We start from the raw sequence: 144,179 nt of genomic DNA, 5'->3' as shown, positions 1-144,179 counted from the left end.
CCGGCCTGCTGGTTCAGGGCGGCGCGCCTGTCTTTGTAGGTTTGCAGTTCAATGCCCGGTCTCAGAAGATGGATTGAGCAAAGCACTTTGAGATGTTCAAAGTTTCGGATGTTGATTTATAAACTAACGATGCTTTTGACTTCGCCACAACTTTATCCCTGACCTGTCAGCTGATTCCTTTGGTCTTCGTGATGCTGTTGTTCCCTAAAGCTCTCTAGCAAACCCCTGAGGCCTTCACAGCATGGCTGCATTCATACCGAGATAAAATCACACACAGGTGGAGTCTATTTACTGGTGGAGCCTCATTTGCACTGCATTTTTTTCCATTATTTGAAAAAAAAAAACATAAAAGCTGTCAGTGTTTTTGCTTCCTCTTCACAATTAGGCTTCACTTTGTGTTGGTTTATCAAAGGAAATCCATAAAATAAATGGCAGATTGTAATGTGGCAAAACGTGGAACATATTAAGGGTTCTGAATAGTTTTGAAGGACTCCGTAGTTCATTCAGCGTTACTTAGCAGCATTGTGGATGAATAGCTATAGTGGCTCTATGATTCAGGTGTTCCCAGCACTAACGAATGGCAGCGAGTGACTAACAGAGCGTGAATGATCTCACATTGGTCCCTGAGAGAGTCCTCCTCGTCGCCATCACTCCGCTGCCCGCGCGTCACCTGGAGGCAGAGACACAGCAGACTTTAGCTTCTGGTGGAAACTGTTGGAATTGTGTGATTAGCAACCGTGACGTCAAAACTTAAAATCGTCTCCCTTTTGTTTCCCTCTCTTTTAAACACGACTCCATTCGCATTGTGTGTCGGCGCAGCTGTGACTCACCTGCGCCCTGGCCTTGGGCTTTGTTTTCGGCGTCTGCGCGGCAGCAGTCGCCGCTGGAAGACAGAGCGATGACGGAGGGTGAGACAGGCGCCTGGAGTAAAAACATGCTCTGCTATCGGAGGAGTGAACCTGCCTTTGTCTCTTGCGTGCTGCTTGTCCTCCCCTCTTACGTCGACCGCACAGGGGCATTGATCGCCGCCGTCCTCGCGTTCACCCTCATCTTGACAGTCTCGAGCCCTGAAACCACCCAGGTTATTCACTGACTACATGTCAGGGGGATATGGGGTAAGACGACTGCCAATATAAACCTATGCGTAAGTCTCTGAATCTGTAAATGTAAGCCAAAAAACGTGAATACGTCTAAGATTGCCAACTCTTACATACACGTGTGACATCAGATGTTTCATCTATGGGAATACAAGTTACAAAGTCACAGTTTGGCAAAAATAGTAGTACAAAAATCACAAATCTACGAGTACGAATCTACAACCCGTGATGAAGCTATTTCACACCCAACCAGTTGGTGGCAGTAATGACAGTTGACACCATGTTTCATCTGTGGGAATCCGAGTGCTGTCTTCTTTTGCCGTTTATCTTATAAATTCACAAGAACGCAAGTACGGACTCGAGTTCTCGTCAAGTCCGTTGTTGGCAAGAACACAGGAAGTACGGACTTGGAGAGAACGGGAGCATGGAGAACGTATCTCTGTGTGTTGGAACCACTGAGCTATATAATACACTGGAGTGCTGATTTTGCCGAAAAACTGAAGTCACTGGCCGCCATCTTGCTACTCCCTACTCTCACAGAATCCCATAGGATTTGGTTGCAATAACAAGCAGTTTTCTGGCTGAGTGAAAACGTTTCACAGGTAATTTTACAGTCAGTGGATGTACTAACACTATCAAGTACTAGGAAATTAGGTGCTGAAATATTTTACATGTTATTCATATTAAATATATATATATATGTATATATAAGTATGTGTATATGTATATATGTATATATATGTATACACATATGTCAATATATGTTTTTGTATATTGTTATTTATATATTTATAAATGTTAAACATATATTTAAATGAATAAAATGCAAAATATTTCAGCACATGACTTTCTCAGTACTTGATATTTTTAGAACATAACATAAAAGTATATGACATTTGATATTTTAAAAGTCTTAAGCCCCCCCTGAACATGAGAAAATCCTTGTTATTCGATGCTGTAGCGCACATATTCCCTAGTTACTGGGGGGAAATAGGGAGTACCAATATGGCGGCTGGTGGCTTCAAAGCGACTCGTTCAAACAGACGGTGATTAGCACTACAGTGTATTATATAGCTCAGTGGTTGGAACAGAAGCGTGACATCACCACACACACAGCTTATCTGCTGCATTTCACCTCTTGTTAAAATTAGTATTTAGATGATAATAAATTATTACTTATATTGATCATCCATCCATATTGATCATATATTGAAATAATTGTATGACTAATGTATTCATTGTTGAACGTGAGAGGTAATATTTTGTGTTAAATAAATTATAATTAGGTCATTAGCCTTTTTTAACATACAAAACTATTTATACACTGCACCATATTTCATTGAAAACATTACTAAAACAATAATATTTTTAATATCTAAAAAAAGGCCAAAAAATATAAAGAAAATTATGCCGCGGTGCATTCTGGGAAAGCGGACAGTCTGAAGAACGCACAAGTCTGCTCTGATGCAGGCTCGATAAAGAGGGCGGGGCGAGAACAACCTCGGCGGATTTGGTCCGTTCTGGTCTGGTGTTGTTGGCATTTGGAACAGTGCTGGGGCTGATGAGCCACACGAGACCGCTCAAGTACGCATATTGAGAAACGGCCTATGTCTTCTTTCTCTTCTTCTCGTTTAATGGTGGCTGGTTAAAAAAACATTCAAGGGCAGTGCTGCCACCCACTGGTGAGGAGTGTGAAACAGCTTCTTAAGGGGTTGTAGTAGGGCTGGATGATAATTCAATAACAATATATATCAATAAAATAGACGTATATTGATGATAGAAAATAGGGGTCAATAAAAAGTTCAGTAGAATAAAAGTTTTCCTTCCCTAAGCATTCTAGCCTGTCATGTAGGTTAATAATATATCCTCCCGACCAATCACAAACCCAGTCCCAGGAATGCCCCCACATTTCTCCTGACTAAGCTCCGCCCCCTTCAAAGGGTTCAGAGAGCACGTGTTCTTTTTGCTTTTTTAAAAAAAAAACTTGCAGTTGTGGTAAAAAGTTGGTTGAATAAAGGGTTGAGTTTGTGTGTTCTGCATATAAAAACAGATCACTAAGCAACAGCATAAAATGGCCAGGGCTGCACATGTTTTGAATCTTTGATAATTATCTACATTGATCAATATGATTTCTATTTTATCGATATGCTTTTTTTTCTATATCGTCCAGCCCTGGGTTGTAGATTTGCACTTGTAAATTTGGGATTCGTACTCGTAAATTGGAACTGTTGCAAAGTTGTAACTCTGTAACTTGTATTCGTAACTTCTACACAGATGAAACATTTAATATCACATGTCATGAGTTGACAACCAGGAACAAATACAAATCTTAAAAGTATTCACGTTTATTCACTTATATTTATAAATTCAGATACCTACGCTTACGTTTATATTGACGGTTATCTTACACCATAGGGGGAACTTTCGGAGCGTACGCCACTTACATGCAGAGTCCACAGTCCTTGCACGCGTAGGAAGAAAGCTGCAGGAACACTTCAGGCCCGGACGCTGCCGGCTCAATCTTATTGTTCCTGGACTCCACGAGTCTCACCTCCACATTTCTCCTGACCTGAGGAGATCCGATCATGACATCACCGGAGCAGACACTTGATTTCTAAAGCGTGCACACTCCAGTTAAAACGCCAGGGGTTTGTGAATTATAAGATTAAGTCATGATTGCTTACTGTATTTCAGAACTAAATGTGACATGATACAAGATAAAAACTAGCAAATCTGTTTTGGGGAAAAAGTTAAAGAAAACAAAATAGTAAAAACCTCATCCCAGAAGTTTACACACCCTCAGCCATATGTTCAGTTTTTCTGCACCTTTTGATCCAATTTCAAGAAGTGTTCTTGGAGACACATCCAACATCTATTAATTTTGAATAAAGCTCAGTTTTTTACATCTTAAAAATTTGCATAAAATGACAGAGAACCCGATACACGGATGGATGGATAGGATTTGGAATAAATCCTGGGAAATAAACACGTTTCCCATCATCTGTTATCTTATTTCCATTCACACAGTACTGAACAACACTAGAAGTGAAATTATGTTTTCAGGTTCTGACAGTGAGCAGCGCTGTTGATTCACTGACATGGAGCTGATTAGCCAAATTTGGTTTTGTCTCCAACTTTATCATCTAATGTGTAAATAGTTGCACATTATTTTGTTGTGCAAGGAAGGCAAAGAAGGACCTATAAAAAAATGAAGGGGCTTCTCAAGCTAAAAATGTATTCACTTTTTAGAGTTTTTTCTTATTATTGTTGCATGCTGAAATGTTCAAAATAAACAAACAAATATCACCACAAAAACTAAAGGAGTAGAAAAAAAAATATTTTACCAAAACCATTCCATGCATTTGCATTATATATATATATATATATATATATATATATATATATATATATATATATATATATATATATATATATATATATATACAGTATATTATATATATATATATATATATATATATATATATATATATATATATATATATATATATATATATATATATACAGTATATAATTCATTTACAGTATTTCACGAACTGCTCACCTTTGCAGAAGGCGCTGGGCACTGAGAACAGTGTGTTTGTGAGATTCCTTCAAGCTCCATGCTTTTCCTAAACAGACAGAAGCACTCAGTCATTAACATGCCAAAAACACATAGCCTTATAATCACATTATAATCCAAATGTATGCATTATAGGGGGGTTTCTATCCCAGTATTTACCTTTGAAATTACTTGCAGACTTTAAAGATCAACAATAAAGTACATTTTTACTCGTTTGATTCCCCCCAAACCTAAAAAAAAGCATTAATTGTGTTGAAAACTTGAACATATTTACCTTGCACGTTTAAGCTTGTCTGTGGCTTTTGAAAAGGCTGATAATGACAAACAGGGAGCAAGCCAGCAGGACGATGGCAGCTGGCAGCCAAACGTTTGGTTTGTTTACGTTGAAAATACTAAAAAACTTAAAACAAAACAAAAAAGCATCCTAGAAACGTCGAATCCTACGTCATGTGCGTCATTACGCATCACGGCGCCGAATGTACTCACCACTAGAGGGCGCTCCATGGCTAAAACAGAAGCTGCAGGCTGGTCATAGCCCAACCATCCTGAAGGATATCTATCTATCTATCTATCTATCTATCTATCTATCTATCTATCTATCTATCTATCTATCTATCTATCTATCTATCTATCTATCTATCTATCCTATTCATATCAGTTTAATATTATCACATTTTATGATGTCACAACCACATAATTACAAAACTATAACATGCTACAGAAATTCAACCTGTTTTTAGAATAAATAAACAAATTATGTGAATCATGTGTGGCTTGTGTTCATATTCAGTCCTGAATAAATGTATTTTGCTGCCTGCAAAAGGTTTTCTTCCAGGATCTCTCCATGTTAAGCTTCACTCCATGTTAAGCTTCACTGCTAAAGAAAAACTTCCCCACAGCAGCGTTCTGCCACCACCGTGCCTCATGGTGTGTTCAGGGTGAAAGCCACTGTTGTTGTTTTTTCTTCTTTTTCCACATAATGTTTTGGATGTAGGCCACAATAGTTAATTTTGGTCTTTGCTGGGCAAAGCATCTCCTTTCAAACTTATGTAATTTGTGGCAAACGACTTTTTTATGGCTAAATGTGAGATTGCATTGTTTTATAACCACCATATTTATACTGAGGTCAAATTACACACATGTGGACTACATTTACCAATCAGGTGGCTCCTTGAAGCAGCCTGGATTTTATCTAAGGTTCTCAAAGGAGCACGCCACATTTATTAGATTGTTATTTGTCCAAAAATGTTGAAATCCAAGTTTAATTTCATTTTGACTTCACAATTGTACTCTATTTTGAACTTGGTCTGTGATGCAAAATATATAAAAATGTGTGGCTGTAACGTCACAAAATGAGGAAGTGCTCGAGAGGAAAGCATATTTATTATTGCAAAACTCTATGCAAATATATTTATTGCATAGAAATATGGCATGAAATTTCTTGGAGCTTGCAAAAAAGGTCATCTGATTCACACAAGTATAGTAGAAAAGCTACATTTGAAACTAGACATTTACATGCAGCGAACAAAAATACATTTTTTTATCACCTTCTGACATGAAATCAGGTTTTTAAAAAAATGCTGTTTCAGATCAGGTAGCATCACTAAAATAATGTAATAACTTAATGAGACCAATAATCTTCTAGAGATTTATTACTATTATTATTATTATTATTATTGCTTTAAGATTTCCAGAAGTCCAAAAAATGGATATTAGAGGTTTAAATTACCAAAAAAAACCTACATAACAGTGAAGAAGAGGCAGCCTGACAGGAAGAAGTCAGGGATTTCTCAGACTAGTGGCTTCCTCTCCTCACGCAGAGCCAAAGGCGTCCACTAATTGGGAGAGAAGCGTCATCGGGCCGCAGCCAGACAAGACTCAGCTTTTCATCAAACAAGTTGCACCCAAATAATTCACAACTTCTTGTCGAAGGCAGCCATTTTGCATTGGGCGAGGAAGATGATTGCTGTGGTTCTGTTCTGTTATTTTTTTTTGTGCTTCCTGCATCTCTGGTGCTGCTGTGATCAAACGTGGAGGGGCGCTACGAACCCAGTCCTGCTGATAAACATCCAACAAACCCACAGCAGCTCAGCGACTGACGTGTTGGGTTCCACCGACAGTAGCGTCAGCAATTGATGGCCAACATTTGTGAAGTTCATCTCCAGAAATATCACATCTCATTTTGGGCCAAATCTATTATGTTCGTCAGTCGACATTAGAGAAGAGCCAGAAATGGCCCCCGTCCTGTCAGCCACTGAGATAAATTGCCTATTAGCCCTTTGGGTTTATGATAATTTAGCGCAATCAATCACTGAGCATGAATAGATGCCAACCGGGGGCTCGTCTCATTTGGAATAATAAAAGCCTCTGAAAATGTGTCGAGAGATGTGTTTAAAGCTTGTCCTGCGGTGTTTGTCATGAATATGTAAAGGTTTTTTTTTTAAAAGAATGGCATCCAGCAACAGATATCCAGAAAAAAAAGAGAAGAAAACGTCTTTTCTTACCGTCTTTTCATACAACAGCACAATCTCAAACATTAAGCATTTTACATCATAGCAATTTATCCCAAACATTTGCAATAACAAATAAAAAAAATAATCCAACATTAAGAAATAACTGGAAGCCACGGCTGGCCCGGGGTCGGATGAAAATCATCAACACTATGGTTTTATTTACACATTTTCTGCCGAGTTTCATTTGCTACGCTTGAAATCGATCACATATAATTGTTTTTTTTATTGGAGGAGATGTATTTGAGAGCAACCAGAGCTCAAACACCCGCAGAAGTATGCCGGAGTCCCGCTTGTAGACTATTTTGTTATTTATTTATTTTCACAACAAAACATAAAAACAGAATCATGTTTCATTTAAAAAGAAGAAAATGTGATGGACAACTGCTAAAAAACCCTCAAGGGGCTTAATGAGTGGCAGTCTCCATAATAACAAATATGTTTCAAAAACAACATTTCAATATATAAAACAGTTAAAAATATAATTTAGACCACAAATCCATATGGAAAGTTCAGACAACTAAGTAGCAGCAATTTTACTCTCCGTTTAAATTGTTCTTTAGAAAGATCTGTCAATGATGTGGGAAGACTGTTCCATATCTTTGATCCTCTGTATAATACACTAAACTGTGTTTGAGTTGCTACAGCTCGGCCTTCTGCACCATCAGCCTCCAGAATCTCACAGCATCTAAAGAGAGATGTTTGAACAAAGAGGTTTATGTACCAAATAAAAAAGGCTATCTCCTCCAGATGGTCCGTGACATTAACGTTGTTCTTTCAGAAGTAGGACTGGACTGGTTTAAAAGTCCTGAACGTATTAATGTAAGCACGCTGGAGTGAATATTTTTGGAAATCAGGCCTATTTGGCTGCTTTCTCGCCTGCAGAGTCATTGCCTCCGTTAAAGCTGTACAGTAGACCTCCTGCTGGGCCGCCTAGAAACAGCCTTTCAGTTTTCACGTCTGCGGTGTTGATTTTAATCCTCGCTGTGTTTTATGTATGTTTAGCTCGCCGGGCGCCTACTTGTTGCCTTTCACGACTGCTGCTTGAATAAAAAAAAACGGCTTTTTCTCCCCCCCCCCCCCCCCCCCCCCCCCCCCCTTCCTGTCACCACGCTTTCTCTCGGTAAAGGATTGTTGCACAAAGTGTTCAGCCCACAGTCTGTCACATCCCTCCTCCTCGCTGGCGCTCGTGTTTTTGCTTTGCCTTCCTGCCTGGTACAGATAGCAGACAGATTAGGAGGAAACATCAGGGAACGCTTTACACCTGAGTGGCTTCGTCTTTAAACCACCTGCTCCTCTTCTTCTTATCAGATGCGTCACATAAAAGCCACTACTGTTGTTTTCTTGACTCTGTTAAGAAATAGGTATGGAGATTTTGGCTTTCCACTCATGTTTCTGCAACCTCTCGCTTTTTCTCGGCCCAACTTCTCATTTATCCACAGTTCTAAAATACACAGGGACTCAATTGTGGGTTGTTGTTTTTTTTTTGTTTTGCACTTTTAAACCAAACTAAAAGACTTTTGAGATGGTGACGTCTGCAAAGAAGAGCCAAAAAAACAAAAAAAACATTTCAAGGAGAAAGCGGTGACTGGAGAAATAATGTGCCATTTAGGAGGTTTTCTCCATTTAGCTTATTCTGCGTGTATTTGGTTTATATGTACAGTTCAAACACTCTCTGGCCACTTTATTAGGCTGACGTTGCTGTAACCAGGGTGGACCCCGCCCTTTGCTGTTGCTCGGTTTGACCTTTCAACAAGGCGTCACTACCATGCAGCTTTTTTTTTTTATTAATATATCAAACAAATAGTGTACAAAGACTCGTTGAGGTACAAACATTACAACATGGGTAGAGAAAAATTGACAAACAATGGGGCTAAAAAATAAGAACAGATACATAAACAATAAGGCCAATGAATGATTATAGAGCAAGATTTAAAACAAAAGAAAAGTAGAAATACTAGCGGTTACTTTTTTGGCAGAAACAGATTTCAAATGTTTCAATGAGGTGTAATGCAGTTTAAATTGGTTAAGAAAAAAATTCAAAACCAGGAGTAGAACCTCTCCACTTACAGCAATGTGTATGATATTTGACAAGCAGGAATACAATATTAACCATATCTGATATTTTACTATAAAGGTCATCAACATAATACAGTATGTGGGTGATGGTTATTTCTGGGATGTCCTCAAATTTAAGGGACAACCAATTTTTAATGTCTCTCCATAGTTTAGAACAAAAAGGACAGGGAAAAAAAGAGATGATTACGGGATTCATCCGGAGATTCACAGAAGGCACAGCGTGTTAAGTCAAATTTAAATCTTTTGTGCAAAAATTCTGCCACTGGGTAAATATTATGAGAGATTTTAAAGTGAGTCTCTTTAACCTTTGGTGAAACCGGCCATTTAACATACTTAGAGAACGCCTTCTCAAATATAGGCAAATTTGTTGTTTTCAAAAAACTATTACAGTAATCATTAAATAATTTGGATTTGAAGGCAGTCACAAGCATCGCATTATTAATTTTTTTTATCAGTCACACAATATTCTCCAGTTTTCAATTTGGGTAAAGATGGAGTAACATTTGAATATCTTAAGGTGTTTACCATGCGCCTAAATGCGCTGAGTTGCTGCCGTTCGATTGGCTGAACAGGCGTGCATAATAAACTGGCTGGTTGGTGTGTTATGGAAAATGAACAGATGTTTCAAAGATTCATCCCTCCATCCATTGCGTGGGAACCTGCACCCATCGCTGGTGCCGGTGTAGGTACCAGATTGACTCGGGTCCTGCGTCTTCTGATGACGTCACTATACATGGTTGGTTTAACGTTTGCTCAATTGCGCAAAATTTTGTAATTGGTCTGGACAACTTACTAAAGTAATAAAAGCGGGGTGTAGGTTTTATTCGAGAGCGGGATTGCGGTTTGTAAACGGACAATTTACGAAGAAAATCTCCATGGTCCCCGCGCCTCCTGATGACGTCACCTTATGGCAACGCCACTCAAACAAACTACATAGAGCCCGCGGTCTGCATTTGTAACGAATCAATTTTATTAAGTTAATTTAGCGGTTTCTTTTTTCTCAAAAGCTTGAACAAATATTCAAGCCATTTTACAAAAAAATAAAAATAAAAAATCAACAAATATTTGACAATTGGCTCAATGTTTGGAAGAATATTGTTAACAGAAATGGAAGGGCTAGCCAGACTAATTTATCCAACATATATCTTAAATGTACCAAAAACCACAATAAAAAATAATCAAATTCATCACAATTTTATCTGGAATAATAAAAAAAACATGTGATCAGAAAGAACAACATCAGTACAAAAAGGAGGAATGAACGTTATTGATTTTAAAGTGATGAATGCCGTGATAAAATTAAATTTGGCTGCTGACTTTTATTAAAAAGTTTATGGTTTAGTTTCCCTTCACAACTTAAAAAAAAATTGGAGGAATTAAATTTCTCTAAGGTTGTAACTTTGATCCTGCAAAATTACTGATTAAATTGTCAGGCTACCACACAAGTATTCCAAAATGATGTTAAAAGTTTTCATGCCTCGACTAATTTACAGGAAAATAACATTAAATTAGCAAAATAAAATTGATTTGTAACAAATGGAGACCGCGGGCATAATGTAGTTTGTTTGAGTTGAGTTGCCATATATAGACGTCATCGGGTAGCACCCAAGCCAATCGGCAGCCCGAGACGATCTGGTACCTACACCGGTGCACACCATGAATAGGTCCAAACAAAAACCCCAACAAAAAAACACAAGGAAAGATCAGCGTTCCACCTGATACACATCTAAAATGAACGCTGCCTTCAAGACAGTTGATTCAATGTAAATGTCAAATACATTATTTAAAACTATGCAGGCCTAATCGCTGTTTAAACCGTTTAAAACATTGGAAATATCAATGTTTTTAAATATACAAACCAACATGTAAAGCTGCGATTTATCTACAAAACATAAAACGCATCTGACCGTCAGACTGCTTTTGTTTTCCCTGACGTAATCAGTAGCCAACGTCACGCGTCAGCATTGAGTAAACCTGCTGAAAAACAAGGAGGCAGTCTGATAAAGAGGTTCAAGGTTGCATGAGAGGTGTTGTCGGTTTCTGAGCTCAGCAAAAGTCAAATCAAGACTTTTTCCATGCTTTAAATCCATAAATTACCTTTTTTTTCAATAGCGGACCCACGAGGTCGTGGTTGAATGAATTGGATGTGTGCCTGACTCCGTAGTAGAATCGCTGAGTTAATCATTGCCTTCCAGCCTTCCTACCTCTGCATGTGGAGGCGGCGGCGGCGGACAACAGGGGAGATCTGTGAGTCACGGTTGCTCCCACCACCACGGGGGTCCCACAGGACGACAGGGAGCACTGTGCGAAAAGAAACTCTCTGGTTGCTTTCCTTCATCACCAAGACAGAGATTGGTGATTTTATCAAGGTCAGCATTTATTTTCCTCTCATGAAAAGGAGAACAGCAGTGTGACAAAGGTCTGGTCTGTCTGATCTCACCTCCTCCATTCTTGCTCTAATGAGACACAACCAAACCAGTCCCTCATACACCGGCGCTGTCGTTGGCGAAACAGGTTCTCGCTTCCCTCTAGCGACTGCTGGAAAGTTCCCAGCAAGAGAATACCATCAACAGCATACATGATCCACTCTGCAGCTGCAACTGAGAAGTAAAGACCATTTTTCCTTCAACAGGGGGAACTCACTGTCTTCTGCATTTATCCACAATTGACATAAAAAAGTTACTTTAAAGCAATTAAATTAAGGTTAGTTTAAAAGCATGGAAACATGTGGGTGTGAAATGTAAAAATTGACAAACTGGTGAATTAACCAGGAATAAATACAGCGTTTGTAAATTAGGCTAATAATAGTGATTAATCTCATTAAGGAGCAACAAAATTGATCCTTCTTGCCTACATTGAGAGAGTGTGAAGAAGTTAAGGGTTATGAATACTTTTGCAAAGCACGACTTACACAACACAAAGGATGGCATCATGTTTATTTACCAAGTTGGCTGCTACAAGGTTCGTCATCGGTTAAAAAAATAAAGTGCATTTTGAGAATCAAAAAGCAACCCTAACTCACTTGATTGTTTTTATTCCTTCTTATCTAAATTGGTTTCGAGAGTTTCCTTTTTTCACCTCAGGAATATCGCCAAAATTAGAAACATTCTGTCCAGGGTTGATGCTGAAAAACTAGTCCATACATTTGGACATGAGCCACTCTAACTATAAGCTTTGTCAAAAAGGAAAGTTTTAAGCCTAGTCTTAAAAGTAGACGGGGTCTCTGCCTCACGGACCAAAACTGGGAGTTGGTTCCACAGGAGAGGAGCCTGATAGCTAAAGGATCTGCCTCCCATTCTACTTTTAGAGACTCTAGGAACCACCAGCAGACCTGCGGTCTGAGAGCGAAGTGCTCTGTTAGGAACATACGGGGTAATCAGAGCTCTGATATATGATGGAGCTTGATTATTAAGGCTTTATACGTTAGAAGGAGAATTTTAAATTCTATTCTTGATTTAACAGGAAGCCAATGAAGGGAAGCTAAAATTGGAGAAATATGATCCCTCTTGTTGATTTTCATCAGAACTCTTGCTGCAGCATTTTGGATCAGCTGAAGACTTTGAACTGCATTTTGTGGACTTCCTGATTGTAAAGAATTACAATAGTCCAGCCTTGAAGTAACAAATGCATGGACCAGTTTGATGAGAATTATATTTGATGGAATAATATTTTTGCACTTAAAATAGGAACAGCTCATCTCCATCATCTTATTCCAAGACCAGTATATCTAATTATCTCATTTTAGGGGTAAAAAGTCTCATTTCATTGGCAGATAACCTTATTTTCCTGCTCAAATTGAGGAGAAATACACTAATTTCAAAAAAATCTTACTTTCTTTTAGTTCCCTGTTTCCTGATTCTTGAAACAGATAAGTTGATTTTCCAGTTAAATAGCATGGGATAAATGCCCCATCAGAGGTGAAAAAAGTTGTGAAATTCTTTATCATGGTCTTATATTTGATAGTAACAACCAGGCATTTTAACAGACAACTGTACCTGTAAATGTGCATAGCCACGCTAACTGAAAGGTACCAATACTTCACCGTTTTAAAGTTTAGGTGATGGTCAGGAGCAGTGCATCTCAGCTCTTGTGGTCATATTGTGCTGGTTGCATGTTCCTGTCCCCCCATCGTGGTTCGCCCCACATATCCGGCCCCCTCTGTGTGAGTCACGGATCCACACCGCTGAACACGAGATGTCCTCACAATCTTCCCCCTCTCCTCCCACCTCCCTCCCTCCCTCCCCCGGCCTTCCATGCATCTGAGAGACGGATGAGTCAGTGGCGGAGCACGCCGGCTTGGACCAAGCAATCAGCTTCCTCTCATCTCCCGTCCCTCGTTTCCAGCCGCTGTCCATCACTGCCCACGTTACCGCGGCTCAAAAGGCTGTGATTCACGCACCAATCACTGTCTGGGCTTTTAAAAATAAGTCCTGCCATGCTGGACCCTCCCGCTGTTCTGCAAAGTCAACAGAGAGGCAACACAGCAGTGTCCAACTGCGACTCTCACACACACAACAGGAGAGCGAGAGAGCTCAGTTTGCTGCATGGCTTTGTGTCTTTTGCAGCCGGAGATCTGCGCTGCTTTAGTATCGACGTTAAAAATGGCAGATGTCACTTCTCTAGAAACCCTTCGTTTTTTTTTTAAGCACTGTTTCCCCCACATATTTTCTTCTGGTTTCGCTTTTTTGTCAAACAGCAACAGTGGTGTCAAAAGTACACACATTTGTTACTTAAGTAGAAGTATAGATACTGCAGTTTAAAAACACTCACGAGATGTGGTAAAAGTTGAAGTATCAACTTGACCTCTTTACTCAAGTAAAAGTGAAAAAGTATATGCTCCAAAAACTACTTAAAGTATAAAAGTATAAAGTAACCTTTAAAAAAAATGCCACTATATGAATTGAAAGCTTAATTTAAACACTGATTAGTTCTACATGTGGCCCAAGACAAAACATCATCATTAACCCATTAGTCAAAGACAAAGTCACTAAAGGAGCATGTTCTCTCTCAAACTTTATTGGAATTCAATTCCAAACAGAGGTAGTATTCAAGCCTGCAGAACTGCCAGAACATAAATGTGAGAGTTCCATTAAATACCTAAGGTAAAATATACCCTTTGGTGCAAAAACATTCTATGTAGTTTGTAGAGTGTGCACTGCAAAAACGGAACTAAAAATAAGTAAAATGTTCTTAAAATTAGTGTATTTATCCTTGATTTGAGCAGGTAAATAAGATGATCTGCCAATGGAATAAGATTTTTGCACTTAAAACAGGAACAATTCATCTCCATCGCCTCTTTTCAAGTGCAGGATGTCTAATTATCTTATTTTAGGGGTCGAAATACTCATTCCATTGGCAAATAATCTTATTTACCTGCTCAAATCAAGGACAAATACACTAACTTTAAGAACATTTTACTTATTTTTAGTTCCGTTTTTGCAGTGTGTGTGTGTGTGTGTGAGAGAGAGAGAGAGAGAGAGAGAGAGAGAGAGAGAGAGAGAGAGAGAGAGAGAGAGAGAGAGAAAGAGAATAGCTATAGAATAGCTAACCAATGAGTGTTTGCGTTATATGACTCATTCCTTACTTAAAAATGTAAGGAATAGAAAGTACAGATACTTGTGTGAAAATGTAATGAGTAGAAGTAAGAAGTAGGAAGAAAAATAAGTAATGGAGTAAAGTATAGATACCTAAAAAGTGTACTTAAGTACAGTAACAAAGTATTTGTACTTCGTTACTTGACACCTCTGAACAGCAATGTTTCATATCAGCAAATTAACTTGACTCTAAGATAACTTGAGTAGATTAGATTAGATTGAACTTTATTGTCATTACACAGGTACAGGTACAAGGCAATGCAAGAGCAGCAAGTGCAGGATAAACAATGATTTCATAAGTACAGGACATGGATATGTACTGAATAAATATAGAGATGGATACTATTATAAACAGAATTTTACTGATAGATTTGTCCTATGAGTATAATAACTAGATAACTAGTATTGTGAACTAAATTTGCAGCTGGATGTGTACCGAATATAATATACAGGTGGATAGTACTATAAATAGAGTTTTTACAGATATGTACAATAGCGTAATTTACAGATGATTGTTATTATATAGTTTACATGTACTATTAATCAGTGTTGTAGTACTCGAGTCCGAGACTCGAACTCGAGTCCGAGTCATTAGCTAAATTTAGAGACTCGTGACTTGACTTGGACTTGAGCACTGATGACTCGAACTTGGACTCGGACTCCTACATTCAGATCATTCTGACTCGAAGATTGAGAAAAAGACTCGACTTTTTTTATATCATTAGGCTATAATTTTAATGTCATTAGAATATTCTTTGGTGTATGATTTTAATATCTAAATGTCGTACCGCGCACGTGACGTCACCATCTCATGAGCAACGCCCCTTGCCGCTAAGGAAGGGCAAACAGTGTGAGAGCGCACGTAGCAACCAGCCATTACACATGCAACAGATACAAGGATATGACCGACTTTTCCGCTGTTAAACTTTCACAAGAGGATGTCCAGGCGCCCATTTTACTGGTAGAACTGTGGAACAACATACCAACGTTCAGCTCAAACGATGGCTTGAGTGTCGAGGGCTCGGGAAGACTGGGAAACGGGCCGAGTTGATAGAAAGGTAAGTCGTTGTTTTTCTCCTGCTCGGTGTTAATGGCGTCAGCGGGCGTTTTTTTTTTTCTGTTTGTAGTCACCGTCCAGGAATCGGTATAAATTTTCCAGCCCGCCGAACAATTTAGTCCGGCCCGGTGGCCAAATGCATTATCATTATCCAACGGCTGTATCTCCTCGCTACATCGAGCGATATGCATCAGATTTGTTGTGAGTCATGGGGGAACGCTGCCGAACGCGTTTGTGGGAATCGCCCGGTGGACGGGCGAGCAAAATGCGTGACAGCATCTGCGGTGGCGGGCGGCCGGCGGTGCGCGAACCCCGCCCGCCGGCCGGCACCGCGGCGGTGGCAAATAGGCCGGAGTGCGCTTGGCTGCGAGGGCCGATCGACGCCGCTTGCGGCTTTAACATCCTTCATATGCGACCTATCAGCGTACCTCGAGTCGCTGTTGCGCGTTCCATAACAACAATGTTTAAAAACCATGGTTAGGAGACGTCTTAGACTTGGAAAAAGCGGTAGTTTTACCGAGTAAAACCAAGGGTAACTACAGCGAAAGAGTTATTAGTGCAATGGAATGTTACTGCTTCATGTCATTCATCACACGTCAATAGTGACTCGACTCGGACTTGACTCGGATGAGTAGTGGACTCGACTCGGACTCGACTCGGATTTTTTTTTTAATGACTTGGACTTGACTCGGACTTGAACACTGGTGACTCGAACCTGGACTCGGACTCGAGGCATAGTGACTTGACTACAACACTGCTATTAATATATGTACAGATGGCTATTACTATAGGCAGAATTGTGAGCATGATATACAGGTGGCTGTTACTATAAAATGAATAAATAAAGTTTGGACAGAAGCTGTTTAAATTAAAGTGCAGCGGAAAGTAATTACATATTACAGTTACAGTACGGTAAACAATTGGTACTGTGAATAAACAGTCAGCAGTGCAAATCGTCTGAGTAAACGCAAAAAAATGAAGTTTTTAAATTAGGATTTTATTCACTACGGGGAAAAAACTTGTCCGAAACAACCTCAGCTAATGTGGAAAAAGCAACATCCCCTGAATCCTAGAAGGGGTTTTGTCTCCTTTGGCAGCAACAACTCCTAGCAGCCATCTTTAATAACCAGCAATGAGTCTTTTTTCTATGTTCTGAAAGGAAATTCTCCACAGTAACACGCAGTGGCAATAAAGAATCTTGAATCTTTAATTCCCTGTGGAGGAAAAAATGGGCAAGCGAGTAGGGGGATTTAAAAAAATGTGCATGTGTATTTGTGGATAGAAAACAGCAGACTATATGTTATAGATGATTAAAAACTGTGGGGAAAACAGCTGGGATGTAAATGCTTACCAGGTCTGTTGGGAGCCCAGGACAGCGCAGCCTTCCAGAAGAGCTGCTTCATCGCAGCCACAGAATCAGTTCAGTTCATTTATAAAATCATCTCTAGGCACTTTACAAAGTCAGTTCTAACTAATTGCTGTTACCTTGCAGCAAAGAAAGTCCAGGATTTGAACCAAGGCCTGGTTTTTTTTTTTTTTTTTTTTTTTGCATGGGTTATGCATGTTCTCCCTGCGTATGCATTGGTTCTCTCTGGGTACTCCAGCTTCCTCACGCAGTCCAAAAAAAAGGGCTTTTTTTAATTAATTTATTTAAGTAACTCAATTCACTTGGATCTGCTCTGTCGGGGCTTTACTGGCTCGTTGCTGCAGCCGCTGGGGGCTTCTGCACTGTGGCTGCTGGGGGGTTTCCTTGGGTTCTCCTCTAGGATGGGGATGCAGCTATCCCTGTGTTGGTCCTCCTTGGGCTCCCACGCTCTGGGGGCCCTTTCGGATGTCTGGGGCTCTGGTCTCACAACGTCTGCCTCGGCACCTGAGGGACAGGTCTTTGGCTCCTCACAACCACTATTGAGCATTTGTTCTTACATTTACAAACGCACTCTCACAAACACCCACAGGTGCTTGGGTCCAGGCGCTTACAGATTCACTTGTATACAGGTAAACCCTACAGTCAGGTTTGGCTGCCACTAAATACATACTGCGTATTTTCAGTGATGATATCAAAAGCGTTGGTTGTTTGTACCTGTGGTACTTCTGTTTGTTCTGTAGTTCTATCTCTCTCTCTCTCTGGAGGTGTAGAAGCTGACTCCAACGATGTTATCTTGTGTGCCGTTTTTCCCTCTACATTTTTCACCTTCCTCCCTTCCTTTTTTTACTTGTACCTTAGAATTGATCCCAAAATACTGTCCAATAAAGTTTTTTTTTTTTTTTTTTTCATAACAAAGTATCAAGCAAAGCACTATAGTGAAAGTTTCAATCTGGCAAACGATTCTCATTACGTGCATAGTAATGTACCAATAATACTACTGTTGAATGTGACTGTAGTTTTACTCTTTGAATCAAATGTTTGCACTTTTTAGTGATATTGTATTTTATTGTGATGCACTTGCACATAATGTGTTTAGGTTTTTTAATCAAATCAAATCAAGGAAATATTTACTAATTTCAAGAAAGTTTTAGCTACTTTTAGTTCCCTTTTTGCACTGTACACTGCAAAAAAAAGAGCTAAAATTAGAAAATATCTCTTGAAATTAGAGTATTTTTCTTTGATTTGAGCAGGTAAATAAGATTATTTGCCAATGGAATAAGATTTTTGCACTTAAAATAGGAACAATTCATCTCCATCTGCTTATTTCAAGTGCAGTATGCCTAATTATCTTATTTTAGGGGTAACAATACTCATTCCATTGGCAAATAATCTTATTTACCTGCTCAAATCCAGGAGAAATACATTCATTTCAAGAAAATTTTACCTATTTTTAGTTCTCTTTTTGCAGTGTATATAACTGAAAGACAACAAAAGCCTTTTTGAGGGTTTATTTATGAACAAGAAACTTGGCTAGTTTTAATTTAACTTGAAGTTCGGCCAACTAATGGCAGGTTTGTGTTAAGGCAAAAGTAAAAACTTCAGATTAGCAAAAAAATTAGGTTGAATTTTGATCTAAAACCAAAAGGTAGACGACCCAATTTCACAGATTTAGACATCAGATGCACCAAACTGCTGCCTCACACTTGTATTTAATCAGAAAGGCTCTGAAGTGCCCCATTAACTGCGATCAATGCTAACCTGTTTGCTTCACACATTACCGCTTCGGCATAATTATTCTGCTGCATCTCTGCCCATATTTGGTGATGTAAAACTGTTAATAATCATCCTTTTTTTTTTAAATACAATGAATAAAAATAATGGAGATGAATTGCATTAACAGAGCAGCTACAGATTCTTCGAAAAACAACAGAGCACACGCTGTCACGCTTTAATTTTTGTATAAATGTTTATTGCAGAGGAGGTATCTTTTATGTACATGCTAACACAATATAACACAATATAAATCTACCAAATATTCCCATATATTGATGCTATAAGCTTGTCATAGAGCAATAGTCATAACAAGCACAAAATACAGTGGGTTAGGGACAGTGTCACTCACTATACAACTTGTAACAGTCCATAAAATATAACCATTTTTTATTTATTTTTTTTTGTTCTATCAAGGGCAGTGAAACATCAGTCCTACTAAGTTCTTGAATTCATGCAGAAGCCACAAGAGCAAGAGTTACGACGTTACAGCATTGAATAGTAGTAGTAGTAGTAGAATTGCTAGTAGGTGTGTTTGCCGTATAGCGTGACGCTGTCCGGTCACAAGAAAAAGAAGTGCAGTTTAAATGAAAGCGGCTAGCCAAAACAGAAACACACCGTGGTCAACGAGCAGTGGACAGAAAAAACTACAAGACACGGCATCGTCTTCGTCTGGATGGCACAAGTACGTACGTACGCACGATGGTTCGGGTTCAAACTTGCACCGCTTCATTGACGATGACGATAAAATACAGCGATCAATCCCAGAGAAACTGACAGATAACAGACACCGGTTATGTTTCACAGAGTTTAACACGCACACGTTAATGGACTGAAATAGGGAAAATAAAAAAAGAATCATACAGCAAGCTGATAATCAGAAATGATTCAAGCTGGGTTCACTGTGATGCAAGAAAGTGATAATTAGGATATTGCACTCATAGTATTTTCCCCTCATTTCTGAATTTGTAACAAGATTAAAATCGATGTAAAAGCAAAAAAAAAAATATCTGGGGTCTGTTTATTTTAAAAATTGACACTAATATATTGCTTTATTTGCTTTTCATTTGACACAACTTATGGTCGGTAAAATCTTCCAAAATAGTTACTTTTAAAAAAAGCCACATTAGCCCATGTGCAACAAGTCTTCGAACAGAACAATAAATGGGAGCAGGTTATTCATCACCCATGACAGTGAATCCAACACGAGTCTGAAAGCTCAGAATTACTATTTGTTATAGAACCCAGCCGATCATAAAAGGTAAAATATATGAAAGGCAAGTTTAGCCATTTAACCTGGGAAATTTGGTAAATGAAAATGTCAAGAAGCCCAGAAGGAATGGTCTGATTTATATGTGATTTTTTTTTTTTTTATGGGCGTGAGTCACAGATGGGTGGGTAAATTATTTGAACTGCATGGACCCAATGTGTCTGGAGCCAGCATCAGAGGGACGAACGTTGGAAAATTATAAATAGTATTAGATGCCCGAGCAATTAGCAACTTATCAGAAGAGTAGAAGTTTTGTCATAAGTTTCCCCTCTCTGAACTGTCTCTCAACACTGCAAAAACGGAACTAAAAATAAGTGAAATTTTCTTAAAATTTCTGTATTTGTCCTTGATTTGAGCAGGTAAATAAGATGATCTGCCAATGGAATAAGATATTTTACTTAAAACAGGAACAATTCATCTCCATCATCTTATTTCAAGTGCAGGATGTCAAATTATCTTATTTTAGGGGTCAAAATATTCATTCCATTGGCAGATGATCTTATTTAACTGCTCAAATCTAGGACAAAAACACAAATTTTTAAGAACGTTTTACTTATTTTTATATCTGTTTTTGCAGTGAACCCAGCCAGCCATGACCTGGCAACATGTGAGCTCTCATAAACGAACCACCATCACAGAACCACAGGAGCAGTGGAGAGGAAATGTTCTATCAATATAGAAAGCTATGGATAAAACATTCATGACAACTGAAGAAACTACCCTTGGCTGAAGTCTTGGCCCACCTCAGCGGGACCCATCGAATATGTGCGAGGATGCAATAATGCACCACAGCTATGTTCTTGTGGGTTTTGCTTTAAACAGTTAAACAGCCTTGCATCCACTCTCCATAATCTCTTCATCATCCAGCCAACCTTTATGCCACCTTCTGTTGGTGGCAGGTAGGCTCTGCCATCTTGTTTCTTCAAGAAATCTAACAGAGATGGCCAGAAGAAGCCCGAGTCGTAGCTTTTGTTGTTTGCGGGGTTACATTGGCGCAGGAGTTAGTGAGTTTGTCCTGCAATTGCGGGTTATTGGTACGATCCCCTGCTTGGACCGTCTCAGTCGAATTACCTGCTGGAGATGGTAAGAGAGCCTGCTGGCACTGATCTATAGCAGCCTCACCTCTGTCAGTCTACATCTGTGGCTACTGACATAGCTCACCACCGTCAGGGTGTGAATGTATGTGAATGCCAAAGCAATGCAAAACCCAATGATATATGTGCCTACTGGACTCTTCATAATGTTGCGCAACATCCCTCTCTGAGACTGAGTGACCACAACAGAGAAGGTTGCACGGGATTGGTGTTGTAAGCAACAGGTATGGCCTGAAGATGACTCCTATCGTGCTCAGCAATTATTCTCTGTTGTGCAATTTTTGGTGGCATTAACGGGAAAAGATCCATTCTGCCAACGTTGTTGACACAGATGTTTCCTGGGTAATATGGGGAAGGAGACTGTGTGGTTTGAGAGACAGCCCTTTCAGATGAGACCTTGGCATAGTCTTTAAACAACTCCAGTCCGCACACTAAATGACCTTCCATGGACTTAATGCTCCATTTTGAAGTTCTCTTTTAGCCAGCGTAGGGTCCCATCAGAGGCTCCCTGCAGTCACTGTAATATTGTTATATAACTTTTTAACACAAGTGATTTGTTTGCTTAAAGGATAATACACCCCCAAAATCAACTTTTTTTTTTATTTTATTTTTTTACTAATAAACTTTTAACAGTGACTTCTACATATCCTGGTCATTATTTTTGACAAATTACTGCATATTTGTTGAAATCCTGCTTTTGTGTCTAAAACATCAGTGTGGCGCCTTCCTAAGGTTCATCGAGTGTCTTGCACTGAATTTAGAATCAGTATTGCTATTGGTTAAAAAGTTTTTGTGATGTCACCAGGAGAGACTTTTTGCCGCAGTGGGGTATAGAAGCAGCTCCGTCTTGTGCCTCTGCAGCGAGTTGGAGTTTAAATAGTAAGTTTTAGGGTCCTATTGATTTTCAGGTTAGCGATTTATTAGCTTAGCATTTAGTTAGCTTTCACTAGTAGCCCAGACCATGCGCAGCCCTGACCCTCCTGCCCATTTTCCATGCACGAGACTGGGCGGAGAAAGGCCCTTGTATGGGGGAGGGTTACACTTTAATGTTTTTTCTGTGAATATCTTTGTTGCCTACATTTTTGTTGTTTAAAAATGATGCTGCCATTGAGAATCGTGTATGATAAAATAACCAGCTCACATTTTTTGTTCATCACTTGTACAAACCTTACAATGTTTTGAAGGAATTTTAAAGCAGTTTTGCTAGTTACAGTCAGTGACAATATTGAACAATCATCACAATAATGTACTCTAAATGCTACACTAATACATTGGTCCACATGAATGCAAACACTCAGTAGTTATCAAACTACTATTTTAGATATAACTTGGAATTATCTTCTCTACGTAGGCAATACTTTCCACACAAAGAAACCTGGTAAATCTTTCATGATAAAAGTTTTCTGATGTGTTTGCACTTCCTGTCTGCAGGCAAACTGCAATCTTAGTAAGAAGGAAAAAAAAAAACCCTCATCAAAGTGGAGATTTTTCAAAACTCTGCACCAGACCAGTAAACAGGGACTCTTAGAAGTGGTGATGTAGTGGCATACATAGTGTGTGCCCACCATTGGTAACTGGACCTAAAACCTGAACAGTGTTTCCTAGTCTGTCTCAATTTCTTTCTACTATTTTGAGTAAACTTCAGGTGTTGTGTCGAAGAAAATAATGTCTGACACCAAAAGGCAAACAGCATCAGACAAAAAACACGCGCTACAACTGTTGCCCCCTAGTGGTGACGGCCAGAAGAAGTGCCTAGCATTTTCAGGGCCTGCGTTCAGTAACGTTTTATTTACGCCGTATTTGTACTTAACTCCATGTAAAATGTTGCTGCGCCTAAAAAAGTACCAGAGGAGTGTTAATAAACAGAGTTTATAACCCTTTGTATACATATCTTCATAAGACTGTAGGAATCAATCCAAGGATAATCTCAAAAAGTTATGATCACAACTTTTAAAGAGACATGACTGCTAGCTTATACAAACTGTTTTGGGTTTTGTCAGAAATGTCTAGCCCCATTTTTACAAATAATAACAAAATAGCTTGGTCCTCTTTGGGTTGAACTTAAATCTTGTTTTTTTTTCTAAGTTTAACAATGAACACTAAATATAAAGAAAGTGGGCATGCAGGGATGTGGTCAGATATTGTGACTTTTTTTGTCAAACAATCTAATCCTGATATTTGATTATCTAACTAAATTTGAAATGCCAATAAAACCCAAGCTGCAATGCACTCAATATATCTTAGTTTTTTGTAGATAGAACCGTTTAACTGAATGTTCTATTCATTTTTATTTATTATATTCATAGAGGCAGTGATTGTGGAAAAACAAAGGGCAAGACCTGGAGTTATGTTGATTTTCAGATTACTGCTTCACAACTGTACAGTGAATTCATGAAATTTATTCACAAACACACATTAGGTGCGAAAACCTCAAAACAAACAAACAAAAAAACAAAAATCCGTGCTGGTTTCATAAATCAAGCTGGAGCAAATTAACCAATTCATACTCCCATTTCATACTCAAGCATAGTCATTTCATCCCCAAAATACTTATTTGTTGTACCCGTAAACAAGCCCACGTACCTAACCAGTCCATTGTTGGTTAAGCATTTGGATGAGTTATAAAGATAGTTATAAATATGCCCCAATGTCAAGTATAATTCATTAGACTGCATCCACAAACACACACTGGGTGCAACACAAAGAACCATGCTAGATTTCCAGACAAAACCTAACTTCCATTTTGATCCTGAAAACAAATCTTTCTTACCAGTGTACCAATGGATAGCATCTTAAATGACATTTTATGGAGGTATTTTGGTGACATATGGACAGGGTAATCATGAAAATGTTAACTATAATTAATTTTACTGTATATCATCTTCTGATGATTGTATAAAACACCCAATTTCTATTGGTTGTTTTGGCCCATGTTAACTCATTAGATTTTAGAGCCTGTGGACTCTGGGTAAGCCAGAATATCTCTTACCAACCTACTGATGATATACCTCAACTAGAAAAGAAGTAAGATTAAATAAAACTACTTCAAATTATCAATTGTCAATGTGAGTAGAAAATGTCCCAACATCAGCCACGAACTGACAACGATCAATGTGACATCCTGCTGCCGATGGCTCCTACTTCCATTTTGTGCCCGTGAAAAAAATACATTTTGTTTTCATGTCCTTTACCCTTTGTGTATCAGTTTATTTCTCATTGCAGTTCAGAAATTATGAAGATAGAAGATCCTAAAAATGTTCAGCTGTAGTTTTTTTGGATTGTATATCGTTATTGGAAAACCTTTTGGTTCTGATTAGAGATGCACCGATCCGATACCTGATATCGGCTCTGATATTAAGTAATTAGCTGGATCAAATATTGGATCAATGATGCCGATCCAGCATTTCTTTTTTTCATCAATATCATACACAGCAATACAATTGCAGCGATCTAGTCACTTCAATTCTATGTTTGCTACGCCGGTAACGTCATCAAGCAGAGCACGAACAGCAGCTAGCGATGAGCAAACACAGAGCAACATGGAGCAAGCACCGGACCGAGCCGAGTCTGCTATTTGGAAACATTTCAAACTTGATACGCCAACAAGTCAGACTGCAACATGCAGCATCCACAACGTGAACATTTCCAGGGGTGGTGATAAGGTTGGTAAATTAAACACCACAAACATGGCAAAGTATACGGCCGATTCACTCAACAGTAGTATCGGCCGATTTGCTCAGCCTAGCTATAGGTATTGAATTGGAAAAAACTGTCTCAATGCATTTATAATTCTGGTTTGGGGCAGCTGACTCTAAATGTGATTGCTAGCAAAAGCACACATCGACTTTTCAATATGGACTGCACAGCATATCATCACTGGAATATCAGTGTTAGCATTATCACAAGGACTGTCTCCATTGGGGCATGTGATGTCTGTATTTGAGTCTTATTGCAATAGCTAAAGGAGCTAACATTTTCTTAATGAAGACTGAGCAAAATATAGCAAATTACAACCGATTGTGGGTGGTCAACGTATGAAATGTCGAGCCTGGCCAGCCAGACTCAATTTCGCTTTCACTTTGCTATGCAGCAAACTGAGTCTGGAACTGCCCCCATAGAGCCCTCCTTCCTGATACCGACCAATCGGTGGGCTTTATATGTGTTAGTGACGTGCAGAGCCCGACAATTAGAGGTGGGCGATACCGGGAATTTTTAATCGATCCGATACCAAGTAAATACAAGGGGCAGTATCGCCGATATCGATCCGATACCGATACTTTTAACATTTGATTTTTATTTTATTACTACAATTAAATAATAATAATAATGTTATGTTCAGTGTTTTTTTCCTAATCCACCTCATATCTTTCAATCCTCATGTAATTTTGTCTGTATTGTGTGCACCTGCTTGTTGCTTTAATCCTATAATTTTCCCCGTTGTAGGATAAATAAAGGATTAGCTAATGTTATCTTATCTTAAATAACACTTTTTAATAGGATATATGTACTGGGTTCTTTCAAGGTCTTAATTACATTTTCTGTGTGGGCTCCAGTAACATATGATAGATAATATCTACTTTGAAAATTAACATGAACTGCTGCTCTGATCTACCTGGATGTCCTCCGGAGGACTGAAGCGCCTCAGTCAGTGACGTCAGTCTGTGGGTCTGGGCAATCAGATAAGTTTCCTCTGTCGCTTTCACTGTTTCCTCTGTTTGTTGTGTTTCCACTAAATTTAACCAGCTTTTTACTAAACATATTTCTCTCTTCAAGTTTTTGCGCTCTGGCGGTCTCTCTCTCTCCGTGTCTGAACAGGAGCAGCGCGCCGCGCGCGGCGGTTGTTTGTGTATGTTGAGTTGAGAGAGCACAGTGGGCGGGACAGGCTGAGCCTGCGTGCTGATTGGCTGGCGCCGCTGAGCCATGTACGAGAGGGGAGGGGGAGCAGCAGCTAGCAGAGTGCCGGTGTTGGCACAGAAGGGGAGACTGGTCTGGTGAATCTGCTGCAGTCAGCGCGCGCGGGAGAGAATAAAAAGGATCGATCCTGTTAAAAGAATATTGTTCAATATCCATACCCGCGTTGGTATCGATAGTATCGATCCTAGGATCGATACGCCCACCTCTACCGACAATCCCTCAGCCAAAACAAACAAGATGGCCGCCGCTACGGAGCGTTCTTTTGCTAGTGCGCTTTAAAAAGAATTAAAACAGAAGATATTCACCGTAGTCTCCACTCGACCGTGGCTCGCCATGCTGAATTACATTGTGAAATGTTGACAGCGGAAGTGTGATTGTGCCTCTTTTACGTCACGTCCGCAGTTTCTCTGATTGGTTTATTTTGTGCCTGTTAACTCCGCCCCAGAAAAAGCCCTCTATGTGAGCAGTTCCTGACTAACTTCAGCCGTATCGAAGAGAGACAAAAGTTAGTCTGGCTGGCTAGGGTATGAAATTATGTTGTTGGTACAGTCCTTAGTAGACGGCCCCAAAAATTAACAACAAACCAACAAAAGCTGAAAATTCAGGACATGGCAAAGAGGTGAAATGACACGCAACGACTCGTGCAAATTAAATCCCTTTGTATTGTTTCCTTTCCTTCTGGTAACATGCACGAACATCCATTTAGACACATTCAGGCAAATCCTGCTCTTTTCAGCCATTTTTAGCTATTAAATGAAAATAAATAATTATGGTGGAGGAGGGGGGGTCTAGCTAAAACATCGGAACTGGTCAGTTGACAAACAAGTAAACAAGTCCACCTACCCGACGCCTGGGTCTTCATGCTTTTAATATAGATCACCATCACAAAATCCAGACAAAGAAGCCACTTTTTTTCCCCTTCAGACTGATACAAGACAATGCTAATAGTTAGGCACGTATAGTACATCTCTACAGACTTGGAAGCATTTTAATCTGTAGAGAACTACAATTAAATCGATCTAAAAATATATATATATGCTTTATATGTGATTGCCTGTGATATAATATGCAATGCGTTGGAAATCAAGAGAAGAAAATGTACATGAAAGACAATCTGTCCTTAGTTCTGAATTTATGATGTTTGCTAAAGTGCTATAGCCTGATTTTCCTTCGGTTTTAGTCATATCGATCAAATCAATAAATGCAGGTTGCAGACCAACATCACTCTTAGCAATGGTTGCCTTATTCTTTGGCTTTGACTTTTCCTGATTCATACTTTAACCCAAATCTCATCCAGGTGACAACAAGGAGAAATTATTGCGTATGAACCGATACAAAATATTCGCTATTGGTCATCACATCCAAGTCAAACAACATAAGAAACAGCAAACGAAAAATAAGGACCAGAAAGATGGCAAAAGCTGATGTCCGACATTGCTCATAAAGTGAAACAGTTGCATAATTGGTCTACAATTTATCTCCAGGAATTTCCCTGTAGTAATCTGGAATGCTCTTCTTGACTTTGTTTTGTCGTTTTGTACATATTCCAAATATGTAAAACTGGAACAAAACCTCAGAAAGGAAGGCAACTTGTGGATTAACTTTGCTTCCAAGTTACCGTACAAATAGTAAAAGGTAATATATAACTCTTTGTAATTGAAAAAAGAAAAATTATACATCGATAACTATAATTTCAGTGGTCCATTTAGATTCAGTGTCATGCCGTCTTGCTTTCGTCAAAGTCCCAAGGGCAAACGTCTGCCGTTTTAGCAGAACTTGCAGCCGCGCCTTTTGAATTTGGACTGCTCTGCTTTTCTACAGGAGCACTTTTGTCAGTGCTTGTCTTACTTGACATGAGCTCAAAATCCCATGGACAAACTTCAGCCTGCTTTTGTTTGGCTGCTCCAACATTCGCACTTTTCCTTTTTTCTACCTGCAGCACTTCCTGTGGACTCTCTACATCCCACGGGCAGACCTCAGATAATTTCTGTTGGCTTAAACGTTTATCTGAAGATTTATTCATGTCCTGACCCTTTGTTAAACTTTTTTCATCCTCAGCATCTTTTGATTTTTCTTTCTCAGCTGTCCTGGTGAATGGGGTACCTTTCTTTATTGAGGGGGACTCTTTAGCGTTGGGTGGCTGGGCTGGACTAGGTGTCCTGTCAGTATTTGGAGAAATGGCAGTACTGTCATAGTCCCAGGGACAGATTTCAGCTTTTGTTGTTGGTAGGTGCAGAGATGCTACACCTTTGGATGTGTCTGAAATGGGGGTTCTCCCTCGACCATCCACGGGGGATGAGAGCTTTTTCTGCTTTATTGTATCTGGAGACTTGGCTAACTCTGTCGGCTTTTGCTGCTCTTCAAAGTCCCATGGACAAATGTCTGGCCGCTTTGTTTTGGAGCTTTCTGCGGCAGAATGAGGCCTGCCTGACCTTGACTGACTAGATACTGGTTGCCTCGACCCTTCTGAGAGGCTGGCTTGTTTCTCACCTCCGTCTTCCCATGGACATACCTCAGCTCGCACAGCGGTTGTCTTATGACTCTCCTTTGAGTGCCTGCCACTTGATGGAGACTGATCAGAAACCTTCTGCTTGTGAGATTTGCTTCCTTTGGTGCTGCCTCCATGAATGGTTGTGGTCTCCTTCGGTGCAATTGAGACGTGCTTCTGGATCTTGTTCTCAGACGGAGTTGGCAGATCTTCCAGCTCCCAGGGACACACTTCTGAGACATCATAAAGGTCTTTTCCCCTGACTGGATCAGAGCAGACTGTAGGCTGGCTGCTGGTCACCGGTTGCTTCATGATCCTACCTTTGGCTGTGCTTGGTTTATACTCAGTCGACTGACCAATAATTGATTTTGGCTGACAGTCGTTCTCTGTCTCTGCATTCGCCTTTGTGTCTTTGCTCTTTGGCTGAGTCTTTTTATTGCTGTCCTCAGAACTCTGAGTCTTTCCAGTCAAGCCCAAGGTTTTCTCTTTGGCACTGGCGATGACACTCAGAGACTTCTGTAGCATGGATGCTCTGGGATGAATTGGTTTCTTGTCGGCAGTAAGATTATGGGCACTAGCTGACTTGCAGACTAACGGAACAGACTCTGTAGATTCACTGGGGGCACTCATATTCTCACTGGACGTCTTCTTGACCAGTTTTTTGCCCATGAGTGTATCCAGCAGTGACCCTTCGGTTGTGGCCATCTCCGTCTGTTCTTTCTCAGCTCTGCTGGCATCATCATTCTGGTCACGGACATGGTCGTAACTGCTGTGGGACTTCTTTAGAGAGAAGACCTTGTGCTTTAATGTCTCTTCCTTGGCTGGTTTCACCTGATGACTTGGTTCCAAGGGGTTCTTTTTCAGCATGCAGATGCTGTTCCGATTGCTCCCATGATCTCCCACCTCCTTCTCTTCCCGGCTGCACTGCCGATGCACGGATTCGGGAATCTCAGTGATGCGCCTCATTAGTGAGCGCCCCAGACCTTTCTTTGAGCTTCGCTTCTTCTGCAGATGAGGGTTATTCGCAAGCATCTTTTTTCTTTTGTAAATCTCCAGCTGGGAGTATAATTTCTTCAGCTCCTCCTAGAAGTGAAAAAAAAAACACAAATACAAAGTGATGAAGCTTCATTGAGCTGCAGCTAAAGAATATTTAAATGTAGGTACGAGTCACATTCTAGAGTAAAACACACAATCTACTCCACTTAGAACATGCAGTAAAACTTGATGACAGATGACTACAGAAATCTTCTAAATGACGCACTACTCAAAAATCACATGCGAGCTGAAAGAAAAGCAAAGACAGGACTGTTATGGACATCATCAAATAAGAAAACAGCGTGTTTTAGTGTTAGGTCTGAAACAGCCTCTAGCCTCGGGTCCTTGATTGGTTCCATCTGTATCTTCATCCGAGACAACAAATGCTTCCAAGCAACCTGGATGTGATCATAACACCACTTCCTCAAGAAAATACTCTAAGTGCACCCAAATCTTTTGGAAGAGAGACTTCTTCAGCTCTAACAGACAAACAGATATCTCTGCTCACGTTAGTACGTTTTTCCCAAAGGCTGTCGCAAGATCTTACGCCACAGCCATTAATAGAACTGAGATGGCCCATTTCTTCTGGTGTCTGCAATAAAAAACTGCCATGGCTCAGTAATTGTAGAGGACTTAAACGCATCGCCAGGTTTTGCAAATATCAAGAAAGGCAAATGAAAAAACCGATTACCCGAATGTCCTCGGGATCCAGACTGTGCTCGCTCCACGCTGAAGTGATGCTGCTGTTGAGGTACGACCCGGAGCGACCCATGTCCAGCTCATCCTCGTAGGCCTCAGAGGCTATATCATCTCTCATTTGGGTTCCAGCAAACAAGAACTGGTGGAAAATGATGAAACTCGTTAGAAAAATCATAAATCTTTAACATTTCAAGTCCTGTCTCAAACCATCACACAGTCAAAGTGGTGTATGTGTACCACTAATGCCTGTTGGTGCATATTCAGCACATACCAATGGTCATATATGGAGTCCATCGCAGCCATAATGGTTGCTGGAGTAATAACCATCTATGCGTAATCTAGCTTTGCAGATACCCACATTTTGTATATTTATTGTGTGTGCTTTGTTCAAATGAACAATAGGTGCTTAATGCAAGACCTGTTTGAGAACAAAAGCAAATTTTCTTTCATGATTTTCAAACAAAAGCACAGGCAGCCAGGGGTTAATTTTGTTTTGGCAGGTATTTTACTACCCTTAGTAAATAACGTCCTTGTTGCCAATATGTATTGATGAAATTTTGCCCTACTGTGCTGTCTGATCCTTTTTTTTATTCTATTTATCTGATCATCTTTAAAAGAAGACTTCTCTCTTCAGGGATGTCATAAGAATGCATTTTCACATACAACCTTAATAACAGCTGTGATGAGATTTAATGTTTCACATGAACATGTACAGTACTGTAAAAATGTGATGAGTTACTCCTTATTTTTTAATTATGTTCTATCCACAGAGCCAGGACTTTTTAATCTTTAAATATTGGTCTTCATTAATAGTATTCCAGGATTTTTGATGTCTCTCAAAGTTTTGGATAATTTCCGTTGTGTGTTCAGAGATTTTTTATTTATTAGTTTCTCTGCTAGATGAAGCCACTAAAAGAAATGCTGCCATTAACCTTTTTACTTTTCATTAAAGGATCAATAAGTAAGAAATTTACTGTAAAATTAATCAAAATCATTCTTATTTCTCACCTGAGATGGAAGTATCATTCCCTATAAACAATCGGTCCTCTCCATCAACAATGTCTTTGTCAAGTTTTTCTCCTTTCAAACCTAGAGTTACGGTTTGGAAATACTTCTATGAAGCGTGTAGCCCGTGTTTACTTCCTGGTTCCTGAGCCAATCATATGAGAGTTCACAGGGTTCCCATAACAGAGTGCAGCATTTGGTATTTTATTTTGGCAAGAGCAGCAGCCTGCTAACATGGAAGCCAGTAAGAGAAGCTAACCAGAACTAGAACAGAATACAACATCATATACTTGTGTTAATAAAAATTCAGTAGGGTTTGTATGGGGTAAGATAACTGTTAATAAAAACACATGTGCAGGTGTCTGAATTTGTAAATCTAAGCCAATAAAAGTGAATAAATGTAAGATTTGTTCCTTTTTCGTCTCATACATGTGACATCAGATGTTTAATCAGATGTTTCATCTGTGAGAATGCAAGTTTAGAATTTATGAATACAAGTTACAACTTTGCAACTCTACATACAAGTACAAATCACAAATTTACGAGTACGAATCCCTAAAGAAGCTGTTACACATGTTCTAGTTGGTGGCAGTAATGCACTTGAAAGTTGTTCGCCAACCACCATTAAACGAGATGAAAAAGACAAAGAAAACAGAACTTATATGCTTACAGATGAAACCGCCTGGTAAGGAGTATAACATTTTCATCAGGGGTTGGTAGTTGCAAAGTTGTAACTTTGTAACTCTAATCTTGTCTCATCACACCTGTGAGAATACATCTGATCTCACATGTCAACAAGGAACAAATACAAATCTTAAATGTATTCATGTTTATTGACTTACATTTACAAATTCAGCCACCTACGCATACATATATATTGACAGTTATCTTACCCCATAGATTTCACAGCAGCAACAGACCATTGAGGTAACAGTAAGCTGTTGTGTATGCAATGTTCCGATTTGAACCACTAGGTGTCATTATTACTTATTCCTCCTGTAACATAGAAAGTATTCCTGGATCAGTGCTTCCATGCTCCTTTTTGTGTCATTTGCACTGGATTTTCAAACCCCCAGTCGGTTGTGGCAGATGGACGTTCACACTTTGTTTGGTCCTGCTTGAGGTTTCTTCCTGAAAAAGGGTACATTACTTTTCTGCTGCCAGTGCTTACCTGCCTGTGCACCTTACGGCACCTTACACCTATCCACTAAACACTATTCCTCAAACAATGGAAACACAGAACCAGTCCACCACCACCCGTCAACCCCTGGGGATTCACCTCGTCTCCTTTAACATCAACGATTATCCACCTGGTATCATTACTCTTACATTGATGCTGAGGCAGATGGCAGATTGTTTCTACTCACAGCGTGGTAAAAACAGGCCTACCTTACATTGCTCTTGTTTTCAGCGATCTTTTACTGCTCAGAGTTTTCTGCGCTCACCTCCTGCCGGACTTTCCTCATCTCAGCATTATTCTCTTTTCTATCACCCTTACATTAACACGTACCCCTGCTCCTCAGAAGACCTTTTACCTGCATATCATCAATAAATCTTTCAAACCACTGCTTCCCTAATTGTTGCCAGGACAATTTTTTTTTTCTTACTCAAACATGACAGCTCTACTCAGTCTGAGCTTGAGATATTTTGTGAAACATCTGAATGCATGCCACGTTTTTGTAAAATGGTCTTCACATTCACGCACTACTTTGTGTTATATAAAAACCCTAATAAAACTGTTGTTCAAGGTATTGCAGACGATGCTTAAAAACACTGTTATGCCCACCTTCGGAACGAGCAGCAGGCCCAAAGTGACGGTCACGGTCAGGTGGGTGTGGGTGAAGAACAGCAGCAGCGTCCAGTCTGGGTGGAGTTCATGAGCGAGCGTGAACCTGTGAAGTAAACGTACACATGAGAAGACAAACGTTGCAAGAAACTTAGTCTAGGACTCTCCATGCACCTTGCTGTGTCTGCTCTAAACCTCTTAAAAGAGAGACCACCAGGAGAGAGTAGACAGCCTACATGTCAGTCCCACTGTTTCATGTATCGTTCCACTCGGGTGATCGCTTTGGCAGCTGGGACAGAATATTTTCCTCCAATCTTTCACAAGGCTTTGCGGAAAAGAAAAGAGAAGCGACCTTAATCTGATCACGTGATTTTGGTCTATTTTTACATCAGACAGCAATAGTCGGCTGTGGCGCAGCAGTCGGCAGGAAACGAGATAATTGGAGGTTGAAACAACAGCGGCGTGAGGCGTAACTCCGGCCCTTTTATTTCGAGCGAACTATCGGGATTTGAGCCCAGTGTGTGCTGATGATTTGGAGGCATGTCCTCTCTGAAGCTAATTCGAGCAGCGGAGAGCCACAGAGCAATCAAATGTCATATAGCAGTCCCATTAAAGACGGCAAATGGGTAATTAATGCACAGTTACTGCGGTAATAGCTCAAAGGCATGAATGGAGGCAAAGGTTCAGCGTGCGAAATGGCCCGAAAGCTTTGAAGTCTCTCCTCCTTCATGTTTGGTTATGAGTTTTTGTGCAGATGAGGATTTAATAGTCTTGGCGTGTTGTCCTGATTCTCCATCACTCACCCAAAGGAGTTAAAGTCATTTCATTCCCACTCATTTTCTTTCTTCCCCCCCTAAACCTGAGTGAGGCCCCCGATGAATAACGCAGACCCACACAGAAGCCTAAGCTTTAACTGGCCGCCGTGGGATCGAGCAGCCGCTCGGTGAGACGAACACGAGCGGATGCATCAGAGTGGGCTGCGGCCCCAGATGGCCGCCATTCACAATGCGTTCGTCTCACCAGAAAACGGTCTAGTTCATTACGGGTGTCGTCTGGACGCTTCCCGCAAAGAGCCGCCTCGAAACAAGAAAGCACTCGCCGAATACACGGAACACAAAATTCACAACCTCGTCAAAACCATGAAGCAGAGCGACAGATTCCAGAGCAGCGAGTGTTCATACAGAGATAAAATATGGCTGCCAAACGTTTCACCTTTAACGCCGTCGCAGGAAATAAATCACGGTGGCGCTCTTCATTAGTAAGTAATGTGATGGGGCTGATCTCTCAGTTAGGGGCTAAGAATAGCGGCGGTGATGTCAGCCCGTGGAAAGCATCTCTGTGTCAGGACTTGACAGGCATAGTGGAGGAACTTCGCGAGGAAAGGATGAGGCGTCGCCGTTGTTTAATATAATAAACGCCTTGCAAATTATGCTTTATGATTTTAATGTGAACAACCAACCCAACGTGGCCCATAGCTGCGACGCGTAAGGAAAGTCAGCCATGGCTTTCAGATTCGTTCCAGATTCGTGGACACCCGATCCAAACCTCGGGTGTCCACGGGACAGCCACTCATTGTGGACTCTACAATAAGAGCCTTGGTGGAAGAGTAGAAAGAAGAAAGCCATTGCTGACATTTGCAGTCTGCAGAAAGGCGTGTGGTGGACTGGTCAGATGAGACTAAAACTGAACTCTACAGGCTATGTGCTAAACACCGCGATCCGAGGAGAAACAATGTTATCAATATTTACACCACTTCCTCCTTTAAACTTCCGTGATTTACAAAATAGTAAACGTACTCTATATAAATCAAATTAAACTTTCCTGATTTAAGTTGGAATTGCCAGAAGTATTTATATTAGATAAACATTAACTATTTACTCTCTTAGGGTCTTTAAAATGCAATTAAATAATTGGTTCAAACATGTTGCGCATCCTTTGACAATCCAGTCACAATAATTAACATTGATTTTGTCCCGTTCCTTGCTTAAACAAACCTTTCCAGCCCTGTCAGCCATTTTTTCTATGGTACTGAGATCCAAACTGCTGACTTTGTTGCTCATGAGCCACTTTGTAAATAATTTAGCACCAGAATTAAACTCATAGCTCATTGTCCCCAGGATGCAAACATTAGTCGGTCTTTTCATGCAGCTGGAGGGATGGCTTCATCCACACTGAGTGGCATTTCAGGCCCTGTCAGTTCACAGGTTCCCTCTGCATAATGATCCTCTCTTCCTATCTTTACACAGCATCTTCATAAGGGCCTTTCCTTTTGTCCTGAGGTGGATTCTCACATTTCATACAGAAACGCGTTCGTCTCTGGGACGCAGAACCTATCATGCTAACATAAACTTGCTAAAAACAGATGAACACGGTACATCCAAATTATACCTAGAGACGAACCACAGTCCTCTTCCTGATATCTTGGCCGACTTTTAGTTTTTCCATGAGGACACAGAGAGGAGCAGTGTTTTAGAGGTGTTGCCTTATAATACACCCACAGGTGCCTCTATTTAATTGGAATGTTGTTAATTTAGTAACTAATTAGTCATATCCTTATACAGCCATCGCTAATCATCTCGGGCTTTCAGAATTGTTTAGCAGCAAATTAATAAGAGTGGAAAAACCGCTGGAGAAATTCATAAAATACATAAATAAGTGATGTAAAGCATAAAAGGTTTATGATATAATCTTAGGGATCGTTCCTCCCAATTTAAGTGTCTTTAATTACAGAGTAGGCAACCGTCTAGTTTCAGCTCCGTATGTGCGTGAACCGAGGGAGCCAGAAGACTGGATTACCTGATGACGTGGAAAACAGCTGACAGCACAAGCTCGTTGTGAAGAGCGATGGCCATGTATCGAGGCTCGTGGAAAGCCGACGGCACGGTCCTCACGGCGTAACAAAGGTACACGCCCCACAGCAGGAAGAGGAATTCAGCTGTAAAAAGCAAAGCAAGGAAGAAAAATGGTGGTAAGCGCCGTCATCATGCTGACATCATGCTAACTCATCACACACGTATATTGTCTCCCTTTTTCATGTAAAGCATACCTAAAGACCGTTTATCTGTCTCTGTCCAGGAGAAATACTTGATTTAAACAGTGCTACCATTAACTTGGTGTACTCCTTCATTTTCTTATAGAAAGTACTGAAAGCCCAACATGCATGTCTCCATCTGTGTCTCTTTACTGGAGGAAATCACTGATGGAGATTTTGCATCCATAACTATGTCCTATTTATTTATTTTATTTTCTGCTGAAAGTACTTCTCGCTTTTAGGTTTAGCTATTTTTTTTAACCACAAGATAACCATTGATGGAGCAGTTGTCGCCATGAACTCTGTGCATAGTTTTTCCAGAGAAACTATCTCTGAACAACTGCTTCTATGTACCTATGAAGTTATGCACGTCTCTTTCCCTGGATGGAGCTGTAGATGGACCTATATCAACTGTATAAACAGAAACACGGATGTGTATACACACACACTAATATACATACACATATACACACACACACACATATACATATACATATATATATATATATATAAAGCTACAACAACCGGAAACCTTCCCAATTCAAATCACTTCCTCCACATAAGGATAACACACAGGGAAAAAAAAACCTGTGCTCAAACTTTTTTGCTGCAGCTGTGGTTGTATTCTCACGACGACGGATGGATCTCCAGAGTACCTCGGCTGCTGCTCGGTTGAAATGTTTCTAAGATACCGAAGCGCCACTGTGGTAAACAACCTGGTGTGACGTGAACTGTGGAGCTGAACCACCTGGGTGGCAAAGCATCAGCAACAGCCAGCTTGGTTTAGTCCTTTCTGTAGGAAGTGGGTAATTCAGTGGTTAGATGTGGTTAAACCATTAAATTAGCTTCCATTCAAGGGTTGTTTTTAAATTGGTTTATATATATATATATATATATATATTAGGGCTGGGCAAGTTAACGCGTTAATTTCGCGTTAACTCATTAGACTATTAACGGCGATATTTTCTTTAACGCGCATTAACGCATGTTGCTCACATGCTTCTATTTTGTGAAGGTCTGTTGCTGCGGTGTAGGGGTTTGAATCAGAACAGTAGGTGGCGATAATGCGCCAATAACCTCGCTGTCAGCCCAGCCTCAGATTCAAAGAGGAAGAAAGGTGCTGGCCGGAAAAAAACACAGCTGACATGCGGAAGGCGGTGTTTCCCGCAGGTACCGCGAGCGAGCTTAGGCGAGGCGAGGCGGTGAGTTGGCGGCCGGAACAAGTTTTGTGCGGAGCGGAGCGGGGGGGTCTGCATCGACGCCGTCGGTGAAGTCGCTTCTCGTTTCAAAGTATCCATGTATTTTTGCCTGTTTCCCCCTGCCATTCACTATATGCACGCGAGAAGCCAACAACAAAAAAACGCGTGTCAACGTCAAATAAACGCAGATATAGAGTTAGGAAGCATTTCAGTTTAAAGTTCTTCCAGCATCGAATATGACAGAAACAAGTTAGTTGTAACCACTGCCAAGTTAAACTTTGGTATTGAACATAAAATGGTTATGCTGCTCCCTGCTGTTACCTCAGAAATTGCCTGTTTTTGGTAGATTTTTTCCCCATAAAGAGAATTCCCTGTCAGTGGCAATAAGCTTTAATTTATTATTATTGCTATTTTTTGTTTTACATGTTTAAGTTGAGCTTTACACTAAATATGTGTTACTGATAAGTGCTACAAATGTTACAACACTTTTGTTCATATGGCAGCAGAACATTAAAATAAAAGTGCTCTTTACACTACTTTTGAATTCATTCTTGGAGTTTGTAAATACAATGCGATTAATCGCGATTAATCGCGATTAATCAGTGCGATTAATCGCGATTAAATATTTTAATCGTTGCCCAGCCCTAATATATATATATATATATATATATATATATATATATATATATATATATATATATATATATATATATATATATATATATATATATATATATATACACACATTGATATTTTATAATATATATATATCTAAATGATTATACATATTAATAAGGGCCAACTTTCCACTAAAACATACACAATGCCTCATTTAGATGTGAGCAAACTGCATCACTGGACCCTGAAAAGAACATCCAGTTTCTTGCTTGATTTATTTATTTATTTATATAATCTCATCACTGTCGTTCATCGAGTGTAAAGGTGGCGTAAGAGAGAGGCAGCACTGTTACAATACATTAAAGAACAAATTCTGATTGTAATGTTTTACATCTAATTTCATCTATTGAATGCTGCTTAACTAAGGCTATAACCAGATAAGCTATTTTCTTAAAATTATATTTTTCAATTCATTTTTGATGTGAACAGAGTCAGCAGGCATCACATGTTTGGACTCAGGTGGGTTTATTTTTAAAAGTCATTTTTTAAATCAGCGAATTGGTACATGTCTTTATCTATGGCTGGACTCTATGCAGATGTATGCAATTATTTCAAATACCATTCATATGGCTGGAATGAGACCGAGTTCATTTGAAGAGAAGTGAAAATGTAGATTATGTTTTATATCTCTTTTTTTATGTGTATCTGTATTTAAAAGCAAACTGAGAATTAATAAAGACTGTGGAGTGGTTCGGTTTCTTGGTGGTATCCATTTCGCTGAGCATGTCTGAGTTATTCATAATGCCAAAACACTAAAGTATAACTGCTTCTGATTGGTCAGCAATATTCTGTGTATTTAATATTTGCGGTGGGAAAAAAAATAGCTGTGCTGAAAATGCAGTTTTACACTATGTCCGTAGGCCTGAGGCTCAATTTGCTGTAGGCTGCCCTAAACTTATAGTATTGTTTTTAGAGCAAAGCAGAGAATTAAACACTGCAGCAGAATTAGAGCTCTGACTGCGAGCCAAAGCAGGTGTATTTCCTCAAAATCTGAAAGATTTATTGCTTCCCAGCGTGTCTGAATTTCGACCGGCGCTCAGGCAGAGACGGAGCTGACTTGCATTTCCTATTTTTACCGCCTAATGAACAGAATGAGACTGCATGCTAGGCATACAGTAGCACAGCGTGGGGCCTCTGCTTGTCGCCCATCTGTTTATTAGGAGCTACTTTTCTCTCTCATAAAGACTTGGCTAGCAGGCATGAAGCAGACAGGAGGCAACAGAGGAGCGCACTTGATTTCTCAGCTGACTTCCTCTGCTCTCCTCCCCTCAATCAGAGCAGCGGAAAATAAGTTGCATCAGCGTGGAGCAAGAAAACATCGTTCTCTCCTGAACACATTGTATTTACTACAATTATTACTACTACTACTACTACTACTATTACTACTACTACTATTATTAGTATCATCATCATTATTATCATCATCATTATCATCATCATCATCATCATCACATGTATTACTATTATTATTATTATTATTATTATTATTATTATTATTATTATTATTGTTACTACTACTACTACTACTACTACTACTACTATCATCATCATCATAACATTTATTACTATTATTATTATTATTATTATTATTATTATTATTGTTACTACTACTACTACTACTACTACTACTACTACTACTATCATCATCATCATAACATTTATTACTATTATTATTATTATTATTACTATTATTAGTATTACCATTACTATTATCATTATTATGACTATTATTATTATTATTATTATTATTATTATTATTATTATTATTGTTATTATTATTATTATTGTGACTATTATTATTATTATTATTATTATTATTATTATTACTATTATTATTATTATTATTATTATTATTATTATTATTAGTAGTAGTAGTAGTAGTAGTAGTAGTAGTAGTAGTAGTAGTAGTAGTAGTAGCAGTAGCAGTAGTAGTATTACTCTTATTAGTATTATTACTATTATTATTATTAGTATTAGTAGTAGTAGTAGTAGTAGTAGTAGTATGACTATTATTATTATTATTATTATTATTATTATTATTATTATTATTATTATTGGGCATCTTTATATAAAATTCACTAATCGGGGACACAAAAAGAACACACAATGTGCATTTGTACTTTTTTTTTACATTTTTGCTTTTTGTCACACTTACATTTTTTGGATTATAAATAATAATTTTATCAAACAAAGACATTCTGAACAGAGATCAATCGATGCACTTTTTTTTAAGGCTGATGCTGATTATTTTGACATCTGGCTAACCGATACCCGATAGGTGCTGTCGATTTTTTAGGGTCAGTTTTTCTTTTTCTTCCTCCACATACAAGATAAAAAATAACGCAATAATAACAAATGTTACACAAGTCTCAAAACCTGTGATTAAACCAGCTCATATTAACAATCAGCTCCAGACTGCAGTCAGACCCCCACCCAGTCTGGGTAATTTTTTGGACACCTGAGTACAATCTCACTATCCAAGGCCATGAGCAGTTACTGCCGAATTTTTAGAATCTCTTCAATAGAGCCTGTCTGGCGAGATGAATTAGGCTAACCCCGAGACTCCACATCCTCCGCGACCGCTCCGTTCTGTTCACGTCCGACTAACGGAGAAACTACGTTGTTGTTTTAATTAACGAGAACAGTTCCTGATTCTACATGACTTCTCTGAATGTCACCGTCAGCGGACCCGCTCTCTATCGCTCACCGTTAAAATTTGGAAAAAGTTAAATTTTCTGCCCCATTCCGGATGCAAACCACTCTTTTTTTTCACCAAATAAAGAAGCTGATTAGTCATTTCAACATTTAATTTGAAATGTGGTAATCCACCCCAAATAGATTTGCATTCTGCTTGTAATGACGATGATCTGGAATGCTCTCCTCGGGCTCCAAGAAACTTTGGGGCGGACATAAATGGAGTAACCGCAGATAGTAGAAGCGGTCTGGAACGGAGCGGAGACGTACAGGAGCTGAGGATGTGGAGTTATGGGTAAAAGATCTAAAAAAGCAATACATCATGCCTCGAGCTAAAGAATTTGCAGAAAAGATTAGTCATCATTAGATGCCTATCGGCCTGGAAAGGCTGACAAAGTCATTTTCTAAGGGTTTGGGGCTCATTATGAACAACAGTGACAGCAATTAAATACAAATGGAGAAAACATCAAACAGTCAAGAGACGTATCAGAGTTCAAAATTTAGCAATTAGACAAAGGCTGGGCCAAAAATAAATGATGGGGAAGTTCATAAAGTCAAAGGCTACATTCACACAGCAAGTGTTGATGCTCATTTACAATTTTTTGCTAAAACCAGATTTTTATTTATTTTATTGTGCGTGGTTGTTCATACTGCTAGTTAAATGTGACTGCTATCAGACTTCTGTCCGAACGGCTCAAGACCCGCAAAGCAACTCACCTTACGCAGATGTCAGAAAAAAGACATAACACAGCAGCGCCATGTTTGAGGAAGTAGTGACAAGTGTAATTGTTACTCGAAATGTTCAATAAAGCTTTGTTATATTTCTTGCATGTATAAATCAAGCGGAGAACTATGGCGAATGCGGTAAGGGTCCGCTTGTGAAAGGAAAATCTGTTGGGTTCTTTTCGGCATTAAAACACACACACACACGAAAAAAATATTTAGGAAGCAGTTGGTTTTTTTAACATTAGGCTAAGTTGGCTAGGGCAGCTTTTTTTCCACTAAATAAAAATCATCATCTGAAAACTGCTTTCAGTGTTTACTCAGGTTATCTTTGAAATTAAAATTTGCTTGATGAAACATTTAAGTGTCAAAACAAGATCAGAATAAATCTGTAATCGGGCCATAACCCTGTAAATATCGCCATTACTCATCAATGTGCCAAAAAAATCTGACCGCCGAATGCAGTCGGGTAAACTTTTTTCCATTCTTAGTGCCACATATCACTCAGATGCCTCATGTTTCCTCTCAGTAGTTGGCACACACACCCAAACCGACCCCATCACGAACCCCGCCGAGGCGCAGGGCGCTCTCCAGGCTTACCGACGGCCATCATGTAGTCCCAGCGATCCAGGAGGCACATGCCAAACTGACTCCCGTCGGGCGTGTAGCCCACGTCGATGAGCGCCAACTTCCTGTCTGGGTTCTGACAGACGGCAGATGTCCACGCGACCAGGAACCAGCAGACGATGAGCAGGATGATGGCCAGCAGGCGCAGCACTCGCCAGCTGGTCATATAGGGGATCCTCTGGGCGGTGCGGGACAGGAAAACCTTCAGCACCCTGCGGAGGAACAGGCTCCATGCGTCAGGCCAATATGTCCATTTTACTGTGTTTCATCTAGCACTTCGTGAAAAGTTTACAGGATTTTTTTGTTGTTCTTTCTTCTGGCCTGACTTGATTCATTATTTCTAGCCGCCTGTACTGATTTGTAAGAAGGCAAGGCAAATTTATTTATATAGCACAACTCAGTACAAAGACAACGCAAAGTGCTTTACATGGTTAAAATATAGCAAAATAAAAGCAAGTAGGAATAGAATGTAGAAACAAAGAAGAACATTAAAAGCAGTAGTACAGTTTAACTTGAACAGTCAAAGGCAATTTTAAACAAATGTGTTTTTAATCTTGATTTATAAGAACTCAGGCTTTCAGCACTTTTACAGTTTTCTGGAAGTTTGTTCCAGATAAGTGGAGCATAGGAACTAAATGCTGCTTCTCCGTGTTTAGTTCTGGTTCTAGATATGCAGAGTAGGCTGGAGCCAGAAGACCTTAGTGGTCTGGAGGGTTGATACACTGATAACAAGTCTGTGATGTATTTAGGTGCTAAGCCATTTAGGGATTTATAGACTAACAGAAGTATTTTAAAATAATAATTAAAAAAAAGCTGTAATACTTCACAATTTTGTACATAACTGCTTCCACAGCACAAAGGGAGCTAAAAGTGAATAGTTATTTTCTTGAAATGTAGTTGCCCTTTATTTGAGCAGGTAAATAAGATTATCTGCAAATGGAATAAGATTTTTGCACTTAAAATAGGAAAAAGTACTCTATAGCATCTTATTTCAAGTGCAGTATATCTAATTATCTTGTTTTAGCGGTAAAAGCACTCGTTCCTTTGACAGATGATCTTATTTAACTGCTCAAATCGAGAACAAATGCATTCATTTCAAGAAAATGTTACTTACTTTAAGTTCTCTTTTTAGCAGTGCCCAGAAGCAAAATTTACCCAATAGCTCGTTGGTTTTCTGCAAATAAAAAAGGGTATCTAGGTACAAACAAATGATTGTGTAAGCGACATTAAAACCCATGGCCAACCTGCTATTCTTAGGCTCTGCCCTTCAAAGCAACACTGATGTAATTTCCACAGCACTCGACCACTAATGAGCCCCCCATCAAAAATTGATCTGCGCAGTACGTTAATGTCCACTTATAAGGCATCGCTTACCCTCGTCCTCTTAATCTCCATCTCCACTTTTGACAGATTCATATGTCAAAGACAGAAAGGGCCCACACACCTGTCCGATTTCAGGTTCCCCCCCCTTTAAATACGGGCAATCGCTGTTGGATAACGCCGCTTGTTGCCAACAGTCGTTTCTCTTCTTCTGCCTTTCGCACATTTGTCTCTAAGCCCTCCGTGGTATAGGGAGGTTAACCGGGGCCAGAGCATCCCGGGTTTTCTTAAGTATTTTAACTTGGCAGGGACTGCACCGTGATGAAGTGGCACAACCTCTCGACTCTTGCTTTTAGCAGAATTTAAAACGTAAGGGTCTACTTAATTCAGTGGTGTCCAAACTTTTCGCCTATTGGGCCAAATTTGTTAAAACGAAGGCACCCGAGGGCCAAAAAAATGATTTAATTGAATAAATAACCTAACCAAAAACACTTTTCTCTGCCCAACAAAGTATGATCATTTTAAGAAAAGATATTAAATATATTTAGCCTATTTTATAAATGAATTCCACTCAGATTTTGATGCTTCAAAGTCTGCATTTGAGTAAAAGTCGCCTTATTTACGATGAAATTAAAGCAAACGTAAAAAGTGTGCTTAATAAAAGACAAATGTTTTGTGTTGAACATGCAATTCAGCATTCAAATGTAAGATTTTCACTTGTCTATAATAAATTTACCCTAATTAAAATGAAACAGTTTCCATCTGCAAAATGCCACCAGCGCTGATCGGCCAAATCTCTCTTGAAATGTAGTTGGAGGGCCACACAAAATCAGCACAGGGGCTACAAATGGCCCCCGGGCCACACTTTGGGCACCCCTGACTTAATTGCTCTGGAGAATGCTAATGCGGTCCTGAAGGTTGATTCCAGGAAGTGAATAATGGAGCATACCTGTACAGCTTAAGAGTGAGCGTCCCGTAGACGGTGGCGAAGCCCAGCAGTCGAACCCAACGCAGCAGGATGCAGCGGAAAACGCTCGGGTGGAAGTAGAGAATCCCGACCTTAGAGGAGACAAGAAACAGACAAAAAGACAGATATCAGCCACGCTGTTTGGATATTAAGTTCACTTACGGGACGCTGCGATTTTATTTGAATGTTTGTTCAAGCTGTTCCAATGCATTATCATTGCAGTTCATTTCTACGCTTCTCTGACTACCAACGCTAACCGTTTTAGGGCTGTACAATGAAACCCTGTTGGGTCAACATGCAGGGAGGGCAGATGCTGCAGCTTTGTTGTTTTCTCTGTTCTAATGACTAACACAGCACTGGCCATGATTATTGATACCCTTACTATTAATACGCTTTACAGCCCCCACTAGATGCCACTGGGACAGCACTTTGTGTTCTCCTATAATATTTCACAGGGTCGGAGCCTCTTTGCAGGATCAGCCGTAAATCACAGGTATTCAAACTTGTACTGCCCAGTTGAAAACACTCACAAGCTACAAGAATGGGAATTATTTTAAAAGTGAAATCACCAAAGTAATTTTATTGTGATCCTTTTTTGATTTTGCTTTCAACTGGGGTGCAAACAAATAATCGACTTATGATTAAATGCCGATTAAGAGGGCCACACGAGTAAACTCATTGCAAAATTAAATAGTACTAATAAAAGTGGACTTGTTGTTGATTTTTATATTAAATGAATTTCACTTTTACACAATATATTATGAATAACATCAGCTTTTTTAAGAAAAGTATGTGCATATATTATTATTATTATTATTATTATTATTACAATATTATTACTATATATTATTGCAATTTCAACAATACTTTTACTCAGTTAAACATTTACTTGTGTATTATGCATAAGAACTGATCACAGCGATTGTACAATGTTGAAAAACAAGTGCAACATTCATTCACATTTTTTGGAACTTAAAAACACTGTCCTACATGACAAAATACATCAGATAAAAATTAAGAAATGATTTAGAATCAATTTTCCACATCTGAAGCTCAGTGCTACCATCTGCTGATTAAAACACAGTGCCCCTCGTGGACAATATAGGAACAAAAAGAGGGGGGAAAAAATTAAATGCATTTAGCCACCGGGTCGGACTAAATTGTTTGGCGGGCCAGAACCGGCCCGTGGGCCCTATGTTTGACACCCTTGGCTTAGACCTTCTTTCAATGAGGTAGTATGGCCTCCATCCACCAGAGGGCGCTGTTGTCATTCTAAACTGGAGCAACACCGAGTAGTAAGAGGAAAAAGTAACGGTGGACACAACAGGACGCGGTCCAAACAGAGTCTGGGGCTTGATTACTTTTACACTGCTTAATGAGGATTCAAAATGCTTTTCATGTGGTTCTGTTTTTCAATCTAAAAATTCAACAAGCTCCTTAAGTTGTCAGCTAAACAGCTCCCATTCAGCCGGGCTGCCTGGCGGAGCAGCGTCAGCTTCTCAACCAAAACTCGTTGATGTGCTCGGAGGGCAAGGACGCGATGACAGAAAAGTGGTGGGCTTTCCGCAAAAAAATGTTAACATGATAGAAAAAGACATGAAGTCAATTGCACTGTTGATGGTAAAGGCTTTCGTGGGGATTTTAGTCTCTTCAACTTGTTTCTATTTAGTAACCTAACTCTGTTTTGTTATATTTAATAAATATGTCCAACAGTGGCGTCTCTGGCATGATAAATTAAGTGGGGCACAAAAACCTCAACGCCTATTAGCAGCAACTATTCTTTGTGATCCACACATACAGCCTGACCTAGACCAATTAAACAGATATAATAGCATACTATAAAATCCATTTTATACGAGCTAAGTTTTCTGGCAGATTTACACAAATTTTTAGAACAGAATTTTGTTGATAAGGGAATCTGTCTTTCTGTCTGTTTTTTTTTCTTTTTTTTACACTATTGCTCTATAAAGAACGATCATGTCCCACTGATTATTGCAAACATAGAGGTCCACAGCGACATCTGGTGGGGCCTGACCCTGCTGGCCCTAAATACAGAGACGCCACAGATGTTCAAGTTTAATAATGTGTGAGAGAACCACAGTTTTAGTTTATTCAGTTAGTATTTAATACAGCTGGCAAAATAAACTGGTAAAGTATAATAAAATGTTTGTCTTTTAAAATTCAGCATTTTGTAAAAAAAAAATAATAATAATTGCCCTTCATGTCTTGATACAAAAGGAAACTAGGGTTTTTAAGAAAATGTCTTCCTATCAACCAAATTTAGATTAATTTAATAATCCATAACTTGCTTCCCAACTCTCAACAATAAACCGCAAATGCAATGTTTTAATATAGACGAACACAGTAGTCTAATTTCTTTGGGATAGGCATCTGTGAATCAGCGTAGACAGACAACATATAGAGTCTCCTACGTTTAGCTTATTTTGTTTTCTCTGCTCAGCAGCAACAACACAACATGGGTCAATCATCCCTGCAAAGCACCTGCTGGCCAACAATAAGTTTCCTATTGAGTCGCTCAACTTGTGGTCCTACATACTATGAAATAAAAATAAAAGCAAAGGAACTTTTTCTAATGTAAAACCATTGTCAGTGAAAATGGCCAGGTTTGAATCCCTCATGAATTTTTGCCAGCGGCTGCACAAAATCATTCAGATGATCACAACTGGCCATGGGTCTCTCACCCGATGACCGCTGGAGATCGCCACCAACTAAAAAAATGCATTTTGATTATAAATCATAATTTTTTCCCCCATTTCTTTAACGTGGAGCTTTCATGAAATACACATTTATTTTGAAGCTTTTTACACATTTAATCAGGGTACCAATAAGTTTACTGTAGATGTCGCCTTTTAAAACCATAAGCATGCAATAAAAAGATAAAAACATGCAGAGTTTTTATTTACTCCTTGTGTTCATTTAAAAATAGCCCTGTTAACAATACTGCAAACCAGAACGGCTGTGGTTACAGGTTTTACTAGCATCTAGTGCTAGAAGTCGTTTTACAGAAATCTCCTAAAGACAAGTTCATCCGGGCGCTCTAAAATCACAGAAAGCTTCGCAGTCGAGACCCAGAGGAGGACATCGACCCCATGTTTTCCGCAAAAGACCCGCAAACCCACTGAAATGTGGCCAGCCCACGTTGGCAGATAAAGAAAAATAAAATAAAAAAATGGAAGAGAAAAAACACACACTGACGGCCTTCTAGCGACATTAAAAGAGCCAGCATGAAAAGAGAAAGAAACAAACATCTGAGGCGACATAATTATCTGTCCGCTGCAGATGTGCAGTGATTTCCCCTGTGGGATTGTTAATGGTAATCGGATTAGCTGAGGCATTAATACGTTCCCTCAGGCAGCGGCAAAGACGCAGGCATGTGGATACGGCCGCTCGCTAGGTTTGAGTCAGTTAAGGGACACGGAGGAACCAAGAGGGGAACGGTAGCCTGGATCCTCATCCCTCCACCCCCCCACAGAAGACCCAACAGAAACCTCTGACTCAACTTCTCCAGGGGGAATGGAGCACGCAGCATATAATCAATGCTGAGGTTTTAGATTTTTACCTGCAGACCAGGTGTTTTGCTTCTTATTTAACCGCGCAGTTTGGCTCCTCACTGGGAGCTTCTTTGTTAAAATGAGGATCACGAGCCGTGGGAAGGTTAGCAACCCGGACTGTCAACACGCTGACGCACGCTTTGGCTCCCAGAGGCTGCAGGAAGACTGGGGAAAAACGCACCTGGGAGAAGAAGAGCGGCGACGGCTCCTTTTAGATGAACTGCAAAACAGCAGCTAGATTTGAATCCTGTTGGTTTAGGGCTGGTGTTGTTTGTGGTGTTTTGTTCATTTATATCAACAAAACTGGAATATTCTGCAACCCTCTCGGATCAGGGGAACGGATGTGATGCTTTTTGAGGTCTATTAGCCTACCTTGTGCTGCCAGTATGGTTCTGTTTACACTGCAAAAACGGAACTAAAAATAAGTAATATTTTCTTAAAATTAGTGTATCTGTCCTTGATTTGAGCAGCTAAATAAGATGATCTGCCAATGGAATGAGATTTTTGCACTTAAAATAGGAACAACTCATTTCCATTATCTTATTTCAAGTGCAGTATATCTAATTATCTTATTTTAGGGGTAAAAAAATACTCACTCCATTGGCAGATAATCTTATTTACCGGCTCAAATCAAGTACAAAAACACAAATTGTAAGAACATTTTACTTATTTTTAGATCCGTTTTTGCAGTTTAAGAGTTTTATTAAATCTGCAGGTGTGGCTGGTAAAATTAAATAAAGATATTTGGTTAATCAGCATTAATTCATCATTTAACACGGGGATTCTTATATTTTCATATAATGCCAAGTTGGTTTAGATGACTTCCTCTAAACTATATTTTGTATTTAGATTCATATTTTATTTTAGATTCAGATTCTCTTAAAAAAAAAACAACAACAACAAAGCAGAAATCTGTCTGCCCCATGGCGCACACGTCCTAGACTTTCCAGCTCCTTGCAAATTAAACCGCTTCAAATCCCTTCTCTGGTCTGGTTTTTGTCAACAAGTGTATTAAAAACCACACAATTATACCCAATGTGTGAAATAAGACAACCACAGACAATAGTTCATTTAACTGGTCTGTAAACAAAACCGCAGATGTGAAAAGACCCGAATGAGACGCAAAGCAACACATAGCAGAGGATGAAACGGACAAGCTTGAAGCTCAGAGATTAATTCACCAAACTGAGCTACAAAATGGAATATAAAACAATCATTAGGTTCTAAATAAGCCAAAACATCCTAATAAGACGCATATTTTGGAGAAAAAGAGCACAGTCTTTGTCCTCAAACTTCCTCATGGTCTAGCGGTCTCCCCATGGTGCTCAGAAATTCATTACTGAAGCTGTTCTGGTGATGCACTTTGCATTAGGAGGCTTTCTGGGAAACGTCTGGCCCCTGAACTTTAGACAGGTTTCTCTTAACGCCAGCGTGCATAAAGAGTGAGATCAGTTTCTGCCCTCCTTCACTTTTCAAACCTCCCATTATTAATCGATGCTAAGTGCTGAGCGTAAAGGCTTCAGCAGAGTCTGTAGGCAGAGGGATGGGACGGCCATTCAGGACCGTGTCTGTGTATGCGGCTGTACACGAGAAAACATCTAATCGACTAAGACACTGAGAAGACAATTATCTTTGAATCTCTGACCGCCACCTCTAAAGTTACATGTCCAGGTGTCTGGTCCGACAGCTTAACTCTTCTTTGATTTCCAGCTTTTGGGCCAAAGAAAGGCATCCGTAAAGTTTTACCACTTAGTGTCTAATGCCTTCAGGCTCAACCGGAAATCTCACCTTAAATGTAACATGCTTCTTTAAGTTGTAGGGGGGAAAAACACTTTAACGTGTGCAAACCAGGAAAAAATCTAACTAAAGAGACTTCTGCAGATTAGATTGCACCTAGAGAGGCGCATGATTTGGATCAGGACAGGACTGACAGAAGTCTGGGAAGTTGTCATGGAAAGTTTTCTTTCTAATTTTATTAAGAAAGTTTTTAGATGATTTTAGATTAAAGAAGCACAACTTAACCATTATTGCAGTTTCTTGCTTAGACTGACACCAGTACGACATGATAGGACTTAAATTGGTTCTTGCCCAATACTGTTATTTCCTATTTTTAACAGCATAGTTCCAGATCCAGCGCCAAATAAACCTCTTAATAGAATCCACTGGAAACCAAAATCAATCAAAAAGTTTTCATTGCCTTTTTTTAAATCTTCAGAGCAGGTTTTATTTTTACTCCGCTCTATTTAAAAGGCACAATAAGTAATACTGACACCTAGTGGTTCAAATCGGAACAACACACACAACGGCCTTACTTACACAGGATAGGAATTTAATGTTTTATTCTGTTCTATTTCTGGTCCGCTTCTCTTACTGGCTTCCATGTTTGCAGGCTGCTGCTTATTTGCCAACACAAAGTACCAAATGCTGCGCTCTATTTTGGGAACCCTGGGAACTCTCATATGATTGGCTCAGGAACCAGGAAGTAAACACGGGTTACACACTGCACCGAAGTCATTCCAGACCGTTCCTCTAGGTTTAAACAGGAGGAAAACTCGACTAAGACATCGTTAGATGAGAGGACTTATTGTTGATAGGGAATGTTAATTCCATCCCAGGTGAGAAATGGCAATGATTTAGGTTGATTTTATAGAATATCTTAAATATTGCTCATTTAAATAAATAAAAAAAGCACGTGTTACCTGGCATGGGAGCTAATGTTACACAAGAAGCTTCAGGTGAAGCCCAGATCTATCCGATCTCTTGTGAATTAAACATCCGGCTGCGTGGAAATGCTCTGTATGAGGCAGGGACTGAGCCCCAACCTGCAGCAAGCTTGTGTTTTTTTCCAATGGGAGGCCTGGGAATGTGACTGATTGTGCCAAAATCTTCAATTCAGTTTATTTATATTAGCACCAATTTAAAACAATTGTCATCTCGGGGCACCTTACTAAATTTACAGACTCCACATGAATTTTATACATTCACAATGTACCCTTGTTATCAGACAAGCAGTTCATTATTCAAACAGGTTAAAAAGTTTTCAATCTAAGCAAACCCAGCCGATTGCGTCAAGTCGCTGACTTGCAGCCTTCACTCCTCCATGCTGAGCATGTAGCTCAGGATATAACCTAAGATATAACCTAACCTGAGACATCAGTTAAGAAGAATAACAACGAACAGCGTAAAGTTGGAGAGAGTCTTTCAGTCCGTGGCACCAAGGCCCTGAAAGTGTCTCCATTTACATTTAGATGACTCAGCGGACTCTTTTAAAGCAATTAAAAACTCCCTTGTTTAATCAGATGAGAGAATTTTATTGACTGTCATTTTAACTATGTGGGTTTCTTTTATTGGCTATTATGCCACTTAATTTTAAAAAGGTTATTTTGTTTTGTGCACAGCCCTTATGTGATGGTTTCATCTATGAAACAAGCTTGATTTAAAATGGTACTTGATTTACCTTCATTTTTGTTGTTGTTGGTTTAGCCTTTCAGATGTATACTCAAGCTAGATCAATAACTAGATTTTCTGGTAGAGAGCAGGATTCATGGCAATGTCGTACTTTAGATGTAGCTCTTGGTTGTTTTGTGACCACCTGGGTGAGTCAGTGATGCCCTCTTGATCCATATTTCCTCCAGTGGCGTCCCAAAGCCTTAGCAATTGAGATTGAACTGTTTCCAGGATGATAGTTACCTAGAATTTAGCTCCTCTTTTATTCTTTAACTTCTTTAGGTTGGTACATGACATGCTGCATTTTGAGATCTTCTATCCAGGGCTCAAACCGACTATGGCACAGGTTACGGTTCCGATCCGGATTGCCGTAAACCCCGATTTACACTGTTTCTAAGGAAACAGTGGCCAGCTGCGGCTCCAGCTGCGGCTCCAGCTGCGGCTCCAGCTGCGGCTCCAGCTGCGGACAGGGCGCTTGTGAGAACAGAAGTTTATGTGGTCCTTTCTGTTGCTTTCCCTCATAAATTATTAAAAACAGGCATGGTTTTTGTTTTCTCAGGCACAAAAATATCCTATTTCTCCCTGCAAAAACCCTCTGTTTCCTTTTTAATGTCGTTTCTGTGTTGCCGTTTTTTTGTTTGTTTGTTTGTTTTGTTTTTTACACTAGTCAAGTTAGCATTAGCTGGAGGGGTGATTTTATTTTGAAATTTACTGGAACTTTATCCCGTCTAGCGGCCGAGCTTTTTTGTTCGGCTCATGAAATTCAGCAGCTGGATCTAGTAATCCCTGCGGCGTCAGCACGCCCATATGGAAAAGAAACATAAAAAACTTAGAAAATATTTGTGTCACCATTAGTTTGCTTCATGTATTGTGCATCATATAAGACTTATATGATTTACTCTTGAAAGTGGCCACTTTTGCATTTCTTTCATACATGATAATAAAAAGGATAGGATAAGGATCGTATCAAAACTATTTATGTGGTATATAAGGAAAGTACATTTCAATATATATTTTCCATAGATTTCCCATATAATTTATGAACTTTTTCACTGTATGAGTGTGAAAGAAAACATAGACTTTACATATATGAACAACTGTTATTGTATATAGGTTTTCTGTACGTAAAATAAATGCACTTTGCAGGTTCATTATCCCTTTTTTGTATGTTTTTTATAAGTATATTATATGTCATTTAACAAAAACATATAGAAATTTGTGCCATTACATGTCTTTTTTTTGTATGTTAAGGCAATACAATATCATGGTCAACTATTTTTTATTTATATTTTTCCTGTAAGTATTTTTAAAACTTAACTTGTAAAAACACATATTTTGATTTATAATTTTATACAGATTCAAATTACTACTTTAAGAAACAAATTGACACATAAATTTGTCCCTCTCCAACTGTAAATGTACTAAAGTGAATTACACACTAGCAGTTCATAGACTACCCAGTTTGCTTACAGAACAACTACTTCATAGCATTATTAACAGCTCCGCAGTCTATAAATGCCTCTCAACAACTTCAATCTGTAATACTGAAGAAAACATGAATGCTGGGCAAACTTTAAATTTTATTACCTCCATTTGCAGTGAACTGACATTACAGTGGAATACTGATCTCAAAACATTTCACCTTATTAGAACTCTTTTGTGAAAACAGCAAACAAGACGGCATAGTTTTTGGCTGCAATAGCTACCATACAGAACTTTCAAGTATCAACTTGGGCAAAACAAAGGATTGATAAAAACATGCCCACTTACAGTATGACAATCTATATCCTCTAGAAAAAACCTGGCAATACATAGCAGTCACACAAAGTGTGACAAACAAGCCATCTAAGGGGATTCTGGGACAGAGACATTTTTACTTTTGGCTCGGAGTTCTGTGATCTTGCCATTGATTGCGACACCAATGCTGGATGGTTTGGTCCCAGGCCACCTCTCAAGAGTTGCACCTAAACATGTGAAGAAATAAGAAGGAGCGGATGGGTTAAAGTACAATTTAATAATCTGAAAGAAATCAATAAATTGCTATATACATATATATCTCAAAGCCAGCAGAGAAATTTGTAGCCTATAACAGCATTTCATGAGAAGACCAATAATATACAGTAATCATCAAAATTATTCATACCCTCCAATTAAAGGAGAAAAAAAAATCAGTTGTCAGTGGAATAATTTTTCATAATACATTTAAAAAAATCATAAAAATCATGACACTGCTTTTGAATTGTGGTTCAAATTAAATATTAAAAAACAAAAAAGGAAAAAGAAGTAAACAAGCATCATGGGGCACCTGAAGTAAAATTTTGTTGAGCAACTCTTCCAGACAATCACTGCAATCAGGTGTTTCTGTAACGACCAATCAGATGCCTGCACCTGCTTACAGGTATTTTGACCTTCACAACTGCAAGGTGCTCTAATTGGTCTGGAACAGCTTTGTTTGTCCGATTTTTAAAAAACACAATTCGAAATCAATGTTTAATTTTACTACACTATATTTTTTTCTATTACTTTTTAGTTATTTGAATTAATACTGTGAATTTAACATTTTCTGTAAATTTTAGGGAATGAATAATTTTGAAGACAACTGTACCTGAATATAATACAGCATATTATAAACTGAAGAGCAGACAGACCTCTGTAAATCAGGCTAATCAATTTGGAAGAGGCATTTCTTCGTTAATAATAATTAGGGCTGTCAAAAAATGAATCCTGATTAATCACATTGCTTTTATCACTTTTAGAACACATATAGGATTAAAGGTGTCTCAGTAGGAATTCTGCATTTCTCTTTAGTAGACTACACTACTGAAACCCTGTCCTTCCATGTCTCCCTAAACTCCTCCAGGTGGAGGCAGTTTCGTCCAGAATGCTGCTGCTACCACATAGGCTGACTTCACAACTGTATTAACATGCAGCTGAAATTCAGCTCTGAGTCCTGGACTACTCCCAGATGTATGGCTTGGTATTCTAATCTTCAAATTGTGAAACAAAAATTAATGTTTTTTTGCATATAGAAGTACTAATTAATAGAACAATCTCTTGTTTGACAAAATGATTAATTTAGGATTAATTTGTTGACCGCCCTAATAATAATACAATGTAGAAATAAGTAGATACAGTTGTCCCCAAAATTATTCATACCCTCCAATTGAAGAAAGGAAGAAAAAAAAAAGCTGTGAGCAAAATAAAATGAAACTGACAAAAGTAATTAAAAAAAATTCTGTAAAAATCATGAAATTTATGTTGAATTGTGATTCATAAGAAATATTAAAAACAAACCCACAAAAAAACTTGTCTGTAATCTGTAAATACAAAAAATTATGGCTCAAAATACATCTATACATCAAGCTAAAAACTTACTGTAGATTGCCTCCAATTTATTTTTGTCCAGAGGTAAACGTGCATCCCCTCTGCCTCGTTTTCCCCCTCGAAGATTGCTCACCAGCAGTGTCTCTGTTGGGAATACTGCTGTGAGCAGATGCCTCACAAAGACTGTAGCAGAATTTGCATTAATAGCATAGGCCCACGCCAGTTTCTCGATCATGACTCCTGTCCCTGGATGGATCTCCACCTGATCAAAAAAAGGAATTTAATGACAATTTAGGACCAGTATCAGACAATTCAAGCAACACTACATAACTTTCAGCTTAAAACTCTGTTTATGACTCATTTTGATGGCGCTGTGACATTTATATACATTGCAATGTCCTAAGGCTAACAGAAAGCACTTCACTACTTTTTCTTTTGTTGTGGTGCATCACTTGTGACCTGTGCTGGTGTGTGACATCACAGCATAGCTAATTCAGGAAAGACACCAAAGAGGACATCAGATAAAGAGATGAAATACAGTGAGATGAGACAAGAGTCAACATTAAACTGATATTTACTGACTTGAAGAGATCTCAAAGAGACAGGATGCAAATGTTGGATTAGTAAATCTTTGGGGGTTGGTAGGAAATCTCTCTAAGGCTGTAATGCATGAAAAGCTAATTAAATCTGTCACATGTACAGTACCAGTAAGTATGAACATGTTTCCCCATTAAATCTAATGAGAAAGTGTGTCCACGCCTTTGACTGGTCCTGTATCAATTAAAAATGTTCCTGATAGACAGTAGATCCAATTTATGCACCTTATTTATCCTTTAAAAATACCTTTGACGACTGGGACTCTCTTGTAGATGGAGTGACAGACTCTGATGAGACAGATGGAACAGATTTGGAAATGGGCATCTGTGAATCATCAGATGATGAACCCGGCCTGGACTGTGTAGAACTCTGGGGGAGCTCAAAACTTGATCTCTTAAGAGGGTCAGCTAAATCAATCACATTTTTCATAGTCTTCATGAGTTTGGGCACATCTGTACACAGTAAAACAGAGATGAAAGGTGTTACACTCATTGTTTAAACAAGTGACCTCTTAAAGTATATTAGTTTTGTAATTATTTAAAGAGTGATACCTTCTACAAGCAACTCCCTCAGTTTGGCATTCTCTTCTTTCAGGTCTTGGATCTCTCGCTTAAGTTCATCCTTTTTTGGACTTTGGTCACAGTCAGTGACTGAAAGCGGTGAATGACTGTACATTGCAAGGAATTCCTTTGCAGGGTCTTTCCTTGTGAGAGCCTTTGACTTCTGGACATACAAAGAAATTAAGAGAAAGTAACTGACATGATAAGACAAAGAAAAAGCTGATAGTGGAGTTTAGAATCTGAAGTGTAAATACAACAGATTCAATATCTGTGCCCCTAAGTCCGGATACTTTAAAAAACCGATTTGACAACCACAAACATCATGGCTTGTTCCAAAGTTCAGAATACTTGGAAGGCAGTTCAAAATTTCAAATAACTTTTTTCACAATTTAGATGGCTACATCTGATTACCGTATTTTCACGACTATAAGGCGCGTATAAACGTCTTTTTTTCCCCTCAAAATGTGCGGCGCGCCCTTTGGTGCGGTGCGCCCTATGTGTGTTGTTACTGCGGACTTTTGAGACCACCTCATTGAGGAGATGATGAAAGAGTGGCTGAATGTAAGGAGACCAGGTGTTTTTTTTTTTTCACTCATCACCACTGCTGTTAATCTGTGACTCCATGCATGCCCATCTCACAGCTGATGTGAAAACTGAGTTTCGACTCTCAAATGATATCAGTGGTCTTAAAAAAAGTATGTGTACAATTAACTTTTCCAGTAACAGAGAACCTTAGGCACTATAGTCCTTGGTAGGGACAAGTGTGCAATGTACAGACAGGGGTGTATAAACAGTAAATGCCCTTTGGAGGCTAGGTCAGCCCAGTTGAAGTGGCTGTAGCCTGCATAGACCCCATCCAATGATCAACATGGACTGCAGACTTCGTTGGCTGGCTCCTTTGAAGTCCAATTCCAATACTCTGTGATGCAGTTAGTATCAAGAATCTTCATGGATTTGTTTTTAATGCTAAAATAGTAGAAGATATAATACAACAGTGTCATCACCACATTAAAGGTCAAAGTAAATTGATGTTACCTTGACTTGCAAAGGCTGCAACAGAATCTGAGTGTCATCTGGATCTGAGTCATCAGAATCATCCTGATTGTTTTTAGGGTGGACTGGTGCCCTCTTGGTCAGGTCTGCTGGTTCATTTTCCCTCAGTAACGCATTAAGTTTACGAGCTGCCTCAAAACGAGTAGCTAGAGAACAAAAAGAGGATACAAACAAAATTACATAATAATAATCTGCTTATTACTCCCGAACACTTTTTGTATTACCAGACCATGTCATGTTTTCAAGCAACTGCAGTCATGACTATCATTTCTAACTCTGACTAAAAATGCAATTGTACATTGGAATGCTTCTTCTGATGTGTGAAAGAGAGAGATAACAAATTAATGTAAATGAGATAGAGAAAGAGACAGATATTTGTCTAAATGCTATGTGATAACATTTCCCATTTTATGTATTATGCTATCACACTGTCAGTATTGCAATGTAGTTTTGTGTATAGTACACATTGTGCAGTTAGCAAAGTACTACTAATTCATATTTTACTTAATTTCCATTCATATAAAATTAACTAAATATAAAACCATTCAACATCTAAGAGCAATCATCTTAACAGTTGTGTGCTTTAGTTTACTTTGACATTACAATTTTATAACATTTTGAAGAGCAGTAACTAAAATGGTAACAAACTGGCTTAACATTTCAAATTAAATAATCATCATGTTTACAGTACAACATATTGCAAAGTCTCAGGTACTGAGCAAAAAAAGTAAGCACGTGAAACACCAACAGGCCAAATTAAGCAAATTTTTAGAGAAATGTCATTAGATAGAAAGAGGACAATATCATTGTCAAAACACAGACTTACCACAGACAAAAACAACAGTGCCCCTGTAGTGTGGCCACCCTCCTGGCTGTTTCTTCCCATGGCGCCACTCGATAATAGCTGAGTAGGTGGAAATGGGAGTCCCATGTTGGTCCATCTTGGAGTCGTCATACCTCCGTATGTTATCAGTTTTTACTTCACTAAGCTTCCCAGCATCCTCTCCCTCACTCCACCGCACAACTGCAAACTTCCTCTCCTTGTGTTCTGAAGTAATTAAGAGAACAAAAGAAGAAAGAAATTACTGATATTTATTGACGTCAGTCATTGCTTTCTCCTGGGGGAAAAAAAATATTATACCACAATGTAAAATATTTGTACGGTGTCTGGCTTACGCATATCAAGTTTGAAAATTTTCTTAACGGTCATCATTTGTTTCGGTGTGGTTAGCACTCAGCTAACCACTTTTAGCAAGCCTTATATGAGTAATGTATAGACTGAATATAACAAATAAACTGAAAAGTACATACCTTTAACATTAGGTGCATTCCTCCGCGTAGTTTCCATCTTTTACAAGACGCACACAAGGCGAAGATGCTGCATTAACGGACCACCGCAACTTACCGCTCTTCCTTAGATCACACAATCTCGCGTGACCACGTTCAAGGTCTCGCGTTGAGCTGCCAAGTGCGTTGTGGGATTGCCCGCCCTACCTTACCTGTGATTGGTGTTTCCTGATGTTTGACCATACTCTTAACAAATTACGGCCCTCAGAGCTCAAAGCAAACGTTTTAACTTGTTGGACTACGACGTCATCTACACCACTGACTGCTTTAGCTTCGATAGCTTTAGCGGTTTTCCACGGAAAATAGAGTAAACTGACTACAGCAATGCTGAAAAGAAAACTCGTTACATCAGACACAACTGAAAGAGACTGGCTGCGGAAAAATGTTCCTACTCGTACCTTGACCAGATGGAAAAAAAGGTATGCGCACTGTTTTTTTTTGTTGTTGTTGTTTTTTAATAAACTTTGTTAGAAAAAGTTTTATAATACCGAAAAAGGAACAATTTACAGTGAACAATCACCATGGGTTTGAGCAAAAGAAAAAAAAAATAAATAAAAAGTAATTAAATAAAAGTAAAAATAGTAACAATAAATAGAAGAATATAAAGGGATTATATAAATACTTTAAATTTAGAGTATAAAGTTATAGTTTTAGCAGCCTTTTTATTATTGGAGGAGGCTAATGTAGAAAAATAAGTAGTTGCTTCCTTAAAAAAAAATACAGGAGGGTTTAGTCACAATTATTTTACATTTGTGGATATAAAATTTGGCCAACAGTAACAAAAGATTACATAAGAAGAAATGTTCAGAAATTTCTTTTTTATATTTTGTGATTCCAAATAAAACATCTTTAAAATAAAGTTCAAATTTATCATAAATATTGTCCATAATGAAGCGACAGATACCTTGCCAAAAACACCTGGTGTGTTCACAGGACCAAAACAAATGAGAGACAGACTCTGAGTAAATATGTCCTTTTTATATTTAACCAAAAATGACTTTATGCACACTGTTGTTTTATGCAGCTAATATTAGCTATTGTCAACACTTTTTTGAAAGTAACTGTAACTTGCTGCTCATTGTTTTATTAGAAAAATCAACCAAGCTTTCACTGACATTGGGGAGCACATTACGCAACAACACGTGAGTGCAATTTACTCATTTGTCCTTCATGTCTTAGCTGTGTGAAGTCTGAAACGAGTTATTTGTATGATTTAAAGGAAGGTGACGAAGATTATACCCAGAGAGAACTGAGAGCAGAAACTCGTCTCACAGGTCCAAGGGTAAGACCCCCCGCCCTTCCAAAAGAGAAATTCTCTTTGTCTTTGACAATGAGGAGATTCGGCAGTTTTACTTTCATTCTCGTTGCATGTGCACTGCATACGAAGTCTCTTCTGCACTGTGTGAATTGTCAAAGTCAATCCCAGTGCTCGTATTAGATCATATCTGTTACATCTGTAATTCATTTATCTATTCACTAATTGATTCATGTTCCTCTCAGGATAGTGAAGATGCCACCCGAAGAAGTGAGCTGATTGCAGGACCTCTCAAAGTGGCACAGGTGAGGCAAAACTTCAGACAAAACTTTTCATGTGTTTATCATTCTTAAATTGCAGTAACTTGTCTGTTCTTTCATGTTATTCTTAGGAAAGTGAGGAAGACTACAGTCAGACAGTACTTGCAAGTACAGAGGTAAGACAAAACTTCAATGTCAAATAATCAGTTCCCCTTCCATCAGTCTTTTCCCTGTAACAAGTGGTTTATTTGTATCCTTCTCAGGACAACAATGAAGATGCTAGTGCTACACAAAGACAAGATCAAAGAGCAGAATCTTCTACAGTGGTACAGGTGAGATTTAAGGTTAATTACATTGTAGGATTGATTCATTAATCATTGGAGCCCAAAATGTTGCTTTAATATCTCCTGAAACAGCAATACATTTTTGTACACTGTTCTACAAGTACACATTCATTTTATGCTCATATCTTTCATTCTATACACGCCACTCTGCATTATACTGAAGTTTCTTGGAGAGACAATCACAGCTTAAAGATGACATCACATTTGTGAGGCTGTGGTCTGGCCAGCTTTATCTAATGTTGTTTGTATTTTTCACTTCTTAAAAGTAGTCTACATAGGCTATAGGAAGTGTATTATTAAAATATATTAAGAATTAATTATATTTTTCAGTGCTCTATGATATGAATGATTAAAATATTAAAAATTACACGGTAACATCTTTTACACTGGATCTTTATTCAACTAGAGGTAAAATCAGTTGTGTAGAGTAACTTGCAGATTGCTTGATATGAACAACAGTAAGTGGTAGAGGGAAGGAGGACTGCAGGATAATCTAAAATCCTGGGAGGGAACTCTAGTGAATGTACATACATTTTTTATTGCCTTTTGTTTTCATCCTTGATTAAGATTGGTAGCTTTAAATGTTTTACAGAGCTGTTTACATTTTATAAACATCTCTTGAACTGTCTCAAAATTCTCTGCTTACATTCAGTGAAGTTATGTTGTGTATGTGTTGTAACATAAGGTAAAAACAAAAAAGTTATTGCAATGATGAGTTTTACTGACCTAATACTTAGTTTATGTGGAAAAAAACAATTAAATCAAAATGTGAAGTGAAATGCTCAGTTGTAACACAGTGCTTTTTCACCCATTTAGGAGAATTGTCCTCAAGAAAAATGTGATGTCCACTCCTCCCACGGACTAACAGAAGAGCAAAGCATCATCTCGATTCTTTCGTTTGCACTGAGGCACAACACTACAGGAGTATTAATGGAGGACCTTCTGAAACTGCTGAAGTTGCATTCTGCTGGGACCACTGCAGTTCCAAGAAGCAAGTATTTTCTGGAGAAACCATTTGCTGATATTACTAAGCAGTTTGAGCAACATCATTACTGTAAAGTCTGTACTAAGTACACTGGTTCTTCACAGACTCCAGAGGAAATGCTCACATGTGTGCCATGTTCCTTATCCACTACAGTGCAAGCCAGTTTAGAGGAAGGCCATTTTTTCATTAGTATACCATTAAAGGATCAGCTAAAAGATATTCTTGAGAACCATGGTATGCATGATTTATGTTTTCGTGCAGATGTCAGTGGGAGGCATGTCATAAAGGACATATGTGATGGCAGCTTGTATCAGACCTTAAAGTCTAACAGCAAAGAGGATTTTCTATCGCTCACATTCAATTCTGATGGTGTACCAGGTTTTTCAGTCCTCCAAATTTAGCATCTGGCCAATATTGTGTTGTGTTAATGAGATACCACCTGAAAGTAGAGATAAACATGTACTTTTATGTGCCTTATGGTTTGGATCCAAGAAGCCAGACATGGCTTGCTTCTTTAAACCATTTGTTGAGGAGTGTACAAATCTTTCTCAAGCTGGTTTTGAGTGGCAGGATCCTCGTGACCAGTCATTGAGACACATAAAAGTGCACACTTTGTGTTGTGTGTGTGATGCAGTAGCAAGGCCACTGCTACAGAACTTTAAGCAGTTCAATGGTGAGTTTGGCTGTGGAGCTTGCCTTCACCCTGGAATGCAAATAAGAAAAGGGAAAAAAAATACAAGGGTTTACGCATGTCCTGATGAAAAGCCAAGTGATAGAAATCATAAAATCACAGTAGAAATAGGAAAAATAGCTGAAATAGAACAGAAGACTATATTGGGCATAAAGGGTTCATCTCCTCTAGCAGATTTACGATTGTTTGATCTAATCAATGGGATGGTCCCTGACTACATGCACTGCGTGCTGCTGGGTGTGTGCAGATACATGGCTGCTCTATGGATAGATTCTAAAAATGTTTCTGAACCATGGTATATTGGTGCAGAAACAGCCCGCATAGACAAACACCTCTTGTCTATTAAACCTCCAGGTGTTGTTGCTAGAGTTCCAAGATCCTTAACAGAACGTAAATTCTGGAAAGCGCATGAGTGGCAGCATTGGCTTTTGTACTATAGCTTGCCAGTTCTGAAAAAGATACTTCCACAGAAGTATCACTCTCACTGGGCATTACTGGTAGAGGGCATAAGCATTCTCTTAGGTACTGAATTAAATATTGAAACAATAAACCATGCACATGATGTATTACTGTACTTTGTTCGAGGTGTACAGTCACTCTATGGGAAAGAGCATATGACATTTAATGTTCATTCACTGGTACATTTGAGTAAAAGTGTTGTGCAGTGGGGTCCATTATGGGCTCACTCAGCCTTTATGTTTGAAAATTTCAATGGGTACCTCTTGAAACAAATAAAAAGTAGTCAAGCTGTACCACAACAAATATGCAAACGAGTGGCATTGTCTCGTGCTTTCCCCCATTTAGCAAAGCAGTTCTTAACAGATGCACCTGCAGAAGTTAAAGACTTCTGCAATGAAATGAGACAAGGTAACCAGCATGGCAAGAAGTATAAAAAGTTTACTGAGGTGACTGCCCTTGGTCCACCAAATGTAAGATTGATATCTCAGAGTGACCAAGTGGCTCTCCACACAGTCAGAGAGGTTTTCCCAAACTCTGTGGTCAGTTACTACAAGAGAATTGCTGTAAATGGAGAAGTTGTTAGTGGTCATTCCTACACCAAAACAAAACAAAGAAACAACTCTGTTGTGCTGTTAAAGGATGGAAGTATTTTTGCCGTCTCCCACTTTGTTGACATGGGTGATCAGTGTCTATATGCCATTGGAAGATATGGTAATTGCACAGTGCAGAAGTTAGCCAGAGGTTCTCTTATCCGAACTGAACTGAGCTATATGTCAACTGTTCACTTTCCCACTGGCTTTTACAAAGCTATAAATGTCACAGAGATAGTTAAACCCTGTATGTACATACAGTGTCCACAGTCCAGCTCGATTGTATGTCAGCTATTGAACACATATCACTGTAAATGATTAAATCTTAACTGCAGTTGGAGTTATTGATTTTGCTTTGCTGTGCTGAGAAGTAAATGTTTGTCTAACATTTGAAACATTTTGCAATATTATGCGTATTATCAACAATATGTATTTCAGTGTCGTTGCAAAAAGAATAGTGATGTGGTGGTTAAAAAATTCTTAAAGCACTGTCATAATGAATTTGGGTCATGTAAGGACAAAAATCTTAGTGTCTTTTTCTACATTTTAATGTGCAAGTTGTTATCTGCTGATTTTGTGCAAAATTAAAAACAATTTCTACAAATATTTATTTCTACTTTTATTTATTTTCAATACATTTCAGAAGGATTTTGAAAATATTCTATGTTTATTTAATCATTTTTCATATTTATTGGGGTATATTAGTTCTTTAAATGTCAACTAACATTACCTTTCAGGAGAAAGGTTATGTTCATAGAATAATAATAGGAATATGATGCATGGCTATATGCAAAAATGCTAAACTTAGAAATATTTCAACTGTCCATTATTATTATTTTTTTCATCTTTTAGTGAATTTGTGATCTTTCCTTAATTTTATTGTTGTATTATATTGATTCTTAGTTTAATCTCTTATAGTTGTGTCAACAAAAGAAAATTCTGTGTTTTCTATGTTACTTACAATAGCTTAGCATCAGTTATGTTTGTCTGACTTATATAAATTTGATACTCAATTTTTCTTATAAGGATATTGTATGCGGAGTTACTGTCATATATTGTTCTTAGAAGTACCCAAATCATATAATTTCCCTTTTATACAATTTTTCTATAGATTTTATATCTGGTTTCACTCTCATATGCATTACATACAAGTTTCAGACAATACAGATAGAAACCTTACAAGATTTATCTATATCTTTTCCATATGGGCGGCCTCGGTAATCGGACTTGCAACCACACGTGGCTGATTTTAGGGTGGGTACACACTTATGATTTGGCTTCCTTGCGGCGCTGGAACTGTATCTGCACCGTATTCAGTGGCGTTAGCCCACTGCATATTATCCAGTAGTTTTGCCTGGGTGTGGCGCGTAAAAAGAAACAGGAAAGGCTGGACAATAAACAGTTAGCTGGCTAAAACGTCTGAATCTGTTATTTCTATAATAGTAGCTTATTAATTTTCAAACACTGAAAAAGAAAAAAAAGACGCCCACAGACGTTTGAAAATTCAGGACATTCATTATTCATTTCGTTAATAATAATAATTTTTCCTCCATTGATCCCAATTGGGAAATTAATTGTCTGGATTTAACGAATCCTAGGGATCTAAACATGTTTTACAAGAAGATTATTAGGGTGAGTAATGCCATTCTATAGAAACACTGAAAGGCTTATGATTCAACATAGAAAAACTCCTCGCTCAACATTTTTCTTCTCTGTCAACCTTTGGTATTTGGCCCATAGACATTATAAATGTAGACGCCTCGTTGGGCAGGTTCTGCCTATGCTGTGGATGCGTCAGAGCGTCCGCCATGTTGAATGTAGCAAATCTGCTGCTAGACTCAGACACTTAAACAGTATCAGAGGGAGTTTAATCTCAGTATATACAGAGTTTACTTTTGTATTCCTTTGGCTTCATTCTACTGACTTTATTCTTGTAAATTGGTGCAATTTACTGTGATTTTTCAAGCTGTATGCAAACGAAATTTCATTCTGTAGGCACTTTGTGCATACAAAATGACAAATAAATCTGTCTAAAGTAAAGAATAAAATTAATTAAAAGAATATAACCTGGCCCTATTACTCCAGGAATAAAATAGTTCTGCAAACTCCCACTATTCTGGGTATGTTCCCCCTTAATCCTCATAATATGACGTTTTCTCATAATATTACCACTTTTCTCTTTTTTTGTTTTACTTTATTCTTCTATGACTTTTTAATAGTAATTTTATCTATTTAATACCACCCCAAAAAGTCTGTTCCTAATCTGTGCCTATACATTATCTTAAAAGGTTCACAGGGTTTTATGAAATAATGAAGACCCCAATGTTTAGATTTAACCAATTGATGTTTATATTCATCCGACCTGGCAACCGACTGGTAAACAGTACAATTCAAGGTTTGAACGAGAGTGGGTGAGCGCGAGCGTGCCACCTACTGGCCTGGTGGAGGTAAATTTATATTCAATGATATATGAGATATTCAATCAATGATATTCAGATATTCATTGATTATCTGAAGCATTTATTTGACACAAGGAGCTAGAACCACACAAAATCTGCAAAGGAGATTATTTCCTATCAAGTAAAATCCAAATAAAATAAATGGATGTTTGTGGTTGTATAATGATGAGATTTACAAAAGGTTTGAATGTGTATGAATACTTTTGGCAAGACACTGCATGTTTCTGTAAAATAAGGAAACTGCTTACATAAAAAAAAAAAACACACCAAACAAAGTGCATTCAGATACAAATGATTAAAATGGAAAACACTGAAGGGCTGAGAACAACAACAGGTAGTGTGCTAAATTTCACAGGAATTAAATTATCATGCACAAATTTATCTCCAACGGCTTGGAAGGTGTTGAGAAAATGAGGCATGATGGGACAAGAGAAGGATTCACTCATCTGCTCGCTCAATCAGCACTGAGTTAATTTATTTGTGATCATCTTTTCTTCCAAATCATTTCTCGTTTTGACGCCCACCAGCTGGCTCACATACAGTTTCAGGGGCTGGACAGCGTCCCTATTGATGGTGACGCAAGCCACCCAGCTGTGGTGCAACAAGCAGCTTCCCAGACGTGTTATACACTGTTAATAATCTACTATATTAATAACTATAGCTTAAGATTTTTGGTTTTCCTATCATTCCTAAAGACCACGACTAAATTTGTAAGCTTCATGGTGAGCATCTTGTTTTGGAAATATTTTTGTTCCAGTTCAACAACTTGTTTAAAGCCAGGATGGAAATGAAGGAATATGTACGAACCTGCATTGATACCCATATCCATGAATATAAGACTAGTTTTAAATCTGTGAGATACAGCTAACATCTGGTGCTAATGTCTCAGATGCTAATGTCCATTTGCACACGTTTTAGCTTCTCTGAGGTGTTTGCTTGTACAGTCATGCATATTGCATAGTTTTCTCGCATTGCTCTGTAAATCTGCTGCTGTCTTTCCTCTATTTCACTTGAATAGTGCATTTCTTTTTACGTGACGTATGCCTTTTCACTTGACTATCATCGGGTGAACTTTATTATCAATCAATAACGGCGTGGTACTTTTTCTCCCTTACAGATAAGCTCATTCTCCTCTGCTTTACAACGTAACTTTAAATTAGCTTTTTTAAATTCACATTACTTAATCTAGGCTGTAACTATGGTGTGTCTGGTCTACACGTCACGTCCAAATTTATTGGACAATAAAGGTGTTTTTATTCTATTCTATACTATCACCCTTTTTAGACCAATGGTCTTCAGAACACTTAATTAAAGCTATATACCATATTAAAGCTACATTACAGGTAAAATAAAAGCTAATGGTAGCTACAAATGGTTGGTAACAAACAAACATTCACGTATTTGGTTTCAGCTTTAATATTTTCTATTTCTTTTCTCCCTTATAGTAGCACTACAGCTAAAACAATTCTATAATTTATATACCATTGAAAATTATTAACACTAAATAGTATCTTTGTAATTTGAAGTTTAATTATTGTTGTAGGTTAAAATCTAAAGTTCTCAAAGGTTAAATCACCTTAAGTCTGTTTTTCACAACAATGTGAGCAGGACAAAATATTGTCCCTTGTCTGGAATGTGTATTTTTATTTTATTTTTAATAATAAGAAGAAATAATAAGAAATTGTTAATGTGGCGTATAAAAAGCAGGCTGTAAAATAGTCCTATGTGTCTTTAGAAAAGAATATTCTGTTTCCAAATTTAGATATTCTAGGAAACATTGTTTTACTGTCAGAGTCCTTCAAGTTCTGTCTTCTCAGTCTTGACAGCTTTTTCTGTTAGTTTCCAGAAATACAAGCCGTTATTGCCACTTGGATGATTTATTGTATTGTTCTTGCTCTCTTAGTTACTGCCTCGTATTGCTTTGCTGGGTTAGGAATTAGCCAGCTTCGCAGATTTAAAGCAAACGGTGACCTCATTGCAAGCGTGACACTCGACGCAGGCCATAGTTACAGCGTTAATATAAGCAGGACTGGACACTAACTGCGGGGTTAGTGCCAAACACAAACAATGCCCAAAAGGTTTTAATGTGAGAATGGGAAAACACCCAAACATGACTGGAAGCACCACAGAGAATATCGCCAAGTGTTTCGCGCTAGGACGCTTTAGATAATTAGCTCTCGCTGTAGGGCAGACAACAGAGACCTTTAAAAAAAAATAAAAAAATAACACTTGAGGAAGGAAGCAGGTGGAGTCTTTTAGCAGAAGAGTGGAGCATAGGAGAAACAGAAGTGTCTAATAAAGTTGTAACATGTAAACCATACGAAGGTAAATGTATACAAGCATAACATATGAAAGGTTTAGAGATTTATCTTGTTTCCTGTGAAGGTCATAATCCCACAGGATATTTAATACAAAGATGTCAGGCCTCCATCTTCATGCCATGTAATCAGTGTACCTCTTCCATGATAGTATAAATACCCTTCTCTACTTTGCAAATCAGTTTGCAAAGATCTAATCATCAATGGTCAATGTCTGTAATATAAAAATAACTTGTGATTTTCACACAGAATTAATGTAATCACTAAAATAAGTGGAGGACTCCGGATTGTTGCTTTGCTTTATGACCAACTTTCGAGGAGAGGACATCCATGGAGAGATGGCATCATATATTGATTTGGAGATCACTGGTATAACGTCCATAATGTCACTGAATGAGACATTTTAGCTCTTTTCCAATGTTCCCCAATGATCCCTGCCCTGTGGAAAAATACCACGCTCCCAGACACTTGAAGACCAGCCCTTGCTCCAGGATGACACATTGGTATCCTTGGTCTTGCTCAGGTGCATCGGTCCTGTTGCACTGCGTCTATCATGAAGTGAGTTGAATTGCACTTAGTTTGGCCATTCTGTCAGGGAATTCAAGGGAGACAATAACCTAAACTACCTTACTCAGCATATCTCTGGGGGCGACCTAAAACAGTCCCCCATCACCACATGGAGTTTCAAGAATTAGATGTTTAAGAATCTTGTGGTCTAGTTAAAAAATGTGGCGGTGAAATAGAGAGGGGTTTTAAAAACTGTAACAGCTCAACTACTGCAGAAATAACTTTGACTATCAATCTATGTAATAACCACCAGCTATGGACGGGTTTCTTGTACTTTCTGAGTTTGGTCAATAGGAGGGAGGTCCCATATACGTCGCTCAGTCAGATTGTGCCTCTCCTCCACCAATACAAGGCTCCACTATCTCTGGTTCTGTTAAAATAACTTAGAAACACAGTAATACATTTAGCTTTAAAGCTATTTAATCAAACTTACTTTGCCCACTGAGTCAAAACCAGTCAGGAGGTGTTGACCTGGAGCTGCTAAGACATTTGAATCCCTTCCCTGTGACAAAGTGACATTTAAAGTATTGGGAGTTTACGTATATGGAGGGGAGTGAGATCAACACTTGGTTTGATTTGGTGGTCGCAATTATGTGTTTGACTTAGCTACTGATCTGGGTAAATGTGTCTACAATCAGTAGTTTAGGTATTGCTTGGGAGTATCTTCTCCCACTCAAGAACCATCCGCCCTGATGTCCCCCAGGGATGTGTTCTCTACCCACTCCTCTTCTCCCCATAAACAAATGACTGCACCTAATTGGACCTGTCTGTTGAACTCATTAAGTTTGCCGATGACACCTCTGTCATTGGTCTGATCCAGGACAGTGACAAGTCCGCATACAGACAGGCAACGGATCAGCTGGTCCATTGGTGCTAAAGAGAGACGATGGTAGATTCTCTGAGAACTTCCCCCACTCTGCCTCCCCTCACCATCTTCAACAACACCGTTTCTGTTGAAAGATAGGTTTATTCTTATAGCACTTTTCAGTACACTGCAAAAAGGGAACTACAATTAAGTAAAATTTTCTTGAATTTAGTGGATTTTTCCTTGATTTGAGCAGGTAAATAAGACTATTTGCCAATGGAATAACATTGTTGCACTTAAAATAAGAACAGTTCCTCTCCATCATCCTAATTCAAGTGCAGGAATCTAGTTATCTTATTTTACACTGCAAAAAGGGAACTAAAAGTAAGTACAATTTTCTTGAAATTGTGGTATTTTTCCTTGATTTGAGCAGCCAAATAAGACTATTCGCCAATGGGATGAGTATATTTACCCCTAAAAAAAGATAAATAGATATCCTGCACTTGAAATAAGATGATGGAGATTAATTTCTCTTATTTTAAGTGCAAAACTCTTATTCCATTGGCAAATAGTCTTATTTACCTGCTCAAATCAAGGAAAAATACCACAATTTCAAGAAAATTGTACTTACTTTTAGTTCCCTTTTTGCAATGTAGGGGTCCAAATACTCATTCCAGTGGCACATAATCGTATTTACTTGCTCAAATCAAGGATACATGCACCAATTTTAGGAAGATTTTACTTACCTTTAGTTCCCTTTTTGCCGTGTAACAAGACATTCAAAGTTATGTACACTTTGTAGACTAGTTATGGCTCCAAGACTGGACCGTAATGAACTAATAGATCCCAGGAGAAGATTATCTGGGCTGATCTTCCCTCCATCCAGGTCTTGTTCCCTCAGACCCCAAAACATCCTGCACGCAAAGTCGCAAACTGTTTTTTAGTTTTACGTCTGCACTACAAAACACTATTTGCTAAAACCAGCCACCAGAGAGGCTGTTTCTTCCCGTAAGCCGTCAATCCACCCTACAGCCAAGTTAGTCGACTGCAGTACTGTGAAACAAAATAGGTATAATGCACTTTCACAACCTCCACTTATCTTTCCATCCATCCTTTTTCATCCTTTTTCAGCCCCCCTGCTTATCAGTGCAGGGTCGCGGGAAGGCTGCATATCTCCAGCAGTCAATAGGCGAGAGGCGGACAACATACACCTTGGACAGGTCATCAGTCTGTCACAGGACAGCACTTCTTTTCTTTGCATATGACAAAAAAATACAGCTAATTTATGTGTCCCAAATGTGCTGTAACCGAAGTCAAATGTATTGATTGCGCACACAATCAAATACAGACGATTCTGATTCTCACTCCGGGGCAAGCCAAATTCAATCAGTCAATCAAACTGTGGATATTGAAAATTACGGCCTGAATGGAGTTATTGTCTCGGCTGGCAGCCGAGTGTGACGAGGAGAAGAGCAACTTCACAATGGAGCACTCATTGAAATGAAAATGCCAAAATAAAACCATCGTCCATGAGTCATTTGTCAGTGACGCAGAGTAAACACGCTGTTTTGTTTTTTTATTATTTTTTTTGTCCACGGTAACGGCTAAAAACATTAGCCAGCGCCAGTCAAAAGAACAGACAGCGCTGGATTTCAGCCTTTTGTCATCGCGGTCTCTTTGAAAACTGCTACCAGCTAAAAGAGGGGAGAAAAATTCCTCCCAGAGATTTATTGTGTCTGTCTCCATCTGAGAGAGAGAGAAAAAAAAAAACATAGGATACAGCAGCCCTGGGAATCATCCTGTCATAACAAAGACTTCATGCTACTTTTAATGTTTTGACATGAAAAAGACTTGCAGTCCGCCCTTGCCCTGGGAACCGGGTGGACCCGGTTTATGTGGTCATCATCTCCCCCTCATTACTTGTTTTTTTTTTTTTTCTCTAAGCACCTCCAGTGTGATTGAGTTGGAAGGAATGCTGCTAAGGATAGGTGGGATCTTGTAATAGCAATGGATCCATTTTTATATGAAAGCTGACACTCCCTGCCACATGGGAAGGCCTGCTTTCTGGAGGGAGGTAATGGTTTCTTCTCCTGCTGCTCCCTGAGGTGGGCTGAGTGTAAATTACATCGAGCTTGGCCTCTGCTCAAGGCAAGACTGGAGCCGAGTCACACCCGCCTCTCACAATTCCCTTCCCTCCTCATCAGGCTTAGATCCTGAGAGATATTTCCATCGTGCCAGAACACGGCAGGCCCACGTTTGCCACCGCTATCTTTATTTTTCGTTCTTCTTCTAATCTCTTATAGTTTCAATCTTCCTGCTGAAGATGAAATAACCCCGTGGCTTCACCTTCCAGGTAGTCGCTGTGTTTCTCGGCTCTCTAGGGAAGTGCGGGATAAAGCGAGGGCTGAAAACGCATTTCCACGATCTACTTAAGTCGGACTGAAAGTGTCAGTGCGGCTTGGATGGAGAGGCTGAGGAAACGGCTGACAGAGAGTTTCACGGCCTGTCAAATCAGGATAAATTATCTTCGGACCGTACTGTTGATCGTTAGCCTCCGATGTGTTGGGAAACCATGCATGGAAAACCCCTTTATTCAGGGTTATCTAACCCTTTGTACTAATGTGGCACCAAAAGTTGATATTCGACTTCGTTTATCAGACCTATTAACCAACAGGAGAGAACATGGTCTCTCGTATAAGATCTCACCAGGTTGGACAATACGTACAAAAGGACCTTAGACCATTCTTCTTGACGTTATGTCACTGGATCAACCAAAGGAGCAAGCATTTATTATTACTTTTTAGGACTTTCCCAAAAGCGAAATATGTCTGAATAGGCGTAGAAAAGACGTTCTCTTCAACGTAAACAGCAATAATGGTGAGAACCAAAAAAATAAGCTTTATGTTGGGTTTATGGAACTGTTCCTGCATTGTTCCTGCAAAAAACCGAGTTCATGTAGTTTGAACTTTAAAGCAGCAATAAGCAGATTTTCACCACTAGGTGGAGCTTGAGCACTGCCTGTACACCAGAACAAGACGTGCATCAAGCCACGCCTCTCTACATCTCCACTTCAGCACCTCGGCACTCGTTTCCCCTTGCAAAGGATAAAAACACAGCAAAACAACCTCAACTTTCAGAGGAACATGTCAAGTGAATTGACTCATAACTTTATAATGCTGCTAGCAAGAGAACGTTTTGATCCGAGGGGCGTGCTCGCCGCCATTTTGTGCCAGGCAGTAGCATTTTATGGGCCGGGTGGAGGTAAGCCCTGATTGCACTGCAAAAACGAAACTAAAAATAAGTAAAATGTTCTTGAAATTAGTTTATTAGTTCTTTATTTGAGCAGGTAAATAAGATGATTTGCCAATGGAATAAGATTTTTGCACTTAAAATAGGAACAATTCATCTCCATCATCTTATTACAAGTGCAGTATATCTAATTATCTTATTTTAGGGGTAAAAATACTAATTCCATTAGCAGCTAATCTTATTTACCTGCTCAAATCAAGGACAAATACACTAATTTTAAGAACATTTTACTTATTTTTAGATCCGTTTTTGCAGTGTGGCTGCTGTTCATGGGCCCTGTCGGCCCAGCTATTAAAACAAGAGCTTGGAGAACAACACAAAGAGAGATAGTGTATGATGTTTAACCATAGTCAATGTAAAAAGATGCCTTAAGTTCTTCACAAAACAATGTTCTAGTTCTTTCCATCTAATATAATGACGTTTCACTTATTGCTCCTTTAAAGAGTTTCTCTCTAATACAGTATCTAGGGCCGTTCCACAGATTTTTTCTTTAAGCGTGTCAGTGCAGCCAAGTTTGATAGACAGTTGTGTGTTTAAAGTGCCGTAAAATTTGTAAAAAAAACAAAAACTGACGACTTGTTTTACAAACATTAAAGCCTCCTCCTTTGAGGGATCTAAGGGCGAAAAAACATGACCGTCTCTGAGAATCAACGCTGCTTTCTATTAACTAAAAAGGCCCTGAGCACAATTAAGGCAGGTGCAAACATTGCAGAAAATATTGTTTTGTAAAACATCAGCGACATCGATGACTCTGAATTTGGGGTAATAAGTACGGCCTACTCACTGGCCAGATCGCCCTACATTTTAAGCTTAAAATGATTGATTCCCCTCGGCAGATTTAGGTTTAAAACAATATTTAAATTTTTCCAACACGTTTCTTCTGATTGGAAGAATTAATAAACATGTTGGAGAGGGCCAGCCTGAGTCCCAATTTGAACCGAACGGAGAATCTGTAAAGGGAGCTACACTGCAAAAACAGAACTAAAAATAAGTAAAATTTTCTTGAAATTAGTGCATTTATCCTTGATTTTAGCAGGTAAATAAGATTATCTGCCAATGTAGTGAGTATTTTCACCCCAAAATAAGATAATTAGATATACTGCATTTGAAATAAGGTTTAATAGAGATGAGTTGTTCCTATTTTAAGTGTAAAAATCTCATTCCATTGGCAAATTATCTTATTTACCTGCTAAAACCAAGGATAAATGCACCAATTTCAAGAAGATTTGACTTATTTTTAGTTTTGTTTTTGCAGTGTAAAGATTAGGGTTATGGTAAGGAGGCATTCCAACCTCACAGACTTAGATTTAATCAACATGCCTGTGCCAAAATGCTAAAAGCTCGTCAGCAATCATAAGAAGAGATTGACGGCTGTAATACCAAAAGGAGATTATTTTTTTAAATTTTCATGAGAATCTAAATCTGTCAGGGTATGAATAATTCTGGGTTACACTGTTCATAATATTCCTAAAGCGTGATTGTAAGAATGTAATGGGGAAACTGTTATGAGCTGTAAAATGTATTTGTTTTATTTATAGCAACACATTTTCTTCTTCTTTGACCCTCATTAGTGCCTCTTTATGAATACCTCAGATGAGACCAGGATCATGTGCAGTATTTAGGTGAAAGAGCCGGAAAATCAGGAGACGGGCAGCATTTCAGTTTCATGGATACCAGATTGTGCAAGCAGAAAAAAAATAACATTTTCTTAGCAATAATGTTTCTAAGTTACTCCATAGATATATTCCTAAATGTAAGTCCTGTAATTATGTTGTGGCTTTTGGCTTCGATGTTTCACGCCGAGACTATCAGTGGCTGGAGAAGCCCCTGAACTAAAAACATTTATGTTATACATAAATACCCACGCTTCATGTTGAAAGCTCTCCATCCATGTCAATGTAACTTTAGGTGTTTAAATATAGACAACTGGACTCCCTCATTTGATCATTTCAGTTGTCTTGCCAATGCTTCTTTAATAGAAAAAGGCTTTTACTAAGGTTTTAACATGGATTAGGAGTTACAGCCGTACAAGTCATGCCCAGTGCATCTCAATAGGGGCTCCAGTTTTAGACTACCAATGCCTATAAGAGCTGAAGTTATTATCTGACACTTGATGTACTACTCTGTAGTAAAATATGCAGTACGATCAGGGAGAGGTGTGTGTCCGGCTGCTTAATAACAGTAGAAATATTTAAAAGGGAGGCAGCAGCAGGGTTGAGGGAATATTTCAGGATCTATATTTAGACCCCGGAGCGAAGCTTCTTGCCTCGGCTTGTGCACGATGCACAGGGGAAGCATGCAAATGTACCAGGGTGGAGATGGGTCCGGCGGTGCCGCACATCCAGTGAGATGCTTCTCTCTCCCCGCATCATTCAGCGAAGGCATTAGATTGTCAAAACCCAGATCAGTCACGGCGACCATTTCTGCGGAGCAGATCAAACCGAATCCCGATGCGCTCCCTTCCACAGATCTGACTTAATCTACAAAGTCAAGCACAACCCTTTGCAAGCTTTCTATTTTTAGCAGCCAGCGCCACCACTACACCAGCTGGAGACAGAAATATCTGCTTTTTCATTCATTTGCTGAGCAAGAACCTGGCTCCCAGGCTCACTTTCATTCTGCAAAATTCTCAACGTTATCACTTTCCAAGGACCTTGTCGCGGCAAATTGCATTGATTAGACGGCTCTAAATCAGCCGCCTTTAATTACGTTTACGCTGCATCACTTCACGAGGTGCACTGCTCTGCGTGATGGCAACTAAATTGCAATTATCTATTTCCCTGAGCGCCAAAGAGGAAGATATATTGGTGACTCAAGGTAGATCAATGGGTTCGCCGGTGTTCCAAGGAGCCTAATCATGTGAAGAAATTATGAGGTTCTGCAGAAGTTCGGCTTGAAATATAAATTGATTTGCTTTTTAAAGTGGATTATATAACTATACTCTCTCACACTTTGTATTCATTTAGTTTGTGGTTAATATTACCCTCAGGTTGTTACACACGTCAATAGATTATTTAAATGGAGCAAACTGAGCCAATGATCTAAAACCATGGCTATACATTTTCAAAGTGGACATAATCTGCTGTAATGGCGTTCCCAAGCGGACGTTTAATCGTTAACACCCAGAACACGGGTCCGCCTTTACAACGCAAAGCTATAAAACGCCACAAAGTATGGCAAGTTAAACCATATACAGCAGTAATAGATGAAGTGACCGATAAGATTCTTGCCATTGTTGCATGAATGTCAGTAAAGCTTAATATCACGCCCTAATTCAACAATAAAATACACTTTAAATCCTTTATTTACTTTGTTAAAGACTCAGCTGCTCCCTTCTGATCACACATTCAGACACGGTCCCAGTCATGGTCTGCATGACAGTAATTTTAACTTGGAGCTGGTATTTATTCATTACTTTCTGTGTGTTGACTGACAATGCAATGTACCACCTACCCATAGATTGGGCTACATTTGATAGGTTTAACGCCGGGTTATTCCAGAAGTTTAATGTTACACTGCAAAAAGAGAACTAAAAATAAGTAATATTTTCTTGAAATGAGTGTATTTGCCCTTGATTTGAGCACTTAAATAAGATTATCTGCCAATGGAATGAGTCTTTTTACCCCTAAAATAAGATAATTAGATATACTGCACTTCAAATAAGATGATGGCGATGAGTTGTTCCTATTTTAGGTGTAAAAATCTTATTCCATTGGCAAATAATCTTATTTACCTGCTCAAATCAAGGAAACATGCTCTCATTTCAAGAAAAATTGTCTTATTTTTAGTTCTATTTTTGCTGTGTAGCCATTCCAAAACCATCTTTGGTGTGTTGAGATCAATTGCCCCGTCAAGTTTGAACCACCCAGCTTCCGATTTGAGGTAAAGCCGAAGAATTTGCAAGTGTTGCTCGTTAATTTCTGCTCTCGTTTTTTGGAATGCACCAAACGGCCCCACAGCATTATAGCACCACCGCCATGCTGGACAGTAGGTGCTCACTGCAAAAACGGATCTAAAAGTAAGTAAAATGTTCCTAAAGTTAGTGTATATGTCCTTGATTTGAGCAGGTAAATAAGTTCTTTTGCCAATGGAATGAGTATTTTGACCCCTAAAATAAGATAATTAGACATCCTGCACTTGAAATAAGATGATGGAGATGAGTTGTTCCTGTTTTAAGTGCAAAAATCTTATTCCATTGGCAAATCATGTTATTTACCTGCTCAAATCAAGGGCAAATACACTCATTTTAAGAACATTTTACTTATTTTAAGTTTCCTTTTTGCAGTTTTCTTTTTTGACCTCTCCAAGCATGTCTCGTGTCCTTGTGGCCGCATAGCTGTCGTGATCCAGTGGACTTCACTGCAAAAATGGAACTAAAAATAAGTAAAATGTTCTTAAAATGAGTGTATTTGTCCTTGATTTCAGCAGGTAAATAAGATGATTTGCCAATTAAATAAGATTTTTGCGCTTAAAGAAGGAACAACTCATCTCCATCGTCTTATATCAAGTGCAGGATGTCTAATTATCTTATTTTAGGGATCAAAATACTCATTCTATTGGCAGATAATCTTATATAACTGCTCAAATCAAGGAAAAATACACTAACCTTAAGAAAATTTTACTTGTTTTTAGACCCGTTTTTGCAATGTTGAATTTATGAGTCTGAGTTACTCATTCTGGTTCTTATATTTCAAGTTCATTTGCTGTTTTTGTATTAAACAATGTTCTTATTTTTCTTAGTGGTTTTGTGTTTATCTAAGGTTTTGTTATTCCATGTTCCTTTTTTGTCAAGATCTCCTAGCTCCTTATTGATAATCCTTGCAAAAGTGTTTTACATCGACACATTCGAGATCTGTGTCATGTTTTCACAATACACCGGTCCATTTCCTGCTTGGTTTTGGGTCCTTAACAAACATTGCAGGTGATATTGCTCTAGCTTTGTCATGTTTGACAGCGAAACATTTCTCCAGAAGGTATTTGGCTTGTACAGGTGGCTAAGGTTGGTTCTGACTGTTTGGGGAGGCCCAAACGGAGAAATAAAACAGATTTATTCGCCGAAGAGCGGTCAAGCGGTCCAACCAGAATAATGCAGGAAGGCTTCAAATGCCTGGGCTCGAGGTACACTTTGTTTTGTGATTTTAAATAAGTGCAATATGAATAAAAAATTCACATTAAATTGAAGTTCTGTTCACTTGACATTAATGCTTGAAGTCCTGTGTTTTGTAACCATTCTACCCTGGATAAAAGGATGGTGAAAACAAAATAAAAGCAAAATATTATCGTGAAATTAATGCCAATGTATGAATTTGCACTGCAAAAACTGATCTAAAAACAAGTAAAATGTTCTTAAAGTTAGTGTATTTATCCTTGATTTGGGCAGGTAAATAAGATGATCTGCCAATGGAGTGAGTATTTTGACCCCTAAAATAAGATAATTAGACATCCTTCACTTGAAATAAGACGATGGAGATGAATTGTTCCTATTTTAAGTGCAAAAATCTTATTCCATTGGCAAATAGTCTTATTTACCTGCTCAAATCAATGGCAAATACACTAATTTTAAGAACATTTTACTTATTTGTAGTTCCGTTTTTGCAGTGTGGATGTAAACGGGAACATCATTTGAAGTTAAAATCGTATTTTCTTTGCTTTATGGCAAAAACAAGTCGGGAAATTAAAGATTCAAATGCTCCTTCTATGATTATACCCACTGCTGACTTTCTGTGGGAGAGAGAGAGAGAGAGAGAGAGAGAGAGAGAGAGAGAGAGAGAGAGAGAGAGAGAGAGAGAGAGAGAGAGAGAAAGGCTGGGTGTGGTCGACACACTGTGGCTGTAGTTAAATAATTAAAACGCCTCCTGAATTAAAGAGGCCAAAACAAATGAACATACACTGAGAGAAGGAAAAGTGTCTGATTAACTATGAGGCAGCATGTGAGGCTTTTCAACAGATGGCGATTTGATGGTGTATATTTGGCAGGGGGTGGCCAACATGCTGCAGGATGTTTGCTTCTGCCTCTTCTGTGCTATCACAGGCTGTCTCTCCCTTATAAACAGAATCAGACACACAGGAAGAAAAGAAAAAACTGAATTACACGACGTTCAGCACGCCACGAGCCATCGGTAAGTCCAATATTTAGACAGAGTTCGTATTACTGAGGCGATCTCGTTGTCCTGACCTCCAAAAACCACGAGGTTGGTTCTTGACTGGAAATAAAAACAGACATTTCTCTAAATAAGATAAAATCATGGAAAAGGAGAATCAGTTTTGAGCAAGATAAATAATCTTTTAGTTACATTTTAATAAAAAAATGGCATGTTTAAAATCATGTAAACCCTTCTCAGTAATAAATGGAAGTCTTTGCTGACAATCAAATCCTTATTATAATTGCAGAGTAGCTTCTTGCATGTTTTCACTGTTATTATGATGTTTTCTCTTTATTCATGAGCTCCAAGTCTATAAAGTTTCAAGGACTCTTTGCGATCATCCTAATCTTTAGCTCCCGCTACAGCTTCTCTATCAGATTTAAGTCAGGACTCTAATTTAACCCCCAGTGAGGAAAAAAAGATACGTTGATCAATTACAAAAGGTACATCAAACCTAAGTATGACTAATTTGAGTTATAAATTTATTTACTTTAATGTTGTATAAATGCACCAGTAAACGCAGGCAGGACGCAGGCGGAAATTATAGAAAACTCTAAACTGTAAAAAAAAAAAAAAAAAAACATAGCTTTGTATTGGACACAAAAACAAAAAGGCCTGATTTTGACACACCTGATACATTTCTGTTTTTAACCATGCAGGTTCTCTTCGTTTTACCTTCTGGTTGTACAATAAAGCGCAGGCAGGTTCCACTATGATGGCGTAGCTTACACTACAAAAACAGAACTAAAAGTAAGTAATATTTTCTTAAAATTAGTGTATCTGTCCTTGTTTTGAGCAGGTAAATAAGATGATCTGCCAATGGAATAAGACTTAAAATAGGAACAACTCATCTCTATCATCTTATTTCAAGTGCAGGATTTCTAATTATCATATTTTAGGGGTCAAACTACTCACTCCATTGGCAGATAATATTATTTACCTGCTCAAATCTAGGACAAAAACATACATTTTAAGAACATTTTAGACTTAGACAACTTTATTTGTCATTTTGTATGCACAGAGTGCGTACAGAACGAAAGCTGTAAAATTGTATGCAAAGAAATTTCGTTCTGTACGCACGATAATATTATTTACCTGCTCAAATCTAGGACAAAAACATACATTTTAAGAACATTTTACTTATTTTTAGATCCGCTTTTGCAGTGTAGTCTTAAATAAAATAAAAAATCAGTGTCCAGACCTGTAAAGATTTTAGTCAAACTGTTCCTACACTGCAAAAACAGAACTAAAAGTAAGTGAAATTTTCTTGAAATCATTGTAATTTTTCTTGATTAGAGCAGGTAAATAAGACTATTTGCCAGTGGAATAAGACTTTTGCACTTAAAATAGGAACAATTCATCTCCATCTTCTTATTTCAAGTGCAGGATAACAAATTATGTTATTTTAGAGATGAATTGTTCCTATTTTAAGTGCAAAATCTCATTCTATTGGCAAATAGTCTTATCTACCTGCTCAAATCAAGGAAAAATACACTCATTTCAAGAAATTTACTTATTTTTAATTCCCTTTTTGCAGTGTACAATTAAGAGTCACTTTCAATAACTCCTAGCTGTGACAACAACAGCTTTTCAAACCCGATTCATAATGACCCTTACAGCTGAAACAAATCTCACAGTGCTTCACGGACGTTCACGTTGTTGCACAGCGTCGGTCAGCTGGTAGAGGAAGAGCAAGAAAATCCAATCCGGAATACAAGATCAAAGAAACATTTGAAAAAGCTATCAGAGTCACAGCGGCTGTCAGTAAAATAAACAGCCTCTCCGCGGGTGGCAATCTTGACTAAAAAACAAATGCAAGTATATTTTAGCTGAAATGAACTTATGATAGATCAGCACGGAGTATCTTACCGGAAAGTAGAGAAGGAGGGCTCCACAGAGAATGGCCTCCAGCAGGACGAGACCTGAAGCTCTGATGCTCTGCCAAAACAGAAAGATGTTGTAGCTTTTAAACTTTTTACCTCTCATTTTGTAGCTACTGTTCTTTTTAACTTCATATTCTCATCATGAGTCAAAAGAAAATAAAAAGTACCACTTTTGTCCAAAGCAGCAGCATTTAGGTGGCTGTGCATGTGGGATGTAGTCCAACGTAAACCCAACGTCGAAACTTTACGCAAAACCTAAAACGTGTTTACAACTCAGTTTTCTGAAAGGTTGGGAGAACTTTGTTTTAATCTGCTTCAGTAGTGGTTTATTAATAAGTTAAATTTGATTTAAACAGAGCAAGAATAGGTTTATTTATGTTTTTTTTTTTTTTGTTCTGAGAATGCTCCAAGATATTTTCCAAGAATGGAAAAAAATAAATATTGCTTTTATTTCATATTAACTATTTTTAATATTGTAGCATCAGCATTTACCCATCGGGAGCAATACTGTTCGGTGCTGATTGTGATTTTAAAAAAGCAATACCTTATAAAAGCAACCACTTAGCATCTCTTGCTCAAGTAACCAAATGAAATGGCGTTGCATTTATTTTACGGCCCTACTTCATACAGCTTGTACTTTACCTTTTGAAACTTTCCTGAAACTTACGGTACTTTCTCAAACTTTTATGGAACTTACCAGGAATTTTCCTCACTGGTTACTTTTTGTAATTTACCAGAAACTTCAAATGTTTTTTAATTGGAACTTCTAAGTTACTTTGCTGGAACAAACTGGCTGCTTTTGAACAGATTGCCAGAACTTTATCAATATTTTTCTTAAACTCACTGGTCACTTTAGAGTCCAGATTAACTTCCCACTTGGTGTTTTCTTTGAACCTACCGGTTACTTTTCAGAACATACAGGTTACTTTCTAGAACTTTCCTGTAACTTCTGGTTTCCTTCTATTGAACCAGTGACTTTACTGAAGCAAGAACATAATAGAAACTTTCCAGAACCTTTCTGGAACTTACTGGGTACCGTCAGGATCCGGGTTTTATCGGATGGCATTCAACTGGGCACTTTCCTGGAACTTACTTCAACTTAAAACTTGCTAAATACTTGTCAGAACTTCCAATATAAGTTCCAGAAAGTTACCAGGTAAGTTTGGAAAATATCCAGGGAATTCAAAGAAAGCGTAATACGAGTTTTGGAAATTAACCAGTGATTTCCAGGACTTTTATTTAAGGATAATACCTGGAAGATTAAAGTACCCGGTTGTTCTGGAAAGAAATGGGAAGTACCCAGTAAATAATTATCTTCAGTTCTATAAAGCATACACTGCAAAAACAGAACTAGAAATAAGTAAAATGTTCTTAAAATTAGTGTATTTGTCCTTGATTTCAGCAGGTAAATAAGATGATTTGCCAATGGTATAAGATTGTTGCACTTAAAATAGGAACAATTCATCTCAATCATCTTATTTCAAGTGCAGGATGTCTAATTATCTTATTTTAGGGGTCAAAATATTAATTCTATTGGCAGATAATGTGATTTACCTGCTCAAATCAAGAATAAATACATTAACTTTAAGGACATTTTACTTATTTTTAGATCCGTTTTTGCAGTGTAGACTTTCTTATTCAGTGATACCACACTTTTTTTTTTATATTTTCAGTTAGCATGAACTTACTCACTGACATAGAAATTAGGCAGCACTTTAATCTAATACCTTCATGGATGCTGACTTCAGAACGGTAGTTTGGAAGAAAATGGTGTTGCCACTAAATTCATTCAAATATAAAATTTCTGAATCCATGTTTTATTAAAATTAAACATTAACTGGTTGTTTTAGATGTTATATTGTACTGGTTTCTGCAACTCACCAAATGTATATGGCGTAGTTAGTTATCTTGTTTAGTTAAAAGATAAGAAATAAGGATTTTCTGCCTCTTTATGTTGGGCATGAAAGAGAATAAAGCCTAATAAAAGCTCTTCTTTTTAAGCTTTTTTTGTTGATGGAGTCACCATTTCAGTCACGTCCTATTTTTCCTTTATATAATGTATTTTTGCAGCATTGCGTCCTCTAATTGACAAGACGCTTAAGGGGGCTTTCAGGGACTAAAATACAGCTGTGCCACCCATTTAAAAATACATACAAAAGAAATATGAAGCCAGACGTCTCTTCTCTAGATGAGGGATGTTTATATTATTTTAAATCAAAATAAAAAGACAAAGAGCTTTTTATTTCATATCAAAGTCGGTAAGGGGTTTTAGCAGCAAATCCCTGCTTTCACATAGGAGAAAATAATAACGTGAATACAGAAGTGGTCTTTAAATAGTAACAAAGCTCTGCCACATATAAAACAGCCATACATCTTTAATAGTGCAAAGGACCCTTTGATATGTTGCTTTTAAAGGAATGGCTAGTCGCGTTAACATTTTATTTCAATTTGAAGAAGATTGCTGTAAAAAAAACAAGATATTCGGCTCAGCGTTGACAGACTTTGCTTGTCTAATTATTAAAGAAGCAAGAAGATATAAACTGGTGACCAGGATCAATTGATTTTGAGCTCCACCACTGATTGAAACTTTAAAATGTTAATACGACAACTAAATGCCAACAGATCACATGAACAACACTCGCTCTACGTTCCCCCATTAATGCAGGAAAATTATCCTATATTCTTCCCTCAGTAGTAACGTTTATCTGCATCAGCAAAATGCGAGGAACATGGAAGCACACACTTTGGAACATTAAAGTTGGCCAATTATTTTACAAATAAAAGGAATTACATGACTGAATCCGAAGTAATATGCTTACGTCCATAAAGGAATAATATTTTCAGAGCTGTTTGCATTTCTGCTTTTGTAAAAAAAAAAAAAAAAAAAAAAGTGCCAAGCAAATGGTCCAGAGTTACGTGAGAGTTTTAACTGTGGCTAAACTCAGTTCTTGTTGCAGAGACGCCTTTTTAAACTTATATTCAATGCCATTTTGAAGGTTTACAGGAAAAAAAATTATTTTTTTAAGACAAAATATTAAGAGATAGGAGAGGACTGGTGACTTTTGCACAATATTCTAACTCTAAGTTCTTATTGTTTTTTTACGACACACATGACGTCTTTCTTTTGAGCCGAGATTTAATGTCAGAGTCCCTGATGGCCGAAGGGGAATGTTAGTTGTGCTGCGTTTGTAACGCCTACCTTATTCCTGCGAAAGTGGTATATGAGCACCATGCTGATGAAGGCGATCAGCATGCAGAGACACTGGAAGCAGAGCACAGCCAGGCGAAGAGCCCCGTCCTCTAACGCCACACAGGGAGAGTTGTCTTTACAGAAGGCACAGCCTTGCTGGCAAGGCAGACAGTCGCTGGGGGATCCTTCATCTTCACCGGGACCGCCATCTCCAGCTTTCCCTTTTCTCCCAGCCTCTACCAAAGAAGGACGACAGAGTCAAACTTTGCAAACCAAACAAGAAGCGAAGCTGAAAAGTAACAAGAAATTGTTTCTCCACATATTGATTTAGGGTCCATGAACTACAATATCTGCTGTTGAGAAAAAAAAAAAGGATGTTTTCTTGAGAGCAGTTAGGTTAAGTTGCTTCGGGAAAATCTGTCTAAAGTTGGGATAGGATGGTAGAAGTGAGAAACTTTTAAAACAGGTCCAACAAGTGTGTTTTTTTATTCAGCTGTCCTAACTGCTTGTCGTCCAATGTGTTCTTCTGGAAATAAATGGATAACACACAATAACCTAAGCCCAATGTGGTTTTAAAACTCTCTTAAAAACTTTTTAGACAGGCACACTCTTTATGATTTTTAAATTTAATTTGATTGTAAGGATCCCATCCTTTCCTCCTGTTCTTTTTTATTTTATTCCTGCTTTGTTGATTCAATGTTTATTGGATTGAGTGTTTTATTGTTGATTCTGTAAGGTGACCTTGAGTGTTGAGAAAGGCACCTATAAATAAAATGCATTATTAGTATTATTATTATTATTTTAAATTGGGATTTTATAAACGTCATATAGCCGCTGGCTAAGCTGCAGTGCCAACACTCGCTGTTTGTAATGTTGCTACTTTGAGTTATTTCATATTCATTTCTGTGCTTTAAATAGGCCTGTTTATTCCACATAGGAAACAATATTATAAAAAGTCACTATTTGATTCTACTTGTCCAAAATCAGGTTAGTTTCAACTTAGCTACCTTTAAGATCTCATGTCAAGCTATTTTTTCTTAATGTATTCTGACCAAGTTTGACTTTGGTTGCATTTATTCTGTTTTTATTCCAGGGAATACAAACTGGGACAATGGGCATTTAATTTCTCCTAGTTATTGAATTCTACTGCGGTAGAAGAGTGAAGCATCACTTAATAAATTCGATTATCCTTCTTTGACCTTAAAAGGAGTCATTGACGATGTGTCAACACAGGAGAAACCGATCTATATGTGTGAACATGGACCGTCAACATGGTCTTGAACCGGCACACTACTGAGCTCATGTATGAAGCTAGCTTGTAAAACGCAGACCAGACGATCAGCCGTAAACTTTATAAGGACTAGGTACGTGCAACTATAAAAGCAAAGTAAAAGAATAGCATACCTTAATATTATATAATGATTTAAAACAAAAAAGTTGACCCTGATCAAATTGCTATGCCTTAAAACAGAAAAGCTGCTGCTGTAAAAATAACATATGTTGTATATATTAATATGCACATATTAAAGTTATAAGAAATATGCATGTATATAGTTGTGACACAGCTGTAATGTTATCTAAAAATGTTTCATTGTAATTCAGACTTGATCTATGTAGTGAAAATGATTTCTCCTTTCAAGCTTGACCTTAGTCACGAGCCCCAGATCCTCACTAGCACCACCACGTTTCACCTTGCATATAATTTAACGATTTAATAATTATAATGATCTTTAGTTTGCTTACTAACTTTGTACTCTTCTTCGTTCTGTGTTTTCTGCAACAGCAGATAGATTTGGCAAAAGGTCAGTTGCTTTTTGAGGTTGTTATCAGACAGGTTCTTGATCAAACATTGCCAGAAATGAAAATGAAAACGAGCTAGAAAATATGGATAAGCACATGTTAATACAGGATTTAACAAGGGGCTTAAGACAACGCATTTTGCATATAGGACAACCCCCCTATTCCTTTTCAAAATTGTATAATCATAATTTGAAATGCTTTCATTTGTATTTAGCCTGGCTTTCTTTTCTGATGTCAAAATTAGTTTGATTGTCTTAAAACACTGTGAAGATATAAAAAAGTCAAAAATTAATACAGAAATTATCAGTTATGAGGAAAAACTTTAACAACACTGTAAACCCCCTTATACATATAGAAAAAAACTGTTAAACTAAGTTGTAGTTGTAGTGCTTCCTGCCCAGAAATGTAGGCCTTTTTTGCTATTTTGCTATTTCTAGAGTGAAAAGAATACACTGCAATAAGGGAACTAAAAGTAGGTAAAACTTTCTTAAAATGAGTGTATTTTTCCTTGATTTGAGCAGGTAACTAAGACTATTTTTCAATGGTATAAGATTTTTGCACTTAAAATAAGAACAGTTCATCTCCATCTTATTTCAAGTGCAGGATGTCTAATTATCTTATTTTGTGGGAAAACACTGCAAAAACAGACTAAACTAAACTAAAAATAAGTTAAAATTTTCTTGAATGAGTTTATTTGTACTTAACTTGAGCAGTAAATAAGATAATCTGCCAATGGAATAAGATTTTTGCACTTAAAATAGGAAGAACTCATCTCCAAGTTATTTCAAGTGCATTATATCTAATTATCTTATTTTAGGGGTAAAAGTGCTCTTTCTGTTGGCAGATAATCTTATTTACCTGCTCAAATCAAGGACAAATACACTAATTTCAAGAAAATTTTACTTAATTTTGGTTCTGTTTTTGCAGTGCATTCAACTGGCAAATAGTCCCATTAGCTGCTTAAGTCAAGCAAAAAAATATACTACTATCAAGAAAATTTTACTTACTTTTAGTTCCCACTTTTGCATCTTAAAATATTAGCTGGATAATTAGTTGGGCAATCTGCTCAGTTAGTCAGCTTTAATTGACCTGCTGCTCTTAACTTGCTGTACCTGCTATAGTTTTAAAATGACTCTGGTTTCAGAGGAATGGGTGGCATTCCTTTAATTTCATCACCACGACTGTGTTTTTTCTTGACTATAGATATTTCCAACAACCAAATTTCTCTTTCTTGTGAGCAGGAAGAAAACGCCTTCGCCTTTGGCTGCTGATTATCAGTGTGCTTAACCTAAAACTACAAAAAAAAGAGCTACCAGTGAGACTGAATGCGTAGTGGGATAAATGGCTTCAAAGGGATCCCTTTCAGTTCCAAAATATGAAGAACTTGGATAAAAACGCATGAAGAATCACACTTGATTACAACAGCAAATGCTCAGGGGAAACAAAACAAACTGTATAAAAATAAACGGAGGTAAAAAAAAAGAGAACTGTTTATTGGTTTATATAGAAATCCCTTGAGAAATGCCCATATGGCCGGATAGATAACAGATTTTAGACTTATGGAGCTTTGATGGGGGCTTTAATGGAAGAAGCTATTGTCTTTGAGATTTGAAGGGATTTTGCTTTAAAAAGAACTGTCCTATTTATTTTTTCTCTTCTTCTTCTTCTGATCGCTTAAAGGGGATACTTATCTCCGTAGGAATGAGTCACACACATTCTCGTTGGTTTGTTGCTACTGTGCTTGAGTGATGGCCAGGGGAAGCTTGGACATAATAACTTCATGAACGCAGAGCTGAGCAGAAACGGCTTCCACTGCAGAACGAGTGTAAAGGATGTTCGCGTGTGGATTAACGGGCTTCTTATCGGCTCGTCGTCGGGCCACACTGCGTTACTTTACCCATCTGGAAGGCTTTAAAATTGGGCACATCCAAAACGGCACACAACAGAGAGCGAAACGTTCCGTCTGACGTTTTTCTGCCGTGGAACGGTGCGTTTCAAGTTTACTATGCGTTAAGAGATATTTAGCAAAAACCAGCGGAACATTGAGGCGTATAAGAGGACTGGGAGGGGTCTTGAAGGTAGGGCTGGAAGATAATTCAATAATATATCGATCGATAGACGTATATCGATGATAGAAAAAAAATAGGGTCAATAAAAAGTTAAATAGAATAAAAGCTGTCCTTCCTTTTGCATTCAATTTTTTTTTTTTAAATAAGCTTTATTAGAAAATGCTTTACAATACAGAAAGAAGTACAATTTCCTAGGAACAATTGCCAGGGGTTTGTTTAAAAATAAATAAATAAAATAAATAAATAAAAACTGAATAAAGTAAAAGTAGCAATAAATAAGCAATAAGCATGTAAAGGGATTACATAAATACTTTAAATTTAGAGCATAAAGATAAAGTTTTAACAGCCTTTTTGTTACTGGATTCCTTTTGCATTCTAGTCTATCATGTAGGTTAATATTACAGTCATCATTTCCTCCAACCAATCACAACGCAGACTCAGGAACTAAGCTCCGCCCCCTTCAAAGAGTTCAGACAGCACTCGTTCTTTTTTGTTTTAAAAAAAACTTGCAGCTTTGGTGGAAAGTTGGTTGAATAAAGAGTTGAGTTTGAATTCAGTGTTTGTTCTGTATCTAAAAATAGGTTGCTAAGCAACAGCAAGAAATGGCCAGGTCTGCATTTAAGACATGTTTTTGAATTTGTTGATAATTATCGATATCGATCCGATATTATTTTTATTTTATCGATATGTTTTTTTTCTCTATCGTCCAGCCCTACTTGAACGTGCCTAAAATGAAAGCTTAGCTTTCAGCTGATCACGATCATGTCTCTCACCTGTTTCACCTCCAGCCACATTCCCCTCACCAGATTGTTAAAAACCATCGTACAGTTAAATATTCAGCGTTATTCCCATGGCCCCCTTCCCAAATTCACATCCTTGACCTCAATTTTCACACATTCCTCCGCTTCCCTGGATCTGATTATCGACTCTCGCCTTTTTTTTCCTCCTCTGAATCGATCAATAGACGTATATCGATGATAGAAAAAAATAGGGTCAATAAAAAGTTCAATAGAATAACAGTTTTCCTTCCTTTTGCATTCTAGTCTATCATGTAGGTTAATATTACAGTCATCATTTCCTCCAACCAATCACAACGCAGACTCAGGAACTAAGCTCCGCCCCCTTCAAAGAGTTCAGACAGCACTCGTTCTTTTTTGTTTTAAAAAAAACTTGCAGCTTTGGTGGAAAGTTGGTTGAATAAAGGGTTGAGTTTGAATTCAGTGTTTGTTCTGTATCTAAAAATAGGTTGCTAAGCAACAGCATGAAATGGCCAGGGCTGCATTTAAAAGACATGTTTTTGAATTTGTTGATAATTATCGATATCGATCCGATATTATTTTTATTTTATCGATATGTTTTTTTCCTCTATCGTCCAGCCCTACTTGAACGTGCCTAAAATGAAAGCTTCCCCCGTTTCAGCTGATCACGATCATGTCTCTCACCTGTTTCACCTCCAGCCACATTCCCCTCACCAGATTGTTGAAAGCCGTCGTACAGTTAAATATTCAGCGTTATTCCCAATGGCCCCTTCCCAACTTCACATCCTTTAACCTCAATTTTCACACATTCCTCCGCTTCCCTGGATCTGATTATCGACTCTCGCCTTTTTTTTCCCCCTCTGGATCGGTCATTCATCCGTCACCTGTTGTGACGACAGGCTTTCCCCCGGGTGCATCCTCCCTCGCTCGCTCTCTGAGAGGAGAGGCGCCGCTAGCTCGGCGTCACGTTGTTTTGGAGTTGCTCCTCGGAGCATCTGCCGTCTCCTGTTTTGCTGTGAAATCCGCTAACTGTGCTCTCTGTGTCTGCTTGTCATGTCGGGTCCATTAAGCCAGGCGTTACAGGCGTGGTAGGGAAATTGAAAGAGGGCAGGTTGAAACCGCTGGGGGTCTGTGTTTGCAAAAAGGCCCTTTTTTAATTAACTCACAGCCGACAGAATAAACTGCAAATAGAAACTATCATTAAAAAGATATTTCCCATCTCGAACTGGATTAGTCTCCCAAGGTGGAAAGCTGCGTCCATTTTTTCAGACAGGCCTGATATACCCTCATCAGAAGCTTTAATAAAGGGGAAAACGGGCGTATTGTTCAATATATTTATTTTTGGTTTAAAAAAAAAAAAAGGGCAGATCTTGCAGCTGCACAAGTGCTTACAACGGACTTTCATAAACAGACATAAAATGTAGCATCTGTTTTCAACCTACACTGCAAAAAGCTAACTAAAAGTAAGTCAGATCTTCTTGAAAATTAGTGTATTTGTCCCTGATTTGACCAATTAAATAAGACTATTTGCCAATGGGATGAGTATTTTGACCCCTAGAATAAGATAATTAGATAATTACTGCACTTGAAATAAGATGCTGGAGATGAGTCGTTCCTATTTTAAGTGCAAAAGTCTTATTTCATTGGCAGATCGTTTAAACGCGCCTGCTCAAATCACTGACAAATAAACTAATTTCAAGAAAATTGTACTTTACTTTTGGTTCCCCTTTTGCAGTGTAGTAGGTTTCAGCAGCATCAAATAAAATGAAGATAACAGGAATAAAAACTCAAATCCTGCTACTTATGAACTCCAGCTGTAAGATTTGAGTGTATAAAAGTTTAGAATTTTAGTTTAGTTTTTACCAATAGCTCTACATGTAAAACTACTTTGTCAAACATTGGAACCAGTTTCACAAGAAAACACAAATATGTATGTAAAATGCATTTACTGCCTATTAGCTTTGTGGGCAAAAATGTGAAACTCTTAACTTGAGTTTGAATTTGTGAAGGGATATTAAAGATTGTAATAGATCCTATTAAGAAAAAAAATTAACTATGAGCGACTGTTTAGAAGCAATGGTGCTGAGTATAAAACAAAGAGAAACATGCACTGAAACAGCTTATATGATTACTTTCTAAGCATTTGTGGGAAAACATATTACAAAAAAACAATAATCTGATATGTTTTAATATTTGTTCATGGTAAAAATTCGGCATTAAATCTTCTTGACAGGCGATAAAGAGTCAGTACTAAATCCTTGAAGATAAAGCCATCTAAAACATTTTCTCATTAGCATATTAATTAGATCATTATGAAGTATTTGCAACCTGGCCAACCTACATACAGTGTTTTGGTTCTTCTATCCGCTGTGGCCAGAGAAACCATGTTTTAATGGGACTACATTGATAATGCTAGGCATAATTACATCATTTTATTGTTAGAATGAATAGTGTTCATAATTAAACCATGGGCCAAAATGTTTATATTTCATAAATTTCAAATTTTATTTCAGAAATTTCTAACATTGGGCTAACATAAAAGATCCAAGGTAACCAGATTCTGCCATCAGTATGAAAATATTGATTACCGGTATCTAATTTGTGCGTGACGTATTGAAATATGTTGTATAGGCCCTGAGATTTGCTGCAGCTCTCACTTTCAAACAGAATGAACAGTTTAACGATGTGAAATTGTGTCACCCTTCAGCTGAAGCTCTTCAAGCAAAAGTACAGATTAACTGAGTTTAAAGTACACAGAAAAATATCAGAGATTCACTCCTCAGCCTCATTGGCCCTAATCAGTAAAAGTTGGAAACCCAAAGATTTTATCTTTTTCTGATACTTGAACACACCATAAGCGCTTTCAGGTTGTGGCAGTAGCACTCTTCAAGGTGGAATAAAAAGAAAAAAAATAACTATTTTCAGTATCAGACAGGTTTTAAAATGAAGTGAGAAGGAGCCTTTGATATGAGAAGCTATTCTGCTGTTTCTGCAACATATTAAGACATGTCTGTAGTTAATTTGGGCTGCGAGAGAGTGAGACGCAGAGCAAGATTGTAAGAAATGTTGCAACCATTTTAGGAAGCTCAGAGTTGAGGTAAACGTCTATATTCTAGAAAATATGCACCCAGAGGCCTCTGTTTTAGTACCAATAGGTAGGCTATTTGCTAAGATACTGAAGCCTGTTTAAACCATCAACAATTAAAAAAAAATAAAAAAAAACAGTCAACCGCTCTCTTAGTCAAACAGCATGATTTTTCCTCTGGTTGTGATAAAAAATAATTACTGGGTGCTCAGAGAAGGGAGACAGGACATTTTTTTTTTCCACTGCAGTCCTTATATTGTGTTATGATATAGACTGGTGAAGATTCTATGTCATCCAGGTCATGGTCATTCCAAAAAAAGGAAAAAACAAAACAACTGGACTTGTTTTCCGAAGTTTGAAGACTTGCATGAAGATTTGCATGTTATCTAAGCCATTAAAAGGTTTTTGTTGGGCAGTAGTATAAAGCTTGATGCTCCACATTACTCCAGACTGAATTGAGAAAGCTTCCTGGATAGGAAGCGAAACGTCTTCAAACTTCGGAAAACAAGTCCAGTTGTTTTGTTTTTTACTTTTTTTGGAATGTTATGATATAGAATATATAAGTAGAATGTACGCCTGGATCAGTGCTGTGCTATTTTGTGTCTCTGGTTCTGCTAGTGGTTTCTTCTTGTTAAAAGGAGAGTTTTCCTCTCCACTGTTGCTGGATGAATGAGCAGTATGAGGGATTGCTGCAAAGCCAGAAACACAATGCGTACGACTGTCTGCTGTGACTCCAAGCTCATCCAGGAGGAGTGAATGCTGCAAGTCAATGACCCGATGCAACCTGCTGGGTTTTCATAGATGAAAAAACTTTTTGACCAATCTGTCTGTATGTGTGACTTTGGAAAGGGTCTCGAGAGGACGAGGTGTGAATGGGCAATATACGTATAAAGCAATAAGTTTCTTTCAACATGCATTATCTCACACAGATACTCATCTGGTAGCTGCCATTCAAATCAAGCACATGAACAAATGTTATATGCAGAAATCTGTCTATTTTTTTAATCAAGCCAGCTTTGTCATAACTTACTGGTGAAGCCATTGACCGCCACTCTGTTGGGGTGGTAAAATCCTTTTCTACACTGGCATTGGTACTTGTCCAGGACAAACCCATGACCATGGAGCGGCAGACACTGTGAAGAGAAGAGCACATGCACTTTATAGCAGCTACAACACAAAGCCATTGAAATAAGTATAACACAATAAGTATTTGTGTTTTAAGACATTTAAAGCTTGACCTCTGAGGCCCCGTTTACACACAGATGAACAAGGTAAGATTTTATAAACGATAAAGAAAAATAGGCGCCACTGAAAACGCTGTAGTAAATATGCCGGACCCATTGGTGGCGCTGTGACACTGCCACAGAAACCCACAAAAAACAGTGAGCGAGCACAAAGCTAGTCATGTTAAATAAAAAAATACAATGTGCCCTTCTCGGTATTCTCCGACGTGAAACCAAAAGCATGCGGTTCATGTGGTTCTTATGGTTTTATACGAGGAACAGCAGGTTCTGGTGTAACCGCCAAAAGAAAGTTTCTATAAGAGGTATGGAACACCAAAGTGCTCAAAATTAATGAAATAAACAAAACATTCTGAAATAATTATTTACTTGAATAAATAAGAGACGTATATGCAAAGTGACAATGAAATTGTCAAATAACAGAAGAAACAGGACGGGGCGAGTTGTATGATTGGCTGCTTTTTTACCCAGACAACTGCAATTCAACACAGAGTTTCAAGTCAGGTCTGAAGATACAGCTTACTCCCACATAAGCCATCTATGGAGCACCCAGGAAAATTAAATAACTTTTTACGGCTCACCCAATGGGAGAGCAAGTCCAACCCTTTGATTGGCAGGTAAAGTGTCACTATGAAAGAAATAGGCCAGTGTGGAAAACACCATTATGAAGTAAAAGATGACTTTTAGAAAATAAAAGCTGTTGGAATTAAATAATAATGTCTCAATAATAATTCATATTATTGGCATAAAATTATGTGACACACATTTTTATTCTATTATACACATTTAAAAAAAAGAATAAATCATAATAATGAGGTGATCATTTTAGAAGCATTCAGTTATTTCAAAATCTCCTTGTCACTTTGTATATTTATCTTTTGTTTATGCAAATACATTTTATAGAGTTTTATTTATATATTTAATTTTTAGCCCTTTGGCATTCCATACATCAGCACCATGTTTGTTATTGTTAAGAGTGAGGCACATGAGACAGAATTACATTGCAGAGAGGGGTGGAGCGACGACGAAAACACGTTTAGCATGTACACGTGAAAGTTTTCCACCCCGGGACCCAGATTTGTAAACGATCAGAGGCAGGGGACCCAGTATTCAGCCAGACAAACAAAGTTTCTGAAAAAGGCTTTTTATTGACAGAATGTGAAGACGGGCTGAAAACTAAAAATGACCAAATGGTCCAAAGCCAATGAACGGCAAGCTATAAAATATGAACGGGGTCAGGCAAACTCTTAATCACAGGACAGATTAGGTCAGGCAACAGGCAGGCAGTCCGAAACAAAAACAGGTGGAATGCAGGTCAGGCAGGTCAGGCTGGCACATATCTCCGGAGGCAAAAAAGGTCAAAATCAACAGCCAGAACAGGAACAGGATTTTGCTGGACAGAGTCTCACCCATATGCACGGAAAGATGATCTGGCACTGATGGCTGGTCTGAAGGCTGCTTATATGGCGGTGGAAACAGGTGAAACTGGTGAGTAATCAGACCAGGCATCAGTGTCGAGATCCTAGCAGAACTCAAAACAAGCCAGACACAGAACATAAACAACAGAAATCGAACAGGAAAGAACCCAAAAAAGAAACAGAGACTCAAACTATTACAAGATTGAAAAATGTATAATGTTTAGGTCTCCCAATACACCGGATCCATGTGGACACAACGGCTAAATGACAGAATATCTTTGCAGATGCACAAATCTCGTCTGTGCATCTGCAAAGATGCAGATTATCCTGTGCAGAAGGATAGGCATTTAATTATTGGAGTTTTCATTTTACTCTCCAAAGCTGAGAAGAAGGAAGAATTTAGAAAGATCAGACTTTTGTGGCTAATTATATAATTAACACTAAATATGATTAGGTAGCTAATGAGATTTTCTTTGGTGTGGGCTTGAATGTTACATTTAGTTCCCTCTCTAAATTTCTAATAAGCCTTTTATCAAATAATTTTAAAGACAACGGAGCGATTTTATAGTATAATCCCCAAGAAATGATTCAGGAATCAAAATAGCTCCAGTACTTCAGCCGACACTTGACACACTGCGAAGTGCTTGTGACCTGACAGAGAGAGACTTGCCGGAGTGGGGGGTCTAAATGGAGCGTCACAGTGGACTGCGCTCTGCATGTCTGCTGCTATTCCTGACAGTTCGTCAAGCTCCTTGGTGGTTTCTGAAAACCTTTTTCAGTCTGTAGGGCCCTCTGATGAAGCTGTGAGAGGCCGGCTGAGACTCAAAGACCCAAAGTAATTAGCAGGTCGGTATTTAATGAACAAGTTCTATAAATAAACTCCATTGAAGAAGCCAAAGTTGTTCAAGTGGCTCTGATTGTCATTAACAGTGTAGTTTTATGTGAACAGTGTATTTCCCACAGTACTGTTAAATATTCTACAAAGAGCTCAAGGTATCTCTGATTTCTTTATGTTTTGCGTCCTGGTATGCGAGCTTTATTTTGACTGTATTCAAGTAGTGGTCATCAGTAGTGTCAATTTATCTGCCCAGTGCCTGACTATTTTCAGAGAAATGTTTGTTATTAAGTCTGACCTGATTAACTCAGACATAATTAAATGAGTTGAGTCCAAAAATGACAGAGAACTTAGCAAACAATCAATCAGACTTCTAAAATTGAAGATGATACCTAAGAAATGTTATTCACACCTGGTCATTAGCTGAAAACTAAACAACTAAGTGAAAGATGGTGCATCTCTCAGGCTCTGTTTAATAAAAACCTCCCACTATCCTCCAGGAAGTCTAATCTAGAAACTGCTGATCAAGATCTCTTGATTATAACACTGCTTAGTTCTTTGAAAGCTGTTTATTAAATACGTTTGTATGACACTAAATTTACAGCCTTCGAGTTAGATTTATTGCAAAATTCAAAATGTGTCTTCTTAATCCAATATGAACAGTGAGTCCATTAAAATACTAAAAGTCTAATTTGTCTGTTCAGTTGATTTACCCCTCGTATAAAGTTTTTATGTCTCCAACCGAAGCTGTGAGAGCAGATTCTCTTTTTGCTAATTTTCTTGCGAGACGTTACGACATCTAATGTTGGCCCCGGCTCTAAATTTGTCAGGGTGATCACCACTGAGCTATATTATACACTGGAGTGCTAATAACCCGCTGTTTGAACGAGTCGCTTTGAAGCCACCAGCCGCCATGTTGGTACTCCCTATTTTCCCCCAGTAACTAGGGAATATGTGTGCTATAGCATCGAATAACGAGGATTTTCTCATGTTCAGGGGGGGGCTTAAAACTTTTAAAATGTCAAATGCCATATACTTTTATGTTATGTTCTAAAACTATCATGTACTGAGAAAGTCATGTGCTGAAATATTTTGCATTTTATTCATTTAAATACATATATATATATATATATATATATATATATATATATATATATATATATATATATATATATATATATATATATATATATATATATATAACATGTAAAATATTTCAGCACCTATTTTCCTAGTGGTTGATAGTGTTAGTACATCCACTGACTGTAGAATTACCTATGAAACATTTTCAGTCAGCCAGAAAACTGCTTGTTGTTGCAACCAAATCCTATGAGATTCTGTGAGAGTAGGGAGTAGCAAGATGGCGGCCAGTGACTTCAGTTTTTCGGCAAAATCAGCACTCCAGTGTATTATATAGCTCAGTGGTTATCACCACAGCATCATCGGCGTAAGGTGTGTCTGTCAACTGAAAGGTAAATTCATTATCCTTACTTTTACTTTTTTACAGCAAAGCCCATCATCCAAGGTTTGATTATATTAATCGTCAGCTTTATTTGTGATGGCATGTTATATTTCAAACAACCACTATTGAGCATTTTTTTTATGGATAAACCTTACATACAGAAACACCTACAGCTGCTTGGATCCAGATACTTACTGAATACTCTTCTACCTTCTTATTTTAGTGTCCATTTAACATGAAATAGTCCCTGCATAAATTCTAATAAAGATACTTGCATGTATAAATCAAGTGGAGCCCAATGGCGAAAGCGGTAAGGCTCCGCTTGTGATAGTATAATCTGTTGGGCTCTTTTTGGCATTAAAACAAAATTTCTTATTGCCACATGGCCAGACAGGACACAAAAAATAATTATATATCAATAAAATGTGTCCTCTGCATTTAATCCACCCTGCAGGTAGCAGAGGGCTGCCACTGTGTGGCGCCCGGGGAGCATTCTGGGGCGGAGGGTCTCGCTCAGGGACCCAGAGTTGGCGTCTGTCTCTTGTTTTTGAAGAAAGCCCTCTGAGTGTTAATGTTTTTGTATTTTTAGGGACATTAACCAAACCATTTAGAGTAATTTAGAGAACATCTAGGGCTTTGTTCCCCCTCGGAAACAAACTACAACTACACTATTAGGCTGAATGAAGAGCAGACATTGTTTCTCACACGGGTTTGTGAAGCTTCAGGATTAGATTTTCCAATTTACCGGTGGAAGCTGGAAGAAACTATTTACCCGTTACACCAAGTTTCACTGTTTTAAATTAAACCAAGCGGTGTTGGATTGGCGGAGTAGCTTAATGAAGTGCTTAGTCACCGCTAAGGAAATGGTTTGATGTTCGATAGTTGCACATCCTGTGGGTATCGCAGTGAAAGGATGTGTCTTTAAAATAGATGGTACACCGGCTGGGAGTCTTTCATTCTTATTTAGTCAGCTGGGCTGCAGATACCTTCATTAAAGTCCTCCAGGTGTAGCTCTGGTGCAACATCAGTCAGGAACCTGATTTTATCTTTGATTGCCCTGCAGCCATCTCCTCGGGACAGCCGGTGCGTGCCGCAGCAACCGCCTGCCATTGTTAATATGCCCGCCTCAGTGAGACGTGAGAGGAAATGACCAGAGACGGGTGTATTTGTGTGTGTCTGTGCGAGCATGCATGTTTTCAGCGTGTGTGACAGGACAGCCAGGAATAGCTCTGGCCGTGCGCCCCAGTCCTGCCTGCCGTGGAGACAGGTGAAGGGCTGGGATGGGGGAGCGTGCTGAATGGGAAAGCAGCCCGCTTCCAAGCCACCTGTCAGCAGCCGCGTGTGATCTCAGCCGTGAGCCAGAGATATTTCAGCAAGTCACACAATAAATTGCGTGAGGCTTTGATGAAAGTGACCTGTTTTCTGTTTTTATGTCGTTGATACCGATACCTGCTGTATACACTGCAAAAACAGAACTAAAAATAAGTGAAATTGTCTTGAAATGAATGTAATTGCCCTTGATTTGAGCAGGTAAATGAGATTATTTGCCAATGGAATGAGTATTTTTTGAACCCTTAAAATAAGATAATTAGATATACTGCACTGGAAATAAGATGATGGAGATGAATTTTTCCTATTTTAAGTGCAAAAATCTTATTCCATTGGCAAATCATCTTATTTACCTGCTCAAATGAAGGGCAAATACATTCATTTCAAGAAAATTGTACTTATTTTTAGTTCCATTTTTGCAGTGTACGTACGATTTGGCGTTGCCGTTCGTGTCACAGTGCATCGTTTCAAGTTAAAACAACAAGCCGAAGAAACATGTTTTATCTATCGGTCATCCTGATTTAGCTTTGCATCATTATCCCATTGATGAGCCAGAATGAATCAAGCCTCAGCTGACGGAAAAGCCGCATCCGACCTGACTCTTTGGTGTACGATGAAGTTCTGGGTCAGTTTCTGTAGCTGCAAGTCCAAATCATGACCCGTCCACCATGTTGCTTTACAGCTGTCAGGTTTGTGCTGATATGCTGCGTTTTAAACATCTGTCCGAAAGACGTTGTCTTGTGGTTCAGTTAGATGCACTGCAAAAAGGAAACTAAAATTAAGTAAATTTTTCTTGAAATGAGTGCATTTTTTCTTGATTTAAGCAGGTAAATATGATTGTTTGCCAATGGAATAAGATTTTTGCACTTAAAGTAGGAAAAATTCATCTCCATCATCATTTTTCAAGTGCTGAATAGCTAATTATCTTATTTTAGGGGTAGAACTACTAATCCCATTGGCAAATAGTCTTATTTACCTGCTCAAATCAATAAAAAATACACTAATTTCTAGAAAATTTTACTTACTTTTAGTTCCCTTTTTGCAGTGTGGATCTTTGCAAAAGTTGGTCTGCCATGTTCTGTCCAGGAAGAAGAGGCTTCCTCCTTAAACCCTCGCAAACTAACCTCTGAGGTGTTTGGCTTTCTTCTCTGCTCTACTTGCTCAGGTGAATCGACGATGAACCAAATAAAATAAACTGGACAGAGGAAAAAGCTCAAATCTAAGTGAGAGGCTAAATAGACTAATGTGAGTCTTATTCTACTGCAGGTCAACAAAAAAAATAAAATAAAATAAAATGCAGCACCAGACAATTAAACTCAATGTAAATTATTTGTTTTTGTTTATTTAATCTGACCCAACTTTCACACTATTATTCCTCCCAGTTATTGTTTCCTGGATAAAATAGGTTTACACAGGTTGGCTGGTGTGTCCTAATACTTAAAATAGATGCTCAGGAGGAAATGTTCCTTGGGGGAGAGGAGGCCTAGTAGTTACAGAAGGTCTGTGGTTTGAATCCCACAGACCTGAGCAAGACCCAATAATGTGCCGCACAGAGGCAGCCCACTGCTCCCTAAGGGATGGCTTAAATGCTAAGGAGGAATTTCATTGTTATGTACAAAAAAAGTGATGACAAATGTTGTTGTTGGCAAATTTAGAAGAAAATGTGTTTATATGTGTGTTTTACCTAAACACACGTATAAAATACAAAGCTCTGCATTCTCAACAACCAAAGCTTATTCATTGTGCAGATTGCATAGAAAAAAATACCCTCTGCTGAAAGCTGGTGGTATTTTTATTAATCCTTTTTTTTCCATGAAGATCATAAAAGGAAGACATTTTTTTAAACACTACATAAAATGTATAGTTAACTAATACATTGACATAGTTTAAGTCACCATGAAAAGAAACAGCATTGCATGGCATTTCTTTAGTAAAATTCTTGAAACCTTACACAAAATTATCTGTTGTTGAACATTTCTTTTCACACAAAAACAGTTTATAAAGTAAAGCACATGCTCTGTTATGTGTTACGGCACGGTGCTCTTAATGTTAGTAGAAGTTAATCAATTTGCTGTTTTTGCAACAAGCCGCAGGCAAAAAAACAACAAAAAAATATTACATCACTGAGAAATAATCAGGTCTGCAGTGTACGGTTACATGATCTTCAACTTCTGTTTCTGATAAGGCGCGTACTTTGTCAGTGGCTGACAGCTTTTTTTTAATGACAAAAAAAAAACAGCGTCTGTTACAGAGCTGACATCTTCATTACCTGCAGAGATAAGCAAATACAACCCATCTCATTAACTCTGTGTGAGAGTCACATGTCTGAGAAACACCCACAGATTGTTGCAGGTTGTGCGGCTGCACCCCAGGCTCCCCCTGCGGCTACGCTCATAGCAGTTAGCATCCCAGCTGCGGCGGCTGTCAATCACGCACACTGTGACAAGCTAATTGCCATAGTGACGGGTGCATGGCCACCGGTGAGGACCTTTCTACTGGTGTGCGCTCACGCTGTCAGACCAGCAAGGTATGCCTGCGACGGAGCTCCCATAGCAGTAATCAGAAACATACAAAACACACACAAAGCCACACATTGGCATGGTTTTGTGTTTGTAATCATTACCGACACACGATTTTAACTATAGAAATTAATTTAAAAGCGCTATTTAGATTTTAGGTACCGTGTCCTTTGGAACGGGGTTTGCCAGCAGTCAGTATCTTACCTGTTGCAGATCTCGCTTTGATTATGTTTAAACCAGGGGTGTCAAACTCATTTTGGGTTAGGGGCCGCATTCAGCTTAATCTGATCTCAAGAGGGCCACACGGGTAAACCCATTGCAAGATTAAATAGAACTAATAAAAGTGGACTAGTTGATGATTTTATATTAAATGAATTTCACTTTTACACAATATACTATGAATAACCTAAGTGTTTTTAAGAAAAGTATGTGCAATTTCAACAATACTTTTACTAAGTTAAACATTTACTTGTGCATTAGAACTAATTGCAGTGATTGTACAATGTTGCAAAACATTTATTCACATTTTTTGGAACTTAAAAACACTGTCCTGCATGACAAAATACATCAAACAGATAAAAATTAAGAAATGATTTAAAATCAATTTTCCACATCTGAAGCTCAGTGCTACCATCTGCTAATTAAAACACAGCGCCCCTCGTGGACAATATAGGAACTGCGGATTTTCAATTAAACGAAGTACATGTCTTTTTCAATAATTGTTTTATCATTCTCTTCCTTTTATCTCCTCTTTCACCTTTTCTTTTGTTCTTGTTCTTCCTTTCCTCTCCTACTTTCCCATTGTAGTGTCCATATCATTTGAGATAATCCCCGCATGAATCATAATAAAACTATTAACATTCATAAAGCACTATGGCAAAAGCAGTACTGCTCCACTTATGAAAGTCAAATCTGATGAGCTCTTTTTGGCATTAAGACAACCATTCTTATTGACACATTGCCAGACAGGACACTGGACACTGTCTTTTTTTTTTTATATAATGATAATGCATTTAGCCACCTGGCCGGACTAAATTGTTTGGCGGGCCGGAACCGGCCCGTGGGCCGTATGTTTGACACCCCTGGCTTAAAGCAAAGCAAGCTAAAGACCACGTTTCTTAATCTCAAAAACTGAACAGTTTATGTGACCTTTGGTGAATATCCATTAGTACTGCTGTCACTAGTGCATGCAAAGGTTAACCGAGGTAGAAAACAGATGTTTGCATTGAAGACTTTGCCTGCTGCTCACTCAAGGAAGCAGAAAAAGCAACGAAACAAAATAAGACATAAAGATCAACAGCAATCTCCTCAAGGCAATCTCCAGAGATCCTCAGGGTGTTCTCTTTGCCCCCTGACAAGGATCCCTATGAGGCCTTCCAGTTTTTGCCCTAGCAAAGTTTGCCGTGGGTTCCAGCAGCCTCATGGCCGGCTTTTTAACTCCTGTACCTGTTTCTGTTTGGTCCAATTTGCTTTGAATTTTATCTAAGGCAACCCTCCTCCAGCCCGATCGGGTGGTTGTTTATTTTAATGTTGTAATTTGCCTTTAGTTTGGATGTTCTGGCTCCTTTGTAGCGTACTGTGTTTGATTTTAGTCCGACGTTTTAGGTTACTGGTGTTACTTTAACTTCAGCTCCTTAGTTTCCTGTCGTTCTGCAGCTGGTTTCCCATCTGCTCGTTTACTTGTGTGTGCGTTTCATCCAGTAATCACAGTCCCCAGTATAAAAACACCTCGGTTTGTTGTTTTTGCTGGTCCTTTCTGATCATTAAAGCATGTTTTTTACTATGCAGCTGCCATCCTCGTCTCTAAATTTGGGTCCCGACTGCGTCGAAACATGACAGCTCCACTTCCTGCACTTGAATGTACGAATATATCAAACACAACTTTTCTTCTTTTGCCTTCAGATGACATAAATCAGGGAAATTAAATAAAATGAAATAAAAAAAAAAAATCAAAGTGTTGTACTAATTGCTGCTGAGGCCAGGGGTCTTCTACCTGACCAGGAAACCAGAAACTTGCTTATGATTCTGCCGGCTAATTAGAGCCTTCTGAATCCTCTTCCTCTCTCTTTAAAATAAGCCCACGCTCTTCCGGTTCAGCACAGCGCCTAATCAAGCACTAATAGGACTCGGCAGATATTTGTAATGACCCTGCAGAGTGCAACATGAAGCCTGCAGAAAGCTTATCATCTAGTAATTACAGACAGGACTATAGACTATGCAGACAGGCAGGTAGAAGGAGGGAAAAGGGCGATCCATCCTGCACGTACAGTTCAGCAGGAACGCTTGCAGGTATGCTGCAAATCACCAGCTCAGCACAGGATGTTTATTCAGGCACGGGGGAAATAAGAAGACAGGCGTAGCTTGTTCTCGTTTAGAATGAAGGGTAAATAAACAGGCAGTATAGCGGCTGTTGAACATGAGAATGCACGCCTGTGATTCTCTACATGACGCTTTGGTAGAACATCAAAGAAAAGCATGCAACTTTTAATTGATTTGTTGCTAAACAATAAGCAAAAACACCACTTTCATGGTTTGTTTGTTGTGCTCATCGGGTGTCCGGGGTTTTGTCTCTCTCTTGTATCGCTGTTTTCTTAATTTTCCTGTTTGTGTTCTTTAAGGTGTTGTCTTACTGCTTCGTTCCTTTGTGTTTTGTTTCCTCGTTTATTTTTGTGTTCTGCTCTTTGTACATAATTTATTATTTTCTGTTGGCACTCTTTTCAGCCCCATTTGTGGTAATTAGTTGCCATTCTCAGTCTTTGGGCACTTTTTTTTCCCAGCTGCTTCAAGTTATCGCGTGATTAACTCACCTGCATTCTATAGCCCCATTTCCACTACCCTTGTTAAACCGATCCATGCCAAGCTCGGTCAGAGCTTGGATCAGTTAACGAAGCCGAGCTTGGTTCTGACGACCGTTTACACATCACGCTATCTCGGTTTCTTGGTTTCCTCGCCTCCTAGTGAAAATCTACGGTACTACTGCTCTCTGGGATTGAAGGAGGAAATCAAGCAAATAAAAATGGCGGCGCCCGTAACATTCAGGAAGTTATGTTTGGTTATATTTCGTTGTTTGCGGAGAGTCAGGCGAAGACGGCAACTTTTGGGGAATCTACTTGATAGAGTCGGCTTTTGGGAAGTGGATAAGACAAACGAACGTTTAATGAGGTTCATCACACTGCTAAGCAGAATCATGACTGGAAACCGTGTGGCACGGTAGGGAAGCTAATATTTTTATGAATGTCTGAAATGTTCTGCAAAAGCTTTTTCCCCGTTGCCATCAGACTGTTGAACTGCTAGTGACTCTGGGCTGTCGAGGCCGAAACACGGACTCTGCACCACACTCGCATAACAGCACATCCACACATTTGCACATATGCTTCATGCTGCTGAACTGATGAAGCCACAAAATGGACTCTGAAATGCTGAAGCCACAAATAGACTATTGCTTACAGTGTTACATTGTTTTTCATCTCAATTGTTTACATAAATCGCTGCTGCATCTTTATCCTGAAAAATAGTGCAATCTACTGTGATTTTTAGAGTGATTTCTAGAGTGATTCTTTGCAAGCTGTATGCAAACGAAATTTTGTTCTGTACGCACCTTGTGATTACAGAATGACAATAAAGATATCTATCTATCTATCTATCTATCTATCTGTCTATCTATCTATCTATCTATCTATCTATCAAATGTCAGCTGGCTGTAAGGAGATGACGCGGTCTGCTCATGCACTCTTTGTTATCTGACCAGGGCCAAATAAAAAACCAGGCCAAGCCCACCTGTGGAACTGGTCTGCATTTAGCGCGGCCTGTAGTGTCTGGCTCGGTTCAGTTCAGTTTGCGTTCCATTTACACTCGATAGTTATCTCGGTTACCGAGCTCGGACATGTCTCGGCACGGTTAAAAAAAGGGTAGTGTAAACGGGGTATATGTCATTCTCCACTTTTCCCTCAGTACATACGTTCACCAGTTCTCATTGTTTTTTGCTGGATTCTTCTGTTGTACTGCATCATGCACAGTTCAACTGTCATGTTCATAGTTTCACTGCCTGATACTCATGCTCATGCTTTATGCACATCCCAAGTTCCTATCTGCATTTTGGGGAAACTCACAACCCATGACAATCGTGTTATATACCAGTCTTAATCTTGATCTTGACACCTCTAATAATGTGTCACCTCTAATAATGTAACATTTCATATATGTTAATTAAAATAAATATAGTTTACAGTATTTATATAACAGATATTTAAAATATTTGGATTATTTAAATGTATCTAACTTATTTGAATTTTGATGCATGGGCACACATAATGAAAGTGAAATGAAAACAGTAAAGGCAGTCATTTTAAAAAATTTGAGTCAGCTAATTCTTGTATTTTATTGCAACATTACAGGTCAAAATTGAGGTTAGTGCTAAAACACTAAAAAGCCCACAGATTATTTTAGAATATATTATATTGTATGAGCAAAAGTCGCTGCATCAGCTATAGCGACAACCACAAGTTTTGGAAAAACTGTTTACTTTTTCTGTTGACGAGGATTTTCTGCAGTTTTGACATACACAGCTGACTGACAGCTCACAGCCAAATGTGTGGGAGAAATCTTAGCTTCAATTTGATGGGAGAAAACCACAGAACCTTCTTAGAAATCCTGTGTAGAAAACTTAAAAACCAAAGAAATGCTATAAGTAAAAACTGTTCAGGTTTAAAAAGACTGACTAAAACCTCATTTTGGGAGGAGACCTCGGGGAAGACCCAGAACTCGCTGGAGGGACTTTATGCCCCGTCTGGCCTGGGAATGTCTTTAGATCCCCAAGAATGAGCTGCAGGATGTTGCTGGAGGGAGGGATTATGTAGCAATTATGTAAGTGGTATCTAACAGGAATATTTAATTTCATCCATCTATCCATTGCATTCATCGTCTTCAAGATGGGAGTCGGGGCTTTAATATTCATTTTGTGTTGTCAAAATTGTTCCATGTCTTTGTGTTTTTGTACGTCCCAAACTTTAAGATGTGTTTAAATGTCCATATATCTTTACTTTATCATTTCTTTACAGGTAGAGTTCGCAAACGAATATCAGATACGTTGTCTAACTAGTGGCAAAAAGGTGCGTTGTCTGTTTTAGAGAATAAAGTATTTCTCTCTTTTCTTCCAGAGCCAAGTCTGCTGCTTTGATGAACGGGTAATTCACTTTAATATTTGCCATTCTGTAACATATGGGGTTTTTATAATGTTTCAGCAAACTAGAAACTAAGCTGCTGCAGGCAAGAAGTACAAATAGATGGAGTCTAATTTCCATATTCATATTTGTGTGCATACTGAATGAAGTATAGAGTGAAATCTGGGCCAACTTATTCAGAAGGTATAGGAGAGCTGTTAGTGTGTCATTTTGATGCGCCATGATGAATTTTTAGGAGTTTTATTACAGGGAAACTTAATGTTACTGTTTATTTGCTGGAAATGTTCTTTCCTCATATGTCTTCCAATTGTCCAGCTTTCTAGTCCCATGCTGTCTTTGTTAAATGTAAAGACTTGATACAAAATAACAGAAAAAGACCACCAAATTAATTAGAAAGCTTTGAAAAACACGCACAAAATGTCCTTTAGAATTGATCAAGACCTCTTTCATAGATTTGAAGAAAGTTTGGAAGAAAAAAAAAGCTAATTGAGCATTTTTGATTGCAAAAGTACACTTACCCTCTGAGCTTCTTATTTTATTTTATTTTGCCATGTTTCAACCACAAACGTTAACATATTTCATCGGATCAAGACAAAGTGTAGCCATAACAAATTGCCTTTAAAGGCGATAGAAAATAGTAATTTTATGCGTAAGCGCATACGCATTAAGAAACAGTTGTGACCGGGAAGCACAGATGTTCAGCCAAGGAGAAAATAGAGAAGTTTAAACCAGTGTTAGGTCCATCCTTCATCACAACGCTGGACCAAAATAATGAGCATTGATCAGAGCCAAAAGGCGTTCTGTTAGCTGTGACATCATCCAGGGAAGACGGCTCACCCTCTATTTCTATCTAATGTAGAACAGATTACTGGATCAATGTGTGCTTCTGTGCTTTTTTGTCTCTCTTGTTGTGTCTCTGCTCTGTCTTCTGTAACCCCAGTCGGTCGAGGCAGATGACCGTTCATACTGAGCCTGGTTCTGCTGGAGGTTTTTCCTTCCCGTTAATGGGGAGTTTTTCTTCCCACTGTCGCTTCATGCTTGCTCAGTATGAGGGATTGCTGCAAAGCCATGGACAATGCAGATGACTCTCCCTGTGGCTCTACGCTTCTCCAGGAGTGAATGCTGCTTGTCGGGACTTTGATGCAATCAACTGGTTTCCTTATATAGGAAATTTTTGACCAATCTGTATAATCTGACTGATTTTGACTTTGTAAAGTGCCTTGAGGTGACATGTTTCTTGAATTGGCGCTATATAAATAAAATAGAATTGAAAAGATCTGACTATGTCTTGTTTGCAGTTTGCCACAAGTGAAGTAAGGACATCAGCAAACATGTGGAAGGCGGGGCTTCGGTCCGATGACGCCCGTGTTTTTGACCTTCATGTGAAACGGGGTAAAACTAACACGACATTTTTTCCTGAACACACCGTGGGAAAGCTTTGCTGCAGTTGGGACAGGGACACTGCTAAGAGCTGATCTACATCTCCATTTTCTGTATCTCTGCAGCGGTCACTGACAGAGTCCACGAGTCTATCACATGTCGATACGGAGACACACAAGACAAATGACCCTGCAGGGCACACTCATACCAAAGGGACAGAGGGAGAAGCCAGTGAACCATGGATTGGGAGGGAGTGGGAATACCCCAAGAGGGCCCACACATCCACAGTAACACCATGATAACATCATAGGGCTGGGTGATATGGCTTAAAAATAAAAATTATGGTTTTATCATACCAAATCTGATTAATTGATTTTTTTCCCTCCTTTTCGTTTCACAAAAATAAATTAATGAAATTATTTTTTTAAAATAGGCTTTTATGTCAAGCATTTAGTCTGGGAGTTGACCTGAATTCAAAGTCCAGCTAAATACAAGCTGTGAAACCTGCTAGTAAAACAAGATGGCGGTCCTGCAATTGTAAACAATGAAGATATAACAACATGTTTGCTGCTAGTGGTTTTACTCAATGAGCTTAGAACAGGCTTCACTTCACTTGTGTAATTTCAAATTAACTTAAAAAATTAAAGTACCTTATCTTATGGTAAAAAAAAAAAAGTTTCTTTACAATATTTTCACAATATATTTTATAAAATATATATTTGGAATTCCTGCCATTTTCTTCATGGAAGCACAATGAGTGCAATGGCAAAATTAAATCCAGATTTTCCAAATAATTAAATCTTTTAAAAGAAATTGTACATCTAAAGTAAATCAATTAAATCAATGTATCGCCCAGCCACGTAACATCATGTAGAAAAGTCCTTGTCTTGGTTTTAAACCAAGGACCTTTCAATACAAAATCACGTTCAGGTTTCTATTTACTAATAATGTTTAAAATCATGATTGATTCTTATTCAACTTCACGGTTACAAACTACCGTACTTCCGTGTCTATCACATTAAAATCAAAGTAAAATACATCTGTTGATGGAACATGACAAATTGTAAAATAAACAAATTTTTTTTAAATAAAAGAACAGTATGAATACTTCAGCAATGCGCTGTTCCTTTCTAAAAAAGGAACTGAAGTACATTGTTATTTATGTGCAGCAGTGATTTAGTGTGTGTGTTTTGATAGAGAGTAAATGAGACAGAGAGGGCAAACAGAGAACAATTTGACGTCAAAACGTTCGCTTCAGGCTGGGATTGTACCAAATTTTAATTTTTTTCCCCCCTTCTGAAGGCTAAATAAAATCGCTCTGGCTCCGAACAGGATTCCAGGCTTGTGCACCTCAGACGTACGAACACACATGCGTTCAGCTCTAAGAGACATTTCAGAGGGCTGGATGAACGCAGCTCAGAGGGACAGCTAGCAGCCGTCCAGGCCTTTAAAAGAGGTCAACTAACAGAAGTTACCCCCGAACACAGAGGCACAGACAGCGGGGCTTTGCTTTGGGCGCCGTCCAAAGAGCAAAGCCCAAACACCAGCAAGATAAGCTCTGCGGCCAAGAGGGGACTTAACGCTGCCATCGGGCCGGGGCGAGAAAAAAAACAAACAAAAAAAAACACAAACAGCTCCTCCGTGCACACAACAACACACTCCACCGGATATCGCTTTCATAATCACGTTCACAGCTTAAGGAAGTGTCACAGTGAACCGATCGGGCACAGTTTCACGGCAAAACGCCCGAGAGCTCCTTCAGATACGCAGCCCTCATTAGCACATAGTTCCTGCATAGTTAAACAGGAACGGAGGCACATGGCAATTAACTTCTGGCATTTTCAAAAAGAGTAGCTAAGAAGAGGGATCTCAAAGGTGTTAGAAAAAGGCAGAGCCGGGCTGATTATTTATCAAACATGGTGTTTAATTTGATGCCGCGGTTCTGTTAATTCACCACAAACGACCTAGCTGGGTTTTAACTGAAGACCCGAGACGTCTAATGGCAAATGAGCAGATGCTCGTAGTTCAGAGGCTTTCATCCACGCATCGATGGCAGGGACTGTCGTTAACTTTGGGCCCTCTGAGCTTAAAAACCTTCTTTTTCTTCACTTGGATGGTTATCGTAGATGATTATATGAATTAGGTGAGCTTCTATATAATAGGAATTGCTCTAATCGGGACTGCATCAAAGTTATTGTCGCAGGCTTAAATATACACTGCAAAAACGGAACTAAAAATAAGTAAAATGTTCTTAAAATTACTGTATTTTTCCTTGATTTGAGCAGGTAAATAAGATGATCTGCCAATAGAATAAGATTTTTGCACTTAAAATTGGAACAATTCATCTCCATCATCTTATTTCAAGTGCAGTATATCTAATTATCTTATTTTAGGGGTCAATATACTCATTCCATTGGCATTAAATCTTATTTACCTGCTCAAATCCAGGACAAAAACACAAATTTTGAGAACATTTTACTTATTTTTAGATCTGTTTTTGCAGTGTAGAGCTGTGAAAAAGTATTTCCCCCCTTGTAGATTTTCTCTGCTTTTACTTTTTTGTCTTTGTCACATTTAAAATGTTTAAGATCACACATTTTATTTTATTTCTTGATTGTTTTTTACATCACACCAAGGTAACATAAATACAAAAAGCAGTTTCCATTTTATGATTTAATTGAGTCAAAAAAGTAATTGCACCCAAAACTGATCGGTCGAAGCAGATGAGCGTTCACACTGAGCCTGGTTCTGGTTCTGCTGGAGGTCTTTCCTTCCTGTTAAAGGGGAGTTTTTCTTTCCACTGTCGCTTTATGCATGCTCAGAATGAGGGATTGCTGCAAAGCCATCAACAATGCAGACGACTGTCCACTGTGGCTCTATGCTCTTTCAGGAGGAGTGAATGCTGCTTGGAGAGACATGATGCAACCCGCTGGGTTTCCTTAGAGAGGAAACTTTCTGACCAACATCTTTAATCTGACAAAATCTGTATAACCTGATTGAATTTGACTTTGGAAAGTGCCTTGAGATGACATGTTTCATGAATTTGCGCTAAATAAATCAAATCCAGATTTTGGATTCTGGACTAGTCCCTGGATCAGGCTTGTTTTGGTCCGTTGCCTGTTGGTGTTTGTTAATTTTTTACTTTGTGGATTTAGTAGGTGGCTTCTGTTGGTATTATTGCTTGTTGGATTTCTTCCTACCCATAATCATCTCATTACTTTTGCCTGCTCTCCACACTTCTCTCCTCACTTCCCCTATATATAAGCCACCTGGTCATCACCGCTCATATGTTGGATCATCCGCTATGCTACCTCCTGTGCATTCCTCCGCTAGTTGTCAGTTCTCTGTGACTAATCCTCCCATTGTTCCTCTAAATTTACTTTTGCCCTCTTAAACCTTCAACTCACTATGTCTCCCAAGTTCCCGTCTGTGCATCAATCCTGCAACCACCTAAGCAATTACTGACATCAATTTGCTTTTGTCGAGCCATTCAGCGGTGGAGATGCTGGTGTGCTTCTGATCCTTCTCCTGTTGCATGACCTAAATGTGCTTAAGGTCACACACTAATGGTCAGATGTTCTCCATCAGGATATTCTGCTTCAGATCAGAAATCCCCGTTTCATTATTTACAGCAGGTCACCAAGAAGAAGCAAAAGCAGCTCCAGAACATCACAATGGCTGTATTTCTTTATGTGGTTTTAGGCAAGGCAAGTTTAATTGTAAAGCACTTCTCAGTAATGAGACGATTCAAAGTGCTGAACATGAACAAAACAAGCATTAAAGAGTAAAGAAAAACATTACAGGGAGGGGGGGAACATTACAGAGGAATGCATATTGCATTGCAATAAAAGCAGCAGGTTAAGATACAATAAAATACACGTTGGACTAATAACATTTAACGGCAACTCTAAACAAATAGGTTTTAAATGAACTCAGGGTTTCAGCACTTTTACAGTCTTTTGGGAGTTTGTTCCAGATAAGTGGAGCTTAGGAACTAAATGCTGCTTCTCCATGTTTGGTTCTGGTTCTGGTTCTGCAGAGTAGGCTGGAGCCAGAAAACCTGAGTGGTCTGGAGGGTTTATATGCTGATAACAAGTCTGTGATGTATTTAGGTGCTAAGCCATTTAGGGATTTATAGACTAACAGAAGTATTTTAAAGTCTATTCTCTGAGATACAGGGAGCCAGTGTAAGGACTTTAGAACTGGGGTGATGTGCTCTACTTTCTTAGTCTTAGTGAGGACACGGGCAGCAGCGTTCTGGATCAGCTGCAGCTGTCTGATCCACTTTTTAGGCAGACCTGTGAAAACACCGTTGCAGTAATCAATTCTACTAAAAATAAACGCATGGATTAGATTTTCTCCTGCTGAGACATCAGTCCTTTAATCCTGGAAATGTTCTTCAGGTGATAGAAAGCCGACCTTGTAACTGTCTTTAGATGCTTTTGAAGGTTCAGGTCTGAGTCCATCACTACTCCCAGATTTCGGGCCTGATCAGTGGTTCCTAGCTGATCGCTAAAAAATTATTACTTCAAATCTGTTTTTATTCAACTGAAGAAAATTTTGGCACATCCACGTATTGATTTCTTCTAAGCATTTCCTCAGTGCTTGAACTGGTTTATAGTCACCTGGTGACATGGTGATGTAGAGCTGTGTGTCGTCTGCATAGTTATGGTGGCTGATGTTGTTATTTTTTATTATCTGAGCAAGAGGGAGCATGTAGATATTGAAGAGGAGGGGACCCAGAATGGACCCTTGAGGAACACCACATGTGATTTTTGTCATCTCTGATGTAAAGTTACCTACTGATACAAAAAAGTCCCTGTCCTTTAAGTAGGATTTAAACCAGTTGAGAGCTGTAACAGAATGGCCAACCCAGTTTTTCAGGCGCTCTAACAGAATGGAGTGATCAACAGTATCAAATGCTGCACTGAGGTCCTTTAGATTTTGACTATAATGCATATCTACCAAAATGTTCTACTTTTGCTCGGTTCACAGAACATAACTTTGCAGGAAATATGACTCAACCGTTTTGGGTTCTCTAAAATTATTTAGGTGAATATATTTATATATTTGAGACTGCATGTATAATTTTGAGAAATTTCACACAAATTTTCTTAATTGTGAAACCAATCATTCAGTCTTTGATAAAGGAGTAGTTCAGATAAATCATTAATAGACCCAAAATAATGTGGCCTTGTAGACTTCTGAGTGGCACTGGAGCTCCTCTTCAGGTTGCCACTTTAAAGGACATCCACGTACCCACGCTGTTTTTTCCTGTTTTATAGTATTTAACATCCAGAGAAATCTGTATCCGCAGTACAGATAGACGAATACTTCTCTTCAATTTGAATTTGCACAGCTGTAAAACCAAACAATGTTTTTTGCAAGTCCTGCATGTTACAAGAAAATATATATAATGCTTTCACTTCTTACATCAGACCTGCATCATACATATGGATTAACTGAAACTAAAGGGTGGCTCTGTTTGGACACCGTTGCGTTTCCTTTATATCAAAGACCGTTATCAACTCCGACGCATAATCACAGCTCTGCCGTGATCACAGTTGATAATTAGCAATTACTCTATTTAGAGGGTCCTGGATGTAGTCTTAACGGATAATATCGCAGGAAGGTACCTAATTAGGATGCGTCGAGTTGTTTCTTTTCACCCGAACTGCAACGATAAGATCAGCGGGTTAAAAAGGCCACAGCCTGTTGTGACTCTCGACTCGACACGGGTCCCTTGAAGGGAGCCCTGCCCTACAACCGAGCTGCGTTTCCAACGGCAGGGGGATTCCCAAGAGGCCAAACCGAGGGCTATTTTTACTCTACAAAACATGATCTGGCCCAGAGATGAAGTGCTGAGTATTATTTTTTGTGTTTTTTGTTTGCTTTTTTGAATGAAAGCAAAGGGAACACCCAGGAGAGGGGAAACTGTGAGAGAAACATGTGTATAAACGTTGCACAACACTAATGCGCATCAGATCCACACAGGGGACGGTGGAGTTTTCCGAGTGAACGGCGCGTTGAGAGAAAAACAACGATCCATGAGGAGGGCCTTCTTTTTAGATGACATATACATGTGTGCATTGAAAAAAGGGATGACTTAAAAAGGAACCCAACTTTCTAATCCAACCTGACAAAATGTGAAAAATAATTAATTAAAATATTGTTCTTTTAGTCTAAACTGGTCTAACCAACCTTGGTACCTATATCAAGTATTTTTGATGAATTACAATGAGTCTCTTTCATTGATGGGGAGGAATTTTGGCCCACTCTTCTTTTAATTGAGCTGCATCTTCAGGTGTGCTTGAACTCAAGGAGAAAAATCGAAAGCAAGAAACAATAATGTGTCTACAGTTCATGTTAAACGCGAATGAACAATATAAAATTCTTCTTTTACACTCTGACAATTCCTCAGGATTCGATTTAATGAACGTACCGGTACTTAAAATGAGTATTGGCACTTTAAATGTTAATATTGGTCTTTATTTTTTTAGGAAGGTTATAGGTAGTAGGGCTGCATCAGCCTCTCATATATGAAACCTGAGAAGTAACTAGTGTACTATTCCCACCTAAATAGTCTATTTTATTTATTTATTTGGTATATTTATTTTGGTCATTTTACTGGTCACTTTAGTTTATTCTTTGTCAGTATTTAATAACATAACTCAGGTCTTTTAAGTTATTTTTCTTTAAAATAATTCTGTTATGGTTAAAAAAGTTGGTTAAATAAAGATTTAATTGGAATTCTGTGTTTGTGTTCTTTATTAAAATTAAATCATTTAGCAATATCATAAAATGTCCAGGCAGAGCTGCACAAAAACTATGGTTTTAAATATTTTCAATAATTATCGATATTGATCAATATGCATTTTTTTTATCAATAGGACCACAAAAAGCTGTACTCTCCATAGACCTGGGCTTTATGGAAGAGTGGACAGAAAGAAGCAGTTAATCAGTATTAAAATTATGATATTAAGTGTCAAAAATGTTTTGGCATTGTCAAAAGAGGAGGTGCTCTGGTCAGATGAGACTGAAATGTAACTTTTCGGACACCAAGGAAAACACTATCCCATCCCCTAAAGAACACCATCCCTACACTGAGACATGGTGGTGGCAGCATCATGCTGTGGGGATGTTTTTCATCAGCAGAGAAACCGGTTTGAGGGGAGAGAGAGTTTGATGGATGGTGCTAAATGCAGGGATATGCTTGAGAAGAACCAGCCTGACTGAGGTTCAGCAAACTGCTAAAGCAACACGGCAGTAGTTTACGAAGAAACCTTTAAATGTCTTGAAATGGCCTAGTCAAAGTCTAGACCTCAATCCAATTGGGGTGAATACTTGTGCACGCTGGAGTTGTTTGCTATTTTGTCCTCTTTGTGGCTTGCTTTACAATAAAAAAAAAAAAACATCTTTAGAGTTGAAGGCATGTTCTATGAATGAAACGGTGCAAACAATCTATTGTAATTTCAGGTTGTGAGGGAAAAAAACACCAAGAATGCCCAGAGAGATTTATACTTTTGCAAGGCCCTGTAAATCATACTTACTTAAGCTTTCAAATTAATCAAATATGGTCATTTTTGTCACATTTGTTGTCAGGTTATCTGTTACGCTCTTGTTCAGTTGTTCTACAATGTCCTCCTGCAGCCCTGGCAGTGCAGACAAAGGGTCTGTTATCACAGTGGCCCATACAACACAAGGTCATTGTGTGATGTGTTTGATCCTGTAAGTCATGGGGACGGCTGCAGGTAGAGATTGGAGCACAATGAAATGTACAGTTAATCACAGATGCGGTGCACGACACAAAGGGTCTATGCTGTAGATTAACACTAATGTGTTCATTTGCTTTTTTTTTCCACCCTAATCTCATTAAGTATTTTTTTTTAAATTACAAAAAAGGCAAGATTAATTTTACAAATTGAAGCTATACCCATCTAAGGCAGTGAATAACAAACCATAGGGCTCCCATGATGCTGATTTTAATACGACATTGTTCAGAAACAACCGTTAGTCACAAGCGTTTCACAACAGCCTGCAGGAATATTTTTTACCCGTTCCTCCTGTCAGATCTGGCAAAGCTCAGTCAGGTTTGTAATCCACCTTGCTCACGGACACTTTTTTTTGTTCTAAACACATTTTCTATTTGAATGAGATCAGGGATTTCTACTGATTACTCCAAAGCACTGACTTTGTATGCCCATTTGTCCAAAATCTCTAGTCTGACATTTGTAATTTTATGCAGAAAAAAATTGAGAAAGATTTGAAGTTATTTTGGAAGGATGTCCTTTTTGGCTTTTATGACCTCAACAGAACTAAGACTAGGCCAAATAAAACTTTCATTATCAGTGAGAATGCTATACAGCATTCTCACTGATAGTTTTCCTGTTTTTCTTTATTATTATTATTCCTTACGTTTTTGTGCGTCTAACTACTCCCGCATACTTTAACCGATTTCAACGATTTTTGTTCCAAAATGTTCGGCTTGTTCTCGACATTACTACTATATCTCATGGTTATGGTGCCTTTTATACTTTTTGAAGTATTTGTACTTTTTGTGTGTTTTTTGCTCCCATTGAAATGAATGCAAATTCCTTCAAATTCTTCAAATTTTTCATATTCCCTCAAATTCTTTCAAATTCTTCTTAATGTTCAAATTCTTCAAATCTTTAAAATTCTCCGAATTCCTTCAAATTCTTCTGATACAACTGATATGACCACTACTACTACTACTTTAACCGATACTACTCCTACTACTACTGATACTACTACTACTACTACTACAAATTACTTCAAATTGTTCAAATTTTTCAAATTCTTCAATGTTTTTCAGCTATATCTTCTCTTCTGCATGGATCTTCTGCATCTTCTCCTCAAATCATTCTGCAGATTGTTGTTAGATGTTACGCAGGAACAGCTTTTTCTAGTTAATCTGATTATTCTCCTGGCAAAAAGTTTGCGCATTCCAAAACATCTTTTATTGCTTTTAACAATGAGGTCAAGCAATATGTCAACACGATTAAGTATTCTCTTAATCAAAAGGCAACAAAAACTGTGAATGTGTGTAAACAATTTAATATCTTTTTGTAAATTTGTACTTCCACTGGCAAAATATGATGATGTAAACCTTCGTTTATGTTTTATGTTAAAACACCCGCAATGGTGGAAACTGCACAATGTATGATTTTTACAATGGAGAGGAATGTTCATATAAACTCTCTCATGAATTGACTAATCCTGGGAGTTACTCATTTTACACGTTGGGTAATTGTAACGGCACATATGGGATAGCAATAAACTAATATTTAAGTTTTAAACGTGCACAATGCTCCCACAGGCAAACATGACCCATATCAGACTTTTTCATGGCAGTGTGATCAATTCTGATCTTTTCACCAGCGAATATAGATTTTTTTTTTTTATTATTTGCATCAGTTTCTACTTCCATGGGTGGTACTAAACTGGATACCTTCAAATTTAGTTTCATGAGACAACAGGACAATAAATAAATAAAAGTTATTGGACATTCCTATGGTATCTGTGCGTTTAAAATTGTACGGTGTCTTTAATATCTAGGCAAGGATAAACCAGACTTGTGGAGGCCCCAGAACACTTTTTCTGACAAGGAAGAAGTGTGTTGCCGTAAATATATCCACAAGTGTGCCTTCATTTAATTCAAGAGGTTAGTTAGATTTTGAGATGCTCATAAAGCTGTTGCATTATCATCTAGACTTTCCAAAATCCTTCAATCGCATCTTAGAGCGTTTAAACTTCATATCTATTTCCTCCCTGTTAATTGTGACATTTAATGAATAGAAATAATTTAGATCGTCTAGCTGGCCTACTGCGATAAAAGCGTGTGAAATAAAAAGGTTAAATATCTTCTTTTAGAGTGCGAGACATCTTGTTTCCATGTTATTTGCGAAGCCTTGCAGGCAGGGGCGGTTCTAGACAGGGGCCAAAAGGGGCCCATGCCCCTGTAGAACTGGTCCTGGCCCCTGTTATGGCCCCTGTACTAAAGACGTAACATTAAATACACTTCTAAAAATTACTTGCAATGGCAAAGAAACCATAAATGGTTGGTCACTTTGACCAATTTTATCTTTTACCTATACAGTTTTACTCTAAGAAGGATATAAAAATTAAGATGTTTCACATTTAGCTTTAGCTGTATTGAGCTGGGACCAAAGTTTTCAACTGCTAGATCAGGGGTCTAAAATTTGCAGTTCCAGAGCCACAAGTGCCTCACTCAATATTATTGCACAGTTAAATATTGCCATTTTATTGTTTATTTTTTTGTTCTGTGCCCCTGTGAAAAAACACTGGCCCCACCTTGGCCCCCCTGGCAAATTGGGTCTAGAACCGCCACTGCTTGCAGGTGAAAGCTCAAGAGAAACCTCGTGGTTTTTTTTTTTCATATCTTTTCAGGCAATAAATCATCGTTTCTGATTGGTAGTCTCGGCTCTCTTCATTTGGCAGCCGTTTTTCTGCCGGCCGCAGTAATCATTTAAGTTATGTGTCGCTGCCTTTTCCCTGGCTACAGTTCCCCAGGGCCTCCCCCCCCCCGCCGACGACTTGTTCTGAGCAATAAGCTAATTGACTGAAACACTCATCATCATCCAGGACCACGTTCTGCCATGAGACGTGGCCCGAGGGTGGCCATGTCCCAACGAACGAAACGAAACGCACTAATGAAAGCGCCGTCAGTGAAAGACGCGAGGAAATGTTCACCTTCAGCGGCACGTGTTCGCCTCTCCAACAGGAAATTAAGTCGCAGCATCCAGCCGAACCATGTTCGTGTTTGTTAGCGACGCGATTCGGTAGCTTTGTTCCAGCCGGTGTGAGACAGACGTGCGACCAGAATCCAGGGAGTTGCTGTGTTTGCACTCGGCTGATTAAATGCAGTCAGTCAGACTGAATTAATTGCAATATATTGCTTTTGACAGCAGAATCTTGACATGCAAACTCGTGTAAGACAAACATGACTCATGTCATGTTTGCTACAGTATAGTAAATAAATATTATAATCTAGTAGCATCAGGAGAGAAACAAAAATACTACTTTTTTTCCTTCATTTAGCAAGACTTCCTTGAGATTATTAAATGTTTATTGATCAATAGCTCTTTATTTTTCTTTAGACTTTGGCTCTGAAAGGTAGAGCTGTATCTGAAAGTCACCTCTTTAAGTAACAAGAACAACTTTTAACTGTTTGACAATCACCTTGTTGGAGCTAAAATCCTTCCTTTATTTTCAGAACAGATGGTGTTTTTTGTGACATGCTGCTGTCCCTAAAGATCCAAAACAGGTTCTATTAACACTATCTGATCCCTAGAGTTTAGTAGTCTTTATAAGCCTGAATGAGTGGTAGGTTGGAAAAGCAAGCATCTAAAAGTGCCAAAGTAGAGGCACTACACACACAAAAAAAGAGTGAAAAAAGCTAAATACATACTTTAACACAAAACATTTCAAGCCACGACTCAAGAGGAACACATCATTAAAGTATTTCTGATTCTGACCTGATCAAAAAATGCTAGAGTGCGAAGCCCCAATCTAACACACAATTTATCATATCCTGTCGGCATTACGCTGAACTGTGCCGAGACAGAAACATTTCTGAATGCCAGTTCAGGTTTCTCAGGTTGAGGCTTCTTCAACCTGAGAAACCTGAACTGGCATTTTTTTTTTTCTTTTTTTTTTCTTTTAGTTTCTTCTTCTTTTTTTTTTTTTTAACGGTCTCCCATTACTTTTGAGGCTGTTAAGTTCCGTTTGGCACAGGCTAGGTCAGGTTCGACAGTGTTTGTCGAACCTGACCTAGCCTGTGTCAGGTTCGACAAACACTGGCCACCAATCAGACCGGCTTTAATGCGATTAAAGGGGACGTGTCGTGCATAATCCACCTTTTTAGCCCTTAAATGCATTTTGTTGCGTCTGTAGGAGTGCAGAAAAGTTTAATGTAGTCTGTCCAAGCAATGCGGAAATATCTTTCTATTCTATTTGGGTCATATTTTTCAAGCTGCTCAGTTTTTAGACATATGTTAAATTGGATAAGCATTATAGCTCTAAATAAGATGTTCAAGTACTTTTGCAGCAGTAGGAATAACTGTTAACTTATTTTTTTTTAAAATCATTTAGATAATTTGTTACATGTTTGGATTTAGATGCAGTATATTTATTGTATTTTTACCAAAGGTTATCATACCTTGTGAATCTCGCCCTAGCCTGCGTCTGATATTGAGGCACTCATCTCTTCACATCAAGGAAACTGCATGACAGCAGGTACAGCCGTTGTTAAGATGCCGTAGTTCTGATTTACTAAGAGAGTAAAAACAATCAGGTTTCTGTACTATAAAGAGCTGGTAAATGTCCATTTATTTAAAGAAAATTACACAAAAAACCCAATACCAGCGAGGTTCTGAATAATAAAGCAGCGTTTGTGAAAATAATTTAAAGGCATACTATGTAGCATACTATGTAGCATACTATACTATGCATGCATACTATGCATGCATACTATGTAGCATACTATGTAGCATACTATACTATGCATGCATACTATGTACTATATAGTAAACGAGGCATTCCTTATCACCTCTAGCTTATATTAGGGCTGGATGCAAACTGAAAGCATATTGATAAAATACAAATCATATTGATCGATAATTATCAATAAATTAAAAATAACACGTTTTAAGTGCAGCCCTGGCCATTTATGCAGTTGTTTAGTGACCTATTTTTAGATAATTCAACCCACTTTTTTACCAAAACTGCAAGTTTTAAAAAAATAAAAAGAGAACATGTTCTCTCTGAACTCTTTGAAGGGGGCGGAGCTTGGTTCCTGAGCCTGCGTTGTGATTGGTTGGGAGGATGTAATGACTGTAATATTACCCTACATTATAGGCTAGAATGCGAAAAGAAAGGAAAAAAGTTATTCTATTAAACTTTTTATTTGACCCTTTTCTCCGTATCATCGATATACGTCTATCGATCGATACATTTTGTTAGTGAATTATTGTCTCTAGCTTATATAACTATGTTTCTTCCAAACAAGAAAGCTACAACAGAAATTGCTATAGCTTACTCTAATGTCATGTCATTTATCTTTTGTTTAACTAGCAGCGTGGCACTAATGAGCACTTGTGCACAAACAAGCAGTCATACAAGGCAGAACACATGCTGCAGCGTGTTACCACCACAGCGATGTCTTATCAGTGGAGGAAAGTTCAGACACACTCCAGCGCTGACAGCACACACAGCTCAGCAGTTTTCCTACAAACGTTGCTGCCATCGGTTGTGTGTCTTCATCTTGGCACCCACACACACACACACACACACACACACACACACAAAGTCAAAAGTGGCTCACATTAAACATACGGGGAGGGGCGGGAGTACCCAGACAAAGGGAGCGATTAATTATTAAGACAGGCTCACTGCCATACATTACATCGCATGCATTATGAAGCAGGTTCATCTGCAGCATGGTCTGCGAAATCTGTCGGTCTGCAAGAGGCGGAGACGGCAGGTTGGGTCACCTCATCTTAAAAAAGATGTAATGAACAAAAACAAGTCGAATAATTGGGTGACTGTTGTTGTTTTTTTTGTCCGTAATAGTGACAAAAAACTGACGTTAAAATGCAAGGGAGAATTGATTTGCCTGGTGTAAACACAGAAATGGAAGCAAAAACTTAAGTGATGAGGATTTGTTGTTGAACTTTTGTATAGTTCTCCTAAAATGAGCCAGACTGGTTATTTTTTTTAATATTCCAAATATTTTTTATATTACAAAGTGGTCGCTTGAGCCATATGTGTGAGTCTTTAAATCACAGCAGCAAACATGTCTGTTCAGACGGGCCTTTCACTCCTAGCTGTTATACTGTGGATAACCTTTTATGTATCGTTATATAAATATCTCAATATATCTATAAATCTATAGATTACCTGTAAATAAATCAGTTTCTTTACTAGAGATAAAAAAAAAATAAGATTAGACATCGATAATAGAACATTTCTTATTAATAAACCAAATATTTAATGTGGTCACCTAATGTTTTCACCATGGTAGCATGTTGGTAAGATAGGTTTTAATAACTGTGACTATAGGTTAAGGTAAAAAACAAGATTTGGTTCATTTTGCCCCTTTCACCACTTATCAAATGTAAAGAATTTAACAAAAACTTGTTAAACTATGAGCTGTGGTCACATTTTATCGGCACAAACAACAGTACATGAGCGGAAATCAGGCCATTAAGTCAACATCTTGTGCTGGAAGGTCCGAATATCTGACATCTACCTACAGATATCTGCCAGGGGGTTATTGTTCTCTTAAAGATCTTAGAAAAGCCACATGCTCAGACACCTTGAGACATTTTTATCAGAAGAAAAACCCACACCTCTCAGGTCCCTTCCGCCAATTTTTATTTTTACCTGGACTTTATGTTCTGACCCTGAAAGCAGACTCCTGAGTGTGGAGCCAAGTCTCTCTGTTGCCTAACGAGCACAAACTTACTCTCCCCATCCTTGAAACCTTGTTTCGTGCAAGGTGCTGCATTTAGTGTCAACAGACAAAAAAAAAAAAAAAACGCGTCATATTTCATCACAGAGCAGCGTTGATGGAGGTAATAACTGAGACGGGTTGAGGCTGCCTGTAATAAAACTTCATGTGGGGCCGTGATGTCTTCCTTCCCTGCGCCCAAGGCAGCTCGCAGTTAAAAGCCGCAGTTTGTTTGCCAGACATGCGCGGGAAAAAAAAAAAAAAAAGACTCAGAGCACACTTTGATAAAAGATACTTCGGTGTTCATAAATTCAAAAGACAAGCTTTGTTAAACGTCAGCCAGCAAGTAGCAGTGAAGCCGAGAGGTAATCAGATCGACATCCGTTTTGTCACAAGTCATGCTGATCTACTGCTTTTCCTTTCAGAGCTGTGGGGGGGGTGTACATTACGGTTCACTTTTCCAAAGCCCAATCGATCCCCAGTCTGGGCCTCGTGTCCGGTGCACTCACCTCCATAGTGGTCAGGTTGCATCGATGGGTTCCAGCAAACCAGCCGTTGGTGGAGCACTGGTCGATATCAACATCCTGTAGATTAACGTCCACCCGCACCACGCCCCTGCAACACAGGAGGACGAGACTTAAAGATGGCACTTTAAAAAAAATAAATAAAAATAAATTAAATAAATAAATAAAAAAAATAAAAAAGATGGCACTGTCCGTCAAATCAACATCATTTCACTGCACAGCAAACAACACAGGCCCAGGCATCTCTTTGGGATGCCTGTGCAAATTCTCAGTTATTATCTGGGTCATCGCAACAGCGAATGTGTTTACCGTTTCTTTGGGATTTTTAAGAGATTAGTATTAGAAATGATTTGGGGCAATATTTTTTTTTGGATAAACTTTACATACACAAAAGTGCTCTCTCACAAACACTTACAGATGCTGTGTTCCAGGTACTTAGAGATTCACTTCTATACAGAAAACCCATATTTTTTTAACTTCAGCTATCACATTATGCATGTCAGATTAAATAATAATACATATGATTCAGCGATGGTATCAAGGTGTTACTTTATTGTACCTGTAATACTATATCAGTTGGTTGTGCTGTTCTTTTTACATCTCTCTTTGCAGGAGATGAAGCAGACTGAAGACGTTTTATCATTCTCTCCCTTTTATCTCCTCTTTCATTCACCTTTTCTCTTATCTTTTTTCTTCTCGTTCCACCATTCCTCTTCTACTTTCCCATTGTAGTGTCCGCATAATTTAAAATACTCCTTGCATTAATTGTAATAAAACTATTTACATGCATAAATCAAGCGGAGCGCTATGGCAAAAGCTGACTTCTCCACTTGTGAAAGTAAAATCTGTCTCTATTTGGCATTAAGACATCAATTCGTATTGCTACATTGCCAGACAGGACACTGGGGAAAAAAATAAATAAATAAATTCAAGTCCATAATACAACCGCAAGGTTGAAATGATCCTTGGAGGCAAAAATAAATCTGTGCTGTGTTCTTTACCACCTTCTGTTCAACTTTTTTATTTGCAAAATTTGCTTGGAGCCTCGGGTAAAGGTAAGGAAAAGCAGATTTATTCGTATAGTACATGTCAGTACAAAGACAAAGCAAACTGCTTTACGTGATTAAAGCATAAAATAAAAATAGAATAAAAAGGTTGGAATAGAATGTAGAAATATTGTAACAAAATAGAAATGGGAAAATGGAAACTAAAAGCAAATTTTAAAAAACAGTCGGACTACAAATTTAAACTAATGATGTTTAAGTTACCAGTTTAACTAGAACAGTCAAAGGCAATCCTAGACAAATGTGTTTTTAATCTTGATTTAAAGGAACTCAGGCTTTCAGCACTTTTACAATTTTCTGGAAATTTGTTCCAGATAAGTGGAGCATAGGAACTAAATGCTGCTTCTCCACGTTTGGTTCTGGTTCTAGAGAATCCAAGCAGTGTGCTTACTTTTTACTTTTTATTCTGATGTCATCTCTTTTTTGCCATACCTGCTAGACAGTGTTGCGTAAACTTCAAGGCTTTGTTTATCGTTTATGCCCCCCACGTGTGGTAAAATAATTGCTAGTTGGTTCAAGTAAAAAAAAAAAAAAAAAAAAAAAAAATCAAACTTTATTTATGGGGCACTTTTCATTCTGTCAAGTGTAACACTTTGCTTTACAGGGGTCAAAACTTGATAGAATGAAGTAAACAGATAAAAAAAAAAGCAATTCTTGGTAATCATACAATGAGGAATACGTCCATTTCCTCCACATGGGAGCTGTTCTAAGCATTCGGCATCCTGAGGTGAGTGAAATGCCCCTCAGGACCGACATGGCTTCTGCATATCGCAGCATGAGAACATTTAACATTACTGGATCATTACTGCGACATTTGTGTTCACGCTTCATTGCAGAGGCTCATATGTGTGGTTTATAGGGCTAAATACAAAAAAAGAATAATAAACTGAGAAAATAAAGCTATTATAATTTGAAAAGGACTCTAGGAATCAGAAGAAAAAAAATCCACTCTTCAACAAAGACAAAACTGACTTAAAATATTTAATTCAACCAAACAAAATGCTCAGTAGTAGGAGGGAAATACTGAGCGGAGAAAACAAACAAAAATAGAGGATCAGTCTGTGATTCTGAGGGTCGCTCTCTCTGGGTCGGATAAACCTGTTCCCCGTTTCTTTGAAACCTTTATAATGTGGTTGCTACTTGACTAGGAGAATGAGCTAAATTTAATTTAAAACATTAGAAGTTGCTGCTGAAGTGTAACTCTCTGACCCCAGCCCACGCACACTTGTGTCCTTCATGGTAAACTTAAAAATAAAGCCCAGCCGGAGGCAGGAGAAGTAGTTCGAAAATCTATAGCGACTCTGAGCTTTTATGAAGCTCGGGGTGTACAACTCTCTGGAGTCACAGCTCTACAGTGTCACAACATGTGAGATTTTCACTTTACTTTTGTTTAGTTCAGAATTTCTTCTTCACCAAAAGTTACTTTTAGACGCAAACAATCAGTAGAAGCAGTTTTCAGCAGAAACAAAGTGAGGGACTGAACCAGCAGCTTGGCTGGCTGTGGCGTTCAAAGCCATCCGAGTTGATGTCGGCACGATTATGTTAAAGGTTTACCGCATAATTCTGGCCTTTCAGTACAGATCAGAGACACGTTATTCATCTAAGTTCCCAGTGCAGACGAATAAAGTCCTGCAAGGATTTAGTTTAAGCAAAAATTACTTGGTTTTTCCACGTTTTATTTCTTATTAGAGAGTAGGCCTGGACGATATAGAAAAAAAAAACATATCTATAAAATAGAAATCATATGGATCGATAATGATAATTAAACAATTTCAAAATATATATTTTAAGTGCAGCCCTGACTATTTAATGCTGTTGCTTATGACCTGTTTTTTGATACAGAACACAAAGAAACACTGAATTCAAACTCAACCTTTTATTCAACAAACTTTTTACCAAACCTGCAAGTTTTTAAAACAAACAATCACGTGAACTTGTTTAAGGGGGAGGAGCTTGGTGACGGAGTGTTCCTGGGTCTGCATTGTGATTGGTTGGGAGGATGTAATGATATTAACCTACATAATAGGCTAGAATGCAAAAGGAAGGAAAACTTTTATTTAATTGAACTTTTTAAATCAATCCTGGCAGATTATCTTATATCATCGATACACATCTATCGATCAATATATATCGTTATTGAATTATTGTCAAGCCCTATTAGAGAGAATATAGTAGTCTCACCAATGCAGCAATGGTGAACATTATTAAATGCAACATATTTGGCAGCTGCATTGCTATAATCTACAGCACTGTAACTATGCCACTTAGCAGCAGCTGTCCAACTGCTGGGGCTAATGCAGATGATAGTTTTGTACTTGTCATATTTCTTTGCTCATCTCCAACAATTGCTTGTACTTCTGCAAAGACCATTAAGCCCCATTTGCTGATGCAGCAACACAGCCATCCATTACCCACCAATAAAGAGAAACAGAAAGGCCGGAGGAGGAGACCGCTTCACTTCAGCTTCTGTACGGGTTGCGCTTACCAACATTCCTCCTCTAGCCCAAATGCTTTAGTGTAAAATAAAATACTCTGCTGAAAGAGAAGTACATTGAATTTTTTAAATAATACTTGTCGTCATAGCAAACATTCTCAACAGTGGGCTGAATTGAATACAAGATACACTGCAAAAACTGATCTAAAAACAAGTAAAATGTTCTTAAAGTTAGTGTATTCGTCCTTGATTTGGGCATGTAAATAAGATCATCTGCCAATGGAATGAGTATTTTTGCCCCTAAGATAAGATAAGTAGACATCCTGCACTTGAAATAAGATGATGTAGATGAATTGTTCCTATTTTAAGTGGGAAAATGTTATTCTATTGGCAAATCATCTTATTTACCTGCTCAAATCAAGGACAAATACACTCATTTAAAGAAAATGTTACTTATTTTTAGTTACGTTTTTGCAGTGTAACCAGTCAAGCAATTTGTAAGCTATAGATGATATTGGTAATTTCTGGATACGTTTATAGCAAATCGGTTCTTAACTGCTGCTTTTACTTTACTGACAGCGCTAAGATCCTGCGGGACTTCCAGACACAAACAGAAACAAAACGGTAATGGCCGACCAACCGGACATTGTGATCACTGATAAGCAGCAGAGGACCGCCGTTGTGATCGATGTGGCCGTCCCGAGTGATGGAAACATCAGGGGAAAAAAAGAGCATAAACTGGAGAAATACCAAGAGCTCAGGGAAGAACTAGAAAGAGCCTGGAAGGTGAAGACAACAGTGTAAGTGGTCATCGGGGCACTTCTCAGACATCTCAGGCCAGAAGAGTGCAATCTTAGGAAGAGCTGAGTCTCCCCCTCTCTCTTTCTCTCTCTCTCTCTCTCTCTCTCTCCCTCACACACAGAAATTGCTGCTTTAGCATGTTCTCCAGGTATCCAGGAGCCTGATTACTGTGTCCAGCTCCCGGTGGACACGCCAGGCAAGTGCAAGCCTCTCTCTGCCTGTACTTCTCTTAATAACAACTCCTGGTTTGGTCCTTTCTTGGGGCAAACTGACCTCAGTATTTTTCTGCTGCACTGATGGTTTTAGCTGAGAAATGACTTCCTATTTCCCAGTACACTGCAAAAACAGAACTAGAAATAAGTAAAAATTTTCTTGAAATGAGTGTATTCGTCCAAGATTTGAGCAGGTAAATTAGATTATATGCCAATGGAATGAGTCATTTTACCCCTAAAATAAGATAATTAGATATAATGCACTTGAAATAAGTTGATGGAGATGAGTTCTTCCTATTTTAAGTGCAAAAATCATATTCCATTGGCAGATTATCTTATTTACCTGCTCAAAAAAAGTGCAAATACACTCGTTTCAAGAAACTTTTAACTTATCTTTTGTTCTGTTTTTGCAGTGCATGTACTTTGCACAAACTCAGTGCATTGAAACAGAACCATATTCTCACTGCAAAAACGGAACTTAAAATAAGTATAATGTTCTTAAAATTAGTGTATTTGTCCTTGATTTGAGCAGGTAAATAAGATTATCTGCCAATGGAAATAGTAATTTTACCCCTAAAATAAGATAGTTAGACATCCTGCACTTGAAATAAGATGATGGAGATGAGTTCTTCCTATTTAGGTGCAAAAATCTTATTCCATTGGCAAATCATCTTATTTACCTGCTCAAATACACTGATTTTAAGAACATTTTACTTATTTTAAGTTCCGTTTTTGCAGTGCTGTGACAAAAGACACGAAAACATGTCACTTCCTGTTGCAGCTCGTGGATTAACCATCTCGAGGTTCGTAGTTAGGAGGAAAATCTTGTGTTTTCCGCCGTTCTGTTCCAGCAGTCACCTCCTCCTCCTCCTCTTCCTCCTCCCTTGCTCCTGCTTCCATCTCCCTGGGTGGTCTTTTGGCGTGCCAGCCAATGCAGACATATGGCGCGCAAAACAGCTTGCGAGGGAAAACAGAGAAATAAAAACGGGAACGTCCGCCGGGCAGGTCACAGAGATAATGGCTGAGAGTGTGCGGCAAGGGGACCGGGGCGTAATCTGAGAGTGGCGATGAGGAGCACAGGCAAACGGCACCACGCTGGATCTCGGGGCCCACGGGCATAAAGATGGTAGAACCACAGAGAGTAAGAGCTGGAGGTGCCCCCAGGAAACGGAGAGCTCAGTCCTTTCATCCGCCATTCTTTACGGGTTTAAAGGCCAGCCCAGCTAAAAGAGAGGGGCATATCCTGCCTGCGGGGGCTCCAGTCTTTCACGTATTGTACTCATGTTGGTTTGAAGCATTGTGAAGTCGATGGTGGAAAGTATGTTCAGGCTGCAAACGTGCTCGTGAAGACGTGTTCCCTCTTTGCGGTTCTTGAAAGAATGAGTCTGACCCACATGCTTTGAGCCATTTATCTCCATTCAGGAATGAAACTATGCTCTGAAACTGATTGGTTCATCTAGAAATCTGCTTTGCTTCTTTCTTTACTGGGTTGTGGCGGCGGCGCAGGTGTAGAGCATGCAACCCCATGTAAGGAGGTCTCACTCCCCGACGCAGCCGTCCCGGGTTCGAGTCTCAGCCCATGGACCTTTTACTGCATGTCCTCTTTCTCTCTAAACCTCATTTCCTGTCTGCTTACTGTTAAATTAAGGCCACTAGAGCCCAAAATAAATAAATCTTCATATTTTATGTACACTAAAGGCCTATTTTTAAATTGTAGGCCCAACACGATCATTTACCCTGGTTTCTTTTTGTGATCCTTTCCACTGTGGAACAGAGATGTCATATTAGCACAGTTCCTAAATGTCTCCCATCCCAACAAAATGGGTCAAAAATGTAACTTTTGTTGTTTTTGGTTTTAGTGCATTAAAGGTGTTGTTCTGAAGATTACCCAGAATCCCTTATAAAATTAATAAGACATATTTGGCTTCATTTATAACATAACAATAAATTCTAACAACTAGAATGTTTAAACTTTGCCACACATTAACTATATAATATTGACAACAATCTAAATGGCTTTTAGCCCGACTCGTATCTGCAGTCAGCTTTTAATTAGCTGTTAACCTCATATGGCAAAAATAGACATGAATATTAAAGATAAATTTCAGCAACAGTGAGTTTTGTACCTTTTTAGGATTTCATTGATAGTATTCATCATATTACTGACTGCAGGCTCAGACCAACCAGCAGGGGGTGCTGTTTGGAATTGATTTATAAGGCCTGTATTTTCTGAACAAAAACAGCCAAGGCGGGTTTTGCGTACCGTTGGCTAATTTGCGCAACAGAACAACTTCCAAGAACACTTATTTTTTCTTACTTTTTTTCTTCTTTTATCTCATTTATCTCACAGCAGCACCTCGGCGCTTCAGATTCTAACTCCAATGCAAATCAATTTGATTTGTGCCCAGAATGATGGGCCTCAATGTCCTTTAAAAAAAAAAAACAGCAGTGCACCAAATGCTGGTTGCTCAGTGCAAGCCACCAGAGTTGGCAAAGACTCCTGGATAGGTGTTGAAACGTTTGCAGAAAGAACCGAGCGAATGTCCGGCTGCCTCTGATTTAAGCCTGTTTGCTGTTGCGATGACCCGGATAACTGAGAATTTTTACAGGCAACAGAAGATAAATGTTTAAGCCCTAAAACATTGATTTAAATAAAAGGATTTATTTGCCCTTTCCCCATAGATGGCTGCAAAAAGACACTTATGATTAAAAACATGCTACATTTAAAGTAAAAAGAAGAACAAACATGAGATGTGGATGAGCTATTAGCGGTAAGATTAAATGGAAACAATTGTTTGGAAACAATTGAACCAATTATTTTAATCCCGCTCCTCCTAGAAAACGTTCCTGGTAAATTAAGAAGTACTGCCTCCTACCAGGGTCTTTTTGCAGTTTTACATTTCTGCAATCTGTAGGATTTTTTTTAGTTTAGATTACTAATTTTGGTCTTCTAGTATCATGTGTTTCACTGTTTTGCATTTTTTGAGCTTATTTACAAGTGTTTCTCAGCTTCCTGCAGCTGTTCATCCACTCACCTGAGTTCAATAATCAACCAACAGGTAGAAACACTCCTTGTTTCAGAGTCCATTACCAGATCCTCCTGCTGCTGCAGCCAGTCTGGCCTACTTTGATCCTGATGTCCCTGAGTCACACTTTCTCAAAACCATTATTCAGCGTTTTTCTTCCTTCATCTCTGTATTTGGGCCCAAAAAACACTAAATGATGACAAATGCCCTGGAAAAGTAGTCTGGTTCCTGGAAGAGGTTCCAGGAGTGGAAACACTCAGACCTGAAGGTCTTCCTGCAGATTTTGGCTTCGCTTTTTGCTCATTTATTCTTCTATTTCTGGTACCTGACGAGTAGCATATTGTACAGTTTTTGCTTAAAGGGTGGCTGCAAATGAAGTGCCAGAGTTAAAGAACTACCTACAGTAATAAAACTGGTATCTGAATGTCATGTATTTAGTATTAAAGCCGAAAGGAAGCCAGCAAAGACCTGATTTGGAACTGGAGAAATTCATCACACTGCAAAAAGGGAACTCAAAGTAAATAAAATTTTCTTGAAGTTTGTGTATTTTTCCTTGATTTGAGTAAGACTAAATAAGACTATTTGCCAATGGAATAAGATTTTCGCACTTAAAACGAGAACAATTCATCTCCACCGTCTTATTTCAAGTGCAGGATATCTAATTATCTTATTTTAGGGGTAAAAATACTCATCCCATTGGCAAATAATCTTATTTAGCTGCTCAAATCAAAGAAAAATACACTAATTTCAAGAAAAATTTACTTACTTTTAGTTCCTTTTTGCAGTGCACCCTTCGTTGAATCTTAAATTTATCTGAAATTATCACTGGTGAAAAAGCAGCCAAAGTCTAAAGAAAAACTTTGAAAGACCTCCAGAAAGCCTGGTAAGCTGTTCAAGACTATAAGTTACTAAAAGCAAGTCTTTTTGTCAAAATATAAGGAAATGAAATAGTGACCAAAGATTAAGAGCAAACTAGATATATAATCAAGGAAAATATGAGCTGTATGGGAATAAAATCATACACTGCAAAAATGGATCTAAAAATAAGTAAAATGTTCTTAAAGTTAGTGTATTTATGCTTGATTTGAGTAGGTAAATAAGATTATCTGCCAATGGAATGAGTATTTTGACCCTTAAAATAAGATAATTAGACATCCTGCACTTAAAATAAGATGATGGAGATGAATTCTTCCTATTTTAAGTGCAAAAATCGTATTCCATTGGCAAATAGTCTTATTTTCCTGCTCAAATCAAGGAAAAATGCACAAATTTTAAGAACATTTTACTTATTTCTAGTTCTGTTTTTGCAGTGTAATAAACCATAGTGGAGTCCTAATCTTGTGTATGGGAAGCTCAAAAGGAAAATAATATTATAAAGAGGGCAAAACTCCCATATGAGCAGAAATTGTATTTACTCTGTAGATTTAACACAAATTTTAATGATAAAGCAAAGTTAGGACCTAATGAATCCAAGGACTAATCCTTAAAAAGTGCTAATCTTGTTGCACTCTGAATTAGGAAATAATCAGCCAAGAATAATCCCCGACTTCCCCTTATCCAAACCCCAACACATGTTCATGAAGGGCTTGCACAAAGAGTGTGAACCTGAAGTCACACTCTTTGTCTGGATAGGAACAAACGGCCGTCCTTTGAGAGGGTCCCCCCCGTTTTCCGCATCATGTCACACAAAGATCACCAAAACGTCTCCTCCGTCATCTCAGTGACGGAAATGCATTAAGTTGACAGGACGCGCCGAAGCTAATGCGAGTCAAGCCGCTGGGCACAATGCTGCTTGTCTACGAGCATCTCAGTGCAACCCGGGTCATTTTATTGAGTTCTGTCGCCGAGCATCAAAAGAGATGTGGACCCCGTGGGGGAAGGAGCCGCGGCGGAGTGAAAATAGACCGCTTCCATTTTGGCTCTTTCCGTCGCTCTGTTTCTGCGCTCCTTGTTTCAAAAAGGCAACAAAGTGAGGCTTTTCCTTCAAAATTCAAACTGTTCCTGTTTTTGATTATTATATGAGGGGAAAACTGTTTATTTTTATATCCTAAATATAGATAAGAGTTATGAACTTTGCCAGTTTTAGCGACATATTATATATTCGCAACACAGTTTACATCGATTCTTTCGAATAAAACAAAAAGGACAGAAAATACCACACTATGCAAAAGTATCCAGATACCATGGCAGCCACAAACTTTAATGCATTTTTTTTAGATTTTGTGTGATATGTGAACAAAAGTCGAGCGTATTTTGAAGGTAGGAGGAAAATGATGTGTGGTTTAGAAATAAAGATCTGAAAAGTGTGGTAACTCTGGAGGAGCTGCAGAGATTCACAGCTCAAGTGGGTAGATCTGTTATCCGGACATTGTATGTAACCACAACCGTAACTATAACTGCAACTGTAATAACCAACATGCAATAACTAATGTGCAATTCTTTTTAATACACTGTGCAATAATCCTGAAAGAAGTGACTTCTGCTGCTACTACACCCGAATATATGTCAATACACACGCGTATAAGCCACAGTGAATGTACAGAGGACATCCTCTGCCTCATTTCTTTTTGTATTTTTTTTTTCTTTTTTGCTTTTTCTTACCTACTCCTTTAGATCCATGGTATAACGAGGACGTACTGTGTATATATTTGATGCACCTCGTCCTACTTGACTCCTCTTTCCTATGACTACTGATCACTGAACCGATGTGACATGTGAATTTCTCCAATGTGAGATCAATAAAGCCTATCTTATCTTATTACACAAATCTGGACTCTATGGAAGACTATGGTGAGAAAAAGGGCATAAGTTCTGTTTGTAGTTTGCCACAAGTCATGTGGTGATGTGGTCAGATGAGACCAGAATGTAATTTATGGGCCTAGATGCAAGTCTAACACTGTACATAACCCTAAACCCACCAAGCAGATGGTGACGCATGGTGGTGGCAGCGTCATGCTGTGGAGTTGTTGTTTCTTTCTATAGCGAACCTGAGCAGAGCTGGTGCTAAGATGGAGGGAGCGAATTACAGCGAAGTTCTGTATGAAAGCAGTTAAAGCAGGTGTGTCAAACATACGGCCCACGAGGGGCGCTGTGTTTTAATCAGCAGATGTAAGCACTCAGCTTCAGATGTAGAATATTGATTTTAAATCATTTCTTAATTTTTAGCTGTTTGATGTATTTTGTCATGCAGGACAGTGTTTTTAAGTTAGAAAAAATGTGAATAAATGTTTTTCAACATTGTACAATCACTGTGATCAGTTCTTATGCATAATGCACTTAAGTAAATGTTTAACTGAGCAAAAGTATTGTTGAAATTGCACATACTTTTCTTAAAAACGCTCAGGTTATTCATAATATATTGTGTAAAAGTGAAATTAATTTAATATAAAAATCGACAAAAAGTCCACTTTTATTAGTTCTATTTAATCTTGCAATGAGTTAACTCGTGTGGCCCTCTTGAGATCAGATTAAGCTGTATGCGGCCCCTAAACCAAAACGAGTTTGACACCCCTGGGTTAGAGGCTAAAAAGAGACTGGGACCGAGTTTCACTTTCCAGGAGGAAAAACCGCAGACCTAAATCCAATTGAGAAACATTGGGAAGATTTTAAATATTGTGTTCACAGATTTTCTCCATCCAGCACTGCAAAAAGGAACTAAAAGTAAGTAAAATTTTCTTGAAATGAGTGTATATTTCCTTGATTTGAGTAGGTAAATAATGATTCCATGCCAATGGAATAAGATTTTTGCACTTAAAATAAGAACAATTCATCTCCATCATCTTATTTCAAGTGCAGGATATCCAATTATCTTATTTTAGGGGTAAAAAATAATTACTCCATTGGCAAATAGCCTTATTTAGCTGCTCAAATGAAGGAAAAAAATACAAGAATTTCAGGAAAAATTTTCTTACTTTCAGTTCCCTTTTTGCAATGAGTTAGACTGAGCTTGAGCCATTTTGCATGAAAAAAAAAAAACAAACAAAAACAAAACGGATGTCAATCAATTTGGGGAGGGGGGGCAATACTCGACAGATTTATCAAAGTAGATCTAAAAATAAATTTCTCCAATTACTCCAGCATCATGGTGCATGCAGCATCTCTGCGTTGGTAGCGCAGCAGAAAGCCCGAGTGCTTCTATTTTCTGTGACTCTGACATTTAGAGGCTGAGGACGTGGTATCGACGGGCCACCTGACTGAGCCGCGGAGCCCCGCTGACGTCAGGAGGATCACCTCGGGGATCCTTAACCCCCCCGCTTGCTCCGAGGTTACGCTCACTTCAACTTCCCTCCTGGTTCGTCTGTCCTCGTTGGGTCAGAAAGCTCAGGAGGAATATTTCAGCCAGACTCTTGTTGCTATGCTAAGCTGCAGAGCTTCACCGATCCTCCTCCTGAATGGCCTCTTTTTTCTTTTTAAAAAAAAAAAAAGACACCCACACTATTTCAGCTCAGTTTAGCATCAAGCATGATCGCGTTTAGCCTCAGGAACTGTTGGGAGTTTCTTCCTATTTGTTTCTGGATGGTGTCCATGGAAGCAGATGCTGCCAGGTCCTCCTGGAGCACATGGCCTCCCATCGAAGTCAAGCCGTCCAACATTACAGCTGCTTTTACAGACACATTTGGAAGCAAAAGGAAGTGCTAATAATGAGAAATCTGCTTGCTGTTTAGTAGCCATTTGGCTTTTTTACACAAAATACGCACCAAATGTGTGCACTTCTCAGTTAAATTCAAAGAATTTCCTTTTATTTTCCGTTTCTGCTGTGCAAGGCGAGTCTGAAGCCTGTTCACCACCTGCCGGCTCGTTTTTTTTCTCCCCGAGCATCTCCACTTTGTGTCTCCTGTACCGCATCTGAGCTCAGAGTGATCTGCCAATTAGGACAGCGCAGCATCGCCCTACGGAACGTCGGAAACGCCGACAATACCGTCAACGCATACACACGCTAACAGCTTGCAAACAGAAGCAGTTTTGTAGGCGGTTAGCAGGAAGGAGAGATAAAGCACAAGCAGCGCGATATTTTACACCTTCTGAGAAACAGCAGGTCGATCTAAAGTGGTGGAGAAAGTCTGGAGTCAGCACTCGTTTCTTTACAGTATGGAGTCTTGTCTTTTAAACAGGTCTTGATCAAAAGTACCTTAGTTTTTTTTGTTTTAGGACTTTCTGCCTGTGACACGCTAGACACGCCTCTTCCTTCTGCGTTCACCTAAAACACGACAAAATAAAAACTCTTCTCCAACCAAGTCCATCCTCAGAAAACATTACTTTTTACTATGCAACTTATTGGAAATGGAAAAAATATTTATTTGGTTTATAGAAATTGTTTAAACAGCACCTTTAAGGCAACATGAAGGCTTAAACATCTTAAAAAGCCTCACACTATGTCCTGATCTATAACCTGACTCTCACCAGATGGATGTAGTTCCACTGAGCTCCACACGGCGGCAACACATCCATCTGGAGTCGCTGCCATTGGAGGGATTTCAATACAACATAAAATGGACGAGCCAATCAGAATCGCCGGGCGGGATTTTTGTAGATGTGACGAATCAGAGAAGCGACTGTTTGGATTCAGACAACATTGATGCTGCTATTTCATCAGCGTTGTCCAATCTACTGAATATTAATTATTTAAAAGCTTTTTAAGGCTTTTGTTAATGGAAACTATTGTTTCGATGTGACTGGTTGAAGTAACACGTCAGTAAAGATGACAGACAAGTGGTTTGTCCAATCATATGCAAGGATTTTTGATAAGAACCCTCCTTCTGAAATACATGTCCAATGGAGCGATCCCAGAGGAATGTGAGGAGCTCTGTGGAACGACATTCATTTGGTGAGACTCAGGTTAACGATCTAAACAAATAATAAAGAAAACAGACAAGAAACAAAGTTATTGACGTCTATCAGTCTGGATATGGTCACAAAGTCATTTATAAGGCTAAGAGACTCAGACTGATTACCTGACTCCGCTAGATAGATTTGCTCCGCATATCCATCTGGAAACCTTCCGTTGAAGTAATTTTGGGAAGGGGCGAAAATACTGGTTAGCTGATTGGCCTATGTTGGTGATAGACGGGCCAAATAAACCAATCAGATTCGTCGTGGCTCATAACAGAGCGACGACGAAAACACAAGCCAAGCTACTCTTGCTGCTGCAGGTAAAGGCTCGTTAGCTCAGCAAAGAAATACTCTGTAATTCCGATAAAACTTGCTCGATAGCCACGCTAACGCTAGTTTCATCGGCTGAAGCCGCCATGTTCTTTAGACTGAACTGTCGCGCTTCCCGTTGCGCCTCAAACCGCCTCAAAGCCAACGCTGATTGGACGTTCGTTTGGTGAACGGCTCCAAATTTTCTTTAACGGAGAGTAGCCAGACTGATCTGCGAGTGAAACCTTGAAAGCTCGCGAGATCAGGGTGGTCTCACGAGGCTATCAGACTGAGCTCCAAGGTGAAAACACTGCTTACCCAGGATTCTCACCAGCGTAGTTGGACAACATAAGCTAAAGCTAGCTGTTATTAGCTTGACGAACAACCGTCTTCGAGCTGTGCTACGCAGCGAGAATGCATCCAGAGAAGCAGCAAAATTACACCATTTTATTCTCGATGCACATTGGTTCATGAGATGAGATGTAGAGACCCAGTGTCTGCAGCATTTATGCTCCGTGCGGCTTTTCCCTCAAAGCAGATCTATTTTCCTGGACTCTAGAGGGCAGCGTCATGCTCCTACGCCAATCGTACTACACCCCACATCATGTAGCCATAGAAAGCCGCTGTTTCCAACATTTTAAAGTCTCTTCCTTTTTTTCCAAGAGCGATGCCGATTTCTCTCCAGGAATTGTTAATTTGTTCATCATGATGATCTTCATGGGCCAAATCATAAAGATGTCTATATTTATGAACCTCCGCCATGTTTTTCTGCACTGGACTGTCCGCGTAGTTAGACATTTTCCAACCTTTGGCCACGTTGCTTCTTTAATGTTGCTGTGCAGTCTTTTACATTTTCACGCAAACTTGTTTAGTTCTGCAATATTTTTGTTTGAAAATCGTCTTAGTGCTGCCCTCTAAGGGTTGAACAGTGGCTATTGCAGCTGAACTTTCCGACTGGTTCAAACATGTTTCATCATCTTAGCCCAGCGTTCAGCGTATCTCACTCAGCCGTATCCACGCAGAAAGTCATGAAACTGCGAGCAGTGATCGACAGTTTTTAGCATTTGTTACTGCCTTGAACCTTCCACATTCCCCACAATTAACCTTGCCTCTCAGGGTGGCTTTGTTAAAAATTTGTCTGGGGCGAGGTTATACTTTTACAGCGGGGCTGAGTTAAACTAGAACCAAACAATGTGGTGGTATTATGATTTCTCGAGGCTGCTGTAGGAACTGGGCCGATTGACTTAATTGATTCAACCATAAATTCTGATCCAGAAAAATACTGAAAGAGGATTCCCGGCCATCAGATCATGACCCTAAGTCCATGTGGACTTGGGTTATTGGGTTTTGTTGCAGAACATGATCCAAAGCACAATAGCAAAACCAACTCTTAATGACTAAAAAGACACAAAATGAAAGTTTTGGAGTGGCCTAGTCAAAGTCCAGAGTTAAATTCCATTGACTTAAATGGGCCCTTCGTGCTCTATTACCAAAATTTCCTTCAAAAGACTCAATGCTAGTCGTCACAGGCATGGTCTGACATCAAGCGTTCAGGGATAAGATTTTGCTGAAGAAACAGTTTTGTGAACCCACCAAAAAGAAACATGACAACATGAGAACCAATGAGTTGACTTCCAATCAGGTATTAGCTGCAAAGTTTGCATAAAATCGTTGATCACCTAAAGATTGGTGTGATAAATTGTGAGGCTGTTGCTGGACCAAAGTGCAAACAGGATTCAATTAAATTAAAGAAATAACTTACTAAACAGGAAAACAGGGCAACGAGGAGCCAGGGAAACAAATCAGAGGGAGGAACCAACAAATACACAATGACCTGCAGGAGCTTAAATAGTGAGGAACACAGGTGACTGGGATCTGCTTAATGACGAGGGCAAACAGGGAGCAAACACAGGGAGAGATCTAAGAGAACATAATACAAAATTAACTAAGAATTCATTAAACATTATACAGAAGTGAGAACACAATCCAGCAAACATAATCATTCCAAATACATTCATGAAGGAAAACCTAAACACAAATATCCAGGAATCATCACGATGACGGCTGGCATTCCCATCGTATTGACTCTTTATGTTTTTTTTCCAGCCCTGAAATTTCTTCTTTTATCATCTAACTTTCCAGTTTTTAAGATAAGATAGTCTTTATTGATTTCACACTGGAGAAATTCACTTGATGGCTGACGTTTCACAATGTTTCCAACAAACACTACACATAAAATAATGCAGCCCAAGTCAAAAGAAATGCTCTAGGAATTCCTGACAAAGCCTGAAAAAAACAACATTTAAGACCGCTTTGAAAAGGTTGATGTGGGATCTTGAAGCAGATTAAAACTTTTGAAGAGGTGGGAGCTTTTCTGCATCCCTACTGCTCAGTAACTCAGTTTCTTTATTTCCTGTAAGTAGGCTAAATGCCTCTGTGCTAACAGATCCATGAAGATGACCGTCCTTCCTGACACTGGATCTTATGAAAATGTGTTCCTCTTCCTTTTTTTTTTTTTTTTGCACGCATTTCCAAGACAATGTATTGATCCGGAAGCAACCCAGTGGCGTCGTAGCCGTATGAGCAGCATGAAACACTCAGCGCGTATACACGCGATCCGAGTAAACGGACAGTCAAAAGTCTCAAGAAGTCACCTTGGTCCCTGCAATCGCGTCACCTGAAACAGGAAGCATTAAGAGGCTGGAAGTACACATCGCCCGTGCAGAGCTGTTGTTCTACATCATTCATTATTAATTCATCCTCGTATTGACTGTGTGTTTATCCAGAGGAGGAAAAGGAGGAGAGCTGGTGTCTGAAGCAGCTATAGGCTTATCCTGCACACCGATGCATCTGAAGGATGGCTGACGAGCAAGAGGAGAAATGAGACGTGACAGAAAGCACCAAAAAAAAAAAAAAAGAAAAGCTTTCTCTGTGGCCTCCACTATTACTAAGAGAAGACTTGAAACCTATTTGGAGACGTGTGATTTGAATTTCAAAGCTGGGCATCAAACCAGGCTGTGAAGGTTTTCAATGACGAACGCATGCATCGGCTATTAATGTTTAACTCCAACAATAGAGATAGCAGCCTCGGATTACGCTCAATGCGACGCTGTGAGGTTTATTTTACTATTATGTTCTGAGAGTCCCATTTCCTCATATCCGCTCTGCACGTCTGAACGTTACGTGGTGCACATGCATACCGGCGGTGGTCATTCGATCTGCAATGAGCCGCGCCATTCCAGAACGGCACCGGATGTTGGCAGCGGCGGGAGCGACAGCAAAATCTGGCAGTAGCCAGAGCACATGACGGTCAGGCAAAGTCTCCCTCATAGGCACGTGAGCATCATGCTAGCTCCTGAAAGAGCACCACAGAGCTCCCACCTTGGGTTTGTGTCAGGCAACTTCATCACATTAGGGATGTTCCAAAAGTTTTTCATGATTTCATTAACGGGTCCATCCATCCATCCATCCATCCATCCATCCATCCATCCATCCAGTCTCTGGTATATGCAAGTTTAAACATTAGGATATCCCTGTCATCATTTCTTTGGGGCATGCTGTATTCATACCACTGAACCCCATCTTTAAATCTGGGTTAAAAATCTTGTATGTTTAGGGTTGTCTTTAACTTTTCTAATTAAACTATTGACTGAAACAACTTTTCTTTATTTTAGCGACTGTGCTGCACTATTTTGTGTGTTTTCTTGCTTGATGTTTTCATCATATAAAGCCCTTTAAAGGTATACTATGCAACTGCGGTTAATTTTCCAGCGAGGCTCCCCCCAGAGGGCGAAAGTAAAAGTGCACTGTCATAAAGATGCTCAGCTGTTCTGGTTCCTCCGTCAAGCCAGGCGTGGTTGTTTTGAGCTTAGCAGACAGGCGAACGCAACGAAAAGTGGAAAAAACGGCAGTACAAACAATGACTAACACAGTGAAGGTATGAACATCAGGGTTTCCCGCAGCGCTATCTTGGCAAGGCAGCCGCCGCGGCCGCCTTGCCAAACTCACGCTACCACCTCCCCAACATTAAATAATAATAATTATAATAAAAATAATAATTAGAATAATAATAGTTAAAAAAACTCCATATGCTTGCATGTTTATTTGACGTTAACACGCGGTTCTTTGTTGCTTTCGTGCGTGCATATAGTGAATAGCAGGGCAAAAACACATGGAGTTCTCTCCGTAAAGCAAGACCGACTCTTGCGATGCACAAGACTACTGAGCCTGTGTGTGCGGGCCGAGGGCTCCTGCAATTGCAAGTGTGGTATTTCCCCCACAGACCACCAGGGAGGCCGAGAAAACTTTTGTTCGACCTGAAATGACTCATTTAATCATCCAAAACGGTATGGAACACATTAATTAACTGAAAAATGTTGCATAGTATGCCTTTAAATCGCCTTGTAAGCCGGAATGTGTTGTCCAAATAAACTTGGCTCGCCCTCACTTTAAAACGTGCTTTAAAGAACTGAGAACTCTGGAAAGTTGAGTCTGGATTTGTGAAATGAAAGATGCACAGGCTCCCTGTTAGTGGCACCAACCTGCCCAGGGCTACAAAGCGGCATTAGCTTGCACGGCCAAACGCTGCCCATTCGGGCGATCTGCTGAGGAACTTCCATAATTCTTTAAATGCATATTGAAGTCTCATATTATGTTGTTAAAAACGAGCTACACCTCTGCAGAGAAGGGGGGCGGGGGTGGGGGGGGGGGTGGAGGAACAGCAGGTCATGGTGTGAACTTCTTGATCCTGGCAAATTTATCCCCATTTGCCACGAAGCAGAACTTTTTCTGCTGTCATCCTACGACCGATCACTTATGAATCAGTGCTTGGATATATCTGCATGCAGCAAAACCCATTGCTCTCCATAGACATGACAGAACAGATTCCTTTTCCATCATTTGTCAGGGAAGGAAGTGAAAAAGTAGGATTTGAGGCAGATTCCCTTTTGACAAAACTTCTAGTTAGAGTGGCTCATGTTACCCTGAGCTATCTCTATAGTTATGCTGCTATAGGTTTAGGCTACTGGAGGACATCAGGATCTTTTTATCTCACTCTGCTGAGTTCTCCTACTGTTCTCCAGTTTTGCATTGCTTGTCGTCATTTCAGCTTTTAACTTTTTCTTCATAGTAGGTACACCTGGTCTGGCGTTCTGTTAGCTGTGACATCATCCAGGTAGGACAGATCACCCGCTACTACCAGCTAATGTAAAACAGATTATTGGATCAATGTGTGCTTCTGTGCTTTCTGTGTCTCTGCTCTGTCTTCTCTAACCCCCAGTCGGTCGAGGCAGATGACCGTTCATACTGAGCCCGGTTCTGGTTCTGATGGAGGTTTTCCTTCCCGCTAATGGGTGGTTTTTCTTTCCACTGTCGCTTCATGCTTGCTCAGTATGAGGGATTGCTGCAAAGCCACCAACAATGCAGACGACTGTCCCTGTGGAGTGAATGCTGCTTGTCAAGACTTCAGTCAATCAACTGGTTTCCTTATATAGGAAATTTTTGACCAATCTGTATAATCTGATTGAATTTGACTTTGTAAAGTGCCTTGAGATGACATGTTTCATGAATTGGCGCTATATAAATAAAATTGAATTGAATTCAAAAGCTGAGGGTAGGGTATCATATGCGTCCTGCATGAATTTGCAATCAAATTGCTGCCAGGTAAAGCCGGATAACGTCAGGTATCTGATAGCCTATTACAGCACAACCACTGCAGGTGTTTTTTTGGGTTTTTTTTGTCTCATTTGCAATTAATGTTTGTGTGTGAACAACTGGAGGGTGTCAATTAAATACCAGGTAAGAGCAGTAGACTACAGCTCATCCTACAGCCTCAATGCTTGCACATCACCGGCACATGCGACTGCTGGGGGGGGGGGCAAGAAACAGCATCTGACTACACAGGTTGAGCCAAGGCGGCCAGACAGCGTCGCGCGTTCAGTGTTGCCTCATCTATATCTGTCGTTGAGCGGATTTCAGAAGCCATCTCTCACCGGGGGAGGAAGAAGAGAGAAATGACACGCAACACTTGCTGTGCAGCAAAGCATCCCAGACGAGGGAGTCTGAAAAATGAATTAGGGCCTGTAGCCAGAGGTTTTCCATCGCAGCTACATCCAGTAACATCCAGGTTATTTTTAGCATCCCGCTTCCTTGTCAGACTGGAGGAGAGGAGAAAACCCCCCCTCCTGTAAGGAGAGGGTGCGTGTTTGGAGAGGAGAGGAGAGGAGGGGGGGATCCAGGTTTGGAAATAAATGAAGCGCTAGATAAACCAACCTGTGCTCGCCTTATGGTGCAGATTATTGATTTGTTTTAATGGGCAATTGGAATTGAAAAAGACAGGAAACATAAACATGTTCTTAAAACTTGATATAGAAACTTCAGTTTATGCAGTGAGCTGGCCTGCTGTTTATGTGAAGTTACAGCCTCAGGTGGCTTTGCTTGCTCTGTCATAGCAAAGCCATTAAACTGGAGCCTGTATGCTTGGATAATAGTTAGATTTTCATGTATTCACCCGAAAGATTTGCTTAAACTCCAGACTTTCCCAAGCTGGGATTGATTTAAACCTGAACTGGAGCTGTTGGTCTTTTAAAGTGCCCACAGTGGGGTGGTGGCGTGTGTTTTTTATATGAGTATAAACAATCTTAATTGAAGGAAAGTCCTTTCTTCTGCGTTCTTTCCTACCTGAACTCTGGATGCAGGTTGGACTTCAGGCCATAGAAAGCAGCCGACAAAGTCAGGAGCCAACGGGGAACAAAATTTCCATTTTCACACTCCAGGTAAGGCGCGGACCACCTGACGTGCGTCCTGTCCGGGATGAAACTCTCTGCCCTCTCTGGGGCTCCCTCGCCGGCGGATCTCCCACTCTTGCTCAGAACCCGCCTGTGGAACCTGGGCTCCTTCTTCTCCTTCATCCCGTGGTACCACTCCGTGTCCGCGGTGCGGTTGTGCAGGCGGCGGTGCGCCGTGCGGGAGAGATCCTGGAGCACGATCTCCCCGCCGGCCCTGGTGGCTTGGAGGAGCACCTGGGGCCCCGAGAACGACGCATCCCCGCCGAAGGTGACCACCGCCCGGTGGATCTTGGCGTCCCCCTCCAGGATGCTCCTCACCAGGGCATGGTACCACTCGATGTCTCTGCGCAGGTTGTGCTCCCTGGACCTGTTGGCTTGCAGGATCGTGTTGAGGAAGTTGGTGGCGTGCAGCACCGTCTCCAGCACGCCGCTCATGGAGCGATGCGGGGTTTCGTGTGACCTTCCGCGCAGCAGAGAGGTGAGCTCGTACTTTCTCGAGCAGTTGGCGTGCTTCAAGGTGGTCGAGTCCCCCGTGTGCAGGAAAGCCGTGACCACCCGGGGCAGATGCTCCTCGGATTTCTCCCCGGGAACGAGGCGAGGCGCACGGAGATGCGCCAGCGGAGCGCCGGGGATCGCTCCCACCTCCTCCTCCTTCCCCGCCGCCGCCGCCGCCGCCGCTGCTGGCGCCGACGCACCGACTGACCGGTCCGCGTACAGGCGGTTCGACCCGATCACAAAGCCCACATGCAGCAGCAACGAGAGCCGGAAAACAGCCATCTCCCCCTGCAGAAAGCGTCCGCGGATGTCTTGAAGAGGAGGCGGAGGAGGGGGGGAGAGAAATTACAGCGTCGTCGGGCGGGCGTGATGTGAGGAATCTACCAAAACTGCTCCTCTAAGCCATCGCATCACCACTTGTAGGATATTTGTGAAACCCCCGCACCTCTGTTGCTGGAATCAGGAAGGTGCTCCTTTCCCTTTCTCCTCACAGATGCCTCATCCAGCTTGATGATGTTGAAGATTCCCCCCCCCCTCGGTCCTGGCTCTGCTGTGCGGCGGATGTTCTCCCACCCCCCCTTGCGTGTGGGCTTTCTTACACTGAATCAAAACGACGCGGAAAGGGAGGGAGGGGTGAAGAGCCTTGTTGTTATTATATTTATATATATTTTTTTAAGAGTCAGGGAGCTCCTCACTTGGATGAACAGAACGCACTCCGCCCTCTTCCGACCGCCGCAAACACCGAGCGGGCCTATGGAAGCCAGGGAGAGACGCGTCAGGCTCCGAGCGCCCCCCTCTCCAAAAAAAAAAAAAAAAAGAAAGAAAGAAAAAAGCCCCGTCTTTCCCCGTCACCTCATAGGGGGGGTTCCGGGAGCGGCATCGACCCGCCTATGGTCGCCCCTTCTGTCAATCACCGTGCCGCGTTCGGTGGAGCGGCGAGAATAAGGAGCTGTCCGGCGGCACCGAGCAGACGCGCCAGAGAGATCCGTCAGAATAAAGCGCCCGTTCGCGATCAAGTGCGCTGATAGGACCGAGGAATCAATCCAGGTGCATCTGGGCGATTAAGATTTTCATCTGAGACATAATTCGCTTCAGCAAGTCGGTTTTGCGTATTATACAGATTCATTAAGGGACGTATTCAACGCGTTTTTTTTTTTTTTTATTATGATGATCACCTCCAGGGTTTCAAAGAGAAGGGAGATTTCTGAAAACCTTTCCAGAAACTTGTCAGGAAGAGATAACTGCTGGGGTATATGTTGTGGAAATAATCTCAGTGTGAATTCCCTGCATGCGCGAATTAAAACAAATCTACTGGAAAGTAACTGTAGCTGTTTTTGAAACATTAGGTTTAGTTAAATTTGTTTTATGTGGCGGCAATTAATTATGGCATGG

At 39.0% G+C, this 144,179-nt stretch overlaps 2 protein-coding genes and 2 long non-coding RNA genes across 6 annotated transcripts in view; 1 reads left to right on the top strand and 3 right to left on the bottom strand.

Annotated features, from left to right (window-relative positions):
- The window catches only part of LOC105935744, a 12,571-nt gene extending 7,517 nt beyond the window's left edge, over positions 1–5,054 (bottom strand). Inside the window, exons 1-6 of the mRNA XM_036125748.1 lie at positions 4,952–5,054; positions 4,660–4,726; positions 3,542–3,666; positions 964–1,067; positions 831–883; positions 616–670 (exon numbers count right to left, since the gene is read on the bottom strand). Of these exons, the coding sequence (XP_035981641.1) occupies positions 616–670; positions 831–883; positions 964–1,067; positions 3,542–3,666; positions 4,660–4,719 (397 nt within the window). The 5' untranslated portion in view covers positions 4,720–4,726; positions 4,952–5,054. The remainder of the gene's footprint in view (positions 1–615; positions 671–830; positions 884–963; positions 1,068–3,541; positions 3,667–4,659; positions 4,727–4,951) is intronic.
- Positions 5,055–26,554: 21,500 nt separating this feature from the next.
- Positions 26,555–143,832, bottom strand: gpr158a (G protein-coupled receptor 158a). 2 transcript variants are annotated; one of them, XM_021323462.2, is made up of 12 exons: positions 142,186–143,832; positions 121,818–121,923; positions 92,484–92,586; positions 83,751–83,977; positions 80,538–80,606; positions 44,566–44,675; positions 42,270–42,508; positions 36,141–36,279; positions 33,345–33,450; positions 30,546–30,692; positions 30,363–30,446; positions 26,555–29,902 (listed from the first exon to the last, which is right to left on the bottom strand). In XM_021323462.2, the coding sequence occupies exons 1-12, from the start codon at positions 143,067–143,069 to the stop codon at positions 28,049–28,051; spliced, it is 4,068 nt and encodes a 1,355-aa protein (XP_021179137.2). In that variant the 5' UTR covers positions 143,070–143,832; the 3' UTR covers positions 26,555–28,048. The 2 variants fall into 2 exon arrangements, with proteins under 2 accessions (XP_021179137.2, XP_021179138.2); XM_021323463.2 differs by lacking the exon at positions 30,363–30,446.
- Positions 55,175–57,496, bottom strand: LOC118556805. The gene is made up of 4 exons (XR_004927375.1): positions 57,119–57,496; positions 56,075–56,246; positions 55,770–55,975; positions 55,175–55,188 (listed from the first exon to the last, which is right to left on the bottom strand). It is a non-coding gene; the product is annotated as an uncharacterized LOC118556805 (long non-coding RNA).
- Positions 59,502–61,527, top strand: LOC118556806. 2 transcript variants are annotated; one of them, XR_004927377.1, is made up of 5 exons: positions 59,502–59,625; positions 59,703–59,765; positions 59,984–60,174; positions 60,262–60,330; positions 61,159–61,527. It is a non-coding gene; the product is annotated as an uncharacterized LOC118556806 (long non-coding RNA). The 2 variants fall into 2 exon arrangements; XR_004927376.1 differs by lacking the exon at positions 61,159–61,527 and having other exon boundaries at positions 59,984–60,043; positions 60,130–60,174; positions 60,262–60,388.
- Positions 143,833–144,179: the final 347 nt, after the last annotated feature.

The sequence above is a fragment of the Fundulus heteroclitus genome, chromosome 21 (assembly GCF_011125445.2).
Source record: "Fundulus heteroclitus isolate FHET01 chromosome 21, MU-UCD_Fhet_4.1, whole genome shotgun sequence".
Classification (NCBI taxonomy): Eukaryota; Metazoa; Chordata; class Actinopteri; order Cyprinodontiformes; family Fundulidae; genus Fundulus; species Fundulus heteroclitus.
This window is presented reverse-complemented; position numbering and strand designations above follow the sequence as displayed.

Bases quoted from the DNA above. Each gene is read 5' to 3' on its own strand.
- gpr158a (XM_021323462.2), bottom strand. From the start codon at position 143,069: ATGGCTGTTTTCCGGCTCTCGTTGCTGCTGCATGTGGGCTTTGTGATC. The intron at 121,924-142,185 runs GTAGGAAAGAAC...CCTGTGTTGCAG, and splicing joins AACCTGCATCCAGAGTTCAG to GGGCGTGGTGCGGGTGGACG. The intron at 44,676-80,537 runs GTAAGATACTCC...GTCTCCTCTAAG, and splicing joins CCCTCCTTCTCTACTTTCCG to GTCGGGATTCTCTACTTCCA.